The sequence below is a fragment of the Eptesicus fuscus genome, chromosome 19 (assembly GCF_027574615.1).
Source record: "Eptesicus fuscus isolate TK198812 chromosome 19, DD_ASM_mEF_20220401, whole genome shotgun sequence".
Classification (NCBI taxonomy): domain Eukaryota; kingdom Metazoa; phylum Chordata; class Mammalia; order Chiroptera; family Vespertilionidae; genus Eptesicus; species Eptesicus fuscus.
Window position 1 is genome coordinate 13,736,935 of NC_072491.1, and position 144,179 is coordinate 13,881,113.

Genomic DNA, 144,179 nt, shown 5'->3' on the forward strand with positions numbered 1-144,179 from the left:
AGCACAAGTATGGATATGCCATCTCCTTGATCAAGAAGTTTCCAACTGGCTCCTGGTAGAAGTTCAAGCTCCCTAGACAGCATTAGGGCCTTCCATGACTTGATGTTGCTCCTCTTATCTCCCTGCGGTCTCTCCTCTATGCACCGGCAGCTCAAGGCACATCAGAACACAATGTCCAGGCTTTCCTACCTCTGTTTGCTCACACTCATGCTCACAAGTACACTACTTTGAGGGCAACTCTTGCCGTTTCTACACAAATAGATGCCCACGAAACGCCTTCTGAGTTAATGAAGTCAGTGCTAAATTATCCACATTAACAGGATTAAGTAATTAAATCCACAAATCATCGATGTGATAATGCAAAGGACTGTACTTTTTCACAAACCCACTGTTTGCTTTCTGCCAATGATGGGCGATGTCAAGCTCTCAGAAGCATGTCAGATCCTGTGATGTCAAGTCACAGCTGAACTCTGATAGGACTCCGAGGTGTGCAGACACACTCACAGATCCCACCCACTCTCTGCTGCCTCTCTTGATTTACTTTCTGAACCCTGATCCTGTCCCCATTTCTCCCACTTCTTACACATGGAAGGTTATAATAGTCTCTGTACATGTCCTCGGATGCTCTGTTGTATAAGTCCGCAAATAGCTGTATATTCTAAATTGCAGCCAATCTCACACGCTGATCCCAAAACTTCTGAGTGCTTTAATCATCGAAATCAGGGGTCTGCATCAGGCCAGAGAGTGAATATTTTTGGCTTTGCCGAACATATGGTCTCTGTTGCAAGCACTCAATTGTGTCACAAAAGATGATACAAACAAGTGTGGCTGTGTGCCAGTAACACTTTACCTAAGAAACACACAGCTGGCCTGCGGGTCACAATTTGCCGACTCCCAACCTAAATCCAGCTGCCAAGACGTTGTTTCATGTGTTCTTTCCAAGCTAAATTTCATTATAGTCACTTCACTGGAAACAACATCTGAATTTCATTTGATACAGTCTTTTCCTTCGTCACAAATCATACTTAAGCCAAACTCAGGATCCAAGAGTGAGTGAGGGGAGACAAGGGGCAGGGCCTTGAAGCCCACCCCAGGCCTCTCCTCCCAGCCCAGTGGACATCATCCCAGGGTGGGGACAGGATGGCCAATTGCTGATTTTATCTTTTGAACTTGGGCTCCAGTGTGGCTCTGCTCAGCACTGTTATTAATCCTGCCTTTATTTCAAATGCTGGTATTTTGTTCATTACGAATATTTTTGCATTAATTTTGATGTTTAAAATTATACTGAAGTAAGTATTCCTTATTTCAATTTTGGAGTTGTATTGTACCCTCTTTAATTTTGTGCCGAAGTGAGTACCCTACTCCCCTCCCTCCCTTCCCCTTAGAACCAGCCTCATGTCTCCTCTGCCTTGCCAGCCTCCATCCCCATTTCAGAGATGACGTCATCGGTCCCATCCCTGTAACCTTTGGACAGATCATCCCTCTTGGCTGCTGTGATTCCATTTCAGTCACTGGGTCTGCCTCAGACACAGGTGGATCTGAAGCAGGTGGAAGCTCTAGATGAGAGCCCACCTGGCACCACACATGGTTATTACAATGTTGCTGGTTAGGTTCCCTGTGCTGTCCTCTATGTCCCATGGCCATTTGGTAACTACCAAGATTGGTAGCACTTCTCAATCCCTTCACCCTTTGGACCCAATTCCCAACCCCCCTCCCCTCTGGCAACCATCAATCTGGTCCCTGTATCTAAGATCTGTTTCTTTTTTGCTTGTTCATTTATATTGCTCTTCAGATTCCACATATAAGTGAAACCACATGGCATCTGTCTTCCTCTGACTGACTTATTTCACTGAGCCTAATACCCTCTAGGCCCACCCATGTTGTGGCAAATGGTAAGATTCCCTTCGTTTTATGGCTGAGTGATACTCCATGGTGTATACGTACCAGCACTTTTTATCCACTTGTGTACTGATGGGCACTTGGGTTGCTCCCATAGCTTGGCAACCCAAGCGCCCATCTCTGCAATGATGTAAATAACACTGCAATGCACATAAGGGTGCGTATATTCTTTTGAATTAGTGTTTTGGGTTTCTCCAAATACATACTCGGAAATGGAATTGCTGGGTCACAAGGCAGTTCCATTTTTAATTTTTGAGGAACCTCCATACTATTTTCCAGCCGGGGCTACACCCATTTGCATCCCCTGAAACAATGCACAAGGATTCTCTTTTCTCTAGAGTCACTTCTTAAGAGACATGTTAAGGTGGGAAGGAACTTAAGGGACTTCATATCCATCATTTAATGTAATGCTCATGACAGTCCCATGAGTTTATGTTTTTTTGTATGGATGAGCAAACAGAGGCTCACAAACTGAGATTACAGAAAGTAGGATAGGCACTTGGCCAACACCATCCATGTGCATATCACAGTGAGCACCCCACGGGAATGTTCTCTGGGACTGGAAGTTCTGCTAGGAGAAAGGAGTACCCAAGCGAAGGAGCCTGAAGTGTCTGAGGAAATGGGCATCGGAAGCAGAAAAGGATGTTACCAGCAGGTTAGGGGGTGGGAGGGGTTAAGAGCCCCTAGAAGGAGCAAGCCGGGAAGAGGCCCAGAGGGGAAGGCCAATCTTGGCCGGCTTTACCACTCTGCCCAGGGCCATTCCTCTTGGTACCAGGAGCCATTGTAATCATCATTAAAACAATTGTAATTAAAGCAACTGCTGCTCAACACCCCCAACTTTTCTGGGTCCCTTGCTTCAAGAGCTAAGGAACTATTTCCAATTTCCAGTTCCCACTTGTCCCAGGTACCACCATGATTCTGTGATCAGGAGGTGCATCACCTGAACACAAGGCCCAGAGGAGACCATTCAGATGGAAGGAAAGATCAGACCAAAGTGAGGACAGGAGGCAGGAGCTGGGCAAGGGGGGGAGGGGGGGAAGAGGGGCGTTGGGATAGGAGGCATTAGGACACCATTTCCAAGCCAGTGCTGGAGAAATATGGCAAGCACTCCCTTTGTTGTTTTATGTTTTGTTTTGTTTTTTATATTTTATTTTTTTAGATTCCACATTGCAACTCATCTGTGTGTGTGTGTGTGTGTGTGTGTGTGTGTGTGTGTGTTAATCCTCACCCAAGAATATTTTTCCATTGATTTTTTTAGAGAGAGCAGAAGGGAGGGGGAGATTCAGAGAGAGAGAGACACATCAATTGGTTGCCTTTCACATGTGCCCTGACCAGGGCTGGGGATCGAACCTGCAACCAAGGTACTTGCCCTTGACTGGAATTGAACCTGGGACCCTTCAGTCCAGGAGCCAATGCTCCATCCACTTCTGGAGAAACACGGCAAGCATGCTCCTTTGGAAAAAAATCACATTTCATGTGACTCTAGGCAACTTCCAAGGAGGCTTCAGCTCATATGAGAAATCACGCCTGGTGTTATATCTCGGTAATGAGATGCACAGCAGGCACTTTCAAGCATTGAATATACTTGAATGTGCAGTTTCACAGCTGGTCACAAGTTCATAAATGCTCCGTGCCTCTTTCACTGTGAAGATGCATGCCACGCTGGGATTCCACAGCCTGCGAGGCTTCCCCGTCTTCAAAATTGAGCAGCTCAAAGACTCTTCTCGCAATTTTAACCACACAAGAATAGAAACCACCCCAGGCAGAGTGTGAGAGGCCAGTCCTATAAACAGCAGGATGGCAAGGTGTAAACAAGAATAGAAAGGAAACATGCAGTCCTTTTAAATTTGTTTTATTATTATTATTTTTTAAGATTTTTTATTGATTTCAGAAAGGAAGGGAGAGGGAGAAAGAGATTGGAAATCAATGATGAGAGAGAATCATTGATGGGCTGCCTCCTGCACACCCAACACTGGGGATCAAGCCTGCAACCCGGTCATGTGCTGTGACAGGGAATTGAACCATGACCTCCTGGTTTATAGGTCGATGCTCAACTACTGAGCCATGCTGGCTGGGCATGCAGCCTTTTTTAAATCATTGCTTTGGAGAAGGCCAATGATATGGAAACACATTCATCTCTGAATATCATGGAACAACAGCAGCTCAGAGAAGTGTGAAATCACGAGCCAAGTGGATTTGCAATGAGCCATTCCAGGCCAACTCATCCCTTTCAGCATCAGGCTTGATTTTACAGACTTCTCTTCCAGTGTTGTATGGTTGGGGTTTTTTAATTTGTTTGTTTGTTTTTCCTTTCATGCACCATAGCCAGTATTTTCAAAGCTGTTGCAACTTTCCTAAGTCACATCTTTTTTTCCTCTGTGACCCCACAAACAATGTTGCTCCAGAGAACCACAACGACAATACCTCCATCTTTCATTGGATTGAATCATGTCCTTGAATGCAGGGAAAATGTGTCCACATATTTGTATTGAGTCTTTGTAAATCCTTTACATGATCACTCGTGTTGTAGAAGATGTAATGCAGCAAAATCCGGCATCTTTTACCCTTTCAATCAGTCTACCAGTAATTACGCACTGAGCATGTACCCTCCACAGTGGTCTGGGATAACAGGAATGAACTGCAGATCCTGGCTTCAAGGACTACACAGTCCACGCAGAAGAGAGAGACTTGGAAACAGTTATGAGAACGGGTGAAGCCACCTTTACCCCCTGCCCTCTGGTTAGAATGTGCAAGCAAGCAGGCTGCTTCCACACCAACAATGCCTCTGCAAGGCATGTGACCAGAGGGTTAGGTACCTGTGACTAAGCCAGCACAGATATTGGGCAGCACACATGCTCTCCTATGAGGTGAGGAAGTCGGCTTCTGGCAAGGTCTCCTGCATCTCTGTCCATCTCCATCATTGCCTTGCTCTATGTAACTGCTCTCAGCCTTAGACCTCCAAACTGCCTTGCTTGAATTTATAATCCTTCCTAACTCTACTTGTTATTATTAATGGCACCCATGTCATATATACTTATTATGTGCCAAGAATGGGCCATGCTTTAGTTCATTGAATTTTTATAACATCCTTGAAATGGGCTTTGCTATCCTGGTGTTATAAATGAAGAAAAGGAGCCTCAAAAAAAAAAATTAGAAATGTGTGTGTGCACGGCCACACAGCTGATAAGTAGAAAAACTGAGATTGGCACCCAGGATGTGTGATAAGAAAGGCTCTTGAACAGTGCATTAGTCCGCCTCTGTAGACACATGTAGGTGATTCGCACTGTAAGAACAGAGATCAACATTTGCATTCTTCTCATAACCCGCAGGCAGGGTGGACCTGTGAGCAAGCAGAGTAGGCATCTACCAGTGTGGTGTGATTTAAGGAAGGCCGGACAAGGATGGGTTAAACATATCTCCATCACTGCCTATCACGGTGCCTGGAATTTCTTTATTGGAGGTGCAATACTTTGGACCTTGGGGTATTTCTGGTCGTCAGGATGCTCCATTAGAACACGACTGCCCTGGGAGGAGTCAGCCTCAGCTGAGACCTCTGTGAGGGTCAGGGCCTTAGAGAATGAGTCCCAGGAGAGATGTCTGGAAGGAGCCTGGGAACTCTGGGAATGGGCAGGAGGGCCGCAGAGGAGGGTGGGAGGTTCTGAAAATTGGAGTGAACATTTTGTTTGGCTGACCCCACCTCAGTGGCTCCCAGCTCAGGGCGAGGCAAATGGAAGGTACATAGTTCTCTTGATTTGAGAAAATGCTGTTTTGATCGGGTGTGAGAGTTGGAGGCATGGAGAGTGGTAGCAGGTGGGCATCAAGTGCTGAGGGCCATGAGCACTGTGAGGCCACAAAAGACGAAAGACAGAATCTTTGCCCTCTAAGAGCTTATAGCCTCTCTGGAGAGAGAAAATATCCCTAGCAAACAACGGGTGAATAAGATAAGACAGGAATGACCACGCACAAAACACCGGTATAGTAGAAAACCCAGGAAAAGGAGAGCTCCGTGGGGGAGACAGGAGGTGGTGTCGCTTCACTGGGGGCACAGGGCCCCAAGAATAGTACCAAAGAGAGAGATGGAAGGAGTAGGCTGGTGAATGTCTGCCAGGCCAAGGGAAGACCCACATGACTACAACCTACTACTACCAAAGCACTCCCAAACAAGGAATCCCACATTTGGATTTAATCAGCATGATGCAAATTAACGCTAGGATGGTGCAGAAACAAATGCATGCAGTAATAAGCCCAGAATTTCAGTGACGGGTGGAAGTACCAGATTTATCTATTAAGACACATGGCAAGTAGACGTGATGAAGCCAATTAGGCAAATGTAAACCCCTCAGCTATCTCTGTGGGAAAGAGATCTGATGACCAGCCTGGGCCAGCAACCTTGGAAAAGTCCAAGACTTTCCACTGGATTCAGTTCTGATAAAGAACCGCTTTATCCTGTGACCTTCCAACCAGAGACAAATGCTCCTCTTCTGGGCTTTCGCTTAATACTCCCTTCTCAGGCAGGAAAGGTTATTTCTATTTGCTCTAACTTATTTTGTATTTTCATAAAAGATCCCTTTATTTAATTCTTACAAAGAAAACAACTGCAAGGAAGAAAGGAAGGAAGCAAGCAAGCTTTGACCTTTATTTGCTAAATGAGTTATTTCAGCAAGGCTACAGGTGATTATGTTCTCACCATTCCGAATAACCACCCTTTGTACCCGCTGGCACAAGGGAAACCAGCAACTCCAGCCTCAGGCTTAGTCACGAGTGAGCAGAAAGAAGAAAATCGCATGTAGGAAGAGACTTGAAACAGAGGTGAAGGGCGAGGGAGGAGGACCCACAAGAAATCCTTCCTCCTCGTTTCTTAATTGAATTCTATTCCCAGCATATATGTCATTTCAACTTTTGGCTGCTAATGAGTTACATTTCCACAAGTCGCCTGTTTTCTCCCAGGTGGCTGCGCATCTGAGACATGAACGGCGAAGGTCTGCGGTTTGGTCTGCTAATAGGTTTGCAGTAACCTCCATGGAGATGCACAGAGACAGTGATCGCATTATCCAAGCCCACAATGAGGCACAGACTTTGTCTAACAAAGGATGCTTGTGCTTTACTTCCAGATGCACACAGCAACTTGGCTAACGGAGATCCGACGCCTAAGTGTCAGGATTTCCGGGACATTCTGGTGTTCAAAGAAGCAATCAGAAAAAAAAAATAAAAAATTGAACTCATAAGAATCTGGGAGATGATTCCAATACTGGAGCAAAATGACAGTACCAGTATTTTTGCATTTAATATTTTATAAGAAAAGGATTCACAATCCATAAAAAGAAATCAATGAAGATGAATATTTAAGACTCTTAAAATATACAGATTTATCATCATGTAAAATGCAAGAAATACAACCTAAATATTATCATCCTATTAATAATTATTAGTAGACAGAATTTTAAAACGTATTAAAAAATTCAACAATCTCAAAAATGAAAAAAATTGTCATGAAAAGCAGACCATTTTATCTGAACTTTTGTAGAGATTTCTTAAAGTGCATAAACTTTGTTGCCATTGAATTGAGAACACATTTCTGTGCAAATTCTTTCACTGCTAAAAAGAAAAGGCCCTAGTCAGGAAAAGGCCCTAGTCAGATGATGTATTTATGAGCTATCTCCAAATATTTTTCTCTGATTTTTTCATCTTCAAATAATCAGAGCTTTCATCTGATAACTTTGAGGAGGAGTATTTTTAAACTTTGAGGAGTATAATTTTGTGTTGGGGGAGGGAGAAGGAGGGGAAATTAAATCAATTTATTTACCTCGAGCTTTAGTCTGACTGAAAGCAAGAAGCAAGCACTTTCTTTTGTCCTCCTCCTCTCCAGTTTGCTCATCTCTGGTGGAGATGCCGATACCCAGCTGCCCGTATCTGTTTAAATCTCTCCTATTGTCATGGGTACACGCTAAGGGGATCCCCAGTCAGTCACTCCCTCATACAATACCCTCCCGTGAGGCAGGCACAACCCCTGAGTTGTGTCCAGCCACTGGAATACAGCAATGCCAAAAGGCCAGAGCTCCCTTGACTAGGTTACATTCCACAAGACTCCATCTGAGCAGCCTGGAGTAAGAGAGTCTCCTGCTGGCTTGACTCTGCCGCGTTGTGGTGGGGCCTGTGAGAGGCAAGTGGCCGCGTGGAAAGCAATGTGAACACTATCTGGGAGATGAGAGAGCCCCAGGAGACGGCCAGCAAAAGAGCAGGGCACCTCAGTCCTACAACCCCGCCTTAAATCTGCCAACAACCACGTGTTCTTGGAAGAAAAGAAACCCAAGGTTCAAGGAGGAACACAGCCCAGACAAAATCTTGACTCCATCTCTTCGCGATCCTAAGGAGAGGCTCCAGCTAAGCTGCACCCAGATTCCTGGTCCACAGGAACTGCGGGATAATAATTACCTGCTCTTTCAAGCCACTCAATTCATGGTAAGTTGTTATGCTGCAATATATAACTAATGCACATGTCATCATCCACTTTGAACTCCAATAACAATTATTCTTGCAAAAAAATTTTGTGTTGCCCTGGCCGGTGTTGCTCAATGGTTAGAGCGTAGGCCCGCGCACACCAGAGGGTCTTGGGTTCGATTCCCTGTCAGGGGCACATACCTAAATTGCAGGTTCAATCTCCATGTTGGGCGTGTGCAGGGAGGCAACCAGAAGATGTCTGTGTCTGCCTCACATCTATGTTTCTCTCTCTCTCTCTCTCTTCTCTCTCTCTCTCTCTCTCTCTCCTGTCCCTCTCACACTCTCACTTATTCCTATTTCCCTGTTTTTTATCTGTTTTTCCTGTTCCAGTATCTCATCCAGAATACCGCGTAACACTTAGTTATCATGTCACCTGAGCTTCTCTTGGTTGTAACAACTTCTTAGACTTCCTTTGTTTTTGATGACCTTGACAGTTTTAAGGACTACTGGCCAAATAGGATTTATAGGATGTCCCTCTGTTGGAATTTGTCTTATGTTCTTCTAGTGATTAGACCGGAGTTACGTGTTTTGAAGAGAAAGTCCACAGAGGCAAAGCACCATTCTCATCACACCATATGAAATGTACCTGCACTGTTGATGTTGACCTTGGTCACCTGGTTTGAGGTCATATTTGTCAGGTTTCTTATTGTAAGGTACCCTTTTCCCCCCTCTCCTTCCATACTGTGCTCCTCGGAGGAGAGTCACTATGTGCAGCCCCACTGGGAGTCAGGTTTTACCTCCTAAAAAGCAGAGCATTCAACATACATGGCTTTGAATTCTGCATGGGAGAGTTCTCTAGTCTCCTCAAATACTTTTCCAACGGTTTACTGATATCAGTACAGTTACTATTTCATACTTTGGGTTAATCCCAGTACTAATTTATTTTGTTGCTCATATTGTTCCACCTTTGGCCACTGGGGGCACTTTCTCTCCTTTGGACACACATTGCGTCACACCCACCATTGGGAGGTAAGCTGTTTTGTTTTTTCTTTTAGCACTTCCTTGCTTTCTGGCACTATAAACTGTTCCAGGCTAATTTTGCATATTTCTTGTCATAGTCTTAAGTCAACCATTTCTCCAAAGGATTCTGGTTCCTTTTATTAGGAAATAGTCATTGGAAGCCAATATTTGGGTGGTAGATGTGTTTATTGCTACTGGAGTGTCATTGTTTCTAGGTCAGACCAGTTTTTCAATCTCTTAATATGAGACGTTGGAGTATCCCTGTATGTTTAATTTATTTTCATTTAGTCAACAAACATTTTTACAGACCTCATTATGTGCCAGGTATTTAATATTTTGAAAATATTAACTCATCTAATCCTTGTAATAACCTGATAACAACTATTATTAGCCCCATTTTATAGACAGAAAAACAGAGGCACTGAGAGGTTTTGACATGCCCCCAAATCATGCAGCTAGTAAGTGGAAGGCCAGGAATTGGTCCCAAGCATCTCCAGATTTGGGCACTAACCATTCTAACACATTGCCTCACAGTGGTGAGGACCTCACAGAGCATAAAATTGATGTCATTTAAGATACTTCTTGGGCTGTGGCCCAATTTAAAATAAAGGAAGAGGCTGTTGCAATGCGCCTCTTGAGAGGACTCGGGAAGCTGCCCAGGATGAAGCTGGTATATACTCGATGACAGATGATGCCTAGAATTAGTGGGGTGCTCACATTGTAAAGTATAAAAATGTTGAATCACTATAACATACACCTGAAACTAATATAACCAATATAAGATTGTGTACTAAGTATACTTAAATAAAAAATAAATTAACAAAATTAAAAATGAAAACCATTCCACTCAGTGGCTGCAAATATACTTTGTTATACTCAAGGGTGATGGGTGGTGCCTTATTTATTTCATTTCTACCCATTTACTTGCCACAAAAGTTAAAGAGGGGCTTTCCTATCTTTCCCTACCCATGAAACTCCCATTCATTATGCAAATATCTGAATGAAATTCTCTCTTGTGAAAACCACTGAACGAAACTGCGATTTCCGTTGACAACCAATTGAAAGAAAAATTAAAATGTGCACTTACTTTTGACTGTCACGAGTGGATGGTTCCAAGAGACCAAAGTTGAGATGATCTAAAAGAAAACAGCAAAAACAACGCCGCTGAATGCAAATATGTGAATGGGCTGTTTGTAAGGCCCTCATCCCCACTTCTTTTAGTGACAGCGCGCCACTTCCTATGACGTGGGTTTATTGTCAGTAACACCTTAGAGAAAGGGAGTGCAGGTGGGGTGGAGATGGGGCTCCGTAGAAAGGACTCACCTAGAAAAAGAAGGAAGGCTTTTTCATATACTTATGAAACCCGACTATATTGATTGACTTCTTACTGGTATTTGTAAACTCCTTGGGAGAGGACACAGATCCAACAGTAAGGAACGTGGGCCTTCGTTTGTCAGTGCAGAGCGAGCACCAAAGGAGCTGCCTGCGAGATGTGCCAAAGCTAAGGGGCATTCCAGAAAGAATTAGCAGGCCAAGTGCCTTAATGCAACAATAAGAAATCACAATGGCATAGGTCCGTGAATGGGAACAGTGTATTGGTTTGATTCACAGGTCAGAAGAAAGAGATGATAAAGGGGTTGGTCTGTGAGGAGCCTCCCCAGACGTATGATTGAGAAGGCTTCTAGGAAGTAGGGGGGTGCGGGGGGGGGGTTGATCTATCAATGGCAACATCAATGGACGTGGGGAGGGGGATTCTGTTTCTGGCATTTATAACCGCTCTTTGAGAGAAGTACATTTTGGTGCCTCTGGGAGCACCAGTCTAGACAATCTAATCAGCTTATCTAACACAGTTTTAAAACTATCAGCAGGGTCAAAGCCCTGTTTAAAAAAAAAACAAAACTGTTTAAAAAAAAAACCAAAACAATCTCAATTCATATCATTGAATTCTTAAATATCAGAGTGTCACTTTTACTAGAAATAAAATATCAAGAAATGTGCAATTGTTTGGGTTTTTTAATATCCTCCCTTTTTATTAACGAAAGTCAATTGTAGTAATTCAAGGAGAAAAGGTATTCCAACTGTTAGAAAAAAAGGTAATATTCTACCGATTTCTGGGTACTTGATAATGGACCAATTACTGCAAAATGCGTCTTAGTCCATACTTTAAGGATTCATCTTCCTCTAAGCATTTAACAGAGAACTGAATAGAACGAGGACCTACTCATAATAACCTGTACATTTTTATAACCATAGATATTTAGAAAAGATTTTGGCTTGATAAAATGTAATCTTTCCAAGCATGATTTTTAGCTGGAAAAAAAAAATCTGTGAAAGGAAAGTTACATATTTTCCTCTATCTCATAGTTACTGTATGTTGACAAACAAATATATCACAACTTGAAATGTGATATTTTAGGGTTTTTTCACTGTTGATATAGGGAATCAAGTCAAAGTGAATTCAAAGCGTTTTACATTTTAAAGTATATTTACCAGTAATTCTGTTTCGGACTTTCAGATTTTATTGGAAAGAAAAAAAAACAAGCAAGCAGGTGCTTGGTTAACATGGCAAGTTGAATAAATGAGCCATTACTAGAGCTGACGTGACACAGGACCCCAGTGGCTTTCTCTCGTATCTGAGTGGACAGGCCATCGGAGACCAAGCTTGCTAGACGGCATCTAGGTCAGCCGGGTGAGACCAGGGGAAGACATCACATGGGAAGTACTAAAGCTCTGTCAGCTCTCTATGCCATTGGGCAAGTTCCATGGATCTGCTCTCAGAAGTACATTGAAACACAACCCATCTTACCTATTTTTTTCTCAGAGATTAGGCACGGACATGGGGGAATGCAGGTATAAATAATGGGCAGTGTATATTCTGTTGTTTATTCAGGAGTGGGCAAACGTAGGTTGGTAGTTGTGAGTACACAAGACACAGAGTTTATTCTTGTATTACTATTTATTATTGTATTATTTATTTGTACAACTGGAAGCCTACTTTTGCACACCCCATATAATAGCTGCATGCATTGAAAGACATGCATAAAATAAATTTTGTAGATTTTGTTCGTACCTTGATAATTAAAATAACCATTTCCGGGAGACAAAGGATACAGTAGAAAGAACACAGGAGTGAGCTTGCGGCGTTCTGGGTCTCATCTGAGCTCAGCCATTAGGTAGCAGTGGGCTGGCGTGGAGCAGTCTCTTTACATCATTAAGCCTCTACACACAGCATGGGTGGGTCCTCGCCCTAAAAGCCCTTACTTTTCCCTGACAATCTTTATCAGGAAGTTTATGATTTTTGAACAAATAAATAAATACATCTGGCCAAATTTGCTTTTTCAGAAACCTAAAGTGAACCCCCTTAAACAGTACTTAAAATAGCTACTATAAATTATTTTGGTTTGCATATACGAATTTGAAGGTTTATAGTATGAAAGTCTAAAAACTTTGGATAAAAACTGCTTTGAAAAGTTTTAAATGTTATATGAAGATACCGTATAGTTTCCAATACCATTTCACCACTACTTGTAATTATTCTATCAGTCAGCCACACCATCCCTTCATGCCAATAATGAATGAAATGGTTTCTGGTCTCTATTATTTTACCCCCAACTTGGCATTTCCACTGAGCAGCACATTCTGACAAGAACTCTATAGCTCTTTAGATTTCATTTTAATTTAATAAGTCTGGCCATTTGAATTCCAGAATCCAACCCCAACTTTCCTCAGGAAGTGGAAAAGGCTGAATATTTATTCATCTGGGGGGGGGGGGCGGGACGGGGAGAGAGGGAGGAGGGTATGTACCATGCTCCAAAGCACAATTAAACTGGAAACAGATGATATTCATCCTCTCAGGGGCGTTTAGCATAAGCTAAATATACTCACAACACAGCTGACCGTTTATAAACACAGCTCCCTCGGCAGCCATAGAGCCGCACTGAGGGCCGCCCATTCATTGGTCTGCAGTGAAAGTCATGAATGAAGAAGGTGGGGTGGTGGCCATGTCTGAACATACCCCGCAATCAACACTGCTCCGATTCGCACAGATATTTAATAAAAACAATTAAAAGCATTCTGTTGTCCTGCTTTCTAGTTTCTGGTTCAGTACTTGACAGAGGATCAGTGTAGTTCTGTCCTCTTAGCATTTTCACTGAGCAGCACTTTCTGACAAGAACTCTATAGCTCTCTACATTTCATTTTAATTTGATTTAATAAGTAAATACGGGCAGTAGGTATGGAGGGAGCAGATGTAGTAGGATTCCAGCTTCTCTGAAGGAACCATTGCTATTGCCTCTGTTACTCATAGCACAACCTCTCTTGGGCTGGACGCTGTTCTGCGCTTCCTTCAGAGGCTATGATTCATTCTGTCTGTTGCCATGATTCAAGTGGAGAGGAATGGATATTTTCCTCATGTCTTTCCCAGAGCTGGTCTTAAATGCAGAAAGCATGTTATGACAAAATAAAAATAGCAATAATACAAAGAAACCAACCTGATTACAGGGAAGAGAAATGGGCTAAACCCGAGTTATATAAATGTCTTACTTAGCATATTGGTCAGTCAACAACATTGACAGAGCATCCACAAGGGCAGAGCCCACACGGAATTCTGCCCTCTGTCCAGGCCACCTGCAATGTCCCTCTTGGGAGAACGGCTGCCTGGCTCAGAAGCAGACAATTACAGTCATCCAATGGCCATACAATAAGGGGTGTGTTTATTCATTCATCCAACAAACATTTGTTCAGCATCCACCATGAGGCAGCGGTGAGGACTAGAAATGAATGACAGGATTCACCTTTGAGGTTCTCACTCCTGGAGGTGGGAAGGAAGCCAGCTAGTCTTTTATGAGAGGCAAATAAACAAGTAAAGTAATCAAACGTGAACAGTTTACTCAGGGATGTAATATACAGCACAGGGAAGAGAGTCAATAACATCGTAATAATTATGCATGGTGACAGATGGTTACCAAACTTATGGCGGTGACCACTTTATAAGGCATATCGATATTAAAACACTATGGTTATATACCTGAAACTAATATAAAATTGTATTTCAATTATAATTAAAAGTACATTTTTAAAATATATTTTTATTGATTTCAGAGAGGAAGGGAGAAGGGAGAGATAGAAACATCAGTGATGAGAGAGAATCATTGATCGGCTGCCTCCTGCACACCCCCTACTGGGGATCGAGCCTGCAACCCAGTCATATGCCCTTGACTGGAATCAAACCTGGGACCCTTCAGTCCTCAGGCCAATGCTCTATACACTGAGCCAAACCAGCTAGGGCTAAAAGTACATTTTTAAAGGATGGGAACAGAAAGCTAGGCTCATGTAACCACAAATATCCAATCTGACCAATATGCTCACATCTTGCTCTTTCCTTGTCCCTGTCTGTCTCATGGTTTTCCTCATGAGCACGTGCTCATGAGAACTATTGCCACTTGATGTCATATAATTATTTGTTTATGTTTAGTTGCCTGTCCCTCTCTATAGAAAGTAAGTGCTTAAAGACATGGGGTTTCTGTGGTTCACGGAGGTAAACCTCCCCCAGAACAGAACATCACGCCTAGTAGCTGCTCAATAAATATTTGCTGACTGAATGTATGAGTCAATAAACATTATAGAGGTCACTTAATAAACGGAATGATTCTCTCAAAAGATAGGAGGAAATGATGTTTGGTAATTACAAAAGGCAATTCAATTTTGATGAAGTCATTGAAAAGCCAGTCAAGGGTAATTTTCTTGGCAGGTCCTCAGGAGTATCTAGCATTAGGTCTGTGAAGTACAGGTAGTTTTGTCTGCTTAGCATCCTGTCCTCATGCACCTGGCTCCAGGTGGCTTTGGGGAGGCAGCCAATCCCAGACATTTGCTCCCCTGACCCCAGGGCAGGGCCCAAACCCAACCTGGGCCAGCTGATTCTCACCCCCCACCTGGCATTTAAACCCGAGCCACTCTGCTATCCAGAAGGATTGTTCACACGTTCCTGCCTCTGAGACCCCCCAATTGTCCTGATTCCCATCTCCCCCAAGTCCTGTTTGGCCAGCTCTTCCCTCAGTTCTTTAAGCTATTAATATCCTTCCAACAAACATTTGTTTCTGGCTCCAGTAGTCTCCGTTTATTTCTGTTGATTACATCCAAAGCTCTCTATGACCACAGGGGCTGATTAAAAGATGAATGCAGCTTGGAAGTACTCACAGTAAAAAATCTTTTATTGAACATTAACCATGTGCAGGTACTGAGCTAACCTCTGTATAGGAGTTATCCAATTTAATCATTAGAGCCATCTTCCATGAATGCCTGTCACATCACGGCTTCCAGACGGTAAACAACATGCCCAAAGCTCCCAACCTGCCAGAGGCAGAGCCATCATGTGGTATTATTCGTTTTCTATTACCTAGAAGCCTGTCAAAGAAGTTTCGAATTAAAGATCCCAAAAAGAAGAAAGGAGGTGTGGAAGCAGATAGACTAGAGACATAAGTGGGAATAGTTAAGGAAGCTTAAGACAAAGGAGTGAATTCTACATCAAAGAGGCAAAAGGAATAATAATAATACTAGTAATTAGACAAAATGTTGTGAAAACTACAAGGTTAAAAAATAGAAGTAGGTAAAGAATTTCAGACAACTAAGATATAATGATGACACAGGCGACAGAACAATGTTATAAAAACACAGTTTCCACAGTAACCCCTAAATTTAGCAAACATCCCCCAAGCACTGACCGAGGGGGACAGGATTACGATGACATAATAGCATAACTTAATATCAATAAACACAAAAATTAAAATTGAATTTAAGTATGACACTAAAATGTTCTTTTCATGAAACTAAGCAGCCAGATAATATCTTGCATAAAACTAAAGAGTTTGAAGTCCACAACAGATAACATGTGATTAAAATAGTAAAGGAAAATAAAATACAGGAAGGAATGATTAGTGGTGTCTAATGCTGTTTAAAAAACTCCTGTGATAAATGAGAACTGATCTCCGGAGTTAGCAGCACAAAAGTCACTGGTGAGCTTGGTTTTGGTGGAGTAGTGAGGATGAAATTCTGAGAGGAGGGGAGGAAGTAGAGGCCCCTCTTTTGAATGGAGAAATTGGGCTGTAGCTTGTAGGATCACAAGACTCCTTTTCCCTAAGATGAAAGATATATGTTTGCAAGATGATGGAAATGATTTAGAAAAGAGAGGAAAATTGGTGAAGCAGGAGTAATTAGGGGTCTATTGTAGGAGCCCAGTCTTGAGCAAGAAAGAATATGGGATGCAGGGCATGGGAATGCTGGCTTTAATTAGAGCAGGAATAGATCATTCATCTCAACTAACAAGAGGGAAGGAAGAGTGTATAGGTCCTGAGTCAAGTAGGTGACGAGGTTTTGTAATAGGAATCTACAGATAGTCTTTTCTGATCACTTGCCTTATCTCAGTGAGACAAGCAGGATCATCAGTTGAGAGAGTGCAGAGAGGGTTGTTTTGAGGTTTGAAAAAGAAAAAAGGAAAAGGGGTAAAAAAAAAAATCTAGGAGAGTGAGAGAGTGAAATGACGAGGTCAGTGGTAGGATTTCCAGATGACACTTTCTAGTTAGGTTCTCAGTCATGATTTTCAGCAAGACCACTCAGCATGGTTGCATGGTTTTCTCCAGCCACAGCCAGTCTCTCTTAGGTTGAACCAGGGTTGGGCCTTGTGGGGTGAAATATGTGAAGGGTTTAAAGGAACGTGCAAAGTAAGGGTTACTAGAATGGACAACAGAGGGGAGAGAGGAAATGCTAGGCATGAGGAGCAGCTGAAAGTTGGTCAAGCCAGTGGATCAGAGGTCTTAGTGAGCAAAAATGTGGCAGTGGGGCTCTCAGGGGATAATTTAGCAATAGGGAAGATAATTGCCAGAAAGTAGAATGCTAGAAACAATTATGGAAGATATGTTGTTAGTAGTAAGGACCAAGTCCAGAGTAGGGGTTCTTAACCTTGCCTATCCGTTAGAATTGATTGGGGACAAAAAAAACACAAAAGCACAATGAAACAAAACTATACTTAGGTCTTTCTCAAAACAAACTGAATCAAAATCTCTTAGGTGTGGCCTGGACATTAGTATGCTTTTATCTGTTTCTTTGTTACCCGGTTCCCCAGGAGATTCTAATAGGCAGCTGAGGTTGACAACCATGGTCTAGGGTAGGTTGACCTTAAAAAATCTACCATGACATAGTGTGTATGACTCAGATTAGCATCAGGTCAGCTAAAACTCCACATCTCTTCCATACAAACTGCCATAGAAACTTGTCTCTATTTCAGTGTTCCTTGCATCCTGCCTGGGAAACTGAATTTATTAATCTAAATTTAAGTATATTAATTTTTCTCTTCTTCATCCATCTAACCTTATTGACTCAGATTTTAGCTTATCAAGATAAATTTTGTTTTGACATATTAGCTACATCTTCCAACATCTATGATTAATGAGTGTCTGCCTGTAAATTATTAAACTATTAAATGAATGTAACCAAGGCAAGTTCTGTGACATTCTAATTAGAACTCTAATGCGAGTTCTGTGACATTCTGGATCCTATAAGAATCCAGTACTCTGAGTCACACCTTTGTAACAGGCCAAGAATTCTTTCATTTTTACTCATCCCACAAATGTCTAATGATTGCCTACTAGGGGCTAGGTCCTGTATCAGTTCATGGGGTTGCAAATGTGATCAAGACGGGCATCCTGACCGTAGGGAGCTTACTTTCCTTTGAGGGGACACATAATAAGTAAACAGATGAATCGGAAAAATAACTAGGTATGTGGTAAGTGTGACAAAGAAAAACAAACAAATGTTGTGATAGCAAATGTTGGGAAAGATAACTGGAGATACAGTCTTCCAAGCAAGCATCGGCCCCAAAATTCTCAGTTCTCCAGGAGGACATTATGAAAGACTTAAAAGAAAGTTTCTGAAATCCATAGACCCGAGTCTAATGCATCTTCCTGCTCTAACCGTTGACACAACTTGTTATTTATGAATCCCCACTGCTGCTCTGCAACTTTTCCCAAAATGCTCATAAACCTTCTGCTTAATAATCCATCCTAGAGTTTATTGAACTCAATGAGCAGTTGTTTCAAGAATCCATCATTTTCCTGATTGAACATAAGAACAATTGGCTCATGAGACTTTGAGCAGTAATGATAAATTTGTACTACTTATTTTGTATTATTTATAGTCATATATAGTCATTTATTATATATGTAACATAGTCAGACATATATAGTCACTTATTATATACTAGAGGCCCAGTGCACAAAAATTCGTGCACTCGGGGGTGTCCCTCAGCCCGGCCTGCCCCCTCTCACAGTCCAGAAACCCACGGGGGATGTCCACCTGCCAGATTGGGCCTAAGCTGTTAGTTGGACATCCTTAGTGCTGCTGCAGAGGCAGGAGAGGCTCCTGCCACCACCGCTGCACTGGCCAGCCATGTGCCAGCTTCTGGCTGAGCAGTGCTCCCCCTGTGGAAACGCACTGACCACCAGGGGGCAGCTCCTGCGTTGAGCATTTGCCCTCTGGTGGTCAGTGCGCATCATAGCAACCGGTCGTTCCACCGTTAGGGTCAACTTGCATATTACCCTTTTATTATATAGGATATTTTGTATATAAATACAAAATCATGTTATTTTGCATAATGTATATATTCAAATAATACAGATAAACACAATGTATAAATATGTATTTGAAGGCCCATATTAAGAATTTTGTTTGCTGCTGCATTTAACCTTTATAATACGTTTCTGAGGTATTAAGAGCAGGGGAGCCATAGTTCGGGGGCGGGGGGTGAACTCCTCCGTGCTTCAGTGCAGTCATGAGGTTGGAACCCAGACAGATGACTCAGAGCCAGAGCTCCTAACAGTGATGTTCTGCGGCGCCTAGTAACAGCCCTGCCATAGATTTCAGGTTACACATATTTTGATAATGTGAAGAAAAGATCAAAATTGTAGCATCCGGACAGGGAGGCAAACAGCATGACCCAACTCACTCTTGTCATTCCTAATCCAATCTTAGTAAATGCTGAACAAGCAAAGAAATAATGGTTAAAAATGTGCAAGTGGCAATAAAACATCCAAGTAAGTGTGTCCCTGACGATGTCTTAATCATGGCAGTGGCCTCTGGTGTATCCTCAGGCCTGAAGGTGAACATAGGCCTATGGCCTCACAGACCCCCGGTCCTTACTGTGCTCGCCAGTGTCTGCTGGCCCTGCCACAGGGAGGAGTCCCCTCCTTGTATTCACTACTGGAAGGCAACTAATCAGCTCTGGCCTTGTCCTTCGTGATGTCATTATTAACAACCTTAGTAAATGGGTGTCTGTCGGTGTAGGGTCTGATCAGGATTCCCAGGCAGAGGGAGAAGCACTATCGGAGAAGGGAGGCTTTGTCTCAGTTCCTTGATGCCAGAAGGAAACCTCTTCTACCATAACCGAGGGCCAGATCCTGGACTGGCTGTCAATAAATGTTCAATGAATTAATGAAGAGATGGGAACCGGGAGCCCTTACGAGAGTGCAAATCAGTGTAAGTGAAGGAAGGTCTTTCCCACGGTTTTGGTGATGATTGACAGCACGTTACCTTGATTGAATGTTCCATTTTTTTTCAGTGTTAGAGATTCAGGGGTCCAGCTTCATTGAGAGAAAAGCACATTTTAATTAACGAGATGGCTGAAATACAGACCGGTTTTAAGGAGGCACGCCTCAGCCAATCACACAGAAACCAACGGCACCCGCACCAGTGGCAACAACTACTCAGTGGGTTGTCTCCTCCATCCTTTCAGTGATTTAGATAATGATTGCTTTTAATTAATCCTTTCTCTTTATTTGCCAAATAGGAGTTTCTAAAAGCTTTAAGTAGCTTGACTTTTCTCCTTATCACCATTCTGGTTGACAGAGATATTTGCTTAGCAAACCCTTTCTTCCTAGTGCAAAAATAAATAATTAACTTCTGCTCAGCCCTGCCTAAACAGCTACAAGTTCTGATTTAATTAATGAGGTCTGTAATAATTAAATGTAGCGTACTTACCAACCTAGACCAGTGGTCGGCAAACTCATTAGTCAACAGAGCCAAACATCAACAGGACAACGATTGAAATTTCTTTTGAGAGCCAAATTTTTTAAACTTAAACTTCTTAGAACGCCACTTCTTCAACATAGACTCGCCCAGGCCATGGTATTTTGTGGAAGAGCCACACTCAAGGGGCCAAAGAGCCGCATGTGGCTCCCGAGCCACAGTTGGCCGACCACTGACCTAGACCGTTAACACACCTGGCAGAGAGAAACTGACATGGTGGGGTGCCCATCATGTGCAAGGTACTTTCCATTGGATGATGTCACGATTCCATGAGACAGCCACTATGATCCCCATGTTACTGATACTCAAACTCAGATTCAGAGAAGTACAATCACGGTGTCGCGCCCAGACAGCTAGTACGTGGTAGCGGCCAATGTGATCCCCGGCGAGTCTTCCTTAAAGCCTGCGGTGCTTGCCCCATCAGATTGTAAGAAGAAGAACAAGACCTGGTTCTCTGGGAGGTGACTCGGTGCGTCCGAGGAGCTTAGAGGAGACTGGCAGTTGGCATGCATTGATTGCCGTTTTTCATCACTTCATGTTCTTTTCAAGCTTGCCGTTGCGCTGTTTCAACACGTATCCACATCTCAAACCCAGCAGATTTTGTTCCGTTTGCAATTTTGAGAGGAGGAGAATCCCCTGGACTTGGCATGCTGACGTGCATCTCAAATACTTTCAGAAAGTGGATTATGAAGGCTAATACCCAGGGAAATTGGTTGCCTTGGGTAGTAATAAGAAGGAACTGGGTCAGATAGCAAGGGGAACTTCCAGACGATAAGACAAGATAAGCACTGAAGGGAACTAAGGAAATTTAGTGACAAGCTTGGATGAGGATATGTAACAATCAGTAACCCATCTGTCAGAGGAAATGTGTGTGGAAGAAAAAGTTCGGTTCATTTTATTTATTTATTTATTTATTTACTTATTTTAAATATATTTTATTGATTTTTTACAGAGAGGAAGGGAGAGGGATCGAGAGCCAGAAACATCAATGAGAGAGAAACATCGATCAGCTGCTTCTTGCACACTCCCTACTGGGGATGTGCCCGCAACCAAGGTACATGCCCTTGCTTGACCGGAATCGAACCTGGGACCCTTGAGTCCGCAGGCCGACGCTCTAGCCACTGAGCCAAACGGGTCGGGGCAAGTTTGGTTCATTTTAAATGGCCCCAACACGTCCCCATCAAATGTTGACACAGGTAAAGTACACATCATCCTGTATTCTTTAATGCAATGTCCGTCAGCTGCAGCCAGAGAAGAGAAACCGGTGAACTTCAGGGAAACAAGTTTCTTAGAGAAACAGGAGCCATGCCACCTGGGGCCATGCAGCCCACGTGGGAAGCCTCAGCCGGTCTAAGGTCAGGAGGCAAGAGCGAGGGAGCGGTCTAGGCCAGAGCCCTCATTGGGGTTTTCGTGGGAAAGGCGAGGCCAGACAGAGGAAATGGTTTTAAGACTGGCTGGTTTAAAAAATCCCTGCAATGTGGGCTTAGGCTGTAGAGGTGGCCTCTGGTTGCCTGGTATGGGTCCTGGGTTGACTTCAGATGGGGCAGGGGTGGGGGGAAGGGGACAGCATGGGCTCCATATGAATACGCCAGATGGAGGAGGCATGCCTCATCGGTTAGTTTTCCTATCAAGGCCTGCGACCTCTGAGCCCTCTGCTCTCTTTAAGAATTGGCTAGCCCAGGGAGCAGCAGTCTCTCCCCAGCCAGAAAGGTTTTTAAGATGTCAAAACATCATAACATGTAGAAAATAAAAAATATAAAGCATGCACAGATATATCAAAAAGCACTGGATATCTGAATCTGGATAGAGCCCCAGCATCTGTTTAACCTTCAACGTGACAGACTTTTCTCCCACTGAGCCTATGCAAGCAGCAGTAGGCACAGCTGGTTTGGAGAAATTGAGAGAGCAAACACAGCAAGCACAATGAACACAGCCCTTAAGCCAACCGACAATCCAAACCCCAAATGAGACAGGCTCTAGGTCTGGACAAAAGATATTGTAAAGCATCACAACATATTGGTTTAGCTACACAGAACCTAATTGGTCAGCTGCTGAATGGAAAACAGAGAACCAAGCTGAATGGCTTTTAAATTAAAGGTATATCACACACAACAGCCAAATCCGCCATTGCTACAGAGAACACACCTGGGTGGACCCAGGGGCTTCTGAACAGAACCCGCCACCAGAAATAGAAAATATTTTAAGGTAAAATTAAGGATGTTTTTTTAAAGAAGAGGGGAAATACCCACTTTTTTGCCAACAAGGCCAACCCATTCCAGATTTGAATCTTGTCTGAAATAAATAGAAAGGAGACATCTGATAAGTTTCTTTCTGTAGTCTAGGTTATAATACATGTTAAACCTCAAAAGTAATCTGTGCTCTCTTTTACTGGAAATCTACCACTCATTCATTCACTATCTACATAAACTAAGGTGATAATTATGATTATCCTGATCTATGACAAGGGCTTAACGAACCAGATTGCAAAGATCTGTGCATCTTTCCAACTAATACAACAGAGCTCACACTGGGCACTTGTGTGGTGCATTTGTCAGGTGTGTGCACCTACCAAGATGTTGACGAGGGAGTAGGGATGGAAGGTTGACTAAAGCACCTCTCAGCCTTAACTGCAGCAACTTCTGAAGTAAATCATTGTATGACGTCAATTCTTTTACAGTCATTACTATATCACTGACACAGGCCAAATAGTTTCAAGTTAGAAAGAGATATATTGCTTTTTGCATAAGGAAAACCAAACACAGGAAGTGATGAGGCGTTACTTGTTTTCTTTTTCTTTTACCTCCCCAACATCTCAGTTGGTGTGTTTGAAGAGGGGACATAGTTAGCCATCGCTGTATGAGTCACCTCAGCAAACTCGTCGTGGTGGTAGAATTCCAGTTTGAGTCAAGGGGATGAAACCTGCATTTAAAACCAAGCAAATGTTTTTCCAAAAAGGGGAGCGAAAGGGAGAGGCCCCAAGTGTACTCAACAACCTCCATTTCAGGCACTGTGTACAGCTTACGGAAAGATGGGGAGCGCCCCACCCTGGGCCCTAGAACTCCTGACCCAACTCTCCCTTGGTAAACCCTGGGAGAGGCAGATGCGCCCAGAGCAGAGGTCTTAACTCATCTGCGGCTGGCCTCGTGCTGGGCAAAACATTTCACTGACAAGTTATCAACATCCGTCTTGAGGCAAAAAACAAACAAACAAAACACCTTGCCAAATTATGGCAACTTTTCATTTTAACCAAAATCAGACATATATGTGATACCTACTCTTGCCTGTGAGGACCTCACAGTCCAATATGGAAGACAGAGTTCAAACAAGGACAGCGTGAAAAATGGCTATTAGAAGTGTGATAACATACTAAAAACACAGGGGACGGACAACCTTTTCCTGACATGCTGGAGAATAATAAGAGAAATGCAATATAAAGACTGCCGCCATCATTTATTGAGAACTGACCCAGGGTCAGGCGTGATTCCAATGTTGTACATGTGTTTCCTCACATGATCCTTACGACTCGGTGAGAGAAAATAATAACATTCATCAAAGGTGACCAAGGGTGAGTCATGGTTCTAAGGGCTTTTTCGTTAAAGAGTTCATTTAATCCTCTCAACAGATCTTTACAGATGGAGAAACTGAGGCACTGAGAAGTTGATTAGCTTTCTCAAGGTCATAGAGCCAGTAGGTAGTCAAGCCAGCATTCAACACCAGGCAATCTGGCTCTGAGGCCTACATGCCTGACCACTGTCATAAGCAGTCCTGCCCATTTACCACCCCATTTTACAAATGGAGGAATCCAGGCCCAGCCAATGAGAGGATGGACGAGATACAGAGGGCAAGTGATCTGACTGCAGAGCGCGCGCGCTCGCTCTCTCTCTCTCTCTCTCTCTCTCTCTCTCTCTCTAACAAATAGAAAAACATATCTTCCAGTGAGGATTTAAGAGAGAGAGAAAGAGAGAGTAGCATCCCAGCCATCAATCAAGGCTGCCACCCTGGAACCTTACCAACAACGAGTTGCTGTCATCTTTTGTAAATTCAACTTTCAACATAAGCCAAATGCCAGAAAACACTCATTTCCTATTTGCAGGAGGCTTTGCAGAGCTGATTATGACTAAAAAGCACCGTGCCCTGTTCCTTTTATCAGGAACCTCACTGACAGAGTCATTTACTTTTTATGAAGACAAATGAATATGGTTATTCTGATTAGAAGCAGAACCACATCAGCTCATGAACCAGATTCTGAACACAACATCTGGAGCCCGGCAGCGGTCCCAGCCCATCCCAGAGCCGGGGAGGATGCTGGAGGTGCACCACACAAGAGGAGGCACCAATGCGGGGCACACTGGGCGAGTCCACCTGCCAGATGCAACCTGTCCTGTGTTGGCGGGTTCTCACGGCGAACGCTAGCTAGTCCCTCCTGGCAGCCTAAGACTGGCATCATCATCCTGGGGGTAGAAGTGGGGATGACAATGTACTGGACATGCGAGGTGATTTCTAGTGAGACTGTTTCCCCCGAGGAGTCTGCCACATGCCCTTCTGAAAGATTACTCATCAGAGGCCGACAGCTTTGTAGCGAATTGGACCAGAGATAGGTATGTGACCCTGTGAGTACCCTGTCCAATACGATAGGTATGTGACCCTGTGAGTACCCTGTCCAATACTCCAGGGTGACACCATCAGATTGTCTCTGGAAGAGTTTAAATGCAATACATACAAAGAACAGTGGACAGTAGAGTTGCAGAGAAGCAAAACAAGAGATCCAGTCAATTAAAGTCAAGAGACAGCAGGTGCCATGATCGACGGGGGTGGAGGTGGGCATGATGAAGCAGACAATCAGTCTGTCTCTCTAGTTAAAGAGAGAGACACTCACTAACAACAATGGCACATGGCAGCTTTCCCACCTCCAGGTCCACCCCCCACCTTCTGTGCCCCAGGAGGCTGACTCTACAGATTGCTCCACCTGAGAGCCCTTCCTCTCTGACTTCCCGTTTGGCTATGCCAATTGGAGAATCAGCCCGAGGTCAAAGGGCGGGAGGAGAGAGTAGGGGTACGTCTTCCCTTTTCCCACCGTGCCGTGCACCGTGCCCCTCATAGTGACTGTGTCCCTTTCCACGTGTGCCCTTCCCACACGTCCACGTCTCACAGGCTCCAGCTGCAGGCCCAAGAGTGGTACCGGCTTCCCACTCTTGCTGGTCCATGGACGCTTCCGAAGCCCCTTGGAGTTCCCTGCTCCTGCCAGCAACTTCATAAACAACCCCTTCATTAAATTATCTCTCCAACCCCTTTCTTTCCGTTGGGGTTGATGTGTGGAAGAACGGAAAATAGAGAGCAACTGAGACAAAAATGAATGGAGTGACTAATGGACTATCCAAGTAACGGCCAAGTTCTTCGTGAGTTCTGCAACGAGGCCATTTTACTGTCCCTCACTCCTCTGTCACAATCAATCTTTTCACCTGAGGTAACCTGAGCAGGACTCTCCGGAGTGATCTGTGGGAGAGGTCAGGGAGTCACCTACATGCTGTCTTCATTATGATGTTCACTCAATCAGTGGTTTGTTTTTTTTCAACAAGCATTTATTGAACCTCTACTATGTGCCAGGCATCATGCTAAGCTCTGGGGATCAACTGGCAAACAGAATAAATATAGTCTTTGCCATCATGAACCTTACAATGGTTGGAGGCAGGAGGAGGCAGGGATTGAAGTAGGGAATAGAGCAGGCAGCAAAGAAATAATCATGCAAATAAGCTTATACTGTCATTACCAAACATGACAAGTGATTTGAATGAAAATTGGAAGGAGCTAAGAGAATAATAGGAGGTCTCACTTATAACATCAACTCTGTTTAACAACTGGTGTTGTTATTGGCCAAGCTATGCATCTTATGAATGAAGAGATGGATAAAAACGGAAATTAAAACCACGGGGAATATAGAGAAGAATATGAGGTAAGCATGTTCAGGTAGAAACGCCTGGGCTGATCCAGTGAAGCCATGTCACCTACAACAATGCATCTTCTGCTATTGAAGAGAGGCAGATTTCTGACAGCATGTTGTGTGGAGGACGTGTTTTATGATGGCCAGACACTGTCCTTAATCCCTGCTTTCAAAGCTCCCTGCCTCTAGAGAATCTCTCCGAGGAGGCAAGGACTTTAGTGTTTAGGGAGGGGTGACGTTCATTATCCCTTTCTGAGGGCACAAAGCCAGAAACACCCTCTAGAACCCCTCCCACCTCAGCTCATGATTTCCCTAGGGGTTCAAATGATTCAAATTGATAGGACATCAGAATTTCTGGAGATAAAAAAAAACAACAGGTGAAAAGTCTTCCTCTTACTTTCTTCCCCCTCCCGCCCCCCCAATATCTTGAATAACTAGTAGAAAAGATACATCTCTAGTGTATTTTCTTACATGGTAATACATTACAGACAAAGAGCATTGCTCGGCCGGTGTGGCTCAGTTGGTTGAGTGCCTGGTTCAATTCCCAGTCAGGGCACATGCCCCGGGTTTTTGCTCAATCCCCAGTAGGGGGCGTGCAGGAGGCAACCGATCCATGTTTCTCTCTCACTGATGTTTCTATTTCTTCTCTCTCTCATCAATGAGAACATGTATTTTTTAAAAAGAGCATTAAATTTTGGGAGATCTTAATTTGGAAATGGGGTGATTTACAACTTCTGATGTTTTTATACAATATTCACTTAATAGTCAATGAGTAACTGTTGAGCTTCTATTACGCACCAGACATGTGTTAGTCTCTGGGGATACAGTTATGAGCTAGACCTACATGGTTCTAGCTCTTAAGGGATTTCTAGTATAGGAAGAGAGACATATAAGCAATTGCAATTAATTATAGTAAGTGTTACATAGGATACTTATAAGGCATTTAATAAAAGACTAGAAAAGTAGAGGGAGGCTTCCCAGAGAAAGTTCTCAGTTTAAGTTAATACCTGGAGGGTGAATAGGAACCGGAGAGAAAGGTGGAGTAGGAGAGGGAATAAGACAGTTCTAGGCAAAATAAATAGTTTCATGTGCAAAGGCCCTGAGGTGAGTGACAGGTGTGTAGATATGCTGAAAGGAGTCCATTATGGCTGTGGGAAAGGATGTCAGAAAAAGAGAGATGGGAGCTGAGGCTGAAGCTATAGGATTTGGCCAGGTCACTACCAGCCTTGGAAGCCAAGCTAAGGACACTGGCCTTGTTAAGATCACTAAGAATCTCTTCAAGAGTTCTAAGCAGGAAAATACATGATTAGGTTTATGTTTTGGAAAGATCTTATTGGGTGCAATGTGAACTAAGGACTGGAAGATGCAGGAGTGGAGGCAGGGAGACTCTCTGGGGAGGATGGTGTAATAATCTAGATGAGAGATTATACTGGCCTGAATAGGGTATTGACCCAACACACAAAGACACAGACATCAGTGGGCTACCCAGGTGGCTGGGCTGGCAGGACAGGGGTGGACTTGATGGTCATGGAGGGTGAATAAAGAAGTGAATGGTGCGACCAGACTGAAAAGGAGCAGTTTTAGTGGAGATGAAGGAAAAATCATGAGAAAAAGTTTAGGTCTGAAGAGTTGGAGGTAATTTCAAGGTGTCCACGTGAAGACACGTTGTAAGCAGTTAAATAAACCTCACGGGCACCAGGAGAGAGAGCTGGTGGGACCCAGGGACTGAAGTCTATAGCAGATGGATGGTAGCTGAAGCCATGGAGACCTAGCAATCGTTCAAGGGGAGGGCAGTAAGATGACAAAAAGCCTGAGAGAGACCACGGGAGAACATGTATGACCCCCAGATAAAGCAGAGCCCAGAAAGGACGGCTGGAGAGGAAGGGAGTGAACCTGAGTGCAGCGCAGCCCTCACCTGCAGACTTGGGTCTGGCTGCCTGTGGGTGGTCCTGGTGGCTCCACCACTACATGCGCATGATCTTCAGCAACTTAAGTTCTCACATCTCAGTTTCCCTCATGATAACATAGTGGTTATCACATCGATAGAGCCCACTACATAGAGCTGTTCTGAGGATTAGATGACTTAACATGTACAAAGTGCTTAGAAGAGGGCCTGGCACTTACCAATGCCCATTGGGTGTAAATTACCATTAATTGTACCTCGTTCGGCTTTACCGGGATGAATGTGCTCCAAGTAATGGAAGCTTTATAGAAATGGATTTCTTACCACCTACCCACCTTGTGTAAACTACTTACGTTCATAACTACCCCCAAGCAGCACTTCTGCTTGATAGAACTTGTATCTAACAAAGAGCTTTTATTGTTTTCTTTCATTTTTTCCCAACAACTCTGTGAGTAAGGAGACTTGTTTTCTCATCCAAGAGATCAAGAAAATTTCTCAAGCTGAAACCGGTTTGGCTCAGTGGATAGAGCTTCTGTCTGCGGACTGAAAGGTCCCAGGTTCGATTCCGGTCGAGGGCATGTACATTGGTTGCGGGCACATCTCCAGTAGGGGGGTGTGCAGGAGGCAGCTGGTCGATGTTTCTCTCTCATCGATGTTTCTAGCTCTCTATCCCTCTCCCTTCCTCTCTGTAAAAAATCAATAAAATATATTTTTTTAAAAAGAAAGAAAATTGCTCAAGGGGTACAGAATGCAAGAAGCAGAATCAGGACTTGAACCTCAGTTCAAGGTTCAAGGTTCACTAATCACTACAGGCCATTCTCCTTTCTTCCCCGGCTTGGAAATAACGTCTGTGGATCCCTGTCCAGATAGCACTCCGAATGTTTCCATTCAGTTTGGAGATGGTTTTCTTTGCGATTACTCCTTCTGCTACTGTAGCTATACGTGCCCAGTGCTGTTAGAAGGGCTGTGGGTCGGATAACACTGTGTTCCAACAACCAGCCAGACTGAGACGTGAGTCACCACCTTGTCAGGCACTTCATCAGAGTTTCTCCACTTAGTTGTCTCCGGGCAACAGGGGCTCTGAGCATCACGTAATTAAAGCCAGAGGAGCTAGAGAGGGAGAGAAGGCTGCTCATTACCGTGTCAAGAAAGAGCCAGGTGGGAATGATGATGGGTTGAAAACATGCACTTAGCTTTACTCTCTCCCCAAACCTCATGAAAATGACAGTAAAAGGATGTTATTACGGACATAAATACACAAGGACAAAGAAAATGTGAAGAGAGACAACAGCAATGAAATTTTGGAAGCTGGAGAGCAGATGGGCAAATGGTAACTAACTCAACAAGCCCGAAAATGTGAATCCCAAGGCATGAGGAGGAGAGGCAAGAAGCAATTCGATTTACACTGCATAACCCCAAATGGCTCAGGAATGGGCAGGACCGACCGGGTTAGTAGAAGTTAATGTTGGGGCTAAAAGCAAGAGGATTCATCGAAAGTCTTAAGAGACTGTCAGGTCCCCAGATAGCCTTCCTATGCCACAGGGTCACGGTGGAAGCATGCGCCATCTTCTCAATTCTTTACCCCTCCCTTTGCCATATGGTTTTGTCGTTGCTACCACTAGACACAGAATATATATCCCCACCTCCCTGACACTGTGTTAGGCTGGTGGGATATGGGCAGACATTGTGTCTCCACTTGTCCTGCTGCAGCTCTGACCTGGCCTGGAGCCTGCTGGGCCAAGAAGAATGACAGGCATGCGGAACAGACCTGACCTAAGACCACGGCCTGAATCCAAGCCCAGCCAAGGCCCGCTGACCTGCAGTCACCTGAGCTAGAAACAAGGCCTTGTTGTTGTGTGTGATGTTGGAATAGGCCACCATCATCTTGCAGTTATTTGTTCTACAGCATAGTTAGCTGAGATGTCAGTAGGTTTGTACTAGTGGGATGCTGCTGTAATGAAACTAAGGTATGTAGTACTGGATTTGGGAACAAGTCACAGGTGGTGACACATATATATTTTTATATATTGCAATACATATATATATGTATATATATATACATATATATGTATATATATATATATATATATATATATATATATATATATATAGAGAGAGAGAGAGAGAGAGAGAGAGAGAGAGAGAGAGAAAGGGAGAGTGAGGCTAAAAATTATTAGGAAAATGTTATAGGAGCTGAAAAAGATGGTGGGTGCCTGTGTTATGTAATGGCAAATCATTTAGTGTAATTGCTACCTACTTGGAAGATAGAAAATATACTTTGGGCAAGGAGGTTTCTAGGCAGCATGTTCCCAGAGGTGACAGGAGCGTCCTCAGCAATCTTAGGCCAAAAGCACATAAAGGGCAAAGAGGCAAGAATTTAGAGGGGAGTCTATGCTCTGTGGATGTGCGGGAGACGGCACACGTGGAGGCGGAGGCTGGACTCTGGGCACAAGACTGAGCACAGACCCCGACTTCCCACCCCTTACGCTGGGGCTTTCGTGATGTTTTCCACCTTCATTTGGAGGCCTCCGAGTTTTCAAAGGCTCCTGTGCCTGCCGGTGGGCGTGACCAAAGCTGTGCCTCCTAAAACACTGCACCCATATCCTATCTTAACATTCCTCCCCGTGCTGCCGAAACCCAGCAAATGCTTCCTGAATAAATAAATAAATGATCTTAAGCCACTTAACCCCCTGACTTCAGTTTCCTTGGTTTCTTCCCATGTTAAGCCTCCACAATGGATATCTGTTCTAATTCTCAAGCTATAGGAGAAAAAGAAGAACATCTACTATGAGTTATAAGAGAGTGCTTCCCTGCATGACAGTCAAGAAACAATATGGGCAATCAGTTAAACTCTACCCCCCTACTTAATCTCACAGGACTGAGCAAGCAAAATGATCTTAAGAGGAACACGCTCTATAAAGCTGAAAATCCCTTTACCTAACCTATACCATCATGCCCATCGGGAAGAATATAATCACACAACAATTACACTTCACTCTCATTCTCAAAGTACCTTGTGCAGCTTAATAAAATACAGAAATACCAACTGGGGAAAAGTTAAATTCTGAACAAGCCACATTTAATAAAAATGTATGCCTTCCCCCACCCCCCAAAGAAATAAATGAAAACAGGAAAGTTTTCTTCCTTAATGGGTCTCAGAGATAAACACAGACATTACGATAGTTAACTCACTGGGATTTATGAAAGTAATTTTGATTCTTGCGTGATTGAAAGAGATCTAGTTCTGGTATATTCTAAATTCTAGTTGAAGAAAAAAAGTTTTTAAATGAACAATGCAATCGACTATAGACACCCTATTTAGACACAGTCATATTAGCATAACAAGTGAGTTAAAAAGGGAAAATAACTATTAAACAGACGGGTGGTGAAAGGAAAAGTTGTGGGGTTTTTTAATGCACAAAGCCTTAATCTCAAGCCAAGCAGAGATGAAGATAAACAAGAAGTTGCCCTCCACAGCCAAAGAGCATAATACCCAGGAAATCAAATAAAACCAGTCTAAAATACTGACGGCAGGGAGTACGAACTTAGCGTCCTGATGCCAAGTGGAATATTAAAGCAAGTTCTCTATTTATAGGGCTTGCTATCTCGGTGGTTGCACAATGAGTCGGGATGTATCTTGGCAAACTCACGGGCAGCCTGGAGGATATTTATTTTTGTACCAAAAATAGCTGGAGTCTCCTAAATGGTGGAATGGACATAAAGTGATCAGAGCACTTGAGGAATTTTTTACTCAATCACCGTCAGGAAGATCAGTCAAGAGCTCAAGGCTAGGGCCCTGACACCTTGCCCTGCTACACAAAACTGCTGGCACACAGTGATGGCAACCAGAAGATTCCGCAGCACTTGGCGGCATCCAAGACATTATACAGATCGCCTGAGAAAAAGAGGGTGGGGGCTAGCAGTCTAGAGCTGAGACCCTGCCAGGCTGTCAAAATGGAGCCCCCAGGCTAAAATGCAGTAGTTCAGGGTAAATGCAGTACCTCAGAGCAGGAGTCCCCACGTGGAATCTGGTAAATTCCTTTACTATCTCCCCCAAAATGTGCATTTCTCCATCAGAAACACTGTCCTCCTTCTGTCATGAGACCTCAGCATTGCCCAAACTGTGTTACCTTGTCAGGATACCCCCAAACGCCAGCGGTTAAGATCCTACCTGGGGCATCTGTGACGTCTCTGGGCCTCGGTCTCCTCACCTATAAAATGAGAGAGCTGGACCCCGATCTCCAAGGTCCTTTCCAGTTCTAAAACTGGAATGACAATGAGCGAATTCTGGATTCCAAACTAGAGAAATTAACTTTTGGCCTCCCACAGTCTTGGCTGTGGGTGCTAGCCATCAAGATGCTTTTATCTGGCCAAATCTCACAAGTGGGACTAGTTAGCCAAAGATGGACTGACCGCCTCCCCAGCGGCTCTCAGAAGTCTGTAGCCCTGTCACCATCATCTCAGAATGCTTGTGGGAGTTTACTTTCAGAGCATAATTGGTCATATAAACTGGAGCTTCAAGAGCAGCCCGGGACCAGGAGGGACCTTCTTGGAGCTCATTCAAGAAGCTGTGTCATTAAAAGACTGAGGAGGATAGATTACATAGATGTTTTATAAGTTTAAGGAACAATAAAGATAATAGTGAATATTTATTGACTGTTTACCAAATCCCAGGACCTATTTTAGAATCTTCGCATAACTATCTCACTAAAAATCTCCTCTCGAGCCTATAAAATGGATTAGTGTCCCTCATGTGTTCAAACGGATGAGGAAGAGGGGCACAGAGTAGATAAATAATTCGCTCAAGCCCTTGCCGGTTTGGCTCAGTGGATAGAGCATAGGCCCGTAGACTGAGGGGGTCCCGGGTTTGATTCTGGTCGGGGGCACATGCCCGGGTTGCGGGCTCGGTCCCTAGTGGGGGCGTGCAGGAGGCGACTGACCCATCAATGATTCTCTTTCATCATTGATGTTTCTATCTCTCCTTCTCCCTTCCTCTCTGAAAACAATAAAAATATTTAAAATAATAATAATAATTCACCCAAGGACAGTCAACCCCTGGCAGCCTGGTTTCAGAGCCAGCACACGTCGAACAGGTTTCATTATAAACACAGCGGTACGGCCAATGAGAAACACCAGGCCCTGGTCCTTCCAGCCTGCTTTTGTTTCATTCTTTTAACTTTTTATTTGGAAGCAATTTCAAACAGATAGCCAAGTTACAAAAAAAGTACATGTGAACCATTTGAAAGTAAGTTGCTAGCATTCCGCCTCATCACCTCCATGAATGCCTCAGTGTATTTATGCTGTAACCACCAAACCACCAGCAAGGTCTGGAATTTAACATCAAAGCATTGCTGTCATCTCATCCTCAGACCCCATCTAGGTTCACCCACTTGTCCCCCTACTGTCTCTTCTACAAAAGGAGCCAGTTCAGAATCATGGGTTGCATTGGCTTGCCATCGCTATTTTACCTCCTGCAATCTGCAGCCACTTCGGGATCAGTCCTTGCCTTCCATGACCTTGGCATTGCCTTCCATGACCTTGGCATTTTGTGAAAACTACTGGCTGATTATTTTAAAGAATGGCTGCTGGTGTGAGTTTTTGTGAGGTCTCCTCATGAGGAGCTTCGGGTTTGGCATCTTTGGCAAGAAGATCACAGAAGGGTCCTCCGCGCACTGCCCTGAGCAGGTGACACCTAATTTTGACGTGTTCCACTACTGGTGATGTTCACTGGAGAAACCTGGCGAACCAGGTGTAATTACCACCAGTGCATTTACTACTCATTTTTCCTGTGTTATTTGTAAGTATTTCATAAGAAAGTATTGTGAGGCTATAAATGTCCCATCCCCCAAGAAATGTTTATGATATGTATTTATATTAATAAGGTCTCATGAACTCCTGTTTTATTCATTGGGTTGCAATGTTATCATTTTTTTACGCTCAAAGTAGCCCCGATTTAGCCTGGGGGAGACCCTTCAAACTGGCTTCTACGTTCATCATCATTCTTTGAGTATCTTCTTACTTTGTTACTTCTTACTTTCTGGCACAACATGATGGTCCATGTTCATGGTGTACATTCCCTGCTCTAGCTCTCCCAGCCAGTTCTCCAAGGAGCCCTGGTTTCTTTCCATGGAAAATAGTATTTAGAAACCAATGTCTGGGCACTAGATGTGCTCATAGCTATTGCTCACTGCTACCATTACCCTCCCATCCCCAGGACAGACGTTCCCTTCACCCCAGTCTGGCTTCAATGCCCCATGACTATGGACACCCTCCTTACCCCACTTGGGCTCCAACATCCTGCCTGAGCTACCTAAGCATCCTTCCTCTATTCCCACGATGCCCACCCCCCATGCACACCATGTGAACACCTCCCTCGCTCAGCCCTATCTAATGGCTTTTGGACCGGATTGTTTGGGAAGGACAGGAAGAGAAGATTCAGGTTCACAGAAAGGAACACTAAAGAGCTCCCGCATTATTAATTTCCACTTTCTGTACATTTCCATTTAAGATGCATCATTGCCCACCGTGCCATTCTCTACAATAGCTTGGCGAGTGTCCAAAAGATAATGGCAACACTAGACAGAACAAAACTCACTGAAGTAGAAGACCTTAAAACATCAGATCAGAGCTCCTTCATTCTTTTAAGAGCAGAATGCAATGAAGCGCACTGCTCTTGACCCATTTTCCAGGGAGAAAACATTAGCTCAAGCATTTATATATATATATATATATATATATTTTACTCTAAATGCTTAAAATACATATATATATATATATATATATATATATATATATATACACACACACACACACACACACACACACACACACTCACACACACACACACATATATATATATTTTACTAGTATATCTGTTTTACATGTAGGAACAGTGTGAGTACAGGGGGTGGGGAAGAAACAGCACAGCATGGGACCTGGAATTGTTCAATTCAGAGCTGATGCCACTTATGCTACTCGATGGCTGAATGACCTTGGGAAAGTCACAGGACCTCTGTGTACCTTGTGATATAAAAGTAACAATAATAATCATAAATTGGATCTTTTCACTTCCCTGCTTTTAAAACCCCAGAGACGTTCCACTTTTCCAAACTCTTCATGTTGACCTTGAAAATCCTTCCTGACTCTTATCTTATTTCACTTTTACCCTCACCAGTACAGTCTGATCACCCTGATTTAATTCATAGTCTTTGAATATACCAAGCTCCTTCCCTTTGGGAGCTTTGCACTTGCTGTTTCTTTAAAACACCCTTCTTGTCACTCAGGTCTCAGCCCAAATTCCACCTCCTCAATTAAAAGCCATCCTCTCCCATCTCAGGCACCCTCCATTATACTAGCTTGTTTTATTTTAACCATAGCACTCATCTCTGTCTGAAATGATATTGTTGGTTTACTTGGTCATTGTCTATTGTTCCCACTAGAATATAAAAATACAAGTACAGTGGCTCTGGTTATATTCCCAGCACCTACAAGAATGGCTGGATACATAATAGGTGTGTAATAAGTATGAATGGCATAAGTGAATGAGTAATAGTTTTATATGGATTTGTGAGTAATAAATGAGATAAGATAACTAAAACTAGAGGCCCAGTGCACGAAATTCGTGCTCGGGTAGGGTCCCTAGGCCTGGCCATCAATCAGGGCCGATCAGGTTCCCCAGCTCCTGACCTCCCCACCTCCTCCTTCCCTCGTTCCCTCAGCACACCCACCACCACCACCACCACTGGTGGCGCGCCATGTTCCATGCCACCCCCTGGTGGTCAGCACACATCATAGCGAGCGATCGAACTCCCAGTTTCCCGGCTGAACTCCCGAGAGGACAATTTGCATATTAGCCTTTTATTAAATAGGATATTTATCATAGCATCTGGTAGTTGTAAATCAACAATCTGTGGTATAATAAAAAATGTCACATGTGATAAATCAAAATATCAGGATACCTGAGTTCTAGTCTTGGTTCTTTCTCCAGCTAACAGGGTGATTTGGGGCAAGTCATATATTCTGATGAGAGACCTGAATCTTAGTTTCTCTATAAACCCCCGGCGTTGGTTAGAGCATCTAACCCAGGATTTAAGTTCAATGGTTTTGCATATCTCATGGTCAAAGTTTCCAGTCTTGCACAATGGTAATTCTTAGTTGGTAAAAACTGAACTTCTGTTGCCTTAACAGCATCTCAAAAAGGCTAATTGTGGTACTGCTTAAGTATTCAAGTTTCCATTGCTAACTATACTTTTAGCTCAAGTTTACAAAGGGGTTTCCAGGCAACTTTGCAGAGTTCTTGCATTTTTCCACTGCACCTCAACTCTTCCCCCTTCCCTAATTTCCAGACACAAAACAGAGGCTGCCTTTAGCTTAACAGTCATCTGGTTTGGGCTATAGTGAAATATTTATCAAAACAAACCTAGGAAATTTTCAGAAAAAGCAGTAAAGGTTGGCGGTTCACTCAGATATTCTTAGTGGAATTTCTGGGCCCTGAATAAAAATCTACCATCTTGGATATAGCGGTTCATCTCCAAAGAGACAATTCCTAGAAACATTATTAAAATTGAGAACCAAACTGGGTATCATCCACTTCATTTCCAAGAAAAAATACAGAAGACCTACACCATCCACATACAAGCCCCTGACCCTCTCCTCAGTGACACAGAACTCAGTGGCTTAGCAATCGTCCACCTCTGAGAACTAATTCCTGGGCAACAGGTTGAAAACAAAACAAAAGAATATGTCTCGTAGACAGATCTGTGTTGTGGTAGAGTCTGCCAAACTCAAGTTGGCAGCCTGCATTCATCTTCTTACCTTGACAGTCCAAGAGAACATATGATCTACCTACACAATAAATAAATACAAAAGGAGAAACATCTCGTTCCATTCAGCTTGCTCATTCCTTAGTTTGATTGCTCCAATCAAGCCAATTTGCCTGCTGGTCTGCTTGGTAACTAGATTCAAACAAGTCACTTTTAGTGCTTCCTACAGTCTAGTTCCCTGGCGAATACCTGGAGAATCTCCTTCCATTTAATTAACTTATTCAGTCAGTTTCCCTAACGGGTCAGACATGAAAAGGACGGCTCCCTGTCAACATGGCGAAATGTCACCAAGAGAAAGGACCCTTGTGATCTAACATTCTGTTGTATGATAACAGTCTCACCCTCACCCTTTTCTCCTGCAACACATTCTTTATACTTCATGGAAATAGAAAATACTTTGGTGTGAAATGGGAAACATCTGAATAAGAGTATTTCCAAGAGGTTTCCCAAAGAGTGTATTAGGAAAACTCATTTCCTCTAAACATAATAAAAATGCAATAGTAGGTCAAAAGAAAAAAACCCATTTTTAGAAAAGGTTTTCTGTTGCCTAAATTATCTGTAAAAAAAAACCCAGCAATGCTGCGCTGTTATTATCACATCATTATTAGTATTTATTCGTCTATAATAATAAACGCATAGTATGCTAATTAAATCAGACTTCCTTCTGGACAACCTTCTGGACGAAGCCGGGGCTGCAAGGGAAGCCGGGTCCCGGGTGCCAGAGGGAAGCTGGTGCAGGCATCTGGGGGAAGGAAGGCCTACTCTAGCACAAATTTTGTGCATCGGGCCTCTAGTTATTTAACAAAATGAAATAGCCCTGGCTGGGTGGCTCAGTTGGTTGGAGGTTGTGGATTTGATTCCTGGTCAGAGTATATACGTAAGTTATGGGTGCGCGCGCACATGTGTGTGTGTGTGTGTGTGTGTGTGTGTGTGTGTGTGTGTGCGCGCGCGCACGCGCGCGCACATGTGTTTCTCTCTCCCTCTCCAATCAATGGAAGCATATCCTCAAGAGAAGATTAACTAAATATAAATAAATAAATAAAATGAAATAAAGGATAAAGGGTAAATTGATAAAATAGACTAAGGGAAAATTAAAGCTTTTGTATGTCAATAAGCTGCATAAAAATTAGGAAAATGTTTGCAATTATTCTGACAAAGAGCTAACATCCATAAAATAAAGAATTTTGCAAATAATGGAAAATAAATACTCTGATGGGAAAAATCGAGTGGCATTAGACAATTTACAAAGTACACATTATCAGTATACTAAGGTAGTTTGACTCAATAGCAAACACGGCAAAAAAGCTACCCATTGTTTACCAATCAAGTTGGTAAAGGTTAGTATCCATGTTGACAAGGATGTGCCAAACCTAGCATTCTCATCTAGAACTGTTATAGGTATGAAGAAGCTTAAACTTGCTTTCTGATCCAGACATTTTTTATTTGGGAATCTACCTTAAAGAACTAACCAGAGAAGGTCACAGAAATTCCCATGCAAAGAAGTTCATGCCAGCATTATTTTTAAGGGTGTTAATGAAAATACCCAAGGTGTCTAAGAGTTGTTTAAGTAAATTATGGTGCATCTATTCAAAAGAAAACAATGCACCTATAGAAGTCATACCTTTGAAAAATACTCAGTAACATGAAATCATGTTATGTGGGGATAAAAATTAGGAAATAAAATAATACCTACCGCATGGTCCTAATTCTATGGAATATATGTGTGAGTAGCATATGATAACACATCTATGATAACAGGTAGTTGGAATGCTTGATGAACAAAAGAACCAGAACTTTCAAGACAGCTGCTGAAAATCCCTGGAGCAAACTAAATTCTAATTATTTCCACTTCTTACTTATCTGTTGGTGATCACAGGTTGGTTACTATGACGTGAACTTAAAATCATAAGCTTTGCATCTGGCCCGAGAACAGTGTAATAAGCCATGGTAAAGGCTGTTAAGGAAGTGCACTGAATTCCCGTTTCTGTTGGAGGAGGGGAGCAGCAAGCACCCAGAAATTCAGAGACGTTCAGCAGAGAACACCTAAGTGCTCCTTCACCACATTTTGATGTGAAGACAATATGACTCCAGGATCTCTTTCTCTTTTGTTGGGCAGGCCTTCCTTCCTGGGGAACTCCTGCCTGGAAGGGACAAGAATCCTAAGGTCTCCTATTCCATCCAAACAGTCAGATGTGGTCACAAAAGGAGGTGGAAAGCCAGATCAACGGATTGACATGCCCCCTTTACTGCCGCCATAGACCACCCTCAGTGACACTAGCAGCGGGATCTAACACTCCAGCACCAGGGCCTGCCAACTCGTGGGTGACCCAGAACCCAAGGTCCTCAGGGCTTATCAATGCTCCTAGGAGTCACGGGAACTGAGGCCCACCCAGTAAGACCGCTGAGGGTGAGGATTCTTTCCTAGCCTCACTTCTTGGACACTCCACTCCAAAGCAGGCCTGTGTTTCTGTTCCCAGCATTAGAGCTGCTTGTTGATTCAGCTCTTGCAATTTACACACACACACACACACACACACACACACACACACACACACACACACAGAGCCATCTGCAGGCCAGACCCCTCCGCCAGAGCAGGTTCACCAGAGGAGTTCTAGCACATTACCTCCCCGCTACACCTCTGGAGTAGCATGGAATCTAGATCACCAGCCAGGTGGACAGGCTGGCATTCAAAAAGGAACAGAATACGGAGCACTGCCTTTCAGGGCCTTATGCAAATCTGCCCCTCGCTCTGCCCAGGAACCTCTCGGGTCTGTACGATCATGAATTTTGGAGAACTAAACACACACTGCTACCCACCCAGGAGCTCTGTGTTTCTCCAAGCCCCAAACTCCCAGGTTATAGTCTCAGAACAGTGGGTGGGTGTTTGCTTTATATCTATCTAACTAAAAGGAAGTACTCGTGGGGGTCTTCCCAGAATAAACAAGTTTTCTTCCCAGGTGAAAAAAATCACAAAAGCTGGAAACAGAAATAGCCAACAACCTTAAAGGATACTTTGTCTTGCTTAAAAGGAAAAGAACAGTAGATTTACGTTCCAATTCACCAGGCCCCCTGTAGCTTAGAGCAACTTTTCTGGATCCAACAAGATCAATAGAGAATTGTTGTGACAAATAGATATTTTTACAGACTAGTTTTAACCATCTAGGATTAACTCATGGTAAACAAAGGTCATCTCTTCAAGGTCAGTTGTTGAGACCCGCGCACTGCCTCTAAGGCTTTGCTGTTGTCGCTCAGTCTTTTTATCTACAGGCCATAAAGCTGACCGCCTAGCAGGAGGCTGTGAAGACTGCGTGATATAATACATGCTCTGTGTCTGGGACACATGATATAACGCGTTCACGATAACCTGGCACAAGCAAAGTGTCTGTTTCCTTCCCCACTCTCTAACTCACCCCCAAACTCTCCACGCCCTTTTTATATAAAACAAACAATAAACAAAAATAAAAAACAAAAGGCTAGTCCAAAGGGCACGTGCTTATGTGCTTCCTACATTGTGCTCTTCAAACTCTAACAGCGATTCTTTGCCCCTCAAATAAAATCTCAGCAACACCCCCAGATGTGAACAGAGAGAAGGGATGAATCCGTTCCTGAGGCCGCTTGCTCGAAGCTCACTGCCTGGTGAAAAATACCTGCTAGCAAAATGCAACCCAAGCATCTCCGTGGACCCAGGATGCAGATTGGAGCTTCCATTGACTCAGTTGTTCCACCTTGAAATGTTGGGGACATGGGCGTCCTCTCCGTGTGAGAAAAGCACCCAGGGCGAAGCTGAGCGCACCACCTGTCTCCACCGATCTGGAGACATGCAGAACCACTTGTTCCTTGCTGTTCTCAGCACAAAGATATTTTTAATTAAAAAAAAAAAATAAGGTGTTATCCAAACGATGTCTCCGTTTTCATCTAAACCAAGCTCTGCAGCCTGTTCGCACATTCTGAGGCGCAATCCGCCTGCCTGAGCTGGTGGATAGACCGCCCCAAAGGGCAGAGAAGTCTGGGTGGCGTCTCATTCCTGAGTGCGTCCTCCTGTCGGAGCAGGCTCGATAGAATCTGCCCACGCTCAGTCACCAGGATGGCACTGTGTGACCCAACATCGTTTTTACCTCTTCAGGCCCTTCAACACTTATCTCCTCTGACTACAAGACACAGGTTGGGGGAAGGTATCAGTATTTATCATCTCTTCTAACATACACCTAAGTAGAGCCCGACTCCTAGGTGGGCCCATGGGCCGTGAGAGCTCAGGACGGCTCCACCTGGTAAAAAACTGAGGCTCAGGACAAACCCCCAGAGGTTTTTCATTTCTTCCAATGTAAAGCTTCATCCTTGATACCTACCACCAGGTAATGGATGATATTTCATACATTTTGTGGTACAGCTAGAATTCACCAAGCCTTTTCACATATTCGATAGAATCATATGAAATTACTGCGAAAGCCGGGCTGGTGTGGCTCAGTGGCTGAGCGTCGACCTATGAACCAGGAGGTCACAGTTCAATTCCCAGTTAGGGCACATGCTAGAGTTGTGGGCTCAATCCCTAGTGTGGGGTGTGCAGGAGGCAGCCGATCAATGATTCCCTCTCATCATTGATGTTTCTATCTTTCTCTCTCCCTCTCTCTGAAGTCAATAAAAAATATATATTTTAAGTGAAATTACTGCTATTTGGCTGGTTTTGACTTATAAAAACAACAATTTAATATGATTCGACCTAATACTTTATAACTTCCAACCTTCGGTAGAATAAATAGGTCCCAGCTCTCAGATTTATTTCAGGTCTGGGAAATGTAAAAAGCAGAGGAAAAAAATCTAATTACATGTGTGTGTTTATAGGTAATAAAGCATAAATGGCTTAGCCACTTAGGTATAATCCCCACAGTGCTGTCAGAACAATAAATAAATAAATGAGAAGAAAGAAACTACAAACATTAAGTACCTTGCCTCTAACTTGACTCTCATTAGCTTTATTTTTCCAGTCAGTGGCTGACCTCTGTAGATAACTGAGCTGACACAAACCAGTTCCAAACTCGGGCCCCTACTTATTTCATCCTGGACTCTGCAGATACTTAGAATGCAAAACACAACAGCCTCCTGTGTGCCTTTTAGTTCTTATTATTAACAAGGACATTGTGGAGGTTTGTTCGTTTGTTTGAACTGCTCCTGCTGATTTCTACTTTTCCTTTCAACCTCTTTTCAGCCACGTGGATACTTGAATTGCTTTATGTATTGCACTGCAATAGTGCTGTGATGACAAAATCTTTCCGTGCAAATTTCCCACCACTCTTTGGTGGCGATCATTCAAAGAGATGAAGCATTTGGCTGAGTTTTTGTGGCCCCAACCAATAAAGCTTTATCTGCCCCCAAATAATTTTACCAGCTGTGAGGGACAGCCATATTCTAGCGGCATGTTACTCTGCTTAGCTGTTAAGTTTCAGGGCTCAAACTTGGCCTGTGGTGTAACAGAAACGAGGCTGTGCTTAAAAAGGCATATTACCGAATCCTACTCCTACTGCTGTTGTATTAAAATTGATTTTACCATAGACCCACTGCCAGTAAGTTGTGTCAACGGTGCCTGTTACAATGTTGTTTAAGTCTCTCCTCCACTGAGGACCTTTCTCTGGAAGGTTCTGAAGATACAAAGCATAAAGCGCCGGTATCTATCAACTTAACCATCTTCAACTTAACTTCTGCTGTCTTGGCACCATCACCCCTTCCCTGGGGGTCCAAAGGTCAGGTGATGGTGCCAAGGGGAACTGGATCCAGGAGGGCACCAATCAAAGTCTTACTCCCATTGTTTACTGAAATGTCTCAAGGAAAGACAGAGCCCGCAGGATTGCCTGGGACTCCCGACTCTTCTCCACTTGGTTTCCTACTGGGCCCCAATTAGGCCCCTCTCCCCCTCATCTCACAGCGAGCATTATGAGAAAGCTGGAGACGTCGTGGGAAAAGAAGTAATGGATGAGAAGAAAGCCATGCCCTCTTCTGCCCTGGGAGAGTGGGCCAACAGACTTGTCTTGGGTGGGAAGAGAACCAGACCCAAATATGTCGCCTTTCCATGTACCATTCTCACAAAATCTCTGTCAGGAATCAACCAGGTCACTAGAGGTATGTGAGGAGGAGCGGGAGGAGGAGGATGAAATTGCTGAGAGGGATGAGAACCAATGTACAGATTCCGACTTCTGCCTCTGGAAAGCACTGGCAACACATAAAAGCAAACGCCAAGGGCCTAGAGAAAACCTAGAGCGGAGGCAGCCCCGGGACTGGGTGCAGCTTCCGGTCAGGCAGTGCTGGCTCCACACGGGGCTGCACCACCACACACAAGTCCATTCGCCTCTGCCTCCTCCTTGTCCAACACTGGGACACAAATGTCTAGTTCAAAATGTAGTAGGGATTAAATGAGACGATCTATGAACAGACCCAGTAGTGTGTGAATAAACATACTTTCCCTTTTCTCCCCCCGTACCCTCCCCCCCCCCCGCACCTCTTCTTTCTCTTAGGATGGTCTGCATGAGAACAACACGGATCAAAACCCACGTTGCAGCCTGCAGAGGAGTTCTGTAGGGACGATGACATCTGAAAGCTAATGTGGAACCTTCTACCCCAGAACTCAACTTATCTCCGGAGTGCTCATCACAAAGCACATTTTTTAAGTGTCTGGCACTGCGCTGCAAGTTACTTTTTCCCACCCTGCTTCCACGCTTTAGAAATGTTTAAGAGTTAACTCTGAGGGGGGTGAGAGGAAACCATATAACTAATATTGAGGGAAAAGTCTTAAAAGGAGAGCCGGGGGCTCAGGTGGTTGGACATCATCCCGTGCACACAAAGGTCGCTGGTTTGAGTCTCAGTCAGGGCACGTGCCTGGGTTGCAGGTTCAATCCCTTGGGTGTGTGTGTGTGCGGGTGGGAGGGGGGGCATGCACATAGTATAAAGCCTTTGGGAAGACCTTTCTGATTTTATGGATTTTCATATACAAACTAAGAAAAACCATGTGTGCTTGCTTTACAAATTTACCTTCAAGGTGAGTAAGTCCCTTCATCCCATGTCCCACCCCCAGCAACGAGATTACTGGCCCCAACCTTCTTCTACACAGAAATTCTGGAGCCACCACAGGTGACATGGCAGGCAATATATTATTGTGGCTTTTTGACAAGTAAGAAAAAGACCAGCACAGAAATGATGAGTGGTTGCTTTTGAATCTATAAGCCAAATACAGAACGAGGCTTGGAACACCCCTGAGCCTGCCTGCTGAACCATACCGCTCTCCATTTCTAAATATTTAACAAGCCTAATGCGTACACGAGCAGCTTTAGACACGCGAGTCCATGTGAGCAGAAATGCAATGACACTTCCTGCAAATTCTTTGTGTTCAAAATAGCCATGGGAGACAAAACTGCGAAGGACCTGCTGCCCAGGAGTAGCCCCCGCGGTGGAAATCACACAGGCATGTAGGCGCATGGGCACACTCCTTCAGCTGTCCCACAAAGGACAGGAAATGGGAAAATGGCACCTCTGGGCTCCGGCAGTGCTAAGATTTTTAAATAAAACCAAATATGCATCTGAGTACGCTACAAATACAGATTCCACACATCCCGGGCCAACGCCATTGGCACCTGTGCACGGCACCATGGGACATTTGAACTAGAGGGAGCCAGGTCATCTCGGACAGGGGCTTTCAATGCTTGTTAAGCTGTAGAGCCTGTGGTCACACGAAGTATTATAAAGATACGTTTATTATTTTAGTTGAGTGGGTCAGCCCAGTGACCTCCTTAGCTCTGACGAGGATCAGATAAACACTGTTTGAAAACCACTTCTTTAATCCAATTTCCTTGTTTTAGAGAACTATTTGAAAATACGCCAAGACTAAGATAAAATTGTGTGAGCTGCATAGTGTCGTGTGTGTGTGTGTGTGTGTGTTGTGTGTGTGTGTGGTGTGTTTGTGTGTGTATGTGAGTTAATTTGTGTGAGAGTGTGTGTGTGAGAGAGAGAGAGAGAGAGAGAGAGAGAGAGAGAGAGAGAGAGAGAGGGGGAGAGAGAGAGAGAGAGAGAGAGGGAGGGAGGGAAGGAGAGAGAGAGAGAGAGAGAGAGAGAGAGAGAGAGAGAGAGAGAGAGAGAGATAAGCTTATTTCTTCACGTGGTAAATGTTTGCTATCTCTGCTAAAGCTCCTCAAGCTTGAGCCTGCCTAGGAATCACCTGGAGAGCTGTTGCAACACAGATTTCTGAGCCTCACCCCAGAGATGCTGACTCAGAAAGTCAGGGTGTGGTCATAGATTTGCCTTTCTAACCAGGTCCCAGGGCTGCTGCTGCTGGTGGTGGTGGTGGTCTGGGGACCTCCTCTTGAGTGCCGGCACTAAAAGACAGCCTACAGATAGAGCCTGGCACCAATGGAAAATGAGGGCACCAAAACCCCCGTGACAAGGCTCCGGTGCCAGCACATCGCGGTGCTGAGCACATGCTCAGTTAGTGAGACCTCGAGGGTTTGGGGTGGGCTGCTGCCACTGAGCAGCTCCATGACTTTGGATGTAACACTCCTTTTCATTGGTACATTGCCCAGGTGACCTTCCAAGCCCCTCCCCCCCCTCCCCCCCCCCCATAAATATCCTCATCCCATTATGGGATTTTCACACGTTCCAGGCTTTCTGGGTCCTCTGCGGTTTCAGTGAGGAGGACGGAAGCTATCTTCTCTTCCCTCACACCTTCTCCTCATACCTTACATCCAACCTGTCCACCTTGCTCTGAGCCAGGCTGAGCCTTATGGACTACTTAGAGGGCTCCCTCTTTCCTGACCCTGGCTGGGTTGAGCCAACAGAAGGTGCTGGCTGGAAGTTAGGAGGTGGGAGAAGTGTGAGGGTGCTGTTTGCATTCCCCCACCCTCCTCCGGGCCAAGATGCTACGGGTTGGCTGTGCTGCTACCAAAGGGCACCCCCCCTATGGGTTCTGGTAACTCTCCATCCCCTGACCTCTCTGGGTCAGAGGGAGCAAAGACTCCCAGCTATCCCTGGCGTACTGCACTCTCTCTTAATAGTTTCTATAAACCCTACCCTGGCTTTTGTAAGTCATCCTTTTGTTAAAGTCTCCCCAAATTGCCTGCCAGTTGAAGGTGGCTTCCACTCTTGCTAGGACCCTGACTGGACCCTGTCTCTTAGACTGTTCTCCTGAGAGACCTGGACTTGGGGACCCACCCCCACCAATGATTTACTCTCTCTATGCTAGTTCCAATTTAGTAAAACTACCCACCCCTTCCCTATCTCACACAAGAATGAGAAGATAAATAATTTATTTGAAGTCAACTCACACTTCCAGGAACTCGAATGTTCATATCCACCTTAAGTGTATCATTTGATAAGTGCCATGGCTTGAAAATTCAAAGCTACCTACAAGACAAATCTCACACATGGACTTTCTTATATTTTATTTGCAGTTTATTTGATTGTTTGCAAGTATTGTGGAGGCTGATTCTTTCATTAGCAGGATGCCTGTCATTCAGTAAATGTTAGCTACTACTTGACAATATAAACTGAGCTCCTATGAAGTGCCAGGCTCTGGACCAGGCCCAGTGTATACAAAGGAGGGATCTATTAAAAAAAGAGTTACAAAATTTACTCATAAATGACTGTGATAAGTGCTATGCAGGGGAAATACCAATGCTAAAAGTACTCAGGCAAAGGGGCAGGACAAGAGCTGGGCAGTAGAGTAGTGGGCGGGGCAGTGGAGTAGTGGGCGGGGCATTATAATAGAGGGGTGGGGCAGTGGAGTAGTGGGCGGGGCATTATAATAGAAGGGTGGGGCAGTGGAGTAGGGGGTGGGGCAGTGGAGTAGTGGGCAGGGCAGTATAATAGAGGGGTGGGGCAGTGGAGTAGTGGGCGGGGCATTATAATAGAAGGGTGGGGTAGTGGAGTAGGGGTGGGGCAGTGGAGTAGAGGGCGGGGCATTATAATAGAGGGGCGGGGCAGTGGAGTAGGGGGTGGGACAGAGGGGGCAAAAGGGTGGAGTGCTGGGAAGTTGGGGGAGGGCAGCCTGACCATGCAGAGGTAATAGGTTTACATGGGCTTACTTCATCTCACTATGGTCTTTTCTGAATCTTTTCCTAATGGAAATTCAAATTTAAAGAAGAAACAGAGACACATAGAAACAGAAGTTCTTTGAAAAAATTGAAGGAAGGAATTCTAGATAATGGACAGGAGAAACAAGTATTTGTCCAGCATGAGATATTATTAAGAAATGATTAAGGTAAAAAGAAAGAAAAATATCATGATTGTTACACGTTTTCACACCAAGAGAACAAGTCCTATTTTCTATTTTTGTCCTAAACTATTTTTATTCAATATTCACACTCTGCTGAGTTGGGATAGTTCTGCTGAAAAATAAAAAATATTCTAAAAGAATTAGAAGACTGTTTTCTTCCCTTTAGGCCATTTTTGCTGGAATTGTTGTTAAGTTTCCCAAAGAGTCCTTTTAAGTGCTCAAATTGCTTAAAAGGCATTAAAAATGAACTAATTTTCAAATAAGCTGAATAATGCAGTGGGCAGTTTTTCATCCCAGAAGATTCCAGGAGTGGGGGAGGGGGGGGCAGGTGACCAATGGTCGTGGGTGGGACACTGGAAGCAACCATAAGGGACTAGTGAGCGCCTCGGAGGGCATCTTTCAGAGAGCACTAATTCTGGACATTTTTCTCTTTTTGCTAAAACCAAGCAGGGCCCAGAAGGCCACCCCAACCCAGAGTGTGGAGAAGAACGCGCTGCACTCAGGACTGGTGTCCCACTCACCGCACAGACGCTCACTGCACGGCTGCCATGTGCCGGATGCGAGGGACGGAGGAGTGAGCAAAGACAGTGTTTCCACTCCCCTGCGGTTTACAATACATCAGCAAGTCAACCAGAGAAATACCAGGAAGTGAGAAGTGCTAGGCAGAGAGCTAGAAGGGGGTGCTGGGAGCTTGCATGGTTCCTTAAGCAAATCAACAACTAAATATGAGAAATATCAGATGGGGGGAGGGCTCTGCAGAGAGCCGATGCTACCAACTTCTAAAATGACGCGGAATGAAAACTACAAGTCATTCTGCGTTTCCTCAGGAAAGCCAAAAGCTACAATCTAGTCTCCCTCCCTGAACTGATAGGCCGCCCCTCCCGGAGGGCTGGGATCAGTGTGCTGGGTTGGGTTATAACAGCTCAAATCCTTGTGAGACAGAGGAGGTCAGCAGCAGAAACACATGACTGAAACTCTATCTAGTGCTCAGGATGGATTCTAGAGGCCCTGGCCATCTATCTTTCTGGGAACGAATCTATTTTCCCAGACAGTGTAGATGCCTCAGAAGACCCTGTTAGCTTCAACAAGCGGTCAAAATCAGCAACTCAGCCAGCCTTTGTGTGACATCAAGGCCTGAGGCCCCATGAGCTCGCAGGCAGGCGGGGTGGCACTGCCTTGGTCAAAGGCTTGGCAGCTGTGAGGAGCAAGACACAGCAGTAGGCTGAGGCCAGAGCAGGGGTGGCGGGGGGGAAGCCTGGCAACACCAATGTCAGCCCTGGCGTTGCGGAAAGCCACCACGCAGTGGCCTGGACAGCAGAAGTGCAGCGCTTACAGCGCGCAGGCAGTGGCCCTGCTGCGTCACCAAAGGGAAAATAGCACATCCAAGGACCTGGGTCTGGCTTAGCCACATTCACTCCCAGGAAAAGTGAAGGTACAGACACATCAGATGCCGCATCGGGACGATACTGTGTCTTCTGATTCAGGTGGCGTTGTACAGAAGCGGGGAGACGTGGTGTGAACATTTTTGGTTCCCAGTAGGGAACTATGTCACAGCTGCTGGGTGACCCAGGGGCTGCATTTATTCTGTGGGCACTGGAGAGCTGCTGAAGGTCTTCAAACGTGAACTGATCAGACCCACGTTTTATAAGAGAAAGATGTATTGGTGGAGGAAGGGCCTTGACATGCTCACAGAAAAACAACCTCGATGGCAAAGTATCTGGAAATGATGAAAAATGAGGAACAGATGCAAGAGGTGGGGGCATGGGGGAGGGAGACTTAGGGGAATAAAATAATCCTCTTCAAATACTTTCTGGGCTCACAGAGGGAGGAGGGATTCCAATTTCCCTACAAGGGAAGAACCGGAATGGAAGTTAAAGGGGTGCCATGGGGAAAGAATATAGATTTCACCTGGAGACCAAACAAAAGAACTTTCTAATGACTAATGCTGAGCAAAAATAGAGCAGGTTACTTGTGAAGGCTGTGACTCATCAGTGGTATTCAAGTTAGTGTCCAGATTACGTGACCATGAAGATCCATTTTAAGCTCCATTATTTCTTTATTTCCTCCTGCAATGCCCAAGGCCCTTCGCAGTCTATCCCATCCTGAAAAACCCAACCCAAGTTCTCCCTCCTGGTCGCTCCAGGGCTTTCCATAATCCTCTCTCTCCCCCGTCTCTAAATAAAGCATCTAGTTACCTGTACCATCTCCCTGAGAGATAAGCATGCCCAGCTCTGTGGCATTGCTTCCATTGAACGGTTACTTATTTCTTGCATATCAATTACTTTTCAGACAATAGCTTCTGGAAGGCAATAACTTCATCTTCTATTTCTTAAAACGAGCCCTGTGCATTGTACAGAGCAAATGCCTACCATGTTGGTCTCTCTCCAAGACTCCTAAGTGCCTGCTCTGTAAAACTGTAAGTCTCAGTATATATTTCTTGGGCACAGGCATACAAGGAACCTCGTGGGCTCTTTCAGATGTCTGATCCTGATTATTTCATCTCCTGATTATACTCGATTATATTCTAGTTTTATTGAGCTATCTCTTCCAATTAAAATAGTATTCTTCCACAGCATATTTTTAGAATGGGGGGGGGGGGAAAGGTTGAAACTCTTTATTAAAAAACACTTTTAACCTTTCTTCCCATCACAAAATAAAAAGGAATGGTTCAGCAGCAGAAAATGTCATCCAGAAAGGCAACCATTTGTGAGAGGATTAATTTTTCTCACGGTTGAATTAAACAAGTGCAATTAACACTACTGACTTATTCTCCCACACAGAGGCTGCCTTTGTGAATATTTGAATTCAAGGCCAATGACAAATTAAGGTAATTTTCAAACTGAATGACCATAAGGAACTTTTCAGCTCCTTTAGGGTCTTTCCATGGTTACACTGGCAGAACACGATTCCTACAGCGACCAGAACCTGTTTATGTAAACACTTATTTTTCTAAACACAGCTTTTGATGTGTATGTATTCCCAGTAAACAATCCTTATGTTTTTTGGAGAAGAAGCCAACTTCACTCCAAAGCCTAGGAACCTGGCATTGCCCAAAGGCACTGCTTTTGAACAGCCACCAGGAGCTCACCATATAGCAAGTCCTCCTGGTACTTTGAGATTGAGGCAGGCTGGATGGCAAACAACAGACCCACTTTTTATGTTGAAAGCCACTGAGGCTTCTTATAACCGGTTATAGCTTTGATTATCCCTATGGTTTCTTATACATAAAAAATTTCACATGCTGCCCTAGCCAGTTTGGCTCAGGGGACAGAGCATCAGTCTGCAGGCTGAAGGGTCCCAGGTTTGATGCCTGGGTTGCAAGCTCGATCCCCAGTGCGGGGGCATGCAGGAGGCAGCCAATCAATGATTCTCTCTCATCATTGATGTTTTCTATCTCTCCCTCTCACTACCTCTCTGAGACCAATAAAAAATATATTATTTAAAATTTCACATACTGTTTCCATGGAATGTATTTCTCATGGCATCGCATAAATTAGCTCACACTGGAAACTGTAAAGGGCTCAGTAGGCACATGCTCTTCCCGTCTCTCTTGGGTTGCTTCCTCACTAAAAGGCAGCCTGTATGGCCCCACTCGCTGGGTATGTAGAGAACAGGCGGTGTCGCTTGTAAAGGAGAAGTAAACCATGGTGGAAACAGTTCTAAACCCTCAGGATGCAGATTCCACCCGATAGCTATCCTCCTGAGATATAGGTTGAACACATCTCAGATGTGTTCTGCCTTTGGAGCACATTTACCGCACCAGCCCACCTATACCTCTGAGGTTCCGTCCCTCTGCCCCAGGCACTGAGGGTGCTGCAATCTGGTCGATGGGCATGTTTCTGCCTCATCTCCATCTCTGGCTCTCTCTGGCGCTCTGATCAGGGTGTGTTGTGGTTGTTTTTCCTGGTACAGGATCTTCTTTCCTTTCGGAAAGGTTAGTTCCAACTGCCTCTGCTATCTAACCTCAGAACTCTGCCCCCACACGATGGCTTGAAGAAGGCCAGAAATATGAAGTCTTCTATTCCCTTTGTCATGAGCTAATGAAATTGGGGGAGGGATGGGAGAGAGATTTTATGCAATCTGAGTTTTTATCCTTATCCTATTAGAGAGAAATTTATGTTAAATTCATCATGCAATTAGGCCCCATCCGATGAGCTCGTCTTTGTGAAAAAACAACTAACTAACTAAAACCAAAACTGCAGGGTTGTGTTTATCTGCTTCGACAGCTATTTCCCATTGGCCCCTTCAAATCCACCCTGCTCGGTACCCCAGAACACCAGCTTTTATGTAGCAATGGGTTTCTTGCCCTCTGTCTGGGTTTCGGTTAGGGTGGGCCAGTGGAAGACTTAGGCAGGTGATGAGAAGGAAGGGGAAGAGGGTTGACTCTCTCAGCCTTCGTCCTAGTAGGTGGATAACTTCTTCTGCCAAAAGCACCGACCCCATCCAGTAGCCTCTCCTACACCCACGTCTGGTTCCTCCCCTTGCCTCTTTAGGCCCAGGGATAGGAATGGACCCCCCACCCCCACCCCCCACAATCCCCACAGTGCTTTCAATGTCCTTTGTTGGTTTCCCTTAACCATGCCTACACTTTTGTAAATAGGTCACTCCTTAAACTCTCCTGAGTGTGCCGCCTTCTGTTTCCAGCCTGGACCCGGCAATATTATTTTAATCTAGCATTCTCCAGAAATGCCTCCACCTGAGGTTTCTACAGACCATGAGCACTGAAGGAACCAAAATGAAAGGAAAGAGCCCAAATCGTTATGCAGTGCTTATAAGAATGACTCATTCCCAGTTCCTTGGACAGTTCTCCTCTGCTTCTAATTCTTTAACCTTTCTAAAGTTTTAATGCAGAAAAAAGAGAAATCTCTGCTTAATTAAAACATTATATAAAACAGTGCCAGGCTCTGCATCCAATAGAACAAGTTCCTGCTTTCAAGACCAATGTAGAGACGTAGCCTCCATCCAGGGTGTGGTTTCATGACGCAGTTTTAGTAAATATCGATGTAATTATATATATATATCATCCTAACATTAGATAGCATAATTTATAGAAAAAATAGCCTAAGCCTTTAAGAATGAAGTAAAACACCTCCTTGATGAGCGAGTTGACTAATAAATGTTGACGCTCTTAAGTGAAAGAAGTTTGGAATTTACTGCAGAAATCATTCAGCTATTTCTAAATGACTCAGAAGCAACTCTCAGAAACCTGGGAAATCAGCAAGCACTGAAGCATGTTCTTCCCATCAGTGCAAAGGGCTTAAAGGACTCTCCAAATCACATCCTCTCTCCCTTGTACTCGGAGTTAAAGACAAGCCAGAAGCTATCAAGTGTAACTGCAGCCATGCAGAACCCATCAGAAGAAAACAGAGTACAGTAACATTCTCCTGATTAAGTATCCCTCAGAGCAAGGGTAAAGAAGTGCTGAGAAACCAGCACTTGCCTTTCGAATCACAGAGAAGGCCTTCTATGATTGACTCTGTGTCTCTGAGACAGGTCGACTCAGGGAACTTCTGCCATCATCTCAGATCATATCTTTGCAGCTCAGCTTCTCATCTCTGCTGGGAGCTCAGGCATCCCACATGATTTGGGGGGCCAGAATACCTCTGATAGATCCAGCCCTCTGAGTAACCGGTGACAGCAGACACCAGAGTCAGAGACACAGATGTTATGGAACTATGTAGCTGAAGGGCCTATCCAGAGATTACCTACTTTATTAGAGTGTAAGGTACCTCTAAAGAGTATCCCATGCTCCCCTTAGTCCAACTGCCATTTCAACACCAGCTTCAAAGATGAAGGCCATCCTCTAAAAGCATTTTTCCTTTTCTGGCCTATATGGATTATTTCATCAGCTATCCTACCCTTAACCTTTTGCACTCGGATGTCGAGTGTGACTCGACATGGTTAGCATTAGAATAAAGGAATCGAGAAAAAAGCAAGCGAGTGCAAAGGGTTAAAAAATAGTCAAGGAGACTAACTGGATAACAACAAAAGGAGTCTAATGGGGCAGTGATGACGTTACCTCTTGCTTCTCCATCCAGCCAGAAGTTCCAGCCTGGCGTCTGGGGAGGCTGGATATATCTGCTTTGTGGGGGCAAGTTCTCTCCTTTATGTCACTGTCCCCCAAATCCAGCCTCTCTCAGCTACATGTGACCTTGTACTAGATGACATTTTAGGTTCACTCCTATGAACATTTAAAGATACAATTAAAGAGAGGGAAAGAGGAACTGGGAAAGGAAGAGAGAACCCTATGGATGCTGTGGTGGCTTTAAAACATATTGGCAAATTCTGTGACATTTCTCACATCTAGAGGTGGAGTTGAATTCCCCTCCTCTTAAATATAGGAGGACTTAAGTTACTCACATCTCCATGTGGCTGAAGTTATTCTGGTGACATGCAAATTTAGGCCAAAAGAGCGATACAGCTTCTGCCTGGCTTGTTTGCTTGTTCTTTCTCTTCCTCTCTCTTTTTCTCGTTCAGGATGTTCATTTTGGGAACTCATCCATCATGCCACATGGAAGCCAAGCCGAGTGAAGAGGAACCAGAGTCCCTCGCCCAACCTTCTAGCAATTCCCCCACCCTGAGCTCCCAGCTAACAACAGGATCCAACTTACTAGCCATGTGGGTACACCATCTTGGTAATGGGCCCTCCAGCCTCCAGTTGACCTGTCCCAGCTGATGCCATGTGGAGCAGAGATGAGCCTTCCCACCAAACCCAACTCAGATTGGAGATTCATGAGGCAAATAAATGATTGTTGTGTTAACCCCCTAGGTTTTGGAGTGATTTGTTATGTAGCAAAAGATAGCCAGACTCAGAAACTTGTACCATAATTCCAATATATAACCTGTTAAGAATGTCCTCATCTAATGAGAGGACAGAGAAATGAGGAATAAGGCAGATTATATAGCTTTCATCTCTTTTTAAATGATGAGAACCTAAATATAACCCCCCCCCCCAAACCCTGTGACCTTTTACAGTTTGACATTTTACTCATTTTTAAGGGCTAGAATAATTGGAGGAGGAAATGGGGTGAATGCTGATGGTGGGCCTAGAGCAAGCATGTCAAACTCAAAGACTAACAAGGGCTAAATAAACAAGACATGCGGCCCGTGGGCTGCGAGTTTGACATGCTTGGCCTAGAGTCCAACATGCTAATCCCTATCCCTTCACTTAAAGATCCCTTAAATATTTCCTTTTTCCTCCCAAGTTGCTTATTTTTGCTGACGAGATTATTTGTAGTCAACACTTCTTCCTAGAAGGACATCAGATCAGATCCCAAAAACATTCAATGACATTCAAGTGGTGAGGATGGAAGCTCTGAAGACATAGGGCTGCCAGCTATGCTACACACCCTGCCAGGCGAAGTTCCCGAAATTCACCATCAGCATCTCTCTCTCTCTTGTTCAAGAATGAATGCTCACTCCCTTTAACTTACGGTATTAAATTCAATTTTCTTTGTCTGCCTTTTACCGTACCATGGCTTCATCTTATACATTGAACTATATTTCCCAACCTGCCCTGGAAGTTCCCACCTCTAAGCTTTGATTCATGCCAAGTCATTGCCCTTCATGTCTTTTTTATCAATCATCTTTCAAAGCCATATTCGAACCTGATCTCTAATTTAAAAAAAAAAAAAATTTCCCAACCACTGCAGCTGACAGCAATCCTGCTCTCCATTTGGACTCTTATGGCACTCATAGTGGGCAGTGCGCCTCTGACATTGATGCAGATTTGCCCATTCTCCACCTCATTGCCAGTATAGATCCTTCAAGTGCAGGCCCATATCTGCTTCATCTTCCCATTCCTCCCCCGTACTCCAAACACGCCCGGAGCCCCACTCAGTATCTTACATATTTTATGTGCTAAATGACTGCTTATTGGATTAGTTAAATGAACTAAAAAATATGGCAAATAGCTTACCAAGTTTATTCTAGTAACATTTTTACTTTAAGCACTGCCTAATCTTAAGATGTGAATCTTTAATTGGGCGATTTTGAGCCCGAGCCAGGCAGCTGGAATTAGTAAGTAATGGGGGGCATGAGGGGTACTCCAAACAGGGGGGTAGCCACCTATGACTTATTAGATATTCTCAGGGACCCCTTGACTCCTGCCATCACAGAATGGGCAGGATCTTGAAGATTATCCAGCATAGAAATTCCTCTAGTGCTTATTACATAGGAAGAAAGGCACAGAAACTTTTTAGTGTAAACCTTCATTTTGTAGATGAAGATAGTAAAACTCAGAGAGGATAAGTAATGAGCCCAAAGCAGCTGGTTATCAGCAGAAATGACCTTGACCTCGGGTCTCGGGTCTCCTTTCCCGGCATTCTCTCCACAACAACAACAAACTGGAGGGCTGTTGCCATTCCCCAATCGGCACTCCTCTTTGAAGAGCAGAGCCCCGCATGTGGCCCGCGGGCCGTAGTTTGAAGATGCCTGTGGTAGGCAGTGTTTCCAACTGAACCTGAATAATGTTTTTAAAGTAAATTTATCCTGTGAAGAGTGAGCTAAATGTCTAGACATTTTCTTCTCAGGCAAAACAAACAAACAATAATCCTTTGTTTGCCTCGGACTAGGAAAGATGTGTTCATGTGTCCAGCTTGCACGCAATTTTTCCAAAGGAGAAGGGGATTCTTATCAGAGCATTGCATCATACCCTGTCTCTGGGCTGAAAGCAACGAGCCAGACCAAGTAATTGGCATATCTGAAAGAAAAATTTCAAAGATGAAAGCTAGTGCATTAAAAACAAACCCAGAACATAGGCAAGATGCATGCATTTACTTGAGAAATTGATTAAAAAAAAAAAGCTATTTAAATTACCAGCCCTTTTCTTTTAAGAGGCTCAGCGACTGCTCCCTGTCAGTGTACTAGCAAATAAATCCTTTTTCACTAGAGTTATGTTCCAGATTTTAGGATGGTTTCTATTTTTCCACTGACCTTGTCAAAATAGGCCTTCCTCATAACAAGAAGTAATAAAAGCAGCTCCATGGCAGGAAGACTGACATAGTAGCACCAAGGCCTCAAGTGATTTTTAAAAAGTAACTCAAGCAATGCATACTGTATTTGGTTTTCAAATTCTTGCTCTATATTTTGATAAAATAAGGAAAAAAATATGTATTTCTATATCAATGTAGCTAATGTGTGTGTGTGTAATAACGATCAGATGTGTTAAAATAGAAATTAAGAAGTATAGTACTGCAGTCTTAACTGCACTCAAACTCTAAAGCCAGACCACCTAATTCACATCCGAGCGCTGCCACTTAACTGTGTGACGTCGAGAAAGTTGCTGAAAACATTTTCTGGTTCAGTGTCTCCATCTCAAACATGGAATTGGTAATAGTAGTTAATTCATAAGGTTGTTCTGAGGATTCAGTGACAATATATGTAAGGTACACAGAAGAGTGCCTGGCCTGGAGAAAACTCTCATAAATGTTAGCTGTTATTAGCCATGACAGGGACAGGATTATGAAACCGTGACTGCATGGTCTTCCCCAGTCCCCACCTGCTTCTAAGGAGGGGATGTTCTTGCTTGTCAGGTTAGCTGCAGGGTTTTCTCTTGTGTAGAGTTTGAGTCTTCTGGGTGTGAGAGCATCCACCAGGGAATATTCAGACTGTATTTTTCAGGGGAGGGTCTACACCACAAGGAGTTGTGTGTAGGGTGTGTGGGCTTTGGGGAAGATGAGTGAGTGTGTGAGCTGGACAGTCTGTCAGCAGCAAGCAAAAGAGCAGCCATTTACTAATAGAAATGGATGGCAGCGTGAAGAGAGGACAGGTGTCAAGCAACTGCAGGGACAGAACTGAAAAGCAGGGAAAGGGTAGTTTTAAGAACTTCCTTTTGATGTTCTTTGAGAGAGAGAATAAAGACTAGGATTAAATTCTGTAATTGCTTTTGATTGTTGGATGCTGTACTAAGACGGAGACTCATGGGAACCTAGATTTTATATGGATTTCACAGCAAGTTCTATGGAGACAGCAATTTGGAGCACATGTTTTCAGATTTATAACAGAACAAATGATCACAGAGTGGTAAATGTCACTGAGCAGAGCACACAGCTTTCAAAAAGAACTAAAATACATTCCCTAACGTGATGCACTACAGCCTTTTTTAAAAAAAATATTTTCACAACAGATATCGAGAGCCTTAAAAAGTTTATTCCCGCCCTAGCCGGTTTGGCTTGGTGGATAGAGCGTAGGCCCACGGACTGAAGGGTCCCGGGTTCGATTCTGGTCAAGGGCAGATTCCTGGGTTGCAGGCTCGATCCCCAGTGGGGGCGTGCAGGAGGCAGCAGATCAATGATTCTCTCTCATCATTGATATGTGTCTCTCTCTCTCCCTCTTCCTTCCTCTCTGAAATCAATAAAAAATATATTTTTAATAAAGTTTATTCCCTTTACTGTGGTAGTAATTTATACTAAAGGAAAAAAAAACAACTTTATACACAAGAAAATGCTCATGGCAACATTATTTATAATAGTAAAAATAATGAAAACCTCCAAACAACCAAAATGGAGCATGTTGATTTAAGAGAATAAAATGACTTTGTTTGAAATGATAATGATGAAGTTTGGGGGGAACTTTAGGAAATAATATCGAATGATAAAAGCCCAGAGTACTGATACCAATTCGGAAGCTGTCCACATCCAGCTTAAAGGACACAGAAAGCATCACTGCCCCTAGAATAGTGGGCTATGCTTACTGATGCATTCCCGGCTAAGCCACTTGCTTCTCCAAGCTCTCAAACTCCTTTATTTGGCTCAGATGAAATGACTTTATGAGATTAACCCTCTAACCCTCATCCAACTAGACTAGTATCTTCAATGCATCCCCTCTTCTTCTCGCCCCAGTTTACGAAGATTTGGCCTGACCTCTCTCGTTCTCCTTAATTCTAGTACAGAAAATACCAAGAAAAAGCATTTGCACGTATTCTTCTGGCTTTGAAGCTTGATAAATGTAACATTCTCTGACAACTGGATTCAGAGGGCTAATAAAGCCTTTCACAACACATTTCTTTCAATACCAGTCCCAGCATGTCTGGGGCAATAGGGAAAGTGCCAGTGCTTTTGTTGAGAGCCTGTGTGATCGTCTGTGGAATTAAACCTGGTTTTTTATTTAACAAACGTGCAGAAGAGGAGAGAAACATAACACCTTAACCCCACTCATTCACTCACTCACTCACTCATTCATTCATTCATTCATTCACTCCACATATGAGCCCCAACTATGTGCCAGACACCATTTGGGGTACAGATTACAACAGTCCTGACCTGCAAAAGATGCACAGCGAAGGCAATTCTCATAAAATGTGATGAGTGCCTTGCCAGAGAAAGTATGGGGTGATGGAGGAGGCACGATTAACGCAGCTTTGAGGGAGTCAGGGAAGAGGACAAAACATCCTGCTTTAATTTAATCTTAATGAATGCAAATCAACTCTGTAGAAAGAAACCTGGGGGGAAATTTTAGGAAATTTCACACTCTGTATTCTTGTTTCTAAGCCATATTCTCTCAGACTGTCATGGCACTGGGCAAGTGACATTCTCCTAAACCCCGCTTCCAGCTATCATTTCAATAATAGACACCACAAAAGTAGTTTGTGGAACAGACTCCCCTCAGCAGAGAGTGAATGAACTGACAGTCTCTGAATGACCACTGCGGGCCAGGCCCTCATACCAACAACTGCTTGTCTTAACCCCTTTGATTTTCTCTGTCCTAAATGAAAATATCCTCTCTCTCCATCTCAGTTTGGTTTTAATTTAGCTCTGTGAATGACAGTAGTAGGAAGTGGTTTATTTTGGTTTTAAGTAGAAAGGAAGACATATTTTGTTATTTTTCTAAGGGTGGCAAAGGGCACACTGAATCATCTTCTCTTGCCTGGCATCGCATAGACAACATACTATTTTTATAGAAATATTCATCTTCTCCAATTCTGATGGCGTCCTGAGTAGCCTCCGTGGGACAAGTCAGACAGACCACACATTGACACAGCCTTGTCCCAACCGCTGTGCACGATCCGGTGCCCTCATCTCTTGTGGGAAAGCTGCCATTGCTACCTGCTCCCACCAGGCTGAGACCCTTACAGCTTTGCACAGGACATTTGAGAAGAAAGGGAGTCAACACAGATCTATTTCCATTGAGATCCCACTAGTACCAAAACCCTAACCTTGAAATCTTCAATAAAACTTTGTGAGAAAAGATAATTTTGAAACAGGCAGAGGTCTGCCGTGGGGATCTACTTGAAACAAGTAGTACTAACTCATGGGCCTCAGTTCTTCCCACAGGCAAATGGGAGAAAGGAAGTTTGGGGAGGGCAGAGGTTTTGATGTCAGCAAAGTAAGACAGGGTTCAGGCCCTAACCGGTTTGGCTCAGTGGATAGAGCGTCAGCCTGCGGACTGAAGGTTCGATTCTGATCAAGGCATGAATCTTGGTTGCAAGCACATCCCCAGTAGTGGGTGTGCAGGAGTCAGCTGATTGATGTTTCTCTATCATTGATGTTTCTAACTCTCTATCCCTCTCCCTTCCTCTCTGTAAAAAAAGCAATAAAATACATTTTAAAAATAAATAAAATTGACAATTTTTTAAAAAAAAAAAAAAGACAGGGTTCAGGATGTAGGGAAAGAGAGAGTTCAGTACATCAGCGAAAACAGAGGCTCTAGGGAAAGAGGGAGATACAGTAGAGAGTAGGGAAAAGCAAAGGATGACGGAACAGATCTGGAGGTGCCTTTGTGTCTTGAACAAAAGAATACAGTAAGGAGACTCTTGCTTTATAATGTATGAGTTCTAAAGATAATTCTAAAAAAGAGAGTTTCAAAAATATTAGGGGCCACATCAGTTACCTCGAGGGGACTGGGTATATAATTTTCTGAAACACATACTTTAAAAAACCATCCACAACTGACAATATGTAATCATGATGCTGATCAAAAGCCAGTCTTAGTACTGTGCATTTATACACCTCAAGTACAGTTCCTGCTCTACAGGAACCGATTAATCGAGGACACCATGAACAAGAAAGTGAACGTGGTCTGTGTTCCACAGCACCTACCAGAGCCCTGCCCACAGCAGTTGCTCACAGAAATTCCTTCATTGGTTACGGACAGGGAGTCTACTCTGTACCTAATAACTGGCTGAGAGTTTCTGAGCAGAGGCAGATTCTGATAAATATTATGGTCTAGGAAACTTACTTTCTGGGAGCAAGGAAATACTATGAGCAGACAGCTTTGCAGCCGGTTGTCTCGAAAACCAGGCCATTGTCCATGGAGGTAACAATGGAAGAGGTAATGACTCTACCTTGCAAGGATAGAAGAGTCCACCATGGGGATTAACTGAATTTGAGGGAGCATGGAAGGCACCAGAGTTAAAGATGCATCCATGTTTGCCACCACAGTGATTTGGAAAATGATCTTGACACAGATAGCAATAACTTTGAAGAATAGAGACTATCTTTACTTCAGTGCTAATGCCTATTATCATGGGTTCTTAACTTAGGTTAAAGCAAGCTAGCATGACATTCCATCAATCACTACCTATCTGCTTTAATACCTTGCACCAATCAAATCAATCATGAAAAAAAATGGTCTTTGTATTCACTTAGAGTAATTAAGTATTGCAGATTATTGATTCTAGCTACTCAAAGAGATGCATTCTCTTCATAAAGCATGAGTGACAGATTGTTTTTCTTTATCTTTGCTCAAAATTGCAATTCAACTCATTTACGCTACAAGAGTCAAAGATCCTTGAACTTTAAACCAACTGACCACAAGAATGAATAGTTTATGACCAATATTTGACCTTTCTACTTAACATTTTTCATGATATAAAGAGATCAGCCAATATGGCGGAAGACCAAGCCAGGCTGGACATTTGTCTAAGCTAGGAGAAAAGGAAACACAGTCAAGATTAATAACAGTGCAAACTAACTAGCAGATGCAAATAAATAAATGTCATATTTTTAAAGAGCATGATGAAGGTAGGTTTGCCCAAGAATCCATCACAAATATGGAAAGGAAAGTGGGCTTAAATAGGACAAAAATATCACAGCAAAAATGAGACTGATGAGCTTCCACTGCATCATATTTAAAGACTGGATGGAAAGTATTTCAGAAAGAGAGTCCACTAGGAAAAGGGAAACCGAATATGAATTTCCTCTCCAAAAATGAGTCTTCTGGCCACTTCGGATTTGTCACTTACTCAGAAGCCCTGGCTAAAGAGAACATCTTCAGGTGCCTCCACTGGAATTGCTATAGACAGTCTATTGTCAGCCCCACTTCTCTGAGCCGCCCAGCAAAATTTCTTACATGATCCTGGGGTCAGGTTTGTTAAAGTAGCGAGAGCGTGCAAGATTGTTTTGATGTTTTGCTTTTATTTTCAACTGGGGGTGTGGACTAGAGTGAATGTTTTCCCAGAAATGAGCCTTTCTACCACCTGGTTATCGGGGTCTATTTTCATTAAGCAATTCATGCACAAATAATCAATGCACAACTGGAAATGATTATTTAGTAATTACATTTAGCTCCAACAGAAACAAGCCATTAAGAAAATCAGAGCATACATGTTATGATGGCCACTTTTAACTCTGAAAATGCCAATTGGGGCAACCAATAACACCAGCTATGCTGGTCCCCCTCCCTCAGGGCCCCTGGAGGTCAAATTCAGGCTTTGCATTAGGTTGAAGGTCAATGCCTCTCTTCCGATACAGTGAGGATAAGAAAACTCAAGACAACAGGGTCTTTATGCACTAAACCTTCAGAACAAGCTAGGGGAATGGTCAGTTTTTAAAAACAGTAAAACTGACCCTTTAAAAATGGAAGCTCTCATTAATTTAATGCAGCAGTTTGCACTTCCTCCAAGCTTAATATCACAAGTAATTATTTGGGGAGCTTAATAGCAATGGACCATTTTGCTGGTTATTCACCATCAGCAACATTCCCAACCATACTCCATCCTCTCCTGCCCCTATGTCATTTATACTCTAGCTTCCTGTTGAGTTTGACTAATGGGGGGCCCCAGCCAAAGATGGGGTGCTATTTCCCCTACTGTCTCCCTGTTTCACTGCAGTGTCTGAAAACAGCGATGTCCCTTCACAGTGCTGGCTTCTGTCAAGTGGCCCTTCCTCCGTGATCACAGCCCTCACTGCACCCCACCATTTGCTACTCTTGTCCCTTTGGCCTGGGGATGGCAATGGCTTCCCTTTGCTGCTGGTCCTGGATACGGGACCATCCCTTGCTTGTTCCTGTAACCCTGCCCACAGGTGCAGCAATCGTGCCCTCATTAAATTCTCTTCTTTCAAACCCTCAGAGGTCGATTCTGTTTCGTGCCAAGATCCCAATGCAACCACTTTGCAAAGTAAATATAGAAGTGCTTGCTTCCTGGCTGAGGACAGTGAGCAAACACAAAAGACCAACGTCTATAAAAAACATGCATGAACACAGCCAACCTCCACCAAGCTTTCTGTTTTGGCAAACAACATATTTAATGTAAAACTTAATATAAAAAATAGCAAAACACAGATAATATTCCTCCTTCTAACACCTACTTCTTTTTGAAAGGAGGGAGGAAAAATGTCACTCATTTCTTCCTCACCATCGAAACAAACAAACAAGCAAACAAATAAACAGAAACCAACCAGGCCCCATGTGATTCTGTGGTTGAGTGTCAACTTATGAGCCAGGAGGTCACGGTTTAAGCCCCGGTCAGGACACATGCCTGGATTGTGGGCTCGATTCCCAGTAGCGGGCATGCAGGAGGCAGCCAATCAATGATTCATTCTCATCATTGATATTTCTCTCTCTCTCCCCCTCTCCCTTCCTCTCTGAAATCAATGAAAATATATTAAAACAAAAACAAACATTGGGTAAAACCCAGGAAAGCCCAGTTCTAAAGACTAGTGATTCTTCATAAGTCACATGGATGCTTGAGAACGATGAGCTTTTTTCCACTCTTATTCTTTTGCAAGTACAAAAAGAAAGGGAACACTTTCTAATTTTCCTTCTTTGGCACCCAGAATTTAATTCGTGATGCTGCAGGAAAAAATAAAGATATCTGTCGTCTTTCAAAAACTAGAGTCAAGTAACAAAACTAACAAAAAAGCACTGTTTTATCCAAATCATACAAGGTGGTATATGACACTCTTAAAATCCGTTATCACTCCAAGACTCTATCTCAGATGGTCCTTTCTGTTCTTCAATCTGGAGATCTAGTTATTTGGCTGGAGGCCACAGTTCTCTTTCTATCTTTAACCCACCAAAGGATATTTGTTGGATTTGCAACACGTTGACTAATTGTACAGTTTCCAAGGCTACATGTAATGTTTTTATTGGACTCCCCCTTTTCTCATTAAGCCATGGGCCCCTAATGACACAGTAGCTATGAATTAGTAAGCAGAGCACACGTTTTAACCCGGGCACAATGAACGCATCAGGCGCGCCCTCCTGCGTTGTGCTTTAACAGGGTGCTGGTTATTCTCACGTTAATCCCTCCTTAATCCACTCTCCAGACCCTCTCTCCACTCTTCTCTCCCTCCTCTGTGCCCAGAAACGGTTCGTCCGTTCCCTGCCCTCCGTTCCACCAATGGGAGGCGCCAGCAGGAGACTCGGGGAAGAGGAGATGAAGACCGGAGCCTGCCCTCCTTCATATCCTAGGCACCTTGGGAATCTTGGAAGTTCTGGCAGTGGCTGGATCTCCAACTACACAACTACACGTCCTGACTGCTGCCCCCTGGCTGGCTGACTCCTGTTCTTCTCACCCTGTCCCAAACAGTGAAGGCTTTTCAGTGCTCGAAGTTCCTGGCTGCCTTAATATCCCTTATTTGTTCCTTTCACCCTGCCTCCACCTCTGTAAACAGCACTTTTTCTAAGTTCTCTCTGACTCCTTTAGAGCGTGCCTTCTGTTTCCTGCTGGTCCCTGACTGACCAGGGCATGATGTGGGATGACAAACACAAGGTACCACTCAGGCAAGGGGCGGTCCTCCAGCACATGCTGCTTAGCCCCTGGACAGGTGTGCCCAGGGTCTGTCCCTGCCTTTGGAAGAGCGACGGGTGCAGAATTCTAGTGTCTGAGAACCACCTGGGGAGATTCAAGGCAAGACTAAGAAACTATCATAGGTCCAAGGAGACTAAGGGGTCATGATGGCAAAATGTAAAGTGATGTCCTAGAGTGACCAGGAAAAGGATGCTAATGTAACACTTGTGAAATTTGAATAGAGTCTGTAGCTTAATATTACGTACTGATATTAATTTTGACAAATATATTCTAGTTATATAAGAAATTAACACTAGGGGAAGCTAGGTGAAGGGAATATTGGAACTTTCTATACCATCTTTGCAACTTTTCTATAATTATAAAATTACTAGAGGCAAAAAAAATATTTTTTTACTAAAGGCCCAGTGCACAAAATTTGTGCACAGTAGGGTCCCTAGTGACTGCCAGCTGCCGGCCAGGACCTCCCTTCCCCCAGTAGCTGCCTGCCACTGATCAGGGCCTCCGTTCCTGTGGAGTTTTACCAGGGCCGCCTCCTGGTCAAACTCCCAGTTGAACTCCCAGTCGAGGGGACAATTTGCATATTAGGCTTTTATTATATAGGAGTGCAAAATAAAATGTTTATTTTTAAAAAAGAGGCAGATTCCCAGACTCTGCATAACCTCCCCCACAAAAAAAAAAAAAAAAAAAAATTAGAATTTCATCAGTGGATACTCAAGCAGGTGGTTTAAGAACTAAACCTTGAGAAGCCCCTAAAAGATTGGAAACTATTGGTTCTGGTTGAGATAAGGATGGAAATAATTATTCGCTGATGCTAAATTACAGCATAATTACTACTTTAAAGAAAGGAGCTGATTGAAGCTTTGTCAAAGTTCACCTTCTATTCCAGTTAATTAGAATGATTCATCCCTTGATCAGACCAGTCGCTGCATTTCGTTTCTTGCATAAAAACCTTGAAGAGGTACAGGTAATTATAGAACCAAACAAAGAAGTGACAGTTCTTCCACTTCCTCCTCCCTCTGAAACCAAGGTTTCTGCAGTGTGTGTCTTTCCTTTCCCCTAACTTTGAGTTTCTGAGAGGGCGGGGCCAACCTGGCCTCTGGATAGTGATTTTCCTCAGCCATGGTGGGGTATTCTGCCTCTCTATGCTGAACTTAAGCTCCCAGAAAGCAGGAGCTCTATTTTCCATCTCGTCTATATTTTTCAACAGCTCAGTTCAGTGTTGTTTACCCTTTACTGTGACGGATGACAACCTGCGCTCTTCACTATGCCCATATCTTTGCCTATTTATTATAAATACTAGAGGCCTGATGCACAAAATTCATGCAAGGGGAGGGGGTCCCTCAGCCCAGCCTGCACCCTCTCCAAACGGGGACCCCTTGAGGGATGTCCGACTGCCAGTTTAGGCCCAACCCATGTAGGAGTCAGACATCCCTCTCCCAATCTGGGACCGCTGGCTCCTAACCACTCACCTGCCGGCCTGCCTGATCGCCCCTAACCCCTCTGCCTGCCTGCCTGATCGCCCCTAATCTCTCTGCCTGCCTGCCTGATCACCCCTAAGTGCCTCTGCCTGCCTGCCTGATCACCCCTAACTGCCCTCCCCTGCCGACCTGATCTTGCCCCCAATGGCCCTCCCCTGCCAGTCTGATCTCGCCCCCAATGGCCCTCCCCTGCTGGCCTGATCTCGCCCCCAACTGCCCTCCCCTGCCGGCCTGATCGCCCCTAACTGCCTCTGCCTCGGCCCCCACCACCATGGCTTTGTCCAGAAGGAAGATAGACATCTGGAAGATGGCCGGTCGGCCCGGTCTAATTAGCATATTACCCTTTTATTAGTATAGATAATTCTTACATTCAACATTTTCTATGCCATTGGAATGCGAAAGAAGGGGGTAGGTAGATATGTTGGCATTAGTATTGCTCGTTTATTAACAAAAATGTTAATTGAGCAGCTACTATGTATTGTAGGCACTGGGACTATAATAATAAATAAATACCTTTGGAGAGCTTAAAGTCAAAGCAGGAGACAGACCATTAAGCAGCTAATTACCCAACCACCTATAGATTCTCCCTTATCATCCTCACACTGTCCATCGTGACAGACAGAGCAACTCGACTCTGAGTCCAGACAAGAAAAGTAGGCTCTAATTCCAGGCCCACCTCCTGGTCAGAACTGGTTTTGAAGGAGGCATAATCTTTCTGACCCTCAATCCCCTCATTCAAAAAAATGGGCATTAAAAAAAAATAAAACTCATCTCTCTGCCTTAAGGCAGTTGTTACAAACATGGATGCAAAAATGCTTTGAACCCTGCAAAGTGTTATACAGGGTGGGGGGCAAAAGTAGACTTACAGTTGTTTGGAAAATAATACAATATTTAATAAATAATAATGCAAGAATAAACTCTGTGTTTCGTATACTCACAACTGTAAACCTACTTTCGCCACACCCTGTCCAGATGTCAAGCAATAGACATGAATGCCTTAAATAGTCCCTGCCTACTAACTCTAAAGCTAATAGTTAGGGGTTCAGTGGCCTTGCCATTAAGCAGAAATTTCAGACAATAAGACTTCATAAACAGCAATCCTTCCAAAGATCTAAGCTCTGTTGCTTTGGAGTTAGCGATTGATGCGAATTAGATTAACATCAAAGAACTGTTTGGGAGAAGTTGCATAGGAAGAAAGCAGGCCTGCCATTTTATTCAAGGTGGACCCACTCTCTCTTCCCTCTCCCTGAATACAGAAGAGCTCAGTTACTTCAACTCTTCTGTGAAATTCAAAGCAATTTCTTAGCTAGCGCCATTCACGTTTCTATTTTATTGAAAAAGAAGCTTCCAGATCGAGATGAAAGGGGAGCTGCTGCGAGTCAGCGCCGCAGCATACAAACCTGTGAGCAGCTTTCAGCAAATATCTTAAAAAGATAATGCCGGAGAGAAGTTTTGAAAATCACATTTGCTGTTTCAGATAAATGCAGTATCTATTCTCAGCTTCTAAAGTAGAGAATGTTCTATCAGAGCAGTTTCCTATCTTTCTGTCTGGAGAAGTCGATGAGCTAAGGGCCCTCTTCGGATGCCATGGTAACCGCATGATTCTGGTCAGGTCTGTTGTGTCTGGGGCACAGCTTAAGGAAGATGTTACCTAAGAAACACGCATTAGAGGCACTGCTGGTATGTTCAAACTGAACGTACGACATATTCACGTCAGGTGCACAGACACCTATAAGCCTCTACCGTGTCCCAGCCCTGGGCCAGCGCTTGGGTAACCAGGAGAATGTAAGACACCATTGCAAAGAACTCACGGTGGTGTCCAGGCAGCAGCAAGCTGATTACACAATAAACAAGAATATACAGAAATGATATCGTAAAGTTTTAGCTTTCAGTCCAAAATTAAAATTTTTATTCTCTCGTTTTTGTTGTGACTTCAACTGTGGAAGCCTTTAGTGAAGTGTTTGGTTTTTTTTTTAAGCTAAATATAAACATGAGAAAAAGTTGAATGTTGAGCAGAGGGAACAGTAGTAGGATCAGAAAGAATAAGTTGCTCATTTGGGCCTTTAAATGCACTTAGCCTGAAAAATCATGAAGAGTGAAAGGAGAACTATTGGTCTATGGGAAGGAACAGTATTTTTGGCTTTACCGGTAAGGCAAAACCACATCCAGAATGTGGAATTCTGAAGACTCCCCAAACCATCTCCCCAGGCTGTCTCTCTGAGAGAATACTTTCCCTTCACCTGAAAAGTAAAGAACAAATGTCAAATGGTGGAGACTTCCTTTTCATCATAGTGTGTGTGTGTGTGTGTGTGTGTGTGTGTGTGTGTGTGTGTGTGCATGTTCACAATACCACTAGATTATATCATGAACCAATGAACGCCTCTATTATTTCTATATACATGAAAAAAATTTGATCATTGACTCCAAATGATCTTCACCAAGCCCACAGGTGAGCTGGCTTTCTTCAGGAAATATTTAGGAAGCACGCGCTATGAGCATCTGAACCAGGAGCTGAAAGAGACACAAAGGAAACGTGCCTGGTCCTTTTTTACCTTTTCACTGAGGAGACAAGACAGACCCTACAGGAAAAGTCATTCTGTATCTCTCGCCTCTTACCCCCTCTCCGCTTCTTCATCTTCATGGAGATCTCCCATCTTTGGCCTCCACCTACCCACCATGTCCTGTAAGCATTTTCCCCATCTTCAATATTCAAACACACACACACACACACACACACACACACACACACACACACACACACACACACACACTTTGGCCTCCTTTCCTTCTGAGACACTTATGGTCTCTCCATAAAGCCCTCGATATCTTTGTCCTCTTGTCTTCACAACCCTAGATAAGCCTGTATTGTGTTCTCTGCTCCAACACTGCACACATCTGGAGAAAAACCACATAAGCACATAGATGGCTTTAAGGAGACCTGAGGAAAGGACCACTGGAGAATGTTGATTTCCCAATTCCAATGTAAGTTCCTCGAGGGCAAGGACTTTTCTTGGTGAAGCCTGAGGGCACCCTAGCAGGCTCAATAAATCCCTTTAGCAATGAATTCAGACCCAAAACAAGAAATTAGAAAAAAGAAGGATCTAGACTCATTCCACAAATAAAATGATTTTTGAAACTTCCACACAGTGTTTATGTGCAAATGATCACAGCTGTTCTAAGCAAAGCATTCAACAAAGTAGCCTTAGAAAGAAATGCCCCTTAGAAATAGCTGGTAAAAGTGATTCTGTGGCCTCCAGAGCTGTAAAGCTCTTCAAAGTTATTTTATAGTTCAGAATATTTTATAACTTAAGATCGATCTTCCTGTTAATTCAAGCAATGTAGTAAGGTCTCACTTACTATACCACCCCTAAAACATCACCAAATCAGAGCCAGCCTCAAGTCATAGCTGTATTTCTCCCAAGGGAAAATGCAAGGCTCTCTCCCTGTGAGCCAGAAAGGCAAATACCAAAGGAATCCTGAAACACCTGTTTCAGAGAGAAGAGAGCACCCTGTCAGGGCAATGGCCCTGTGAGGTGTGAACTTTCAGTGGGCGTTGCTGCCTGACCAGGGACCTGGGGATGGAGAGTGCCCTTCCTCACACCAGTGGCACACCCATCTCAGTGCTGAGTAGGGCCACAGCTCAGGCTGCGATCCTCACATCAGCATCCCAGGAACAAACCCAAATGCCGCCTGATTCTCCTACAAATGTAATAATGTCTGACAAGAGGTTGATTGGACAGCACATGATGTCATTTCCTCTAATTAAGGAACACTCGAGAAAAACCAAAATAGCCACAAAGCACTGTCAGCAAAGCAATCAGCAGCAACAATTAGCTGTCAACTCACAGTCCGGAGCTGAGCCTGTGTAGGGAGCAGGGATGGTTGTCACCAGTTTCCAAATCACTGTGACAGCAGGAGTCAAGGATGACAAGCTGAGCAGAGAAGCCAGAGCCCGCTGCTGTGTGTGTGTGTGTGTGTGTGTGTGTGTATGTGTGTGTGTGCGTGCGTGCAGAAATTCAGAGAGACCCTGTGAAGAATCCTGCAACAAGCAGCTGGAAGTCGGACTGCAGCCCATGCTGTTTGTTTATTCACCCGACTCACCCTTCTTCTCTACCTGGAACAATCTACACACTCTTTAAAATCAATAAGCAGTTCATCTTCATTAAGTTGGAGGTCTTCACAACTTCAACGCATGAATTCTCTCCTGTCTCAGTTCCCAGATCAGATTACCATATCTACTCCAAGGTCAATAACAGCAGGAGTTGGGGAAAATATACAAAGAAGCAAACATAACACAATAGTCACAATATGGAATAATCCTACGTAATAAAGAGGTAATATGCAAATTGACCGTCACACCCCCACACACAAGGTGTCCACCTCCATGTGGTCACAAGATGGCCACGCCCATGTCATCACAAGATGGCTGTCCCCATGTCATCACAAGATGGCCGCCACAAAATGGCCGGCAGGGGAGGGCAGTTGGGGGTGATTGGGCCTGCAGGGGAGGGCATTTGGGGGCGATCAGGCCAGCAGGGGAGGGCAGATGGGGGCAATTGGGCCAGCAGGGGAGCAGTTAGGCATCGATCAGGCTGGCAGATGAGTGGTTAGGGGGTGATCAGACAGGCAGGTGAGCAGTTAAGGAGCCAGCAGTCCTGGATTGTGAGAGGGATGTCCGACTGGATTGTGAGAGGGATGTCTGACTTCTGGTTTAGGCCCGATCCCTGTGAAATCGGGCCTAAACCATTAGTCGGACATCCCCCGAGGAGTCCCAGATTGGATAGGGTGCAGGCTGGGCTGAGGGACACCCTCCCCCCCCAGTGCACAAATTTCATGCACCGGGCCTCTAGTCCTATATAATAAAGAGCCAATATGCTAATTAGACCAGATGGCGGAATGACCTTCTGGAACAACCTTCAGGAATGACCTTCAGGAATGACCAGTGGGCGGGGGGCGGGGGGATAGGGCCGCAGGGCCCGAAACAACCAGGGCCGCGAGGCAGCTGGGGCTGCGAGGGCCTACACTTGCACAAATTTCGTGCATCGGGCCTCTAGTATATAATAAGAACTGTGAGTGTGTGTGTGTGTATAACAATTATTGGGAGGAGCGTTAGTCTCTCCATCCCACCATTCCTTCCTGGCACATAAAACAAAACTGTTTATCTTCTCTTAACTATTGGAAAGTGACTGCTACCTGCCCTACAGCCCTTCACTCCTCCTCAAGGGAGTAACTTCATGAATTGTTTAGACTAGGTAAGGAAAAGTGCATGGAGATAGGTCTGGGAACCCTCCCTTTTCTCTATTTCTGGCCTCAGAAGCATGTCTTTTTCTTTTCCATGAAAGAAGATTTCAGCAATAACTATAACCGAAGGCCTGATTATATAGCTGATCCTGTCCATAATTTGAGCTCATTCTCTCATTCAGGGTCACTGGGAATAAAGCTGATATTTAGCTCCCTGTCTGTCTGATGTCTGCATTTAGTGCTCCATCCAGAGCAAACCCAGCCCTGATTTCTTTTGCAGCAGCAATAGGCTCAACTCAAAGATACATTTCCCAGTCTCCTTTGCAGCTAATAGTGACCATTAAAATGAAGGCAGAAGTCACTGGTAACAGGCAACCAGGTTAACTCTTTACCTTGACTGACTCAGGTGGGAGACATGACCTTGTGCCCTCTCTGTCTACCTGCTCAGAAAATAAGCATGAAGGTCCCACGTGGAACAAGATCTGTTAGAACAATTTAATGGTATTGCCAGAACTCTGATTTTTATGTCTCTTACTAACGGGGGTGGTTGGGTGAGACTCAAAACACTTGGGCACAAAAGCAAAAGGAAAGACAAAAAGAAAGCAGGCTCTGTAATCCAGCCATCAAGCCTGGCATTTTCTTTATGGTATCAAAGGAAAGAGGAAAAGGTATGAATTGGGATAAACGTGAAATTAACCTTTATTGAAAGCTGAGAGAAAATGGAGAAAACTAGAATTCTCAAAGTTGGTAAGATTCAAAAGTGGAGGGTTTCCTGGCAAGAACCTTGACAGAGGAATGGGCACTCATTAGAATCCTTTGGGCCAGGTTTTGAAGCATCAATAGAAGCCTCAATGAGGAGCCTGCTGCTTGAGCTGAAAACAAGGTGGAGAGGAAGACAAACTGCCCCTAGGAGGCAGGCTTTACAGGTCTAAGAAATCCTATCTAATAAAAGAGTAAAATGCAAATTGACCATACCTCTGCTACACCCACAAGCCACGCCCACAAGCCAATCAAGAGTGAGTATGCAAATTAACCCAACCAAGATGGCTGCGGCCACAGAGAGAGCAGGAGGCTTGAGTTGCCCCTGGTGATGGAGAAAGCCAAGCTCCCATAGCCCTGGCCTGCCTTGGCCTCCGCTTAAGACTACAAAGTTTCAATTATAGAAGATACATAAATCCCAACAAAAATGGCTGTGGCCACGGAGTTAGCAGGAGGCTACAAAGTTTCAATTATAGAACATAAATAAATCCCAGATACCAGGGCCTCCACTTGGGTCGCCGGGGGCATGGCTGGCCTGCAAATCACCACAGGCCCCTCACCCAGGTCACCCCATGCCCCAAGGGAAACCCCACCCTGATCCGGGACACCCTTCAGGGAAAACCAGCTGGCCCCCACCTGTGCAGCAGGCCTCTATCCTATCTAATAAAAGAGTAATGTACAAATTGACCATCACTCCAACACACAAGATGGCTGCCCCCATATGGTCAAAGATGGCTGCCCCCATGTGGACACAAGATGGCCAGCAGGGGAGGGCAGTTGGGAGGAACAAGGCTGGCAGAGGAGGGAAGTTGGGGGTGACTGGGCCTGCAGGGAAGGGCAGTTGGGGGGGACCCAGGCCTGCTGGGGAGAGCAGTTGCGGGAGACCAGGCCTGCAGGGGAGGGCAGTTAGGGGTGACCAGGCCTGCAGGAGAGGGCAGTTAGGGGTGACCAGGCCTGCAGGGGAGGGCAGTTAGGGGCAAACAGGCTGGCAGGGGAGCAGTCAGGCCTCAATCAGGCTTGCAGGAGAGTGGTTAGGGGGTGATCAGGCTGGCAGGCAGAAGCAGTTAGGGCAATCAGGAAGGCAGGCAGGTGAGAAGTTGGGATCCAGCAGTTCTGGATTGTGAGAGGGATGTCCCAGATTGGAGAGGGTGCAGGCTAGGCTGAGGGACACAACTCCCCCACTCTCCATGCACGAATTTCATGCACCAGGCCTCTAGTTCCTTTATAAGAAGCAACAGAAAAATTACTGCTATGAGAAAGAGTTGAGGTTTTTGAGTCCTAGGAATGCAAAGGTCAAAGAAGAATTTGAAAATAAGAAGCATTAAATATGCACATCAATGATAATTGTTCAATTAAATTCAATACTTTAACTAAAAGTGCATTTAAATGCCTTAACTTTATGCAGTATATCCTAATTTATTCTTAAAGTAGGGTTACCTTCACAATATTTTGACTTTGAAAGATTTTAATCTCATTATTAAAAGTACAGTTAACTAAAAAAAAGAAGAAACACTGCTTATGTAAAACATTACTTCTCAAAGATTCAAGTGCAAAGGAATCTCTACCAAGGCCTCAAATTCAAAATATGTATTATTCAAAAATATAATTCATTGAGAAAGACATTTCAACAAGGCAACTCAATTTTTTTCAAAAGACTTGAATAAACACTTCATTTTTTACGGCTTAAAAGGGCTTTTCACAAAATAAGATCCCAAAATGGTCAATTAACATATGAAAAAGTACCCAACTTTATTAATCTATAGGAAGTACTAATTAAAAATATAATATGATACTACTGCACACTCACCACTAGAGCTTAAGTGAAAAATCAAACAAACAAAAGCAGAAAAATGTCTTACATTGGAAAGGACATGAGAAATCAGAACCCTTATACACTCCTGGTTGGCATGTAAATTTTTAAGTGAATAAAACCTTTTTGGAAAACTGTTTGAGAGTATTTGCTGGAGCTGAACATATTCCTATCCCATAACCCAAGAGATCCCTCCCTACATGCATATCCAACAGAAATATGTGTGCACCACCAAAAATAAAACTCACCAAGCTGACTCAAGAATAGATACAAAACCTAAACAAATCACAAACTAAATCAGTTGGTAAAAAATAAAAATAAAAATAAATCTTCCTTCAAAGAAAACACGAGGCCCAAACTGTTTTACTCTCATTAACTATACATTTAAGTAGCAAGTAATTCCAATATTTTGAAAACTGTTCCTGACAAGAATACCAAAAAGAAACATTTTATCCAACCTCAGGACTAAAATTTAGCAAACTAAGTCTAGCTAAGTAAAGATAATGCATCATGATTTTATGTCAGCAATGCAAGGTAGCTTAACATTAGAAAATCAGTTAATGCAAATTACCATGAACAGATAAAGGATAAAAGTTATTTGATCATCTCAGTAGATTAGAAAGCATTCAATAAAACTAACATCAGGTGAGCTGATTTATTTTTACAAACTAGAAATAGAAGAGAAACATCTTAATCTCATATAGAGTAATAGATTATTATTAAAGCACCTTCATCAAATGATGTACCATAATTGATTTGATATAATTTGCCCACCAATGGATACTTAGATTCTCTCCGCTTTGTTTTGTTTGGCTATTATAATTTATGCTGTGATGAACATCTTTGTGCATGTTGATCAAATTGCCTAACCTCTCTGTGTCTCAATTTCCTCGTGTATAAGATGAAAATAAAATAGTGCATTCACTCCTATGGCTATTGAAAGGATTAAATAAAATGTTGGGTTAGGTCATAGCAAGTCTTGGGAGAAAAGCAGCGTTTATAAATCTGAGGAAAACATTTTCTGTATTTACCTGGTAGCAGATCTCTCAAAACACTTGAAGGCTCCAGTCAGAAGAAGTCACTCTGTCAAAAATAAAGAAAGTGATTGTCTTAGGTCATCAGAAACTAAGAATATAATATCATAGGAAGCAATCAGAGACAGGGACTATTAACTTGCTCCAGGATTCCTTTGGATCATTTGATATCTTCTGCCCATCCCAGTTTCCATCCCTCTAATCAATTAGGAATGATTACTGCCATGCTCCCTCTGTCTGCCCCTGACATACAGCACAGTGGCCAGAGTGATAAAGCTAAAAGATGAGCATGACACGCCACACCCCTCCAAAAAACCCCTTCCACAACTTCCCCTTGTCCTTGGGAGAAAGACCAAGCCTTGCCATGACTTTTAAGGCCCTTGAACATCTGATGCCCACCAACTCCTCCAGCCTTGTCTCTCATCTCTGCACCATTGTCTGGGCTCTAGCTACACTGGACTTCCTTCAGCTCATCACTCCTTGCCACCTCCCAGCTTTCATACACATGGCTCCTCCTGCCAGGACTACCTTCCCCCTCCCCCATTCACCTCCCTCTGACCAACTCCTACTTATCCTTCCACATTCCTCTTAAATGTCACTCCCTCAGTGAGGCTGTCTGCTCCCTTGACCACCTTAAGCTCCCCTATTTACACTTCCAAAGAAGCGGACACAAATTCTGTCACATCATACGTCAATATATCTTGTCTTCCCTGTAAGCCCAGGGATCATGTCTGTTTTGTTCACAGCTATATCCTCATGCCTAGCCCAGCATGGGTCTCACAGTAGATGCCTAATAAATATTTATTGAGTAAAATAATTAGTAAACTCATTCTTCAGTCCTTAGCTGGCCAACTCATCTTTTAATTCATACTAATAATTTAATAGGCTTCCTACTTCACTACCAGATTTCATTGGTGGTCAGATTCACCTATTGTAAGAGACAATCCTATTTTACATGACAATCAGAAAGAAAAAAAATGGCTGCAAATTAAACTGTCATACGACACTAAGATTAGAATTTTTATTTTATAGGTACTGAAAGAGCTCTGGTAGAATTATTTAGACATGGATTTTAGTATATTCATTAAAAAGTACCTACTTCAGTTTAGTTTGGCTAAGGTATCACATTCAGAACCCACTTTCCTAAATCACTTTTGACACAAGGCCCAACAACTGTGTTTTTCCACACAGTATTGTCCTCTATGCCACCAAGAACCTTAGTGATGCTACATTACTTAAAAGAGTGCTCAAGTATTATACTCGGGATTTTCTTCTAAGCTTCTGACACCTTTCCACATGTCTTGATGTTGGCAAGAAAATCTTACTTCTAAGTGTCAACGGAAGATTTCAGCCAAAACTTAGGACTCACATTCCTTCCACAGATCGTCATCAAATGGATCTCTGACTGAAACCATAAGGGGTCTCAGTTTCTTGCAGCCAAGTTCCATGTATGAACTACCAAGGTCAAGTTCATACAGGCATAGGCAATGCAACTACAGCACAACTGCACCTGAACAATTACAATTAAAAAATGCTTTGGGTTGTACCACACATTTGGGGTCAGAGTATTAAAATGTGAGAAATAGGAGTGCTCAGCCCAGGAGAGGAGGTGTCTGTGGGGCCCCTGGTGGCTGTCCCTTCAGCTATCTCCCTGGAGCCACAGGGCCCAGTCTGTCCTCACAGGACTCTGGTTCACTCCGCCCTCCCTTCACTGGAGCCAGGAAGTCAGTCTCGGTGGGGAGCTCCACATGACCAAGAACTTGTGGGCAACCTGTGGCAGCTGAGGGTAGATTCTACTCCACAACCACAATGAAACTGAACCCTCACTCCTATAACCACAAGGCACCGAATGAGGCACTAACTTGAATGAACTTAGAAGCTGATCTTGACCCATTCGAGGTCTCACATAAGACTGCATCCCTGGCCCACACCTTCATGGCAGCCTCATAAGACTTTAAACAGAAGACTCAGCTAAGCCATGCCCAGAAACTGTGTGATAAAAGATGTGTGTTGTTTAAGTGCTAACTTAGTGATAATATTGTTTTGCAACAATAAATAACTAATACAGGGAGTGAGAAACCAGACAATTAGAATTATAAACGCTATGTCTAAAATAAGTCAGTAATGCACATGAGGATTTCACCTATGAGAAAAGTGCATGGGTTTTATGATATCTATTCTCTACATTATGATTCTTTGCTGTTTCTGTTCTCAGTTGTATTCCTAACAATTGCCCAGAGAAGTAACCCAGTTAAGACAGTACTAATATACTTCCCTTTACTTAGCAAAGCAGAACCTGTTTGTGTGCAACAGGCAGTTTCTTTAAAAGCATCATATGAAAGCCATCACAGCAACCGTTGTCCAAAAATGTCTCTTCAAGTGGCTTGTCATGGTGTTTGAAAAGGAAAATATCCCAATGAAGAATAACACATGAAATCATTATCCTCTACCAATAACCTTTACTCCTTTACTGGTTTAATTCACCATATAGTCACTGCCCTAACAAAGCCTTAAGGAAATGATCATAGAACATTCCCTCTCTCTCTCTCTCTCTCTCTCTCTCTCTCTCTCTCTCTCTCTCTCTCTCATACACACACACACACACACACACACACACACTCATTCACTTACACCTGGTCAGAGGCATGACCAGAAATTCCGGCTCCTCACAGGTAGGAGTGGGGAGATGAGCACACAGGCGCTGGCCTGAGAGACGGTGGAGGGTAATCAGCTCCCACTCCTGCAGCTGAGCCCAGGCACCAGGTGCTTCCGCCCTGGAGGAAGGAGGCATTTCCTGACTTCCGCTGGCCCAGGCATGCCCCCGTGAGCAGTGTCTTCCCAGAGGAGACGCCTAACTATTCTTCTGACCTCTTAAAAGACGTTTTGCTTTTGTGTGGCTAAAAAATAACACAAGCCCTGCCTTCTTCAGCAATTGGTAGCTGTATAGCAGTGCTGTTAACTACTGTTCCAGTGTGGGACAGCAGGTCTCTAGGACTGACTTCACCTTGCAGAACTGAAACTTCACACCCACTGAATAGCACTCCCCTTACTCCCTCCTCCCGCCCTGGCGACCATTCTCTGCTTCTAGAGCCTGGCTACTTCAGACGCCTCATGTAAGTGGAATCAGGCGGGACTGGCTTATTCACCGAGCATAACAACCGCAGGGCTCATCCACGTGGTTGCATGTGACAGGGCTACCTTCATTTTAGGCTGAAAAATATTCCATGGTATGCACATACCACATAAAATACCATTCTTTTTTTTTAAATATATTTTATTGATTTTTTTACAGAGAGGAAGGGAGGGGGATCGTTAGAAACATCGATGAGAGAGAACATTGATCAGCTGCCTCCTGCACACCTCCTACTGGGGATGTGCCCACATCCAAGGTACATGCCCTTGACCGGAATCGAACCTGGGACCTTTCAGTCCGCAGGCTGGCGCTCTATCCGCTGAGCCAAACCGGTTAGGGCAAAATACCATTCTTAAGGAACAGTTTTTCAAATAAATGTATGTGTTTTGGAAACATGCCATCAGGTTAGACCAGCGTGGACTGCAGTGCCAGAGGTTTCCTCCTCCCCGGACAAGTGTTTGGGGCCACAGGGTCTCCTCTGTGGCAACTCAACTGTGGCTGGGAAAGAGGGGGAGGAGAGGGAAACGCCACTGGAAAAGCCAGTGGCCTCTCTGGGCCTCAGTTTCCTCATCTGTAAAGTGGTCATACTGGATTAGATGACGTATCAGTTCAAGGTCTCAGTAGGAAAGAGATTAAACACTCAAATGGGACCTTGTATAAGGGGATTATTATGAAGCATGGGCCAGCTTAAGGAAACCACCAAACGACGGTGAAGTGGGTGCCTCCCACTGGCCAAATCCAAACAGAAGCCAGAGGACAGATAAGCCCGTGGATGTGGTCCGTGGAGACTAGCCTCCCAGGACCCGGAACGGTGCAGAGAAGCGGGGAGAAGGGATCTGGAAGGACAGCGAACACCCAGCACAGATCATTCCTGAGCGTCATTGAGCTCCAATATTCCATGACCATTTTGGTACAAAATTGGGCTTGGCTACATCAAGAAAAAAAAAAAAATCTGTTTACACCAAAGATTTGCAGAAAATCCACCAGGACACAGTTTCTCATCATGCCCTGAGCTAAGCTCAGACAGTGACATGCGTTTGCTGCTCTCAGAAACAGCTCAGACTGGGAATAATCTCACTCAACAGCCCCAGGTTTTCTCTAACTGAGCTCTTACAAGTGGGGTGCGATTGGGTTTGGAGCCAGTAACGGATGTTTCTCCCCATCGTCTTCTCCCCTGAGATCCTGTCCTTCCGGAATGAGGATCTGACTCACAGAAGAGGCGCAGCAGGAGCAGAGACAGGGCTTTTCAACCCAAGCGCTCAGAGCCTCGGAGCACAGACAAGGGGGCAGGCCAGAGCCATGCTTGGTCCCCGCCTGCCACCCACACCAGACCCGAGAGGGGATTTGTGTTGGGGAGAGTGTGGAGAGCAGGCTGGGACCGAGTAGACGTGTGGTTCCTGAGCCGCTGCTGAGCACGCGAGTCCTTTTCCTCTTCCCACACATGTCCCTTTCCAAGCTCCCAGGGCTTCCCTGGGCTGGGCCGTGCTCCCAGTGCCGCCTCATCCACCACACGCCCGGCCTCCAGGGGCAGCGAGGGCCCCCGGGGGCTCAGGAGTCACAGGGGAGCTCAGTCCCCAGGATGGACATGTGAGATTTTTAATTTCCAGAATCAAGGATCCTTTTGAAAGTTCCACTTTGACAACACGTGGTTGCTTCTCAGGGAGTTCCTAGGATCACCGGCCCTCAAGGCCCAGGCCACGTGCTGCCCAGGTCCAGCATCTGCCCTTCCCTGAAGGAGAGGCGACCCCACGCTCCAGGTGTACCTGGGCTTTGCTAGGACTGTCACACACACGTCCAGCTGGGCGGCCCCGGCCATCAGACGGCTGCCACCCTGAGCTGGGAAAGCTCTCTCAGGACAGACGGGGGGTCACCTGGGTCAGCACCAAAACCTGTCTGGGGAAACCCAGTTTTCTGAGTAGAATATGTCTGTTCTTCTTTCAAAGGAGACAGATTCTTTCCAAAAGGCTTTAGAAAGTGGAGGAGGACTCTCTGACTCTGGCAAAGAACTAACTAGAAGGAGGAAGGAGGCTCCCTCCTGCCCATTCTGAAGAGGAGGGAGCCCACCTGGGCCAAAGGTTCAGGGCAGCCCAACCTCTTAACCTCTCCGCCTCTTGTTTTCCTCGTCAGCAAAAATGCCAGGCGTTTGGATTAAGATAATTGTCCAGGCCTCTTCCCATTCTAAAAATATAAGACTTTTGCCCAGCTGGTGTGGCCCAGTGGTTGAGCATCGACCCATGAACCAAGAGGTCACCAGTTCAATTCCTGGTCAGGATCCATGCCTGGGTTGCAGGCTCGATTCCTGGTCGGGGGCATGCAGGAGGCAGCCGATCAATGTCTCTCTCTTATCGATGTTTCTATCTCTCTATCTCTCTCTTCCTCACTCTCTAAAATCACTAAAAAATAAAATTTATATATATGACTTTCAAGTTGGGAAAAGATTTGCCATTGGAAAATGAAGCAAAGAAGGAAGAGTGGCTGTGGTGAGCCAACAGGGCTGTGGTCTGGCGAATGACAGAAAAGGAGCGCTCCGCGGATCCTGTCATGCTGGCGCCTCGATGTGTCACAGCTGCAGTCCCACCGAGGTGACACCATACACATGGGCTATTCCCCGCACCCAGAGCGCCCACCGTGTGAGGAATTCTAATGGTCCCTCCGTAACATCGCACAGTGCGCTCCTGACGTGGCCGCTTTAGTCTGCTTCCGACTCAACTGTAGCTGGAAATATTACCACTGGAGGATTTGTGGAGCGCTAAGTGTAATCCAGACTCTGTCCAAAGCAGAGTGCCAGGTGTTAGCTTGTATGATATCTAAGGGGAAACGGAATGGAATAAAAGAGAACGCAGCAAGCCTAGTTGTAATATTTGACTGTTTTTGAAAACCTACCATCTAAACATATCAGAAACAACGTATTTTCAGAGCTGTGACCAAGTCACATGTCTCTCAAACACAAAAAAGAAGTCTGTTGTGAGTAATTGAGAATGAAGCAACCTGTCCGTGGTAAAAGGCAGGTACTCCTTTATAAGTAGTTTGAATGCTTCCAGCTCTCTCAATAAACACCAAGTCAACAGATCTCAAATATTCAGGGGGGATTTCATTAACTAGTCAGTCACTTAGGTAACATGAGGCTAGATCTCCCTCAAGCACTTGGCCCTGATCAGGTATAAACCCCTTCCCCAAACTGCCCCCTCCTCTTGCTCACCCTTTCCCCTCAGCACACAAGCCAGGAACCTGAACATCATTTAACAGTCCTCCTCTTCTCCTCCCATCAATAACCAGATCCCTTGGGTGTGGCTAAAAAAGTAATAATAACAAAGAGAAACCACTGCATAACTCAGAGCACTGTGTCCTCAAAGCTCCTTCCACTCCTCGGTGAGCCCCACATGGTAGCGCTCCTTGGGGGTGGGGGAGAGCAGAGGGAGACACTTTGGCCTTTCTAAAGCTCCATGATCAACTCCCAAACCACACACCTCTCCTCTCACTTCTCCTTTCCACCAGCCCCTTGACCCACCTCCAGATTCTTCATCACTGCATTATAAAAAGCAGGGAGCAGACCCAGCAAAGATGGGACTTGCTTTAGAGGAGGCAGGAGGAGGAGGGAGCTGAGTGGATAAAATTCCTTGATAGGGAGATGGGGAAGAATTTCAAACATTGCATTTTAATACTATGCGTTGCACACACAGACACACCTGTACATAGACACACACACCCAAAACATGCAGAGAGACTGTGCGAGGTTACAAGAGATGAAAGAGACATACAGGATCAAATGGACTCTGGGTCACAAAGCCTGTCTGAGGACATTTGAATGTGAACTGTGTATTAGATGATTTTGTGGAATTACTGTTCATTGTCTTGGATGTAATGACGATATTGTGTTTATGTAGAAGACTGTTGCTATTCTTAGAATATTTAGGGATGCAGTATTATGATGTCCTCAACTTATATTCAAGTGGTTTGGAAAAAGAATGTGAACATTAATCCACAAATCTTACCGAAACACAAACGTAATCCCTTGTGCATGGACAGGGTGGGGCAAAATTAGGTTTACAGTTGTTCAGATGAGAAATAATACAATAATGAATAAACACTACTACAAGAATAAGCTGTTTCGCCCTGTAAACCTCCGTTTGCCCCACCCTGTACGTGGCGTGAACATGAGAGAGAAAGCACATGTAACGAAGTGAAGGGACTATGTATTATTCTGACAACTTTTCTGTGGGTTAATTTTAAAAATAAAGAGGGATGAACAACAAATAATAACTAGAGTCCCTTTCACGTGTGTACTAAATATTCCACACAATGCCCTCGCATCTTCCTTTGACGCTGTAACTGCCCTGACCGGAGGGTGTGGAAACAATGCTCACAGCCCTTCGTGCTGGGAGGGTGTGTTTATTAAATCCTCAGGGAACCGACTTTCTAACGGGAAAGTAATAGCTTCAGGAGAGCCCTCAGGAGGACTAGCTCTGGGCGGAACCTGAACAAATCTCTTTAGCATCCCCCGTGGCCTCAGCCAGGGGTCCCTGCTCAGCACGGCGCAGCTCCTCCCTGTGAACTTCTTTGCCCACCATCATATGACACAGCCCTAGTCCTCCAGCCGCATATTCCAAGGGTGACCACTTAATTTATTGTTCACATTAAGATGCTTCAGAGTACAAAGGGGTGCTAACTAGACAGGGTGCTGGGTACACCAGTCCTGTCCCAGGAACACCTGGCTATATGGCCATCCTAGTTATCCCCCATGAGGGGGTGTATTAGACAAATACACAAATGATAGCAACAGTAACCATTAACCATATAACAAAACAATAACCACAGACAATCATTAACCATCAACAAATTGCTTGGGAGTTCAAAGGAGGGACAAAGTGATTCCTTTGGAGGAAATCAGAAAGAAATTCATGGAGGAGAGGGAATTTCAAATTGGTCTTAAAATAATAGCAGACTTGAGACAGTTACCATAAAATAGCAGGATTTCTGCAGGGAGATATGGAAGGGAAGATTGCTCCAAATAGAAGGAATCGTGAGAGCAAAAACCAAAATAGGGAAGCATGGGATATGCCAGGGAAATGGAAGCAATCCATCTGTTATAATGATCTGAAGGGGTGCCCATTAGGAAAGACGAGGAGAAGAAGCTGGGCGGGTAAATTGGAACCGCAGTGAAAGTGCATACTCAGTCCGCCAAGCAATAGAGAGTCCCTGAGGGTTCGGGGAAGGACAGTAATAAGCCTGTGGAGGGCTTTGAATCCCAGGCTAAAGACAAGCCAGAGAATCAGACATAACTTCTATAGACATGGGTGATATAAACCAAAAGAAAACTGTTACAGACGTTGATGTCACAAGCATCTCAAGCCTATCTTTATTCTCTCTAGTGGGTGGTTCTGTTTTATGTGCAGGGTCGAGTATTACTTCTTCTGTCCATTTTTCATCATAACCATTTTTGCAGGAGCCGTATTGCTAGAGAGTGACTGTTACAGAAACAGAAATGAGAGAATTAAATGTTCAGAATTATCCAAGCTCAAGAAGGTAAAAACAGAAAACACAGCATTTGAGGTAGAGGAAAAGCAGGTTAGCAAGAGGGGAGGGATGGGATACGTTTCCTTTGATGGGAAACTACGAGTACATTTTGAAGGCATAGCTCATGTTAATTCAAGTCCTTCTATCCACCACAAAATAGCCTGAGGCAATGTCAAATTTAATAAGATTAATTATATTTTCCCCAAAAGTTAATTTATAGACTTTTAATGGATTACATAGAGAATTTCGGGGGGGGGAGGTGGGGAGCAGAATTTAAGAGAAAATATTTCAACTGTTTCCGGAAAAGGTGGGCAGGACACTTGCGAAGCAATCTCATTTCCAGAGGAGAATGGTCCAACAGGAAACCGCGCTCTCTGGTCTCTAAATACAAAGCCAGGAATATCTATAAACAGAGACCGCATACTCCCTTTGTGTAGAGGGTGTGCCCCGCTCTTCAAAACATAATCGCTGGTCAGTTAAGGCCATAAACGACTAGGAGACACGGCTGGTCTAGAAAAGTCATTCTTGGGTTTTCAATCCATGGGTTCTCACATCGATAAAGGACCTCCAGGAAAAATAAACAGGAGCCAACTTTCAGAGGGTTCCGCTGGGCTTTGAACTTTCAAAGAGATAACTGCAATTAAATGGAACCCATCAAATATGCTTGAATCCAGAAGGTCATGCATGTATCTACACCTTTGGAGGATGAAAGGGAACCAATTCATTATTTTGAAACCTGGTAAATAAAGGAGAGGAAGCAAATATTTATCTTGTCTCTCCTATATGAACAGTACCACTGGGTGACCAAAAAGTAAATGAGGGGAAGCAATTTTTTATGAAAGTATTCCACCTAATAAATGAAAAAAAATTATAGTCTAAACTAAAATATTACCATTTTACCAACCCCAATAAATAAATGAATCTAAGCGCTGAGCACCAATTGTTAACATTTCAAATATGTGCTTCCTGATGGAAGACACTCCTATTGTGTTGCCAAAGGAATTATATCTGAGTCTGATCGCACCTCTAAATCCAGCTACCACATTGTAGGAAATACAGAAGACAGAGGAATGTAGTAAAATGTATCATTCGTCTGCAATAAGCAAAATCAATGAAGTTCTATGTATGAGTGAATATCCCTCTTGTATCGGCCTGATAAAATCTCCTATTAACTTTACCACCAGATATAGACTCACCCAGGCAAGTCTGGCTGCACTACTTAGTGCTCAACCTCCCAACAGCAGGAGCCAACAACGAGCCCCATGGGCCAGCTGGCTATCTGAGGGGGGTTGATGACGTTGGTTCCCTTCCATCATGGAGGGGGCAATTTGTCCTCACTGGAATACATTCTGGATGTGGATTTGCCTTTTGCAAGCACCACCATCCACATACTTAGGCAATGCCTTATTTATCATCATAGTATCCCATACAACATTTCTTCTGACCAAGGCAATAATTTCTCAACAAAAGAAGTGTAGCAACTGTCTTATGACCAGGAAATTCTCTGGTCTTGCCACATACTCCATCATCCAGAAGCACCTGAAGGGACAGAATGGTGCAATCACCTACTGAAGGGAGTCACCAACTGGCTGTAACACCTTGAAAGTTTCTGGCACTATGGTACACGATGCAATATATGCTTTGAACCAACAATCCATTAGGGGGCTATTTCTTCCATAACTAGGCTACCCAGGACTGGGAACCAGTGGTTAAATTTGGAGGGTCTGCTCTTATTATTATTATACCTAACAACCTAATCACAAAAATCTTGCTTCATGTCCCTGAGATTTGGGGTTCTGCTGGTTTAGAGTTATTAGTTCCCAAGAGAAAACATTTTCATTGTGGGCACAAGAATGGTTCCACTGGACTAAAATTCGAGACTAATCTTTGGTCATTTTAGACCCCTGTGCCATTGAACCAATACGGGCAAAGAGAAGTTTTACTTTACATCCTAAAGTGGCAGGCCCCAATTATGAAGATGAAATAAGATCGCTGCTGAACAATGGAGGCATGAAGGAGGATGTCTGTGATCCAGAGGATTGCCCGAGGTTCCAATTACTTCCATGTAAAGTTGTAAAGGTAACCGAAGACTTTACCAGACCAATAGAGGAGGTGTGACTAAGAGCAGACGCTTCAAGAATGAAGATTTGTGTCAGCCACAAGAAAGAATCCTTACAAACCAAAGGGCTAGTTGAGGAAAAAGAAACATGGAAGTGGATAAGGGAAGAAGCAAAATTTGAAACTTCAGATAAAGATCTATATATGTAGGTACTATATCTATACTTATATCTATAGCTACAGCTAAATGGCTAGAGAGAGGGGGAGGGGAGAGAGATTATGGCCTTGTGATCAGTTACAGAAATGAAGACTAGCAACTTTGTGTTTTTTCTTCCTTATTTTTTATGCACATATTTGTACTAGTATATAGAAATTATTTTCTCCCTTTTTCTTTCCCCTATATTTCAAATGATAACTAACTTTACAATTTAGTTATTTGGGTTACAAAAGAATTAAGATTATGACTAACCTATAAAAGAAACTTATATCACCCAAATATGGATGCACTGACCGATAGAATTTTGTCATCATTTTTTTTCTGTGACTATGAGTTTTGTGGGGTTTTTCTGTATAATCCCTTCACCCTTTTCACCCAGCGCCCCACTCCCTTCCCCTCAGACAGCTTGTTTTCTGTATCTATGAGTCTGTTTCTATTTGTTTGTTAGTTTATTTTGTTCATTAGATTCCACATATAAGTGAAATCATATGGTCCTTGTCTTTCTCTGACTGGCTTATTTCACTTAGCATAATACTCTCTAGGTCCAATCATAATGTCACAAAATATAAGATTTACTTCTTTTTTTATGGCCAAGTAGTATTCCATTGTGTAAACGTACCACAGCTTTTTTTAAATCCATTCATCTACCGATGGGCACTAGATAAATATTGAAAATAACCCTGCCATAGAGGGGTGCATATATTCTTTTGAAATAATGTTTTGGGTTTCCTCAGATATATTCCCAGAAGTGGAATCGCTGGGTCATAAGGCAGTTCCATTTTTAGTTTTTTGAGGTCACCCCATACTGTTCTCCACAGTGGCTGCACCAGTCTGCATCCCCACCAGCAGTGCACTAGGCTTCCCTTCCCTCCACATCCTCACCAGCACTTGATGCTTGTTGATTTACTGATGGTAGAGCCATTCTGACCGCTGTGAGGTGACATCTCATTGTGATTTTAATTTTCATTTCTCTCATGATTAGTGACTTTGAGCATCTTTTCATATGTCTATCGACCACTCCTCTTTGGAGAAGAGTCTATTCAGGCCCTTTGACCATTTTTTAATTTGTGGGGTTTATTTTGGTGTTGAGTTTTATAAGTTCTTTAGACATTTTGGATGTTAACTCCCTAGACTGATGGAGCTTTGTATCTCCCTTATCAGGAAAACGGTGAGAACGCCTTCCTTTGTGAAGGGGTTAGCTGCATTAGAATGCTCCTGTTGTTTTATCGAGTTTATTTGTGGGCAGAAAGCTGTGTATGGATACAGAAGAGACTAAGGGGTGTTCCTAGCAGTGCCTGCTCTCGTTCAATTGCATAGTCACTCTGCTATGTAGCTGCCTCTGACAGCACAGCACATTTATCAGGCTAACTCACCAGTTGGCTTCCTATTGGGTTCTCTCCATTGTGGCACTAACAGGAGACTGGAAGACAAGAAGAATGGAGAATCATTTTCATTCTTTAGGATTCTGGCAGCGCCTGTAGTAGCAGTGGCAGTGACAGTGGCAGTGGCAGTGGCAGTGACATCATGCCTGGCTGAGGTGGGCCGTGGGCTCATGCTCAGGCACCTTGGTTCCAATAGCAGAAGTGGACTGTGAACCCACTAAAAGCGGGCACTGTCTTATACTAATGTGCCCGGCCTAGGGCACAACTCATAGTACACATGGTTGTTTTGTTTTTGGTAAAAAATGCAAAACAACATTTACCATCTTAGCCATTTGTAAAGTATACAGTCCGGTAGTGTTAGATTCACATTGTTGTTAAACAGATCTCCAGACCTTTTTCACCTTGCAAATCCGAAAGTCGATAACCACTAAATAACAATTTCTTTTTCTCTTCCTCCCAGGCCCTGGTAACTATCATCCAACTTTCTGTTTCTATGAATTTGACTACTTTAGAAAGTAAGCACATGATTTTTTTAAATTTACATAACTGTGGAATCTCGGAGTTGAAAAAAATATCTTAGAAATAATCTAGCACAGGTCTTACCTTGCCCAAGTCCCACCTTTTATTTTTATGTTCAGTTTTTGATCACCTGATCTTTGCTGGAAGAATCACAAAGACTACTTCAACAAGGTGAGCCATGTGATTTGGTGGATACTTCTTGTGAAGAAAAAAAATAAGTTCTTCCTTACCTTAATCTAAAATGTTGAACTTCTACCCATTGATCTTGGTCTATTCTCAGAAGAGAACACATTCCCTTCATCTTCCAAAGTTTACATGTTTTGTGCCATGAGACAGCAAGATTTCTTGTGGAGAAGATCTGCTTTTTGAAAAATATATTTTTTTATTGATTTCAGAGAGGAAGGGAGAGAGAGAGACAGATAGAAACATCAATGACCAGAGATAATCACTGATTGGCTGCCTCCTGCACACCCCCTACTGGGGATTGAGCCCAAAACCTGGGCATGTGCCCTGACCAGGAATTGAACCCTGACCTGGTTCATAGGTCGATGCTCAACCACGGAGCCACACCACTGGGTAGAGAAGATCTACTATTTTATATTCAACATTCAGCAACAGTATAGCAAGTAGCCAGAGGCCTCAATGCCCAAGGGGAAGCCAACAGAACCCAGGAACTAATTAAAACAGTGCACCAGCACTTGCTCTGAGACTGTTGCACATCTAGGCCTTTAAAAATAAATATTCCTCCACATGTTCACAAGATGACTGACAGTTTCTCATTAGGTAACTACTTAGCTCTTTAATAAACCAAAAGATTCTCTCCCAGGTAGTCACAATATTTACCACGATGCAAAGATTGTCACTAATGAAATTTCATTCACAAAAGCTTATCAATTTGCAATGATTCCTGAAGATACAGAGGCAGGATATGGGCTTGTTCTTGCAGCATTTCTAGCAGTGTTCCTATCAGCTTTCATGGCAACCCCTTCCCCAAATAATTGCATGAAGTTATTTATACTGTTGCTATAGAAACATAACCAAAACAACAATAAAGAATTTGTAGGACACAGAGGCTATGACAAAACTTCTGATGGAAGATCGGAGGCTAGACCAGCCATGCATGAGAACTCGACTCTATGGGGCTGCTGCCTCTGTGGTACGTGATATGTGCCTCGGGCAACTGTCTTCTTCATCATTATTAAATGCACTCAATGTATTTTTTGTTTTGTTTTGCTTTTAATGATGTTTCTATTGGTGTGTTTTTTAGAGAGAGGAGGGGAGAGGGAGAGAGAGGAGAAACATTGATGAGAGAGAGGAACATCAATGGGCTGCCACCTGCATGTCCCCTACCAGCAATCGAGCCCAAAACATGGCAACTGCCCTGACCAGGAATCGAAATGGAAACCTCTCGGTGCTCGGAGCAATGCTCAACCAACTGAGCCACACTGGCCAGGGCAATGTGTTTTTGATATAAAAGAAGCACTTCAGGTCACTTAAGAAGAGAAATGTAAAAATAAGTGAAGGCCTAGAAGCAACAATTTATAAACAATAAACGTCATTTGCAAACAAACATATGGCAAAATAACCGTCTGCCTTGTAATCAAAGAAATCAAGTGAAAACAGCATAGCACTTCTGTCCCAACAACTGAGGATGCGAGGAACAGATGCTGGCAGCACTGCAGGTGGAAGTGGACATTGGTACAACCTTCCAAAAGATTAGCTTGTCAGTGAATAATAGAAATCCTAAAAGATATTTATATATTTGGTTCAGGAACATTATTTCCTGGAATGTAGCCTAAAGAAATGATGAAAGAAATAGGCAAACAAAAAAAAAGTGTGTAACAGGGTTTCATCATTTGTAATAACAAAAAGTTGAAAAAAATTATATAGCGCTTGCCCTATGGCAAGTTCTATTCCAAGCAACTTATAAATATAGTAACTCAGTTAATCTTTACTATAATCCTATGAAGCAAATGCAATTTATTGTACCCATTTTTTACATCTTGCTATTTTTTAATATACTTTTTATTGTTGATACTATTACAGGTATCTCCCTATTGTACCCATTTTTTATAGAGAAAACTAAGACATAGAAGATAAGTAATTTGCTCAAGGAATTTTTTTTTTACTTTCTTTTTTCTGTTTTTCCAATTTTATTTTACAATTGGCATGTACTACAGTTCTCATTTAAACATATGTATATAAGAATGCTCTCAGTACCGTCAGTAAGTGTTCCTGATAGGGCACAGCCCTCAGCCTGGAACCTGAGAGGACCCAATTTTTAACAGGACTATGGGACCAACTGAGGGTTCACAACAATTGACCTCCTTGTGGGCCTTAACCTGCGGCTGTGGTGGTTTTTAAATCTTCGTGAAAACAAAAACGCAAAGGCTCCTGATAGCACTTTGCAAATTAAAACAACTTACATCAATAAAAGATTTTTTAAATTATTTCAACACCTGAAGTTTCAAAGAACTCAGCCTGTGTCCAAATAAACTCTCTTTATTCCCTGCCTTCATCCCCAAGTCATCTGAGTGTGGCCTGGGGTTAGGGGAGGGGAGGGATGACTAGGTAGAACACAGATATTGAACTTCACAAAATGCCCAGCCTGGTGAGGATAGTGGTGCCTATTACAGGGCTGTGACACCTTTGTCTTCCTGCCCTGGAGCTCCTCCACGGTAATTCCTAATTCCCTGACTGAATCGATTTTGACATTTAACTTGCCCCCAGGAAAAGGGCAAGTGAAATGTGACAGAATTTAGACAGAATTTAAACGAGCACCTACCTACACAGCACCTACCTACACAGACTGCCTACCCTACACCAAGCGGAAAGAAAGCAATTGCCCAGGGGTCAGCGGGACAGAGGCGATAATTACATTCTCTCAAAGAACAATCTCTGCTCTGGATAAGAAATGTCTCTCACCTAGTGCCCGCATGGAGCTTGCGGAGTCTGTGATCAGGGAGAGCCTACAAGCCTGCGAGCCTGCAAAGGAGGCTGCATCAACCTCATCAGGACCAACTCCCTGAACTGCCTGGGCAATTTCTCCACCTGCCACTGGTGGCCTGGTTTACTATTCCTGCGGCAAAGCCCCGAGAAGCACTGAGGAGAAGGGCTTCCAATTCTGCAGCATTAACCAGAATAGCGCATGACTATGTATGGGTGGTGTATCTATTCATCAGTAACCCATTCCACAGTGTTCTCACAATTCACTTTAGCAGCGTTGATGAGACTCCCATGGGCTCCAAAACCACAAGGACTGTAGGGAGGAAAATCTAAGATGACCCCCCACGATTCCCACCCTTGGGTGTACCAACCCTGTGTAGTCCCTTGCCCTTGACTGTGGGTGGAACCTGTGAATATGATGGGATGTCACTTCCTCGATTAGGTTACATTACATGGCTAATGATGATGACATAGTCACTCCATCCTTACCAAGAATAGAGAGATGGGAAATCAGAAGGACACATGCAACCACCACCCTCCGCCCCCTCACTCCTGGCCTGGAAGAAAGCAAACATATTGCTAGTATCTGAACGCACTAAGAAAGTAAAGTTAGCTCTGTTCACTTCCCGCTACAACATGTTGCAAGAATCACCACCTGAGGTTTTAACAGGCTCTGGAAAGTGAGCTTGTGCATTATCCTGAAGAAAGGTAACCTGCCGTGGGGAAAGAATGGGCCCCACCTTCTAGCTGTGGTCTTGGATAGAGTGGGAGGGACACAGGCAAGACTGAATCAGCTTCCTGCATACCTCCGAAAGGACCACAGGTCCAGGGTGAGCAGGAGTGTGAGGGCTTCCTTCGGTGGCCTTGTAAGTAGAACCCTGGTTCTAACAGAATTCTGATTAGGGATGAGAACACAGCACAGTGGGTTCCTGCCACTATTATTGGACTCACATGCCTGCATAATCCCCAGTGTGGAGCACAGGTGGGCTGCCCATGGCTTGATGCCATGTTGATCAGCTCCAACAGGTGTCCCCTCCAGGTAGACTCAAAAGCCATTCAAAGCATTTCTCCTAAATCCTTCTGGCCAGTTGTGGGGAGCAAGGGAGGGTTGCAAATGCCTCCAGAGGTGCTGCCAGACCCATATGTGATGAAAATAGTGGTCTTGTCGCTGGGACTGCTCAAGGTGAGCTGCCTAGTGTGCCTTGGTAACAGAGACAGACTCAGAAAAAGGCACGTCTGGTTCAAAGAGCACCCCACCAAGAGGCCATGTGTCCCTGGATCCGGGTGAGGCCTCACGCACCTAGGTCCGGGTGAGGCCACGCGCCCCTGGGTCTGGGAGAGGCCACGCGCCCCTGGGTCCGGGTGAGGCCTTGCGCCCCTGGACCCAGGTGAGGCCACGCGCCCCTGGGTCCGGGTGAGGCCACGCGCCCCTAGACCCGGATGAGGCTGGGTCCCTGGGCCCGGGTGAGGCCATGTGCCCCTGGGTCTGGGTGAGGCCTTGCACCCCTGGGTACGGGTGAAGCCGGATCCTGGGTCCGGGTGAGGCCGTGTGCCCCTGGATCCGGGTGAGGCTGGGTCCCGGGCCCGGGTGAGGCCACACGCTCCCTGGGTCTGGGTGAGGCCACGTGCCCCTGAGTCCGGGTGAAGCCGTGCCCCTGGGTCCGGCCGAGACCAAACCAGAGGGAGTCGGACCTACGTTACCACCATTTGTCCACCATCCAGAGCTGAGGGGTCAGTGCTGACATGTACACATAAGGAACTGGTGGACATTGAAATTGGGTCTCTAAAGAACTGTTGGTCCAGAAAGAAACTCACTACAGACTGATTCATTTGCCTGTCAGCATAACTATTATTGCTCGTCTCACATTCAGTTCTTATAAGTATATCTCTAGTGACACATGATCTCGCTCATCTAGGGGAAATGATGAACAACATAGACTGAGGAACAAGAACAGAACCAGAAACAAGGAGGCATCGATCGGACTATCGGGCCTCAGAGGGAGGGTAGGGGAGGGTGGGGGGAGGGGGGAGAGATCAACCAAAGGACTTGTGTGCATGCATATGAGCCTATCCAATGGTTAAGTTCAACAGGGGGTTGGGGCATCCGTGGGGAGGGGTGTGGGATGGGAATGGAGGGATGAGGACAAATATGTGACACCTTAATCAATAAAGAAATTTAAAAAAAAACAAAGAGCACCCCACCAAGCCAGATGGGGTGTTGCCTGTGTCCGGGTTGTTGTGGTCCAATGGTGGGTTTTGGTACTTGGCACAGCAGTGGTTATACCCCACAGAAGTATAAGAGGTGGTTAAAGGTACATTTTCCCCAATGTAGTTTTTTGTCCCATTAAAGTATCATTGACCAAGGGCCTACTTAGTCATCCTTTGCCTATTTTACTAATTTTTCTTTTTCTTTTTTAAAATATATTTTATTGATCCTTTACAGAGAGGAAGGGAAAGAGATAGAGAGTCAGAAACATCGATGGGAGAGAAACATTGATCAGCCGCCTCCCGCACACCCCCCACTGGGGACATGCCCGCAATCAAGGCACATGCCCTTGACCAGAATCGAACCTGAGACCCCTCAGTCTGCAGGCCAATGCTCTATCCACTGAGCCAAAGCAGCTAGGGCACTAATTTTCAATTTAAGTTTTAAAGAACTGTTATTGATAAGGAAAAAGAATTGCGTGCCTCTAATTATCTCTGGCTTGTTTGTTTGTTCATTTGTTTGGTATCATAAATGCCCCTCTTGTGTAGCTTTTGTACCACAGAGAGAGACACGCCCACCGTTCCCTATCTTTTAGGTATTTTTCCATCCCTCAATTCCCAACAACAAATCAATCATTGATAAAAGAAATGAAAAACTATAACTAAAACTACATCACTGTGTCCCAATTACATGGAGGCATACTGGTTTGTTTAGGAGAATTTGCCTTAATTCACACTGAAAGACGTCCCGAAAGATCAAAGAGAAGGGAGTACAGCTCAGCTACCTGCAGGGTGTGGGCAGTTAGCGTTCAAGACCGTCATCCAAGTTAATGCAGACAAGCCTAGATGACTTGCCCTTTAAAATGCTGTGCAGACCTGCCAACACAGCCAAATGGAAGCCTACCCATGGGCTGCGACCACTAGAAATGATGCCCTGGCTCTTTCCAAAGAAAATCTGCTGAAAATTGCCAGCCTCACTGATGTGTGAGCTCAGAATTCTCCAGGTGGCGTGGCCTGCAAGTCCCAAGGAAGGCTGAAGCAGCGCGCCATCCACACACAGAGGCCGAAGTCAAGAGGAAACGTTTCAGCTGCTGCCACCCAATTGCCCTTGCTGTTTTGATCAAAGAAAACTGTTTCCTCTTTCTAATAAAAAAATCCAATCACCTTCGACGGGTGGGTTTCAAACCATTCAGCAGCAGCAAGCTCCGCTCTCAGGGCATTTCCTATTGAGTGGAAGGTCTGTAAGGTGGGCTTTTCCCTGGGAGAAATTCCCTGCTATGATCGCTTGAGAGCACAGTTTGCTCTAGCAAAGCATGGTCCAGGCCTCACAGAGTTTGGTCTATTTATTGCACGTATAATGGGAAGTCGAAATGGAAATGTTCTCTCAGTTTAGCAGTAATAGACCCCAAAGCAGATTTTCAAAGTTAGCACCCAAAACCAGGTAGGGGACTCAGACTGCACACCTACAACTAAAATATCCAAGTCAGAGATGAGAGTAAAGCAACCGAGAACAGCATTTGTGAGGAGGAACGCTGGAGAGCTGAACATGTGGCTCCTGCATGAGGGAAGTCACAGTGGGCTGAAATCCTACGGAGTGGGGCGGGGGGGCGGGGGTGGGGAGGCGGGAGGTGGACTTGCGCTGAGGACAGGCGCTCAAGGAGAGGAGGCCGTGTGGGACTCTGGATGGGCCTGCACTCACCCAGCACGAAGGACAGATGCATGTTTCCCATGACAAGCTAGAGCCACTCGCAGAGAGCCGGTGTGAGGCCATGCCAGGTCCTGTCCTCCAGGGTCTTTTAGGGGCTTTATGAGACCTCAGCAAGTGAAAGCTGAAGGTGACGACCAGAGCCTTGGGGATGAAGAAGGAGCACATGAAGAGCCAGAGGAGAGAGAGTACATCACCTGCATCGAGAGAACCTCGGGTGAAGGGTCTCATCACTAGGGTGGCAAGTGGGCGGGGGGGAAGGAAGTTAGCAAGCAACTGTTCTCCATCTCCATTATAGACAAAAAAAAAGCGGGGGGGAGGGGGGCAGGGCAGGAAGAAAAAGAAAAAGCTACATGTGCTGTACGAAGTCAGGCTGGAGTTAGCAGGAAGGGTTGAGAGGAGAACATTTCAAAACTATTCATTTTCTTGGCCCGTTCCTACCTAAAGTGAAGGCCAGGCCAGAGAGAAAACATCTGGTGGCTACTCTCTACTGGGAAGGAAAATAATCCACGCATTTGTTCGAAGATTCTGGTTTGCTTCGAATGACTGAAATTTAAATGTTACCAGCGGCTCTGAGCACCGACACTTGGAATTTCAACATATTTTCACTTACTTGCAGCCAGCTTTCCTTGTATGCAGAGCATTTTAAACAACATATGGAAAATTGCTGCATGAGTTATTTAAAAGTAATTCTTTTTTAAGAATTTAAGTCTGATCAGTTCAGTCTGATAAGACGTTCGAAGAGACAGAGAAGAGGAATTTGAGAAGATGGAGAAGCTCATAGTCTACATTAGGGTTGTCTCTTTGTGTTGTACATTCTACGGGTTTGGACAAATGTATAATGACATGTATCTATCATTACAGCACCATACAGAATAGTTTCCCTGTCCTGACAATCCTCTGTGCTCTGCCTAGTCATCCCTCCCCTCCCCTAACCCCTGGCGACCACTGTTATTTTTACTCTCTCTATAGTTTGCCCTTCTCCAGGATGCCAAATAGCTGGAATCATACATAATGTAGCCTTCTTTTCATTTAGCAATATGCACTTAAGGCTTCTCTGTGTCTTTTTGTGGTTTAATAGCTCATTTCTTTATATCACAGAATAGATGTATAGATGTACACAGTTAATCCATTCACATATTGAAGGGCATCTTGGTTGCTTCCAAGTTTGGGCAATTATAAATAAAGCTGCTATAAATATTCACCTGCAAATTTCTGGGTGAACACATGTTTTCAGTTCATTTGGGTAAATATCAAGGAGTGTGATTCCTGGGTTGTATGATAAGAGTATAGTTAGTGTTGTAAGGAACTGCCCAACTGTCTTCCAAAGTGGCTGTACCATTTTGCATTCCCACCAACAATGAATGAGAGTTCCTGTTGCCCCACATTCTTGCCCGCATTTGGCGCTGTCAGTGTTTGGGATTTTAGCAGTGTGATGGTACCTGGTTGTTTTAACTTGCAATTCCTCATGACATAGGAGCATACTTTCATATGCTCATTTGCCATCTGTATGTCATCGTTGGTGGAGTGTCTGTTAAACCTTTTGCCCATTTTTAAATTGTTTATTTTTTTATTGTTGAGTTTTAAGAACATGTGCTAGTTTGTCGGTGTTGTTTTCATTGTTTTAAACACACAAAGTCTTCTTCCCTGTTCTATAGTTCTCTTCCTTTTGTCAGCTGGGCCCTTTAACTCAACTGCTGCTGCCTTTCCAATGTGGCTGAACTCTATGTTGACATCTGGGCTAACACTTTTATTCAGCAGCACTGCAGTCCCAGGGGCAACAGGGAAAGGACAAATGGAAGAAATTGTGGAACCAGCTCAATGGAGTTTTGAACAGTCTCAGCCCACAACCAAAACACAAATACCAGAAACCACGTGTGCATGAAGAATCAAACCCAGCATATCAGGTTAGCACAAGGTTCCATTATTTCAATATTTTTTAAACATGAGACTTCTGGGAGGTATTATTTCTCTAGGGTTTTCATTCCAAACAATGAGGAGTTATATCCAAAAAAAGAAACTTCAAAAATTTCAATAATTAGGTCTTCAAATGAGAAGACCAAGCATTTCTAAACTGCAACTTGCCAGATAATTATATGCACCAGAACTTTTCTATCTAGAAAGAAACGGAATTTAATGTTCTTTGGGTTTTTATCAGCAGCAAGGTAAACAGGAAGAATCTCTCAGAAGCATTTTATGAAGTTATATAAAGAACTATTTTTTAAGCATTTCATGGTTGGCAGCTTAAGATAATATTTTATTAAGGAAAAGGTTTCTTAGTTCTTCTGACTTGTTGATAACATGTACCACGGATCTCAGTAATTACAGCAGATGAATCCTGGTGAAGCAGTTGAGAAGATTACAGCCTAAGAATATCAAAAAAGAAAAAGAAAAACACTCCCACTGGGTTATGCCCTTTTTTATCTAATGCATTTGGGCCTAAAAAATTACAGATTACAGACCTCTATTCACCGTCTCCCTCCTGACTGCCTAAGTACCAGGCCCACCTGCCACGACAGCCATGTGAGAGCAACTTTGAAAGCATTCCTTTTCTCTCCCACAGTGCTTCGCTGCCTGTGAGTGTTCTCGCTTGCGTTCCCCTGGAAGGTAAGGAAGATACAAAGTGACTGAATCCACACATAATCCAGGAACTTTGTTTTACTTAAAGGCTCCTGGTTCTGCCCTCACCTGCTAACTGGTTCCAAAAGAGCTGAGCCTCACCGAATGTTTTACCACATTTGAAGCTGAGCAGGTGTGGGCAAACTCTTCCCATGAAGAGTTAATATTTCGGGCTTTGAGGGCTACGAGTTTCTATCGCAGCTACTCAGCTCTGCAGCTGCAGCAGGAAAACAGCCAGAGACAAGACAGAAAGGAATTAGCATGGCTGCTGACCTTCCAATCAAACTTTATTGATGGATACAGAACTTTAAGTGTCACGCGATTTTCACGTTACAAAATATTACCCTTTTGATTTTTCAACCATTAAAAAAAAACAAACCACCACTCTCCTGCTCAAGGGCCATACAAAAACAAGCATTAGGCCATATTTAGTCACAATATAACCAGGAGTCAGACTCTTTTATTATAATGATCTGTAGAATCCTATAAGGACACAAGCTTCTAACTTACAAATATAAAGAACAGTACACCCAGGAAATTTTTGGTACATATGTTTTAAAAGTCATCATATGTGTTATAATCTCATTTCATATGGGCTATGGAATTTCAAACACAACGAAAAAAAATCTTGAAAGCTTTAAAATCTAATGCAATGCATCCTCTCAAAAATTGGGGAAATTTTAAAATATTAAGCATTTAAATGTTAATATGAAATATGAATATATCATTTTAAATATAACATTCTAAATATTTAAATTTTGGATTTTTAAAACTATTATCTCTATTCATAACTGCTTATTAAAAGTGGCATGTTAATAGTACTTGAAGTCCTAGCCAGAGCAACTAGGTAAGAAAAAGAAATTAAAGGCATCCAAATTGGGAATGAAGAAGGAGAACTATCATTATTTTCAGATGATATGATTCTATATATAGAAAATCCTAAAGACTCCACAAAAATACTGTTAGAACTAATTTTAAAAATTCAGTAAAGTTGCAGGATACGAAATCAACATATAAAACACCTGTTGCAGCCCTAGCTGGTTTTGGCTCAGTGGATGAAGCATTGGCCTGAAGGGTCCCAAGTTGGACCCTTCAGATACCCAGGTTGTGGGATCCACTCCCAGTAGGGGGCGTGCAGGAGGCAGCTGATCAATTATTCTCTCACATCATTGATGTTTCTATCTCTCCCTTCCCTCTCCCTTCCTATCTGAAATCAATAAAAATATTTTTTAAAACTGTTGCATTCCTATGTACTAACAACAAAATATCAGAAAGAGAAATGAAGAAGACAATTCCATTTATAATCAGAACAAAGGGCATAAACTTAACTAAAGAGATGAAGGACCTATACATTGAAAACTATAAGACATTGTGGAAAAAAAATTGAAAAAGACATAAAGAAATTGAAAGATATTCTATGTTCATAGACTGGAAGAATTAACATAGTTAAAATGGCAATTTTACATAAAGCAATATACATATTTAATATAATCCCTATCAAAATCCCAATGGCATTTCCTCACAAAAATAGGATCCCTCCCCCCGCCCAAAAAAAAACCCTCAAATGTTATGGAACCACAAAAGACCCTGAATTGCCAAAGCAATCCTGAGAAAAAATAACAAAGCTTGAGGTTTTACACTCCCTGACTTCAAACTATACTACAAAGGTACATTAATCAAAACAGTATGGTATTCACAGAAAAATAGACACACAGACCAATGGAACAGAATTGAGAACCCGGAGATAAATCCACACATATATGGGCAACTAATTTTCTACAACGGACCCAAAAACATTCAATGGAGAAAAATGGAAAGCCACATGAAAAAGAATAAAACATACAATGGCAAAACAAGAAAGCCACATGTAAAAGAATTAAACTAGACTGCTGATACCATACCCCAAAAATAACTCAACGCAGATTAAACACTTAAATATAAGGCCTGAAACAATATGACATACAAAAGAAAACATAGGCACTAAACTTATGGACCTTGGTCTCAGAGGGGTCTTTGTGGACTTGACCCGAAAGGCAAGGGAAGTAAAAGCAAATATAAATAAAAAAGCCTTTGATTCTTCTCTCTCTCCCTCCTCCCTCTTGCCACTGGGCCTTTGTACATGCTTTTCCTTCTGCCGGAATGTTCTCCCTCCTACTTGGCTAGTTCCTACTTTCAGGCCCTAGCTACTCCTGGCTCTTCAGTTCCTTATTCTAGTTGTCAGTACTGTCAGTACATGTTGCTGGGGACTACTCTGTGCTGGGCAGTAGGCCATGTTCTTTTTACACATTATCCCATTGACTTCTCACAACAAGCTTAAGAGGTGGCTGTGGCTATCATGGGGTTGGCAGAGATGAAACTCACAGAGAGTTATCATCATTCACAGGCAGGAGATACAAGTCATTGCTGGTAAGGGAAAGAACATAACACTTACATGCATGAAGATGTGGTTTGCAGAGCAGCAGTCTCAGCAACATGCCACCTGACCACTAAGGACCCAGGAAGCTACATGCCCACACTTGATACCACCAGACAGGAATAAGGCTCCCATCTGGTTCCTCCAGTTTTTCTACCTGGGAACTTCCTTTTAAAAAATCTGTATACCTTTGTGACAATTCTCACTATTCCCTCAGATCTAGTGTAGACAGGTACAAACTCTAAATCAACTACCAGAGTATAAGTGCGCCATCTTGAAAATATTCACCAGTGAGCTTGAACCTGACAAGCACATTTCAGAGCAACCTCAGCATGTCAAATCGAAAACCAATCTCAGGTGTCCCTGAGATCTGACCATTTAGGTAACCGGCATTCAAGATGGCCCCCCAATGTCCCCATCTCCTTTGCGTCTTTTTCTCCCACACTGGGACAGGGTTGTTCACCATTTGCCTCTGTGACCAATAGGATGTGACAGAAGTGATGCTATGTCTCTCCTGAGATTAGGTTATAAACTGGGGCTGTCTCCTCTTGGTCCTTCATTCTGCAGGAAGCCATATCACGGGCAGCCTGATGGAGAGGCTCGTCAGGTAAGGAGCTGAGAACCCCTGCCACAGTGTGGAAGTGAACTTGAAAGGGGATCCTTCAGCCCCAGCCAACAGCTCACCTGCAACCTCATGAGCGACCCTGAGTCAGAACCACCCGATCCCGGGATTCCTGACCCTCACTGACGGTGTGAGATAACAGATGTTCACTGTATTAAGCTGCTAACTTTTGTTGTCATTTGTTACACAGTAATAAATAATGAAGATACATCCCAAGTAGAACAAGACTTCATACTTCAGTGTACATTATTGGATCCATTTACAAAGAGGTTAAGAGACTTTCTCAACTAAGAAGGGGTTAAACCAGGATTTGAGCATAGTCTTGCCTGAATCCAGAGCCACTGCTTTTTAACCACTGCCGCATATAGTGTTTTCATTTCCTCCTTACCTTCCCCAAGTCTGGGATAAGAATCTTGTCTATGTGCCAGATACTATGATAGATAGAACTTACCACATCATATTTTAATTTGCTGCTTAAGAGTCATTTTTCCTCCCACTAGACTCTAAATTCCTGGAGGGCAAGAACCTGTCTATGTTCATTCATCCACTTGACAGATGTTTACCGAGAGCTTCCACTGTGCTGGGCACTGGGAATACAATGACAAACATAAACAGGCGAGACTCCATCCTTGGGCAGTTGGAGGAGACGGGCATCCATCAAACGAGTATAAAACTGCAGCAGCAAAGCGCTGCATACCCAGGGACTTCGGGAAGCATTTCATTTAGTCAGGAAGGGCACAGAAGACTTCCTGAGAGGTAGTCACTGGGAATGAGGCTGAAGTGGTTGCTGCAGCGGTCACCCAGGGAAAAGGGAGAAGCAGGAACCCTCCGGCAGAGGAAACCACACATTCCAAGTTCTCGAATGGGAAGGAAAAAGCCGTGTTTGGCAAACTGAAAGGAGGCCGGTGGGAGAGAGCCCAGAAGCCCAGCGGGAGGAGCCCCGAGGAGGAAGAGGCTGGAGGAAGTAGAAGGAGCCAACCATGCGTTGTCCCCCTGCAGACGATGCTCAGGAGCCTAACTTGCCCCTAAAAGCAGTGGGAGCGGTGGCCAGGGGGGCAGCCGCAAGGGTGACAAGGTCATACTTGTGGTTTGAAGCAGCCACCCCAGCTGCAATGGAGGGGACAGCTCAGGAGAAGGCTGGAGGGGAGATGGGCAGATCCTTAGGAGGCTGTTGCCATAGCCAGCTGAGAAATGACAAAGGCTGGGTCACGTCGGACCCACAACGCCTTGCATGGTGCCTGCATAGGGTGGGTCCTCTCTAAGAGCTGACTGAAGTGAAATACTTGTAGGAATGGTGCCTGCTATGAGTAGGACAAGAGAAAGAACAGCATAAAAGAGCTCCGAGACCTTCACTGTCTCGGGGGGACATAGGAATCTCCCAGCCTCAAAAAGGAAGGAACGACTTGGTTCAACACACAATGTTATCTGCCAATATTACCTTAAAAAAAAAAACACTGATGGGTGGAAAAGCCTCATTGGGCTTCTTGGTACAACATGCCAGCCCTAGTATATCAAGTTCTCCTTTCAAAACATTCTATGTAAGTCATCTCTCCTTGTTACACCTAAAATAAGAAATAATAAGGACTGTCTGACATGAGTCATAGCCTGGGCAACATTTAAGGCACTCTATGTAGTGTCTGCCATTGAGTCAAGACCCGTGAGAGACATTTTATTTTATTTTATTTTTAAGAAATTGTGGTGCTGGGCAACTCTGGAGGTTGTGACTACTTTACAAATTTTACCCAAACCATAGCAAAGTGGAAAAAAAAAGAGTAAGCTTGAGAAGCTTTTGTTTTATGTTTCCCCCTTAAAAATGTAACATCTCCCAATCGTATATATGAAAAAAAATCAATTATAAATTCCTACTACATGTAAATGATCTTCAATGAGTCTTGACCCCTAAAAGGTCCCTTGTCTGCTCAACAGAGCAAAGGGAATGAGCTTAGAAGTATAAAGGAGGTTGGAATAAGCAAACCCACTTTGCATAGAAAAGGGAAAGATTGAGAGACAGAAAGATCTGGAAGGGGAGAGCAGGATCGTGAAAGAGACGGGAAGAGATCCAGTCACGGATAAGCTAAAATCAGAGACTTAGGTGAAATATCTAATGGGGATTTTTATGGGTGGGAACAACCTATAGGGTACATAATGTAACTTCCCATCCCACCCCAACTCCATGATGAAATCTTTAATAAAATCTGTATGGATTCTGTGGAGGGAATGCAAAGAAGTGCTAACGCCAGCTTCATGGAGGCATGAGCCCAGCCAGGGGCTGCTGAGAGCAGCAGCAGTGTGGGTTACTCTTGGCTGAGAGAAGCAACGCATCGTCTGATTGACAGCTGGTGGCCCAGCATGCTCTGCCTTCTCTTCTCTGAAGACCTGCCAGTCCACAGAGAGTGGGTGTTCCCCAGTCTTCTTCCCTCCCTGCCTTGGGGATGGACACATCTCATTCTAGCACTGCTGATGGCTGATGCCGGGGAAGGAACCGGCAAACCCACTTACCCTCACGATTAGGGCCTGATAAAAGCGAGCTGAAGAAATGCGCCTTCAAATGTGAGGTTCAGTGGGTGTGCAAATATATATTTTTTGGAAAAAATTTTTTTTTCATCCGTCTGGCCCCTGTGTCTCTCTCTTAATTAGTTCTAAACTCAAGCAGGAAAGAAGAGAGTTATTTATAGAATCCCTCAACTTCTGACCTCAACATCTGTGAGTATACTGAAGAAGGTTTACAAGACTACACAATTAGATGTTTAATAGAAGTTATCTCTGTATACGTGACTGTATTTTATGGTTTTCCTTGTTTAAAAACATGTCTTGCTCAAGTTGTCAAACTCCAGCCACTCCTAAAAATTAACTGTTTCATTTGACATTGCCACCTATGTTCATAAGGTAGGATTTGAGTTCGAGTCAGTTTGCCTCCCACACCCATGCTCCCCTGCTATGTCTCCATAAGTTTCTCCATACCCTGATCTAGTATTCCTCCCAGTTTTGCTTAAAATTACTTCCTTTGACTCCATGCCCTCTACATTTATTGCTCAAACCCATCTAACATTCACTGTCCGACTATCTTCTCTCTTATCCCTTCCCAGCGGTGAAGTACTAAGAGAAAAATACTTCTTAATAATGATAACCCACTTACATTCAGGTAGTTTGCAACATGAAACATTTGGCGAAAATTGAATCAGGAAAGGGTGTGTAGTTTTGGGCCAATTTAAAGTCCATTGTTGCTCATGATAAGTAGTCAATAAATTGTCCGATGACCGTTTGAAAATGCATTCTAGAACAAAGGAAGATGATTCCCCAGACAAGGGACTTCAGTGTTAGGGACTTTAAAACAGCCAGCAAGGTCTACTTTTATGATGTGCCATCTCTAACTGGAAAAGCAGCTAAAAGGAGGACTCGGGTCAAACAATGTTGTTAGAAAGGAAGGTGAGCAAGATTTGCTGTTATTTCGCTGTAAAGGAACGCTGTGTCCGTCCTGATGCACCCCTCGGGTACTGTGCGTGTAAAGTGCTTTGTTACAGCAGTGAAATACTAGCTTTTATTGAAGAGCAAGTCTCTTGTACCAAAATGCCTGTGATTCACAGCAGCTACCCAATATATCTCTGAATCGGCGAATGAGAAAGATAAAAGTAAGAAAAACTGGAAAAAGAAGAAATAGAATTCTCTACCCACCTACACCTGTCACCGAGGCCAACATCCATTTTATCCCTACAAAACAGAGGAACTGCATTTCTAAAACAGTCAACTGATTAACTCGGCCACTAAAACTGTTAAAATCCGGGCCTCTGCTGGAAGCATCTCTGTTCCATTTGGCCATACATACACCTCCATGTCCCAGTAGCATGTTCCCCCCCACTCTTGTCCATGGTGCGGCTACGCTGGGCTTCATTATTATTTCTAAAACAGGCTCCATACTCTCAGGCACCCCTGCAGTCCCCGTGGTAGGCAGAATAATGGCCCCTGAAGATTCTCTAATCCTCGGAACATGTGACTATGTTACTTCCCATGGCAAAGGGACTTTGCAGATGTAACAGGTCAATGACCTTGCTGTGGGTAGATTATCCTAGATTCTCAGGTAGGTCCGATCTAATCACAGGAGTCCAGACAACCAGATAGGTGCAGCATGAGGAGGGCACCACCACCATTGCTGGCTTTGAAGAGGGGGGAAGGAGGAAGGCAGCCTTTTAGCTGGAAAAGACACCGAAACACATTGCCCCCTAGAGCCTCCAGAGGAAAATGCACCCTGCCAACACTGATTTCAGCGGGTGAGACCCATGTCAGACTTCAGATCTACAGATGACTAAGTAAACTTGTATTGTTGAAGCTACCAAGTTTGTGGTAATGTGTTACAGTAAATACAGTCACATGTGTAGTTCCTATACCTGGAACTTCCTTCCCTATGGTGACTCCCTGGTACATGCTTTGTTCCGTTAGGTCTCTGCTCAAATTTCACCTTCTCCACGAAAACTCCCCAAGGACCACCCTCCTGTCAGTTTCTGTGGGTCAGGGCATCTTCTTTGCCCTCAGATCTCTTCATATTTATGGCAATTTAACATATTGTGATTATTGTTATAAACAGAACCCCATTGTTTGCCCACATACTACCTGTCCTTGGTTTCAGAGACCATGCCTTTTCATCAAAGCATAGGGCCTAGTACATAGCAGGTACTCCATGGGGGGAGAGGAGGAGAGAGAGAGAGATTAAAAATCTGAAGTCACAGGCTTGAGTTCTAAAAGAAGTCAGGGAAAACATAAGCCAGGCTATGAAAATGTAAAACTATTAGTAATATAGCAAAATATGATCTAAGCACCATTTTTCTAAGTTTGCAACATGCCATGAATCATTGCTTTGCTAGTGTAACACTTGTGAGGGGTGGGGGATGATGAGTGTTTAGTGATCCTTTTAAAATTACCATCCTATTGCCCTAGCCAGTTTGGCTCAGTGGATAGAGCATCAAGTTATGGACTGAAGGGTCCCAGGTTCAATTCTGGTCAAGGGCACATGCCTAGGTTGCAGGCTCAATTCCCAGTGTGGGGCATGCAGGAGGCAGCTGATCAATGATTTTCTCACATTATTGATGTTTCTATCTCTCTGTCCCTCTCCCTTCCTCTCTGAAATCAATAAAAAAATATATATTTTTTAAAAGAAACTAAAAAAAAAAAAAATAAGTTGCCATCCTACTAAATTGGTTACCTATTTGGGTGGGAAGAGAATATTCTCCTTTTCATGATGAGCCCTGGACTCCCCCACCCCAACCCACTGCAGCCCTGGGTGGCAGATCTGGGATGCCTGGTGCCTTTCAGCTCTCTTTAGGGCTGCAGTTCTCCAACTCAGATGCCCGGAGGGCTTGTTAGAACAACTTGTCAGATACTCTCAGAGCATCTAATTCAGTGGGTCTGGAGAAGGGCCAGGCAGTTCCATTTCTAGCAGGTTCCAGCAATATGGAAGATGCTGGTCAGAGAACACACCCAGGCCTCTGGTTCTGACCACCTCTGGCTTCTCTGGCCAGTGGGTCTAAGGAGGCCTCACTTCGGCGGCCGGGCGCTGGCCAGCATCCATGGGCCCAGGCCCCAGGTGAACAATGATTTCCTTCCTCCCCCTCCCAAGACAGCGGTCTTTCTTATGAAAGGAGACCCTCAATTCGGCTTCAGCTTCCTCAGCACTCAATCCTCTCCAACTGACATGGTGACACCCCTCCCTTGACTGAAACCCAGAGCCTGATATTGAAACAGGCCGGCCATAGCACCCAGGCCCTGGGAAGCAGGGGCTGCCGGGAGCTGGGACGTCCACAGCTTTGAAAGCTGGTCTGACAAGGTCACACTGCAACTGGGCACCTGTGTGCTGAGGACTTTGGGCTCACTCAGAAAGAAAACCATTAGCTTCCTTACTTAGAAATAAAACTTTCCCAAAATATAACTAAAAATTCCCTCGCAGTTGTCCCTCGCCTGGAAGTACTCTTTTTCTTTTTTTTTCTTTTTTATAAATCCTCACCTGAGGATATTTTCCATTGATTTCTAGAGAGAGGAAAAGACAGAAGAAACATCAAAGTGAGAGAAACACATCAACTGGTTGCCTCCTGCATGCTCCCCGACCAGGGCCTGGGCTGGGGAGGAGCCTGCAACCAAGGCACATGCCCTTGACCAGCATCAAACCCGGGAACTTTGGGTCCGCAGGCCAACGCTCTATCCACTGAGCCAAACTGGCTAGGGCTGGAAGTACTCTTCACATCTGGAATCAAAGCAACGTTACCCACCTCTCCACATATCTCACCATTTATTGACAGTGCTCCTTCAGAAGCAAGATGATCCAGAAACTCCTCCCCCACATCACACCCACACACTTTCAATCCGCTCCCTCCTCACATCCCCAAAAAGGAAACTCAATGAGATAACGCAGAGGTTCTGAGAAAAAAGAAGGGATGTCATCCCCAAAATTATGGGGGGCGGGAGGGCAAGTCTAGCCAAAGCATAACTATCTGCAGAATGGACAGAGCGGGGAGTCAGACTCTCTGAGAACCACAGACTGCCCTTACCCATGGAGACCCTCGAAGGACGATAGGATCTGTCGTGCCTCTGATGGACATCCCAGTACTCCGTGACTGTGTCAGTAGGGTTACCTCACCAACCCTAGATCAATGACATTGTTGAAACCTAGGAAAAAGGGAACTGGGCGTCACAGCAAAAATGTCCAAATTTCACTGTGTCCCACAGCGCAGTAAGTTACTTCTCAAACTGCCTGCTACTTGCCCTTACCGATCCAGCACTAATCTGGACAAGCAGGCCTTCCTTCCTGTGCATTAAACCTGAAGCGGCCTTGGAGAATTGAATGTTTGCAGCTGTGTTTCCAGCCCTGCTTTCCACGGAACGAGAAATGTGAATTTTTGCCGCTGATTCCCCATGGTCCTAAATTCATAAAACGGAACCTTTCAGGCATTTGAATAATATTTTTAAATGTATTCAACATTACATTCAAATTCCTTTCCCAGGATGCTGTTTTCATTCCAGACCAGCCGCCGCAGGCCTCCACAGTCGGCAGAATTTTCAGACATGCCTGAATACAAGCGCGCGCAGCCGTTTACTTTGGTGAAATTTCACGTACACAGGGAGATTATTTTTAGTTATGGAACCCAGTCAAAACTCCGGGTAAAGCAAAATCAAGCAAGAGCAAAATTGGTAGACAACGTGATGATATTCTTACTTTTTCCTCTATTTTTACAGTCTTTTCTAGAAATTTCTAGACGTGAGTCAAGAGAAGTAAATGACTTAACGAAGGCAGTTTTGGTGATAGCGATGGCAACATCAATAGTCAAGTTATTCCCCAACAGTTTGTTCAATATGAAATCCATATGTAGACAAGATCACATCTCTCCAGATAACTATCACTTTCCAACATGTCAGAGCAAAGTCAGTTTGCCCTTTTGGAAAAAAAAACAAAGCATTCTTCAGATACCTAAACAGTCAAGCAACAAGGATGGAACATCCCCTAGAATATATACTCCCAAAGGGCTAAGACTTGGTCTGTCTCGTTGTTTGCTGTAACCCCAACACCTACAAAAATAACGGGCACATAGTAAGTGCTCAATGAAATCCATGTTTACACACTCCAGTGTGTGGCTACCTCATCAATGTGCTAGACCCCACCAGTCAGCTATTGCCACAATAATACTGTGTGGCAAGCCACCACAGAATCTCAGCCTCATAAAGAATTCTTTTCTTCTTGTTCACACAGGGGTTGGTTGGCTAGAGTTCAGGCAATCTAGGCTGGGGCTCAGCTGGGTTCGGGACAGCTCTCTGTGTCTCTCATCCTCTTTAGACCAACAGCACCTGAGCCACAGTCTCTCAGAGAAAGGGAGGATTACAAGAGGCCAAGCTCTTTATAAGCCTCTGCTTTTTTATCTGTGAATATCCCACTGGCAAAAGCCAAGTCACATGGCCACCCCCAGCATCCCTGGGGATGGGGGGGGGGAGGTGGGGGGGAGGAGGTATACTCCTGCGGACGCCAGTGGGGAGGGAGGGAGTGTCTCCCACAGACCAGCATTGCTAAAACTTGTATAAGGTAGTTTCCTTTTAAAGGAAAAAAAAAAAAAAAACATTCCTCAAGTACCTCTGGGGTTGGCCAGAGTTATTTTTATTATAATTCCCTTAAATATATAGATATACAAAATGACTTATAGACATCTGGTGCCGGTAGTCTCATACCGCTATAAAAACAAATGCACAAATTAAACTCAGACAAAGCGGCAAAGCCAATAAAACAAAGCATCGTTAGTGCCAGGTAAAGGATCATGTCGTTTTGCTGCCTCTACATGGCTGCTTTCAGTTTGACTGTGGTGCTGACCGCTATGGCCCGGTTTCCCTTGCATTCATCATGCCTGGGGTGCTACATGCTATGGGCACCCCACCTCTCTAAAACAGTTTTTCTGTTTCCAGCAATCTCCGGTATCATTAGTCTGCACTTGATGCAAAGGCATTATTTTTATTTCAAGCCTGCTTCTATTCTTTGCTCATTAGACCATGACAATTAATTAATTTCTACTCAGTACCCAGGCTTCAAAAAAAAAAAATCCAAATGCACCAAAATGAATGAAGAGGGGGAACTGTGCTGTGGTATGACGTAGTTATGGATTTTTCTGATGACCCAGAATAGGAACATAAAGGGACATATTTTTAAGATCATTATTTAAAGGGAGCTTCAAATCTTTGCACTTCATCACTGAGACTCCCCCAGAGAAACACAGACCTCAGTGTGAGAAGCGCTGAGCTGGCCCACCCGCTCCACTGTGTGGCCTCCTGACCATCTGGATCATGAAGCCACTCTGAGTGCAGCCCCATGTTCTGGGGTCCACAACTCCATCTGCTGCCTCCTCATGGCTCATTCACGGTTACTAACACGCCCACTACGATCCCAAGCCAGGCTCTAAACGCTCAAAAGTACTCTTGATAGACTATCTGAAACTAAATAGACCGGAAGGATTAGGGAGAAAGAGACCTGAGAAACACAACATTTCGTTGTCAGGCATGGGCATCGGTCAGCGTCTGCCCTGCCAGCATCCACTGGGACCCTCCCCAGCTGCTGCGGCCTCGGCGAGCCTTCTGGCAGAATGACCCAGCCCGCTCGTTCTTCCAGGAATTTGAATCTCCAGGGGAAGACTGTCAGGATGGAAAAGGACTGTTGCAATCCATCCTGCTGTTAGTCCCGAAAAGACTACCCCTTAGTTCCCCAGTATTTAGAATCCCAGAAATGCCCAGTTTCCTTTCTGGGGCCACGTTCGACATACAGTTCACGCTCTTCCTCCACTTCTGGAGGAAAATGGCCTTGCAATGGGTTCTTTTCGGTCTAAGCAGACAGAGTTGGTTTCTGTACCCCAACTGATAAATATTCCAACATGAATTTCTAAACATAAACAATCTCAAAACAAGGCCATGATTACACGAACAAATGCAACTGTGTTTGCCTTTAGATTCCCAAAACAGAAGTGATCTCATCCCCAAATGCTGTTTATGCTGTATACTCAGCTGCTGCAGCCTGGGGTTAACCCTTCCTCTTCCATCCTCTGGCCCCAGAGCTCTGGGAACCCCCACCAAGAGGCCAGAGCACCGACAAAGGTCCCTCCCCCACGCTGTCAGGGTCTGGGGCAAGACAGGTTTATGCTTCTCTAACCCATGCCAGACCCCTCACACAGTTGAGACTGGGACGAGGAGGGCTGAGGGAGAACCAACAGATGGCTCCTTACACCTCCATGGCACAACCAGGTTCAAGCAGTCCAAGTATCAAGAATACTTTTTTTTTTTTTTTCAGTCCTCGCATGAACACTGCTCCCCTCCCGCCACCCCTTCCTGGCACATTTGTTGAGCCTTTTCTACTTCTACAACTGATGCGAATCAAAAACAAACAGCATTCCACAGACAGAGAGCACCCTGGGGACAGGGACTAAATCGTATTAATCCCTAAAACCTCAGGGTGAAGCACAGTACTTACATGCAGTGTCTGCTCAGTGAACCTGCTCACTGTGCTGGGTGACTGAATCAGTGGCTCGATCAATCCAAGGATATACTCAGGCACTTCTGGAACATCATCATCATCATCATGGTAATAGTAGCAAACACTGATATGGCATCTTCTGTGTGCCAGGCACTGTTCTAAGAAGCCTCATGGGTTAATATTCAATCTCCATAACAGCCCTGGAGTAGTTACTATCATCATCATCCCCAATTTCACACGTGAGGAAACAGCACCGCGTTGCTAACTGGCCCAAGGCCACCCAGGTAGCCGGTGGCAGAGTGGGGATGCTAACCCAGGCAGTCTGGCCCAGAGTACCTGCTCAGAGCCATGGCACTGCATGGTCTCTCACGGGACAAGAATAAGCCAGGCCAAGCCCCCGCCATGCCTGGAGGGTAGACATCCTGCCCTTATCCCCCACACACCTGAGAGAGCAGGTGCTGAGAGTGGCTTAGGAAGGACACGCACGATTCACTCCCGTTCCCTGTGGCACCTGCTCCAAAAGGACTGGAGAAACAGTGGAAGAAAAAAACAAAACAAAACAGCTACTCTGTATATTTCAAACATATATTCGCCACGCCCCCTGAGAGACACTTAATGAAATGTCACAGTAAGCCACAGCTGAAGTGACTCTCGGAACAACTGCTTTTTTGGATGACATGAGAATATTTATTATTTTCCAATGTTACGTCTAAAAGTAGACAAAAGGAAAAAGATATATACACTCTCCTACGTGGTGATGATGATGACAACGATGATCTGGAGTAAAGGCTTTTCCCAAGTCCAGGCTGAAGACGGGAAGTATAACAGAAGCAGCAACGTCACTCTGTCACTTAGGAGCGTAGCCGACCAATGAAAGGAAAAGCTACCTCAAAAGCGCTCGGTACAAATTAATGGATATGTGTAAGACATTAGTCCTAGGGTATCTCAATTTCGCAAATTTGGCCCGTAAGAGCAAAATAAAAGGAAAAGATGAAGAGTTTTTGAAATGTTAGTGTTTCCTAGAAATAAAATATCAAAATTTAAAATGATGCTAAGTATTTTATTTCTTTATCCCTTACTTGAAATACCAGAAAGAGCCTTACTTCATTGTTCATGAAATGCAATTCAACAACCTTTGAGTTTTATCCCAGCTGTCCCATCCCAGTAAATAGCCAAACACCTGCACAGATGCTCAAGCCAAATACAATGTGTGTGTGTGGGGGGGGGGGGGGTGGAGAGGTGGTGGGGGGTGCAAGGCGGGACATACATATATGCTGCAGCCAGCTAACGGCTGTCCACATTCACAGCACTGGGAAAATGAGAAAGCTAAAAAGCAGAAGGGGGTTGAGGTCTGCAGGGAGGGTGGAGAAAAGAAGAAAGAAACAGTTGGAGAGATGTTCTCCAGGCCCAAAATAGTAACACGGAGCGGCTGCAACAGATTTCAATCTGCTAACCTGAAAAGTCGCGTTACTTTGTCCTGCTGGGAATCGGTGAGGCATTTTTTTCATATCCGTCCATGTATTTCCACTGCCCCACACGCAGGCCCCATCTGCAGGCTGCCCGTTACCTCGGGCCAGGTGGGCCAGGGACAGAGTGAGAGGGGGCGGGTGAGGGTGTGAACAGCTCCAGGGCCCACTCAGGCCCCTGCCCCAGCTCCTGGCAGGAACCCAAGGGGGACTGGCTCTAGATCTTTGGGAGGTTATTCCTCCATTTTCAAATGCATATAAAGTGGAGGCCTCGAGAGGCATCAAATGGAAAACATGGAGGGCAAGGGCATTGGGCCTTTTGGAACTCAGCTTTTTGCTCCTATCACCTGCCTCCTCCCTCCCCGACCTTGTCCCCAATTTTAAACTCCCCCTGGGCTATAGGGGTTATCTATGGGAGCACCAATATTATAAAGATTGCCAGTGCCCTCCTTCAAAAATAAAAATCCAGCCTTGACTGGTTTGGCTCAGTGGATAGAGCGTCAGCCTGCGGACTCAAGGATCCCAGGTTCGATTCCAGTCGGGGGCATGTACCTTGGTTGCGGGCACATCCCCAATAGGGGGTGTGCAGGAGGCAGCTGATCAATGTTTCTCTCTCATCGATGTTTCTAACTCTCTATCCTTCTCCCTTCCTCTCTGTAAAAAAAAAAATCAATAAAATGTATTTAAAAAATAAAAATCCAGAACATTCCTACCCCGTCACATTTCTAAGTAGATAGGTTTGAGGGAAGGGGGGGGGGGGGTTACTGACAGTTTTTAATAATTTTATAACTACATATCATTTTATAAATACACATGACTCTCACTTATTCACAGGAAGACAAATAAGTCTTTAGAAAACCCAACAGGATTCTTTGGAACTATTAGTTTCTCCTTCCTGGACCCAACACCCCCTTTCCCCTGAGGAGACCAGTAAGTACTGAAATGATCAAAATGCAGGCAGCCCAGGAAAGTCCAAAGAGAAACATCAGGGGTCACGTGTTCTGGATTTATCACGAGGGCGTTAAGCCAGAAAGAATTCTTGTCCCAAGAAGGCCAACTCCCTCCTCAGTGACCCCTCCTAAAATGTGGTTTACATGGCCTAGGACTTTAGCCCTTTGCTTGAAGACCAGTTTAAGCTCTTTGCCCAGGGTGAGAGGTTTGTAGCTCTACTACCACCTTGCAGTTAATTAGAGGTGTGTGGAGTAGCTACCTCCAGAATCTTCACTGCGCCCCTATTCTGTGAGTGGCCTGTGCTGGGCCTGGAGGGCATAACACAAGACAGTTCTGCCTCAGTGAGGTGTGGGCATGGCCTGGGAGGCAGCCATGAATTACACAAATAGCTATTTCATTACCATCTTGATATAGTTTTAAAAGAATACAACTTGGGAAAACCATTTCCTTTCAAGACTTGCAGTTAGGGAGGAGAGGTAAGTCAGCAGAGAGGCGGGCAGGTGCCCACAGGTCAAGGTCTGACTGTGGGGCATGTGTGAAATGGAACCTTCCACACAGTTTTTGTTCTCTGAAAAAGCACCAGGGACACTGCACCCAGAGTCATTTGTGCAAGAGGAACAAATCTATATTAAACTGAAACACTGGCACCCTGGCTGGGTGGCTCAGTTGGTTGGAGCATTGTCCTGTACACCAAAAGGTTTCGGGGTCAATTCCCGGTCAGGGCACATGCCCAGGGTTGCAGGCTCGATCCCCAGTGTGGGGCGTGCAGGAGGCAGCCTATCAATGACTCTCTCGCATCATTGAGGTTTCTATCTTTCCCTCCCTCTCCTTTCCTCTCTGAAATCAGTAAAAATATATTTTAAAAAATAAAATAAAATGTATGATGACTTTAGACTTAAGAGCCTGAAAATGAATGTGCGTCATTTAATTTAGTGTTTATTCATTTATTTAACAACTAGAGGCCCGATGCACGAAATTCGTGCAAGGGGCTTGGCCCTCGCAGCTGCAGCAGCTGCCTCTGCCCTCACAGCCCGACTTCGTCCGGAAGGTCGTCCGGATGGTCGTTCCGCTGTTCGGCTGTCCGGTCTAATTAGGATATTACGCTTTTATTATTATAGATTATTAAGCACATTCTTTGTACCCAGAACTAGAAGAATGCAAAGGAGTTGGATAGCATTTTAGGGCTGAAAGGGCCCTGTTCTAAAGAAGTTTCTATACTGGTATTTTGGGTTGAATTGTGTGCCCCAAAATTTCATGTATTAAAGCCTAATGCCCAGTTCCTCAGAATGTGTCCTTATTTAGAAATAGAGTCATTGCAGATTAACTAGTTAAATTTAAATGAGTTCACACTAGAGTAGGGTGGGCCCCTAATTCAATATGACTAATGTCCCTATAAAAAGAATAACACCTTAATCTCTGATTTCTAGGCTCCAGAGCTGTGAGACAGTAAATTTCAGGAATTTGAAGCCACCCAGTTCATGGTACTTGACCGTATATGGCAGCTCAAGCAGATGAACACAATTGGTTATTTACCTATTCCCTCTTAGCTCCACGCCCAGCATTCTCTCCTCTGCTCTGTGAGGCCGAAGCAGGAACTGCAAAAGGGTATCACCTACTCCCCCTGTCAGCTGGCTTCCTGGAAGGTTCTGCAACACAAGGCACTAGAGAGAGAGTGGAAGGTGAGAGAGAGAAGGGACTTCCAGTTTCCAGTTTCTGTCAGCATCACACCAGCTTCAGTGCCAGATTCTCTGTACACTCCCCACACCAGCCACCCTGTACCTCCTTGGATGTGCTGCCCTCTGAGCCACACCCACCTGGCCATCAAAATGCCCACCGCTGTGCTGCTTCACCAGCCGGACTGCACCTCACCTCAGGTCCAGCCCACCCTGCCAGGCCCCCTCCCCAGAGCTCCTAGGTTCTCCTTATTCTACCTCCTCGCTGCTGCTTTTTTGCAGTTAGCACCTGTGGGTGACTTCAGCATTTCGTTTTGCTCTTTTAGATCACCAACATGTGTAAAACCAATCCCCTGTGTGAAATCTCTGTTTGAAACACCTAGTATGGTTTGGGGTTTTCTGACTGGATCCTAAGTGATTTAGCTTACAATGCCCATGAGGAGACAAATATACAAAAATTCAACAATATAAGAAAGTCAAGATTCACAATAAATAGTGTTGGCAATGGTGCAGGTAAACACCCTCAATTTGATGTCGATGAGAATATAAATATAATTCAGATTTTCTGCAAGGAAGTTTGGCAAAATGAATCAAAAGATAAAATATGTATGGTTTGAGTTGTAAAATCCCACTCCTAGAAATTTACCCTAAGGAATGAATCAAATAACACAAGATTTGTGCATAAGGATTCCATTGCAAATAGCCATTAAAATAATGCAGCTATATATTCTTGGCATGGAAATATACCCATGTCACAGTTTGTTAAGAGACAGAAGTAGATTTACATATGGCAGCTATAGCATGAAAAAACGTTGGAAAACAATTATAATTATTTTATAACAAATGATTACAAAGAGTAATTATTTGTAGTTGGTAGGAATTCAGGTGACTGGGCAAGATACCAGTTGCTTGGGGCAAAGAGAAGTGTTCTATTAATAATGGTTACAAAAATACTTACACAACTCTGTTCTAATGTCAATTTGTAAATGTATAAAATAGTGGAAAAATTCAGGCATTTGAAAGAAAGTAATCATCTTGCATTTATATTATTTAATCTAAATTTACAAAGACATGAATTTTTGTTTTCTCTTTTCTATTATTCCTGTCACTTTTATTTTTTTCAAGGTGATCCATATTTATCCAATCACAGAAAAAAAACATAATTATCTCATTGATATGCTAGCTCTTTATCAATGTGTGAGCCTAATTTAATAGAAAAAAATGTCAACCAAAGAGTGGGCAAAAACCAAAGAGCAGTCCCTGTGGCCTTGAGTCAGAACTGCCTTAAACACTTCACCAAGCTACTGTTTAAACAACTAACAGCATGTCTGCAGCTTGCAGAGAAATGCGGAAACAATGGAGTTACCGCCTCAGAAATAAGCTCATCAGGCAGTGGAAGAAACCTCCTCTTCTAGCCACATGGACAGTGGAATCTTTGAAGGAGAAATGACCACTGCAACTCAGATGCAAAAACGGTATCAAAGTTCAATCAGTGCTCTCCCTCCTGCCCTGGGCATCATCTCTGCTCTCGGTCCCAGGAATCTGGCAAGAGCAGCTGCTTCCTGGGAAAAGACCACTCACGTGAGCCCTCATCCTCATTCCTTAAAACAGTCTCACTCAGGAAATCCTAGTGCATACTAGAAGTCTAAAAATAGCATTGCCCACTGGAATTTAAAGGCTCGAAACTGAACCTTTCCCAGGCTTCACTCCAGTGATATTGAAAATGCAGATTTTTTTTCTATACCAACAGAAGCTTGGGGAATTGGGACTAAAGGCAATGAGGTCCAGGGATCCATCTGCTCCATGTTATCCTGGGGAGAAGCAATCACTGCTATTTTGGAAGTCTCAAAATGCTTAGCAAGAGTCTTATGGAAAAAACACAATGAACCCTAATACAACAGAGAGGCATCCAGGAACCGGGACCCACAAACCAGGCAGAATGACCCCGAGAGTCTCCAAGGCACCTGGAGCAGCCCTTGCAAATCATTATGTACCAACTCACAAAATGGGTCTTAAGCAGCATCCTTTTTCCTGATAATGGTTCATCGATCACACAGAATAGTAGATTGCAGCTTTAATTTCCTTATTTTCCCTATCATCCTTTATACAGTCAGCCAAAGTTCCCATCCCCCATGTTTAAAGCACCATGGTAGGGCTTTACCTCAAAGAATCTTGCCTCAAGTCACTCACAGTCTGGTGGGGAGGAAAGAAATGCACAGAAATTGTGCAATAAGGCAAGAAAGGAGATAAATATTAGAGAGGAAGAAGTACAACTTTATTAGCAGATGACAAGTATGTATCTAGAAAATTCAAAGGAACTTATCTACAAATAATTAAAACAAGCAAATGAATTAAGAAGGAACACAAGATACAGTGTACAAAAACCAGCTGTATTTCTATAAACTTAAAACCAACAATCAGAAACAAAATTTTTAAAAATACCATACAGCCCTAGCTGGCTTGGCTCAGTGGATAGAGCATCGGTTGTGGACAGAGGGTCCCGGGTTTGATTCCGGTCAAGGGCACATACCCAGGTTGTGGGCTTGATCCCCAGTAGGGGATGTGCAAGAGGCAGCCAATCAATGTTTCTCTCTCATCATTGATGTTTCTATCTCTCCCTCCCTCTCCGTTCCTCTCTGAAATCAATAAAAAAATATTTAAAAAAATAAATAATAAATAAATAAAAATACTATATACAATAGCATAAATATCAGGTGCATAGGAATAACTTTAACAAAAGATGTGCAATAACTCCACACTGAACACATTGCTGAAAGAAACCCTAAATAAATGGAGAGACATACCATATGCATGGATTGTTAAGATAGCAGTTCTCCCAAATTGACCTATAGATTTAACGAAGTCCCAGTCAAAATCCCAGGCATTTTTTTAATACAAATTGACAAACTTATTCTGAAATTTATATGGAAATGTAAAGGACCCAAAATAGCTAAAACAAATTTGAAAAAAAAAAAACAAAGCCTGAGAACTTACACTTCCAGTGATTAAGACAATGGGCAAAAGACTTGAGCAGGCACCTTATGAGATAAGATATTCAAATAGACTAGAGATATTCAACCAGTGTGTGCCACAGCAGGCACACTGGTGCGCTGCAAGAATTTTTTGGAACATGCAATACATGACTATTTAGTCAGGGGCATTGGCTTATTTTCTAGATTGTCAAATAAAAACAATGGCAACCACCAACACAACAATAGCAGTACAGAGAATGAATAAAAATTATACTATTTTTTGTCATATCAGCAAAAAATATATTACTTGGTGTGCTGCAGAATTTTAGTAATTAGTTTATGTGTGCTTATTATCGCTGATATAGATAATAAGCATATGACATTGTACTCAACATCATTATTCATCATGGAATTGAAACCACATGCCTCATTAAAATCACAATGAGATACCACTACATACACAATAGAATGAAAAAGATGTATACTCTCAGCTGATGGCGAGGATGTAGATCAACTCTCATATATTTCTGGTGAGAATGTAAAATGGAATAACCCCTTTGGAAAACTGTTTGGTGGTTTCTATTAATATTAAACATATGCCTACCCTATGGCCCAGAAATCCATTTCTAGTCATATATGCAAGAGAAAGAAGGATTTGCTCAAGAATGTTTTAGCATCTTTATTCATAATAGTGAAAAACTGGAAACAACCCAAGTTTCCACCAACAGAAGAACATATAAACAAATGTTACATATTCATACAAGGGAATTCCACACAGTTCTTAAAAAACAAACAAACAACTATTGATAGACACAATAGCAAGGATAAAACTCAAAAACATTATGTTGAGCAAAAGTAGCCAGACACAAAGAGGACATATTGTATGACGGCATCTATTTAAAGTTAAAGGATATGGAAACTAATCTATGGTGGTAGAAATCAGAACAGCCATGACCTTTGGTGGCTGGCAGTGGCTATTAACTGGGAAGAAGCATAAGGGAAATTTCCAGGGTGATGGAAATGTCTTGATCTGAGTGTTGCACAGGAATATGCCTATGTAAAAATTCATCAGGTTGTACAATTAAGAATTTTGCATTTACCATATGTAAATGGTATCACAATAAAAAAGAAAGTACAGAAATAACCAGATGGTAGGAAGAGAAAAGTTTCAGAAAAGATGTGCATACAAAGAGCTATTGGAATGGTGACATTTCTATCTGAGGTGATAGTGGGTGGGTGGGGCGAGGGGGGGGGGTCGCGGGGAGGCTGTGATCAGTAAAAGCATTACATTTAAAATGACCCTTGAAAGAGGGAAAGGTTTGAATCTAAGGAAATGAAGGGTGAAGGTAAAAGAAGGAAGAAAACATTGCAGGAGAGAAAGCATTACACATTTCTATGGTCTGAGTGTTTATGCACCCCCCCAAATTCAGAGGGTGAAATCCTAACCCCCAAGGTGAGTACTGGGAGGTGAGGCCTTGGGGTATGAGGGTGGAGCCTATGAGCAGGACTAGTGCTCATGTAAGAGACCCCAGAGAGCCAGCCTGCGCCTTCCACCTTGTGAGGACACAGTGAGAAGGCACCATCTATGAGGAAGTGGGCCCTCATCAGACACTGAACCTGCTGGCGCCATGGTCTTGGACTTCCAGCTTCCAGAACTGTGTTGTCCACACAATGTTTGCTGTCCACAAGCCATCCAGTTTTACTGTATTTTTGCTATAGCAGCCCAAACATACGAAGACTCACATGAAGTAATGAGAATTTAAACTGAGGTAGATACAATAGGAACGGAAGATATGAAGAATATTATAGAGCCAGAATGTACCTGATTTGCCAGTTCATGAAATACTGAAACCAGAGCTAGGAAGAGAAGTCAGAGCTGAAGACAGGGAGTCAGTCTTAGAGGGTGACATGTGCAATTGGTTAATAATATGTATGGGTGGGATGGATGAACACATGAAAGATGGATGGACAGAGAAAGGTAGATTGAATCAGTTTGTCAAAAGAAATATATCAACGGTTTATCCACATAAAATTGCTAGTATTTGATCATGTTCAACCTTCTAAGAACTGTAGTTTCAGATGGCTCAGTCCAATACATAAAAATAAAATAGGGGTCAAGGGCAGCTGCTGGAGCAGTCCTTTATTTAGAGAGAGAAAGAAGAAAAGCCAGAGAAAGAGCAGATAGAAAAATGCAAAATAAATAATAATCATAGGCTTTATGCATTTAGGAAAGGTATTGCCTTAATTAAAAATTATCTAATTAAAAACACTTGCCTCAGGACATGAACTGACAATTTAAAGAAGATACATAAAACCAAATGCATCACAATAACCAGAGAAATAAACATTAAAACTAAGGGATAGTGTTTTATAGATTTTTTTAAATAACAGTATATGCTTCTGGCAAGATTTTAGAAAAACATTCTCAGACATTTCTTTCAAAAGTATAAATGCATACAGACTTTCTAAAGAGCAACTTATTTGTATGTATAAAATCCTTTAAATTTTTCCTATCTTGTGACTCAGTAATTTCACTTCTAGGAATTCATCCTAGGAATTAATTACGTGCATAGTAAAAAAAAAAAATCTAGAGTTATATGTAGAAAGATGTTTACCACAACCTTATTTATAACATAAAACATATTAAAACAACCTAAACGTTCAATAACAGAGAATTTTAAAATATTAGAGTTATTTTAAAAGTCACCCTTGTATAATAATCCTATATAATAAAAGGCCAGCCACCATAAGCATAATGACCAGAATGACCAGAGACCGGAACCACCACGGCCCTTTGCCCGGCTGGCTCTTCCCCCAAACAAGCAGTTAGGGGCAATCAGGCAGGCAGGCAGAGTGGTTAGGGGTGATCAGGCAGGCAGGCCAGCAGTTAAGGGTGATCAGGTAGGCAGACGGCCCCTCGCAGGGCTGGCCCCGCCCCCCAACAAGCAGTTAGGGTTGATCAGGTAGGCAGGCAAGTGGTTAGGGTTGATCAGGTAGGCAGGCCAGTGGTTAGGGCCAATCAGGTAGGCAGACGGCCCCTCGCAGGGCTGGCCCTGCCCCCCAGCAAAGAAAGAGGGAGGCCCAGGCCACCAGCAATGACTCTGTGGTGGGTGTGCAGCTGGCCAGCGATTGCCCACAGAGGGAAGCCCAGGCCAGCCAAGCCATCGCACCCACACCTGTCACCTGCAGAGGGAGGCCACCAGTGGCAGGGGATGGGGGACAGAACTACACAGAAGGCAAACAGTGGGGCCAGCTGCCTGCAGCCGGGGGAAGGAAAGCCCCGATAGGCCCCGATCTGTGAGAGGGTGCAAGCCAGGATAAGGGACACCCCCCTCCCGTGCATGAATTTTCATGCACCAGGCCTCCAGTATTTAATAATATAGAAGAAAGCACCATGTATTTAATCTTTAAAATGACACTTTGAAGTTTTCCCCTGGAGGCTATTTCTATTGAGGAAATAGAAGTTGTGTGTGTGTGTGTGTGTGTGTGTGTGTGTGTGAGAGAGAGAGAGAGAGAGAGAGAGAGAGAGAGAGAGAGAGAGAGATAAAAAGAACATCTGAAGAAACACACCAAAATCCCCAACAGTTGGATTACAATATGTTTTTTTATCTTTTTGTTTTCATCTTTCTTGTTTTTAACAATAATATGGATTACCCAAACAAACACTATTTATTTAAAAACACACTATTGCTCTCAAGTTGTCCGGCAGCAGTGCAAAGGGTGTGTGCGTTCCACGTGCACTTCTCTTAAAGGAATGCACAGAGGTGGTTTACCATTCCATTAAAGAAGCTTAAGCTTCAAGGCCCTTTCTGAGGGCACACGGGCCTTTCTAAAACTCTAGGAGGGGCCCTAATAGTGTGCCTGCCAGGTCATTTGTTTGTTTAATTTTGCATAAATAAGGCTATTTCAACAGCAATTGGTTAAAACTGCCCTCTCCACTGCGGGGGCCTGATGCGGCGGGGGCCAGACATGGTGGGGATCTCCCTTTTCCGCGAGAGATGAACGAACCAGTTCTAAATGGAGGCAGCCAGGGATTGAGAAATATTAGAAATAAAGAAAACAAGACATAGAAATAGACTCATGAAGCTGGGAGCCTGGGTGGATCTTTCTGTGCCTGGCTGAGGCCACAGAACCGATCCAGACTGCAAAGCTGAGGCTTTATTTATCATCAGGGACAAACAAGGCAATTGACAATGTTCTTATAAGTTTCCCTTGTTTTGGCAGCACTTGCTGCCCCTCCCACAGCCCACTAGCTACCCAGGAAAGATCTAGGGAGCAGTTATAGGATCAAGCTTAATTATGCTGAGAGGACTGTGCCCTCCAAGCTTGGGACTTGTTTGTGACTTTGCCAGCAGGTCAGTCCGAGGCTTAACCCTATAACCGCTTCCTACATTCCACCACATTAGGTGGCACTGGAGTTGCCCTGGACATTCTTGTGATCTGGCTATGAGGAAGTAGAGTTGGAATCCGTTCAGTTTGGGGCTTCACAGGACATGTTATTGAGGTCTGTGGTCCTCTCCAAGTAGCGCAGTAAAGTTGTTGCTGCTGTCCCAGGATAGACATGGCCTCCAGGAATGTTCCTACCACCCACTGCGTTGACTCAGCTAGCACCATCTAATGAATGGACAAGGCCAGAGGCATGAACATGCCGTAAGGTGCACAGGACTGGAGCACATAGGCAGTGGAGGAGAAGCAGAGTGAGAAGCTAATCTAGGGGGGAAAATCTTCTAACCACCAGAGGCGTGACAGGAGGTTCAGTCCTCACTCACATCGCCCTCATTTCTCAGGACTCCTGGGACTATGGAGGCACTGAGGCCGAGGATGCGCGATTGCACAAAGCAGGTGGAGGAAATGGTACAGAAGTACAGCCCGTGTCAATGGCTGCTTATCTAGTGCGGATCCATCTATCGGGACAAATTCCTGTCCTAATCTGTGAATCTGTCTTTAACTTTCACCTCCGAAGTTCCTGACCTTGGTGTAACAGCTGATTCGGAACTCCTAATAATCTGACCTAACTTCCTGTGTGCCACACGTTCTTCCTCTGAGATCTGAATGCTTGTGCCCCAAAGCAGGACTGGTGACCTGCATCCATCCTCACTGGTCCCTGTGTCTCAGGAATTTGGCTTCATGGCCTTCAACCCTGACTGAACTTGTATCAGCAACTTTCAGACCAGTTCCTCAGGAAATCCTCAGCTCTTCCTGTGGGCACAGTGACTTCTACAAAATACTTACTATTTATGTGTATATAGATTGGTACCTACCTCTTTCTACAAAGGACTTGAATAAGCTTGTAAAAATATGTGCCGTAAGCTCAGATAATGTGGTTTTAGAAATCAATTATGGGTATGTGAGGTATGGTTACATTCAGCTGTGAGTCTTTTTTTTTTTTTTATATTTTTTTATTGATTTTTCACAGAGAGGAAGGGAGAGGGATAGAGACATCGATGAGAGAGAGACATCAACCAGCTGCCTCCTGCACACCCCCCACTGGGGGATGTGCCCGCAACCAATGTACATGCCCTTGACCGGAATCGAACCTGGGACCCTCCAGTCCGCAGACCGACGCTCCATCCACTGAGCCAAACCGGTTTCGGCTCAGCTGTGAGTCTTATTTTACTGATCCATCACTTCTTAGGTGCGGCTTTCTTCCCCAGGTGATGAGATGGCTGCTGCACCTGTACACATCGCAGCTGCACTCCAGGCAAAGCGGGGAGGAAAGGGAGACCCTGTGCCAGGACTTCTCACCTCCCCCAGGCCCAGGGCCACCGTTAGCTGTAGCGCAGCCTGAGAAATGGAGTTTGTAAGTGGGCCCATTGCTGCCCTGAACAAGTCAGGGTTCTGTTAGTAAGAAAGAAGGGGGACACACAGCAAGCAGGAAACGAACAGCGGGTTCCACATCAAGAAAAGTGCAACCATGTTGTGACCAACGTCTGTACGGCCCCCAAATTTTTTGTTGTTTGTCTATGAATACTTATATAACATATGCTTATGTAATACTATGTGATTATGTAAATCTGCTAAAAATTAAGTGTAAGAACCTAGATGATTACTTATAGAACATCATAGGGTTCCCTTTTCTCCTTTCTATTTCTCCCTTGTGAAAATGTCTCCTCCCTATTTAAATCAATAATAGAGTTTTCGGCTATAAAATGTTCCTACATTTTGTCTCATGATTAGGGTTGCCAGATTTAGCAAATAAAAATACCGAGTTAAATCTGAATTTCAAATAAAAATGAACACCTTTTTTTTTTTTTTGGTATAAGTTGTACCAAATAATGCATGGATGTACTTACACTAAAAACTTCTCGTGGTTTATCTGAAATTCAAATTGAACTGGGTGTGCTGTGTTATATGTGGCAAGCCTACCCATCAGACCGCTGCTGGGACTTGATGCTAAGGAAATAGCACCACAGAAAAGAAAAGGGCCCTTCAATGACAGGACAGTGGACAAGCAAAAACAGCAAATGCCCTCAAAGAAGAGACCAGTAAATAAGTGGGGGTCATTCTAATGTATGGAATTGTCTGCAGAAAAGTAAAACTATTACATTATAAAAAGAAAATTGTAGAAGAATATGCAAGTTTTGTGTGTGCTATTAAAACTCTAAAAATAGTCATAAGTAATAAGAAGACCAGAAGGGCATAAGGAAAGGAAAAGGTGTTAATTAGGAAAGATCTGCGTGGCCTTCTCTCCTCAACTCTTGAAATGTCTTTATAATCTTCGTACCGCATTCTGCTAAGAGAACACTGGTGAGTTATCGTCAGTCACCACGCTGAGCTGAGTGGCCACAGAGGTTTGCAGGTGGGAAATCCGCCTCATGCCCAGGAAGGTGCTGAACCACCCAGCCTCCCAGAGCATCACTCTGCTGGGCCTCACAGAATGCCTCCCTGAAAACAAGCCCGCGAGGCTGGGAGCAGAGACATGGAATAAGATTTCAGCAGCCACGTAGCATCTGCCACATTTCAAGGACATTAAAACCAATAATCTGAGTGCGAAAGGTCAACTCTATTGCTCACAGTTGGTATGTGAGAAATAGAAGCTCAAATTGACTTGCCAGGGAGAATACATCCTCTCACAGCATGAAGAATCGAGGGAACTAACAGAAAACAATCCTGTATTCATCTAAGAGGCTTCCTGATTGAATAAGTACTTTCTGTATCTCTAAACATGTCCCTCTAACGCTGGTGAACAGGTACCTGTAATTACACACAGTGGATGGCTTCCCTTCCTTTTTCAAGGATACACACCATGAGCTGTTTTTCTAATGGTGATGGTGGTTTTGTAGGGTCACGTACACTTTTCACCCTGCTGTGCCTGTGGCCCACGCACAGCTCACATCTGCACAGCGACCAGCTGGCCAGGATGGAGAATTCAGTCTGAGGACAGGGAATGGAGCAAAGCAATGTTAACCAGCTTCCCCAAAACCCCATCCCCTTAGAGGGCCACCTTGAAATCATGTCAGGTCTCTTAACAACTCTTCACAGCATGCCCAAACATGTTTACAGAGTGCTCTCTATTCCTTCCCCCTTTCTCTCTCTGAGCGAAACTATTCATCCTGAGATGCCTTAGCACTACTTGGGTGAAAGATGTATTCTGACAGAACGTGTATGAGATTGAGAGGGTCATTTCACCACTGACTGGAGAAGAGCTTCCCACTCTATGGTTCCTCCATAGCATACTTGGAATTGTGGGCACTGGATTGTGTCCATGAATGTAGACATAGAAAGGAATTTTTATGAGCAGCGCCAAGAAAGGAAAAAAGACAGAAAGGTGGGAAGAAATCCAGAAATCCAGGTGGTACCAAAGACCTTGAAGATCTTTTGGAAAATAGAAAGTGAGATAGAACTAGTAAAAAGTTTGTAAAAATGAAACAAACTAAAGCCATGATAAGAGAGAGAGAGAGAGAGAGAGAGAGAGAGAGAGAGAGAGAGAGAGAAGAGAAGAAGAAGAAGAAGAAGAAGAAGAAGAAGAAGAAGAAGAAGAAGAAGAAGAAGAAGAAGAAGAAGAAGATCCTTTAGAGTCCATCAACAAAATTTTAAGTATCTTTTAAGCAGATTTTAGAATCCCTACCCTGTCCTTTCCTCCTTGAAATCTGAGGAAATCCTCCCACAAAACTCAATGGATGGAAAGCTTCCTATCCCATTTACTTTGGCCACTACTGATTGGGCCAGGGGTACTTAGCAAACTTGATGGAGGCCAACACCTTGGTGGACCAGATTTCAATTGAATTCAATATCTCTGGAATTTTACTTCCTCCTCGATCTTCTTTGCTGGTTTCCCTCCTCCAGATATTGAAGTGCCTCAGGGATTAATCCTGGGCCTCCTTCTCTGCCCTGTAAATGCAATCTCGCTAGGTGATTTTAGCTAAAGCCCTAGTTAGAATTAGCTCCCAAAGTCTAACTGCCAGTCCCAACCTTTCCTGTGCTCCAGATTCAAATATCCAATCGCTCTTTGACATCTCCATTTGGGGTGTCCAGTAGGCATCTCAAAACTTAATATGCCTAAAAACTTAATATGTTCCTTTCCCAGTCTTCCCATGTCAGCAAATGGCATCTCCATGCAACTAGTTCCTCTAGAAAAATGCTTAGTCATCAATCTTGATTTATCTTTTTCTCAATACCTCATATCCAACTCGCCTACAAATCCTGCCATAGCTCTGCATGGCCACTTCTCACCAGCTCCAGTGCCACCACCCTGACCCAAGCCAACATCCTTAGTCACAGGGATTATTGCAGTTGTCACCTACCTGGTCTCCTTGCTTCCACTCTTGCCTCTTTACTTTCTATTTTTAACACAGCTGTCAGAGTGATCTTTTAAAAATGTGAACCCGACTGTATAGCTCTCCAACTTAAGATTCTTCCAATGGCTTTTCATTTCACTTAGAAAAAGCCCAAACTCCTGACCATACTACAAGTCCCTCAGTGAGTTGCCCACTCCTCAGCTTTCAGACCTCATCTTCCACCACTCGCCCTCATTCATTATGCTCCAGCCACTATGACTTCTTACTGTTCCTTCAACCCAACACTTTCATTCCTTCACACATGCTCATCCCTTTTCCTGGAATTGTCTTTTCTAGATCTCTACATTGCTAGTTCATCATTCAAGTCTATTCAAATACTTCCTTGACCACTTTTTTTTTAATGGCACATATCTTCCATCTCTATCACTCTCTATCCCATCACCTTATTTTATGTTATTAATTCTCAATATTTGAAAGTATATTGTTCTTTCATTCACACAGTAGGTACACATTAATACTTGTTAAGTGAATGCATATGAATCTTAGCATCTACAGATAGTCACTGGTGAGCTCTAGACCTCATCGGTATACTGGGGGCCATACCTGGTGGAAAAACCGAGAAGACAGAAGCAAAGGTGAAGAAAGCCAGACAATTCCTGAGGACTGGACACCAGAGCTTTGGTTTCTGTCATTTTCCTGCTGCATCTCCCCTGGAGCCTGGCTGTCTTCCAGGACCTGTTTGGGACTGTATCTGCTGTGTACCCTGCCCTCCTTTAGCTGAGCTGGCTTCAGTGAGCTTCGGTTTCATGCACACAGACAGCACCAAATACGAGCTTAGAGCAGAGGCTGAAAAACTACCAGCTGCCTGTCATTTGCCCCTTTTCTAATCCTAAGAAATCGAAATCCTCCTGAGGAAGTGAGTGGGACAAAGAGGACTCTGCATGATCACAGTATCTCTCCATTTTACAGAGAAGCTGAGCCCCAGAGATGTGCATGGTTTTCTCATGACAGCCAGCAAAGAAACAGGATTTGAAGACAGACAGAGTCATTCTTCCTCTTATGAAACACTAGAGGCCCGGTGCATGAATTCGTGCATAGGTGGAACTGACCGGGGGGAGGGGCCATGGGCAGTTGGCTAGCTGGCCCATCCCCTGGTCGAACTCCTGGTCAAGGGGACAATTTGCATATTAGCCTTTTATTATATAGGATGATCTCTATACCTAGTACATGGAACCCAATCTTTTGGAAGCATTGCATGCTAACCTCACTCTCCAAAAAAGGGGGAATATAAACAACTCTGCCACCCAGAACCCAATTTTCATTAAAATGGCTTTAGCGTTACACCTGTGCATGTCTTTAAACAATTATGGGCATAAGAGCAATGAGCCCCATCTATAGCAACAACTGCTGCTGTTTTAATGGTCCTGCTCTCACACACCTCCTACAGCTAATCACTTGACAGCTTTAAGTGAATATTAACTGCAATGCATAATTAATCAATTGGATTACCTTCCCTCTGCACATCTGAACATAAAAGCAATCTGCCAGCATTTAAGGAAATTCCATCACGCCACGAGGCGTAAAATCATATTTAAGGAAATGAAGACACAAGGATAGTGGCAAACTTGCCCAAATATTACCAAGCCCCTCCAGCAAAGTGCCACGGCAGTGACGCAGGGCTACTGCCTCTGATTATTCATGCCTTGTCAAGGATTAGGAAAGACCTGATGGCAAGCACAGACATTTCATTGCACCGCTCAAGCCTTTTTAATAAAAATAGGGCCCTGGTGCCACCCACCTTAAAAAAAAAAAAAAAAAAAGAATCCGCCCAGGAAATAGAATTCATCTCTCTCCAAATGACTTCACATGGAAGGTTAATGGCACCATGAGCTATCGGCAGGCAGTGGTGTTTGCTATTTTGACTTTTCACTTAAGAGTCCCATTATTCAGAACAATCCCAAGCAAATACCTTTATTCAAATAACCTCCAACAGATCTTTATCACGTAATACTAGGCTCATCTTGACAGTAGCTATAAGCATTCATTTCAAGACTGGCCTGCAGAATTACCCAGGAACAATATGCCATGTCACACCATGTTCTTTCAAACAGCACAAATGTAGGGGAAGGTGAGCTCAATGTTTCACTGAGGATGTTAAGGGTTGGCTCTGGGATGAATTACTGTTCTGTTCCTGTCAGAGCTGGTCAGGGAACTCCAGGGAACCTCAACCCAACTGTATTCAAGTATTTTTGTCAAAGGCTGGGTAAGGCAGGGGATTTAGCAGGTGTTCGCACTAACCAAAGGGAAAACCTTCGGAGTTTCATTTTAGTTGGAAGGAAGGCTTCAAGTAAAAGCATGGGCTCGCCTGGCCAGCATGGCTCAGTAGTTGAGCATCGACCTATGAACTGGGAAGTCATGTTTTGACTCCTGGTCAGGGCACATGCCCAAGTTGCGGGCTCGATCCCCAGTCTGGGGCATGCAGGAGGTAGCCAATCAATGATGCTCTCTCATCATTGATCTGTTCTATCTCTCTGTCCCTCTTCCCTTCCTCTATGAAATCAATAAAAACATTTTTTTTAATTTTAAAAAAATTGTGGGTTCTGGGGAGCCTCTGGTAGACACCAAAATTCTGTGACCACTCCAGATGATGGGCATGGAGGGCTGGGGGCTCCCACAGAAACAGCCATTGCAAGGAGACATCAGGCCTGGCATGTGTCATACATAATCAGTGGTTCTCAAATGATATACTACCAGTGGGCTCTGAGAGGCTGGAGCTGGCCTGTCTCCAGCCCACTCCCTGGGCATTAGGGCAAACCTTCTTAAGAGCATGCAAGGGCCTATGTTTGATGTTAAGAGAAGTTTTGGACAGGTGTGTTCTGTTTTTGTTTTGTTTTTCTTTCTTTTTTTTTGTTTTGTCTTGATTTTCCTCCCAAAGTTTGAATCTCAGATCACCTGCATCACAATTACCTGTGGCACTTGTTAAATATTCATCTTCATGGGCCCCTCTCTTTATCTTCTGAATCAAAATATCTTGGAATCACAGCCCTATATTTATATTTCATGCATTAATACCACTCCCCCAAGAACAGAAGCAATAAGGGGGCTCTTTTATGACCCCTTCTCTTGGTGGTCTGTCCCATATTGTCAAGAAAAAAAGGACAAAATATTCACGCTTTTAATAATGTCAGAAAATGTACCGGGTTACCACAATGTCAATAAATCACATGAATACAATATGGCCAGCCTACAACTAGGTCTGCTTAGAATTCAAATGCATTAGCACATTATTTTTGAGGCTAAAATCTCTAATGAGTCATTTGGTTTCTCTGTCTCAACAAAGCCCCCTTTGTAGAGAAAATTGTTCCTTAACATCATTGCAGTCACACTGATAAAAATGGGTCTACACGGCGGCACAAACAGTCCCCGGGCTTGTTTTATACCTCAAAGAGTTCAAAAAGGATTTTTTTTTTTTTAAAAGTGTCAGTATTTGTCCTAAGTCGCCTTCTCTTGGTGTTTATTATTTTCAAATATAATAGCCCTTTAGATGGGCAGTTATTTGAGAACTAAAGCTTTCTTTTGGAGATATGATTGACACATGAGCTCTCTGTCCCTGCCAGAACTGATACAAATTAAAAGGCCTCTTCAAATTGCAGCCTCTCCCCAAATTCCTCTCTAACTAAAATAGAGGTGGAATATCCACCTGCCCCAACTCGCATTCCAAATGGTCTAAATATGCCCCACAAAGAAAATGTATCTCTCTGTGTTTTTCAATATTTGAAATTAATATTTCCTCAGTCATTTCTAAGACTATTATTTTTCTTTATGTTGGGGGCATAGGTAAAGAAATCACCAGCTTAAAAAAAAAAAGAAAGAAAGAAAGGAGTCTTCAATGTAACAAATGGTTGAATAGAAGCCTATTCAGTTCAAAATACTCTTCGTGGCCATAAGGAATGGAGTGCTCCCCCGCAACAAGGCGCACTTATAATGGGGCTGCAAATTCATGTTAGCATTTGGCATGCCTTCTAACTCTGGCTGGGGCTGGTCCTAGGTCCTACCGTGACTCTGATTCAAATCATTCTCAAGTCCATGAGCGAATAGTACAATAGAGAGCTCAGAACAAAAACAAGAATTACTACTGAGATGTGAGCACCTCCTCCCCCTACTTCGAAAAGGGCAAAAGAAAAGTCAACGTATTTCACTCCTTGTGTTTATCAACAATGATTTTCTTTTTCCTTTTGGTGTGTAAGGAACAAAAAATAACTGTGGGAGGCGACACTCATAAAAGAGAAAAACAGCCTGAGTTTTTCCCCACCAAAGGGTTCATAAATTCTGACTCAACCCTGAAATGGCAACTGGCCCCGTAATTCTTGACTCTGAAATTGTCCAATTAAATCCACAAACCCAAGCCAAAAAGATACTTTCCTTCCATCTAAATAATCCATGAACAGCAGACCTGTGTTTCAAACTGGCTCAGCATGATTTGGGCTTACCTTTCTTTGGTAATAAACCGTTCTGGAACCCCATGTAAGCCTTCCCATAGCCAATCACAGCATGGTGGCGGCAGTCAGGAATATACAAGAAAGGTGCGGTGCCTCTGTGGATGGGGCAGTGACCCTTTCCTGTGTATCAGCTCAGATCCCAACTGGGTGATCAATGTAAGGCTAAAGGGTTCCTTTGTGTGTTTTACCTTGTTTTTTAAATCAAGCGGCAGACGTATATTGTTTTAAAAAGTCAAATCACACCGTAAGGCTAAAAAGAGAAAAGAGCAGCCTGAACCTGCCCCCTTCTCTACCTTCCATTCCGATTCCCCACAAGTAACAATTCTTCTAGCTAATTTCTTAGGATCATAACCTCTGTCTTATTTCCTTTTTCCATTTGGACATTAGCTACTACTTCCTACTAGCAAATATTAGAATGTAGCTGTTACATTACTTCCTCCCATTTCCCTACCCCATTGTCATCTCTATATAGTAATATCACTTATTTTGATTAAAGCAATATTATTATTTACATTATTATGACTATAAATCCCAATTGCCTTGGTTCAAAATCCTGCTTCAACAGGTACCATCTATGTAACTTTGTGCATCATGTTTTATATTTGTAAAATGACAATAGTATTTCACACCGACTTCATGAGGTTGGTGTGTGGGTTACGTAAATAACTATAAGCAAACACAAGAGTCCAGGCACAGGATGAATGCTCTCTAGGTTCACCGTTAGAATATATTTCCTTTCTTGCTCATCCTTTTTCCTTTGTTTTTGCCTCATTTTTCATTTACTTAATTTTCTACATAACTTTCACTAATGTCTGTTAAAAATTCACACAAAACTAAAATTTCTCTCCCTGCAGATACTACACTACACAGTATTTGTCTGCTTTCCTTTAAGACATCCTTCTAGGAGTGTGCCACCCTCCTGTTACAATCTGCCCAAACTCTATGGCCGGATGTAAGTGAAGTATTCCCTTCTCTTTACTGTGTGGGTCCTTGACCTGATCCTGTGCCCCATGTCTTCCTCCCTTTTGATTTATACGCCTTTTTGATAGAGCACATCCCCTAGTATATTCCTAAGACAAGGTCCATAGGAGGTAAATTCCTTCAGTCATGTAACTTGAAAATGCCTTTATTCTACCTTAACATTCTGCCTGAAGTTCCACAGAATATAGATTATAAAGAAGATTTCTCTCTTTTTTTTATTGATATCAGAGAGAAGGGGAGGGAGACAGAGAGAGAGAGAAACATCAATGATGAGAGAGAATCATTCATCAGCTGCTTCCTACATGAGCCTGCAACCAAGGCATGTGTCCTGACCGCCTGACCGGGAATTAAACCGTGACCTTCTGGTTCATAGGTCGATGCTCAACCACTGAGTCATGCCAGTCAGGAAAGGAGGTTTCTTTTTGAAATGATGAAAAAGTTGTGGAATTAGACAGTGGTGATTCTTGCACAACTTTTTTAATAGATGAAAAAGCCCACTGAATTGTACACTTTTAAGTGGGTGAATTTATAGTAAATGAATTATATCTAGTTCAATTGTTTAAATGTGTGAAAAAAATAAATAGGTATGTAGAAGAAAGAGAGAGAGAAAAAAAATTTCTAAGTGGAAATAATTTCTGCCCCCTTCCCTCCCCTTCCCCCAAATGTTGAGGGCAACACTCCATCATCTTCTAGCTTCTAGTACTTTTTGTTGAAAAGTCTAGTGCCCCTCTGATAACTGATTTACTTTTCTCTCTGGTAGCTCATAAGATTTTTCTTCATTCTTGGTATAAAATTTCATGATGTTATGCATCTCTTGAACTGGGAACTCAGCAAGCCTTTAATCTGGAAACTCATACCCTTTGGGGAGATTTTTTGTGTATTTTCTCTTCTGAGTTTCTTCCTTCCATGCTTTTTAGAATCCCTATTAGGTGGATGTCATCCTCTTTGACTTTCCTCCACTGCTGTTTTTTCTCTCCTATTTTCCCATCTCCTGGTCTTTCTGTTCTAATTTCTAAGAGTTCCTCAACTTTACTTTCCACAGTTCACTTTTATTTCTACTCTCATATTCTTTTAAAAAATATATATTTTTATTGATTTCAGAGAGGAAGGGAGAGGGAAAGAGAGGTAGAAACATCAATGATGAGAGAGAATCACTGATCGGCTGCCTCCTGCACGCCCCACACTGGGGATCAAGCCCACAACCGGGCATATGTCCTGACTGGGAATTGAACTGTGACCTCCTGGTTCATAGGTCGATGCTCAATCACTGAGCCATGCTGGCCAGGCTCTACTCTCATATTCTTAATCTCTAATAACTTCTTTTGTCTTCTTCATATCCTTTTCTTGTTAATAGTATACTATTCTGATTAAAGGAGTGCAATAGCATCTCTTACCTTTCTAGAGGTATTACAATCAAGTTATTTTAATGCTTTCTTCTCTTGTTTTCATCCTTTATTTTTCTTCTAAACTCCTCTTTTTTCCTTCATTTTTGTCTCCATTTTTTATGAAGAGATTCCTCAACCATCTGGTGAGACTTGGTTCTCTGTTCACATGTAAGACAGTCTCAAAAAGAATGGAAGTTCTGGGAGAGTGGGTGATCAGCAAGGACCCTGCCTGTGGTTGGGGGTTTACAGATGTCAGTTGACTTTGATAGTCAACTTCCCAGTAGAGATATTCTCCCATCTCCTGCAGGGCCCGTGCATGCACATGTCTATATTGGTAGAGGAGACAGGGAGTCTCACCCCAGATTTTCACCCAACTCAGAGTTTCTAAACCTCAACACGACTGACACTTTGGGCCCGATAAATGTTTTTGTGTGAGAGCTGTCCTGTGTGTTGTAGACTATTTAGCAGAATCTCAGTAGATGCCAGTAGCGAACTGCTGCCAAATTGTGACAAAAAGAATGTCCCCAATCATTGCCAGATATCTGTTGGCTTGGCCTATAGTCTGGGAAATCCCCAGTTTACCCTCTATAGACAGTCGACTATTTATGCAAAGTAGAGACAGTGTTCTTGCCTAGCATCAGTCCCACGTTGAGAGGTATCTAGTACCACCAATATCTGAGCCTTCCTGGGTTCTGTGGCACAAATCAGCTTCGTTACCATTTATCCATCTGCTTTCCATATCTCAAAACGCTCTTGGTGTCTCCTTTATGCACTCATCCCTTTCCCTATTCTCTTTGTCCTTGTGGGTTAATGCTGCTTAATCCTTTTTCTGACTCTTTCATGGTGTTATGAATAGGGGAGAGTAAGGAATAAGTATTGCATTTAGGTACCATGTTTAACTTGAAACCTCTCAATTCTTTGCTTCTCAAATTGTGGCAAATGAAAAAAGCTAATGAAACACATAGAGGCAAGGAAAACATCACGTAAGCATCTCTTATTTGAGTGTACAAAAGCATACAGGTCTTTGGTGTAACATTTTATCAAAGTTCCAGAGTTTAGGATTAGAAAAAATATATGAAGTCATAAATATTGCACTAAGACAAAACCAGGACCAAATCTCACCCCAACCCAGATCTGGTGAGGCCTGGGTTATTTGGAGATGAAAACAAACCTCTAGAACCAAACCCTGTTACTACCAATAAATCTAACGTAACTGCTTCTCTTCCATATTAAAAATGAAATTCCATATTTCAGAAAGACACATGCGGATCATCATCAGCCCTCAAAAGTTAAGCTGCATTAAGAACTACATTTGTCCTCCTGACTCCACATACTTCTCCCCACACCCACAATTACCATCATCCTGGACCAATCATCTCTTGCCTGGATTCCTAGCTGGTCTGTCTGCCACTATTCAATCCAGTCCAGTCCATCCTCTGTCAGAGAACTCTTTTCAAAGAGCAAATGGGATCATTTCACATGCCCCTAAACCCCTCGCCTACTTTAAAACTCAGTGGCTTCCCATTGCTCTTGGGAAGAAGACTAAAATCCTTAACCCGCTTAACACATCCCCACATGGCTAGTCCCTGCCCACCTCTGTAGTCGAATGTGCTTCCGCTTGCTCCTTGTGCTTCAGCCACACTAGCCTTTTTCCGATGCTCCTCCCATCACTGGCCTTCTTCTGTACTATTCCCTCTTCCTAGAATGCCTGGAATTTCTGGAATGCTATTTAACCCGCACATCCCCTCCAGCTAAGTATTTCCCATTCATCCATCAAATTTCAACTCGTCTATGCAATGAGGAACTTCCTCTAACTCTGTGATCAAGAGACTTTCTTCATTGTACCTAAGACACATCATTCCTTGTCTTCACAATAGGCACTTCCTACAGCAGTCCCGAAATTATCAATTACATCTACAGAGTCATTCTTAAAATACAAAACTTGGGTAATGTTCAGATTGGCTAATAATCTCAACACTGGCCATACAGTTACTGCTTTTACATTCTATAAAGATCACCAAGAAATGTGCAAATCCATTCACATGAGATCAGCTCTGTTTAAAAGGGAAGTGAGAGATGACATTAATCGAACACTCAGTCTGTGTCACGCACCATGCCGGATGCTTTATGTAAAGCGTCTTCTGTGAACCTCACAGCCATTCAGTATGACAGACATTGCACTCATTTTATAAAAAAGGAAACTTCAGGTCAGAAAAGGTAAGTGACTTGCATAGGGCTTCTCAAATAAGTAGTGAAGCTACGATTTAAATACATCGGCCTCCCCATCCTGCACTATTTCCACCACCTCGTTCTGCCTTGTGATATTGTGATTTATAAGAAGAAATATAGATTTGTCCTTTCTCCTAGTTCCTGGCACAGAGCTCCTAAAACCCTTGGAAATTACTAAGTGATAAAAAACAATAAAGCGACCTTTTCATGTAGCACTCCGTTTTTTAAAATTACACTTTTCCTCACTTAATGCAAAGTAAAAGTTCAGAAATACAGTTGAAACTATTTTCATATTTCCCATTACCAACGCCTACAAGAAAAAGATCTCATTAGCATACACAGCGCACCGAAGCAAGATGAACAAGCTTCATTCGGATCAACGGAACAAACCACCTTGCACATTTCCTTCTCACACAGGAGCTTTTCATAACTAAATTCAATATTGAATAAATCACAAAAATGTCACTTCCAGATATTTGTATGAATGAGATAGGAGGTTTTGAAAATCCCATGGTAACAAGTTTTTTTACCATTTTAAAGAACTAAGTCATTTTCATGAGATGTCTTGAGACGGTTCCTCAGTGCTTCCCAAAGAAGTTCATGAAGCTAACGCCCAGTCCTGGGGGGCTCTGCCTTTGGGAGGCCAGTGAAGGAAAGAAAGCCTTTCTTACAAGAGCACAGCTAGGAAGCTATCAAGAAACCTGTCAAAAAACACAAATGCTTGAGGGATCCGAGCGTGTATTTGTACACCCATGTTCACAGCAGCATTATGTGCAGCAGCCAAAAGAGGGAAGCGACCTCCATGACCACTGACAAATGAATGGATAAACAAAATACATTAAAACAGGAAAAAAGTGGGACACATGCTACGATATGGACGAACCTTGAAGATGCGCTAAGTGAAATAAGTCAGACATAAAAGGACAAATACTGTATGACTCCACTTCCTTGAGGTACCTGCAGCAGTGCAAGTCACAGAGACAGAAAGCGGAATGGTGACCGCAAGGGGCTGGGGGAAGTGGGTATGAGAAGTTATTTAATGAGTACAGTTTCAATTGGGAAAGATGAAAACGTTTTGGAGATGGATGGATGGTGGTGATGGTGGCACAAGCATGTGAATGCACTTAATACCATTGAAATATGCACTTAAAATGGCTAAAATGGTAAAGTTTATGTTATGTATCGGGGCAGGCAGGTCTGTGGGCGAGTGAAGCAGGTGGTGTGATGGTGGGAAGAACAGAAATTCCAGTGAAGGAGTGTGCATGTGTCCTCCCGAAGGATACAGGCATTGCTCAGCTCATTGACAGCCGCCATGTGGGCACCGGACCCAGTTTGATGATATTGTGATTTTATGGTTTTTCAAGAGAAGCCTGAAATCCACATGTTTATGAGGTGTCTTCTATTTTCTTTTTTAAGTTGATAACAAATTTTTATTTTTTTAATATATTTTTATTGATTTCAGAGAGGAAGGGAGAGAGAGATAAAACACCAATGATGATAGAGAATCATTGATCGGCTGCCTCCTGCACACCCCACACTGGGGATCGTGCCCGCAACTTGAGCCCTGACCGGGAATTGAACCGTGACCTCCTGGCCCAACCACTGAGCCACGCTGACCGGGTGATCACAAATCTTTAAAGTTTAAAAACACTATAGGTCAAATAAAGCATGTCTGCAGGCCTTTCGATTTAGACAGTGAGCTAACAGCATTCTCTCTCTGTATGAAGGCCTCATGATCCCGAGGAGCAAGCGGAGACCTGAACAGCATCAGCTTGTGCAGAGGAATTACTTCCGGCCTGTGTGGCCAGGCTACACGTTCACAAAGGAAGACACAGAGTGTATCACAGCCATCACCTTATTCTAGGAAGCTACAAACAAGTGGAAATGGTGTGTTTTTATGTGTGTTTAGTTGGGCTTTTTGTTATTCTAAAATGAGAACATTTAGAATTCATACACATCTAAGAATAGGTTGTCCATTTATTGGCCAGCTTAATAGATTCCCACATTAGCCTCCAACCAGAAATGAATGCTCCATTGAAGAAAGGGTGGAATAAAGATGTGAGCAGCAATTATCCAAATCACATGAAAGACAACTTGGCAGTATTAACACTTCTAACTCCTAAAAATAGGGCTAAGAGAGCCTGAATTTTAAAGCAAAATCAATGTTTTAATTTTCTATCTCATGCAGTTGGGGGACAACAGTGATAATTTCAAAATACTAAAACATCTCAGCATAAACTAACTTGAGTCATTATTAGATAATCGCAACTCTGGAGCAGAACTAATAGCCCTTAAAATGCCTCCTCTTCTCTCCAAAATAACCAGTCTTATTTTGTTTGTGTTTATCTTATTATTCCTATTCTGTAGATGGAGCAGACAGTGTCTTGTATAAGAATACAATTTGAATTCATTGATACTGGGCAGGAATAGCCTATCTAACTTAACAAGTGTTTGTTAAGTGCTTTCTATATGCTCAATGATATGATGGGCACAGTAGGATAATACATAAGAATTGTGTCCATCTACTTTCCCCACCATTAACACTCCACCCAAACAACCTAGCTTACATTTCAAACGGGGCAACAAGGAAAGCAAACATGAGACTGGAGGGCAAGTGAGGGCAGAATCTACTCTGTAAATTCCCTTGGATTCCACTTGGTGGAAATATTTGGTGCCTTAATATCCTCAACCCTTGTTGGGATTCATCTTCTTAGGTCATAAGTGTTAGGGTCAGAAGAGACGAAGAGTCCTCGCTGCTGGTGATGTAATGGGCAGTAGACTGGGGCAGGAGGGGTCATGCCCTAGAAGCAAGGGTCTGGGTTCTGGTCCCTTCTCTCACTTACTACGTGCCTTTAGACAAGTCCCTTCACTGAGCCTTGGATGCCTTATCTGTGCAATGAAGACAGAATCTTTACTTACTGAGTTCAGAAGATGGCTGAATGCCCTCTTGATTACTTCCGGCCTGTGTGGCCAGGCTACACGTTCCCAAAGGAAGACACAGAGTGTATCACAGCCATCACCTTATTCTAGGAAGCTACAAACAAGTGGAAATGGCGTGTTTTTATGTGTGTTTAGTTGGGCTTTTTGTTATTCTAAAATGAGAACATTTAGAATTCATACACATCTAAGAATAGGTTGTCCATTTATTGGCCAGCTTAATAGATTCCCACATTAGCCTCCAACCAGAAATGAATGCTCCATTGAAGAAAGGGTGGAACACTTATGACCTAACTACAGGCCCGGTGCATGAATTCATGCATGGGTGGGGTCCGGCCTGCCCTGGCACCAATGGAGTGGTGGTGGGGGAGGGGGGAATACGATCGGGGGCGGGGCTGGCCGGGGGGCGGGGGGCACTGCGGGCAGTTGGCCAGCCGGCCCCGCCACTGGGTGGAACTCCTGGTGGAACTCCTGGTTCAGGGGAAAATTTGCATATTAGTCTTTTATGATATAGGATAAGATGACTCCCAACAAGGATTGAGGATATCAAGGCACCTGAGCCATGGGTGATATATGCAAGTGTTGATCTGGTGGCTCAGGAAGGCGAACACACTGCTCCCATCCTCATTCTGTATTGTGCCAGAATTGTATTGGGTCCCTCACTGACACCTCAGGACTAGTTAAGTCCATATACCAGGCCGGATATGCCAACTTCCAAGGTTTCTCCTCTCTCTGTCTCCAAGGGCTTGAAGCTAGGCCACTCCTCAATGGCTTTCTACAGCTCTGTCTATCTCTGCAGCTCCTCGTGCTTGTACAGCAGGTGCAGAGTGTGTGCCGTGTGTGTGCCTTGCAAAAGATGCAGCTGCTGTCGAGTACAGGAGTGTCCATTGACTGTCCTGGCTTTCAGCATGAAGGATGCAGCTAAGCCAAATCCAGAGCCTTCTTTCATTACTCAAACTGCTGTCCAGTGATCACAGTACTTCCTGTTCTGAGCAAGTCCACCCCTTCTGAGGTTGGAAAATAAATTCACCTAGAAGCTGGGGGGTTTGGTCCCTCCTGTGAAAATTACACAAGCAACTGTACAGACTTTGTCCATTTCCAAGTATTATTTAATTTTCTGAACTGCTGACCTATCCTTTCCAGCCTCTGGAAGAAGAAAAAAAAACTGATTTTGCCAAAGAGAGATTATATAAATCACCTTCCAAAGACCTTTTAATTTTAAAAAATTCTATTTCCACAGCAAAAGTATTCGCACATATAAACTTCAAATGTGTTTCCCCCAAATGTATTAAGACGAGGAGTCTTAATGAAAGAAACAAGGGCCTTTCACAAAGGCCCTAGTGAAGTTGCTTTTGCATTCTTTGCTAAAAGGCAATAATCAAAGAGTGAAATCTATAACCTCAAGTTCTTTCTCCCTCCCTCCCCTTTTTTTAAAAATATATTTTTATTGATTTCAGAGAGGAAGGAAGAGAGAGGAACATCAATGGTGAGAGAGAATCATTGATTGGTTGCCTCCCACATGACCCCCACTGGGTATCGAGCCCACAACCCAGGCATGTGCCCTGGCCAGAACTGAACCGTGACCTCCTGATTCACAGGTCTACACTCAACAACTGAGCCACGCCTCCCTCTTTTAGTATCAGGATGTAGTTTTCTAGTACAATTACTACTCTAAAATCAGGGAACTGATGCATTCTTGCAGCTACAGCAGAGGCTGCAGGAGAGAAGGGCCTGGACACATCTGACACAACCCGGGGTTTCAGCCACGACGTGTTCCCATGGCTGCATTCAGCCACTTTTTGACCTCACAGTCAGTCCCTTGACTTACACACTGATCATGTTCTAACTTTTTTCCTAACTTGGAATATTTAGAGTCCAAAACATAGCCTCCCTGAACAACAGTGTTCTAAGCACTGACTTATATCACCACCCTCAGAGAGCCGTCCTCACCCCAGAACTCTTGAGGAATCACAGTTTTGTCCTGTGGGTCCTGCCCAGTCCAGATACAGAGGGTGACCTTCCTTTGTGGAAATGCACTCAGAGTTCCAAATAAGACATAGCATCTCAGTGCTTCTGACCCTACAGGACCGTCACTGGTGCCAAGACACCAGTGTTGGCCAAAGCCTCCTCTCCTTCCACTCCGCCCACACGGACCAGCAAAGGGAACCCAGAGGGGTAACGGCAGGGGCAGGACGGGTCCTTCCTGTCCCACCTTCTGGTCCCCACTTGGCCGCCAGCAGAGAAGGCCAAGAAGCAGGAACTTGAGGCCAGCAGGACGGAACCCAGGGCCACGGGGAGTGCAGGATGGGGGAGGGACGAGAATTCTCTGAGGCTTCGGCTGGCCGGTTCCCCCGGCGCAGCCAGGGCACTGCCTGTGCTCTTAGCTTTCATTTCCACTGTTGGTTGCTAAGAGCTATACATAATGCAAAAGTAAACAGTTACACAGCGCAGTTTGGGAGACACAAAAACACACATTAATCAGCCAAGAAAGAAAGAGGGGAAAAAAAAAACCTCTCAATGTTTCTAAGTTTATTTTTAGATCCTAGTGAACCAAACGAGTAACCTACATGTCCCACGGAAGGGGAGCTGGGGCCGAAACGTATGTTTAGAAACAGGAGACGCTGAGACTAGGCTCATCTTGGCTTATAAAATATACATCAGTCACGTCCTCGGGTATTTTAAGTGCCTCGTGTAGTAGAAGTGCTTTGAACAGGATACAGCATCCCATGCACCCTCCTCACGAGACTTGCCCCTCTCCGTGGGGCTGCAAGCTAGTGGAGTGAGTGCAACACGAAATATCGATGTCCTTCCGAGAAGAACTCGGAAAGCAACTGAAACAGTGCTAAGAAGTGTCACTCCATTGAGGAAAGAAAACGTGTTTTATTCACCTTGCCTTTCCCATGCCATCTGGCAGCGTGCCTCAGACAGGGCAGATACAATAAATGTTTGTTGAAAGTAGTAGTAATAATAATCATCTATAATAATAAAAGCATAATATACTAATTAGACCGGACAGTCGAATGACCTTCCGGACGTCCTTCCAGACAAAGCCACAAAGCCGGGGCTGCGAGGCCCGAGCCCCTTGCATGAATTTCGTGCACTGGGCCTCTAGCAATAATAATAATAATGGTCCTGAAAGAGCTCTCATTTCTGGCACAACTATCATGATGACCTTCCTGAGATTCCCAACATGGTGATCAGACTAGCCAGCCAAACTTGAGGTTTCAAAAATAAATGCATCACTATCAAAGGCACTCAGAAGGAAAACCAGAACAACAGATAGAATAATAGAAAATAACTAACTGGAGAGCAGGAGCAACCCTGAGTGAATCACTGAGATTTGCTTGGCTTCTTCGCCTGTAAGATGAGATGACACTTTTTCACCTCACCTCCCATGGCAGTAGTCGAGATGGATGAGGAGGCATGAGTGGAAGCACTCCTTCTCAGACCTGCACTCAGACTACACCCAGCAGCAGCATCCTGATGTCCAAGTTGCAGGGAAAAGATCCAGGTCCCAGGGGGACCAAGTTTTTCTTGGTGTGACCTAATTCCAGGTAATGTGAAATCTTCCTTCCTTAGAAAAAACCTTTCTCGTTATAATACCACTAGTTTATAGTTGGAGAAAAAATGCATAAGAGAAGTCACTTGCTTTATGGAAAGTTGTTTTTTTTCCAAGTGCCATTCAATAAAGGGTGATGGGACAATGGGTTAGTAAGTTAAAGAAGAAAAATAGCTCTGACTGGTAAGGCTCAGTGGTTAGAGTGTCAGCCTGAGCACTGGAGAATCCCGGGTTCAACTGCCTATCCAGGGCACGTACCTGGGTTGCAGGTTTGATCCCCAGCCCGGGTTGGGACATGTGCAGGAGGCAACCAATCAATTTGACTTTCTCACATTTATATTTCTCTCTCTCTCTCTCTCTATCTCTTTCTCTCTCTCTCTCCTTTTGTCTCTTCCCCTCCCTCACTCTCTTCCTTCCACTCTCTCTAAAAATGAAAAAAATCAATGGGAAAAAATTTCCTCGGGTGAGGATTAACAAACAAAACCAAAAAAAAAAAGAAGTAATGTAATCAGTTTAGATCCTCATTTCCTCCTTACTCCACATCAAAATAAATTACAGTTGAATTAAATAATATATTTTAAGTTAAGAATTTTTTCAGTTGGATTAAATAATAGTATGTTCTTTTAATTGCGATTTTTTTTCAAAGCCAGTAGAAAACAGAGCTGAGTATCTATCAGACCTTGTGAAAACACAGAGCAGGATGTCCTATCGGTAGAAAAAAATTATAGTGAGACATTTTCCCACTTAACAATCTAAAACTACATCAGTGGGCAAGCAATACACTGGGGAAATAACCGTAGCAAATGTGACCAAAGATATTTTATTATATGTTATTAAAGATCTTATGCCCATGATCTATATTGTAAGTAAAAAAAAACAAAGCAAGTTGGTAGTACAAATGAACCCCTTTTATATCTTTAAAAAGTCGTGTATTTGTATGCACAAACATGGAGAAAGATGGGCAGACACACCCTGAGCCTTTAGCACTCGCTACCTGAAGGCACGGCAGTAGAGACAGGCCAGGACAGGTTTTCCTTTGTGTATTTTTATCCTGAAATGTAACATGAACACCTTAACTGATGAGAAAAATGTTTAAGGGCAAAGACCATGGGACAGAAAATCAGGAACAGAAGAAATGCAACTAGTATACACTAGGAACAAGAAATGCTCAGCCTCACTAGGAATCAAAGAAATACAAATGAAAATGAAGCATTTTCAGTTACCAAGTGAATAAAAGTATTGTCAAGTGATGATATCCAAGGCGAGGGAAAAGATGGGACCTACACAATCACAGAACGTAAACTGCTGTAACCCATTTGCAAAGCAAATGGAAAATGAATGAAAATTTTTTTAAATGTTCAAAACTTCAACCTATTACATACACTGGAAATATATCCTAGGATATAATCTTATAAAGAGCAAAAAAAAAAAATCATTTAAAATTTTGTCCAAATGACCAATAATGGAATAGCTAAGTAAATGGAGGTATATCCATTCAATGAACTATTTATTATATGCCCAGTTAAGCATCGCCTACAACGAATATAAAATCAAATGTAAAAGTAAAAACCTCCTTTTCTTTTCCTTTCAAAATTTCACTTCTGACACTCATATGTGAGGGTTTTTCCCACACCATCCGATTCTCTACCTCTCTGGACACACACAACGGGGTGTGTCCTGTAGCTCAGTTCTGACTAATTACTGGTGTTAACACAGACCCCACAGATTAAGGTCCCAGTCCCACAAGACTTCCGCCCACTTCACAGACCAGTTTCACGTTCAACAACTTATTAAAACAGCTCACAGAACTCGGGAAAACTGTTTACTTCCTAGATTACCAGTTTCCAGGGCTCCCATTGTCCACAGGACTCCCCATGGTAATGCCTGAAACAGCTGATGGTCCCCCACCCTGTGTACACTATGTTTTTTTCTACACCAACATACCTACCATAAAGTTTAAGTTATAAACCAGGCACAGTAAGAGGTTAACAACGAACAATAAAATAGGACTATTATAATAACACGCTATAATAGAAGTTATGTGAATGTGGTCTCTGTCCCTCAAAATATCTTACTGAACTGTCCTCACCCTTCTGGTGATGAGACAGCAAAACCGGCGTGAAATTCTTTTTCCCTCTCCACAATTTCAGAGAGAAGATGCGTTCTTACCACAGATCTTAGCAACCTCAGCACACGATTTTTGTTTTTTCATTCCTTATGAACTAGAGAACTTTCACTTGTCACTTAAAGGAAGTACTTCACGGCTTCTCTTGGGCGTATCCAAATTACCAGCATCACTACTACTCTTGGACTTGGGACCATCGTGAAGTAAAACAAGGGATTACTTGAGCACAAGCACTGTGATGCCACACAGTCTACTACTTGAGACGGTTACTAAGTGACAAGCAAGGAGCGTACACAGCATGGAGACGCTGGACATAGGGATGATTCGGGTCCCGGGCAGGGCTCGTGAGATTTCATCATGCCACTCAGAATGGTGCCCAATTTCAAATATATGAATTGCTTATTTCTGGAATTTTCCACTTAGTATTTTAGGACCATGGTTGACCATGGGTAACTGAAACTGTGGAAAGCAAAATAGTGGATGGGGCTGGGGGGAGAGGTGGAGGTGGAAACTACTGTATCTACCAAGATACAGCTCAGGATCAGCCAAATGGAAGGGGTGCAGAGGACAAGGTCTGGAAGGGGCGTGGCGCTTCCGTGCCCTCTCGGAACGTGCTCTTCAACCTCCCAGCCCCTGGAAGCTCTCCAAACCCCATTGTTTAGAACTTTTATGGAGATTTCATTATGTAGGCACAGTTGATTAAATCGTTG

General features: G+C 43.8%; 1 long non-coding RNA gene across 1 annotated transcript; it reads right to left on the reverse strand.

The window, feature by feature from the left end:
• Positions 1-6,968: 6,968 nt before the first annotated feature.
• LOC129147217 (uncharacterized) lies at positions 6,969-74,690 on the reverse strand. The gene is made up of 3 exons (XR_008554564.1): positions 74,637-74,690; positions 10,445-10,493; positions 6,969-7,072 (listed from the first exon to the last, which is right to left on the reverse strand). It is a non-coding gene; the product is annotated as an uncharacterized LOC129147217 (long non-coding RNA).
• Positions 74,691-144,179: the final 69,489 nt, after the last annotated feature.